Below are 128,579 nucleotides of genomic sequence, written 5' to 3' on the forward strand. Positions count from 1 at the left end.
GAGAGCTCTTACCGCAAGAGCTGTCCTTTGGGGTTTTTCTATTCAGCATAGATCGTGCTTGCAAAGAGTGGAGGGAAGAATCGCAAACAACATGTGATGCTTGTTTCATCCCACCCTGGGAGGGAAAACATTTACATTATTAGTTGTTTTTTTTTAAACTGAGTAATTTTTATTGGTTTTGCAATAAACACATAATACCCAAGAGAGCAACATAAGGTACACAAATAATCGCAAGTATTATTCACAAATAATATATCGATACAATAAAAAGAATAAAATATACTGATGTCAAGGAGGGCACAGATACATTGTGACATACATTATATGCCTATGTGAGATATCACTTAAATATACAATGTAAAATAAGATATAAAGAGAAAAGGAGAAAAAGCAAAAACTGCACCCACTTACCAATATAAAAATAAAAAAAAGAATAAAGATAAAGAGGGGTATATCCTGAGAGGACATAGATACATAAATACATAAAAGATCAAACATTACTTCCAGGTGAAAGGTCACTTCTCTGGCCGAGTGGTGAGGCAAATCTAGATTCAAGCCATCGACCCCATATACAATTGATTTTGAGCTCCGCTGCAAGAACAGTGTATACATATCTTTCATGTTGAACTGTGAGGCAGATCAGAGACAGCCATGCTGCAGTTTCGGGTCCATCGGGAGCCATCCAGGACCGAGCAATAGAGACTTTAGCTAAAGCACACATATTTAAAATGAACTGTTTACAATTTTTATCAATTGAATCATCTTCAAACATACCCAAACAGCAAAGTGCTGGAGTAAGTAGTGCACGATTCCAGAACTGACTAACAAAATGACAGTCCCAAGAGTAAGTACCAAAAAGACCCTAGCTCTGCATGGCATTTTGAACAAATGAGCAGTAGAACAACCCCCAAATTTAAATAGACGAGCAGGCATGACGTGTGTGATGCAGAATGAACAACTGAATTTGTTGAAATCAAATAGATACTGAGGAGATTCTAGAAGAGTCCAATGCCGCAGTCCAAGTCTCGTCATCTTTAGGGCCTAAATCCGTTTCCCAGTGAGTCTAGGTAAATTATCAGTGTGGTGAAAAGATAACAAAAATGGGTATAGGGAAAAGGATAGGGACTTGCAGGGACCAAGAGTCGACAGAAATGTTTTCAATGGTGAGGAAGACAATTCTTGTGATGCATCTTGAAACGGAGAAGTCAGGGCATGTCTAAGCTGGAAATAATGGTAAAAATATAAGGTTGCCAAGGAGTAGGTTTGTCTGAGTTAATAAAAATAATTATTTTATTTATATAGCGCTCTTTCTCCAATAGGACTCAAGGTGCTTAACAGATACATAGCATAATATAGTACAGAAAATAATGAAGTACAGAAAAGCTTTTAATAAACTACAGAAGCATGTAGATACTAAAGGGACATTATGGAAATGTTTGAATAAACAGGAAAGTCTTGAGTCTACTTTTGAAGGATTCTATACTTGGGGCCTCTCGCACTGTGCGGGGAAGTGAGTTCCATAGAGTCGGAGCCATATGACTAAAAGCTCGACCCCCAGATGAATTACGGGAGATTCTAGGTACTGCTAAAAGTCCTTCATCTACAGTTCGCAGTAATCGAGTGGGGCAGTATGGGGTCAGAAGCTGCTTCAGGTACCTTGGGCCCTGGTCATGTAGTGCTTTGAAACTCAGTAAGCCAATCTTGAAAATGATTCGCCATCTTACAGGCAGCCAGTGAAGGGAGTAGAGTATGGGTGTTATGTGGCTAGAACGGGACTGGTCGGTTAACAGCCTGGCAGCTGTGTTTTGCACCAACTGTAAGTGGTGCAATTCTTTTGCTGGGAGACTAAGGTAGAGGGCATTACAGTAGTCTAATTGAGATGATACAAATGCATGGATGACTTTAGGCAGATCATCTGAGGGAATTAAGTGCTTGATTTGGGCTATGTTCCTCAGGTGAAAGAATGAGAAGTTGTTCAACTGAGTTGTTCAAATGAGTGAATAACTGAATGATCATATAGCTGACCAACAGTGGAGATACACACAGACTGCATTACTAGGTTAGGCTGTAAAGTGGCCAACACAGGCAATATAGAAAAGCTGCTCAGAACTGTGTCTTGGTCTAACCCTGGTGCTGATAACATATCAGAAACCTGTTTCCATATTTTAATTGCTTGTTTTAATAAAGGGGGACCTGATGCATAAATCTTTCCTTTTAGCAACACTTGTAAGGGAGTAAACCCAGGGTATGATTGGGAGACAAGAAGATAATGCAGGGCATCACTAAAGATGTCTTGGAGCTATATAAACTAGTGATGAGCGGGTTCGGTTTCTCGGAAACCGAACCCCCCCGAACTTCACGCTTTTTACACGGGTCCGAGGCAGACTCGGATCTTCCCGACTTGCTCGGTTAACCCGAGCGCGCCCGAACGTCATCATCCCGCTGTCGGATTCTCGCGAGACTCGGATTCTATATAAGGAGCCGCGCGTCGCCGCCATTTTCACACGTGCATTGAGATTGATAGGGAGAGGACGTGGCTGGCGTCCTCTCCGTTTAGAGTAGACTAGAGAGTAGTAGAGACACTTGATTTACTAATTTTGGGGAGCATATTAGGAGTACTACTTGCTGATAGTGTGACCAGTGACCACCAGTTTAATTAATCCGTTCTCTGCCTGAAAAAAAACGATACACAGTGTGACACAGTCACATACCATATCTGTGCTCAGCCTCAGTGTGCCCTCAGTGTGCTGCATCATCTATGTAATACTGTATATCTGACTGTGCTGAGTGCTCACTGCTCACACAGCTTAATTGTGGGGGAGACTGGGAAGCAGTTATAGCAGGAGTACATATTTTAACAGTGCACACTTTTGCTGCCAGAGTGCCACTGCCAGTGTGACTGACCAGTGACCACTGACCACCAGTATATTGTGATTGTCTGCCTGAAAAAGTTAAACACTCGTCGTGTGGTGTTTTTATTCTATAAACGCATTCTGCTGACAGTGTCCAGCAGGTCCGTCATTATATAATATATACCTGTCCGGCTGCAGTAGTGATATACAGGTTGAGTATCCCTTATCCAAAATGCTTGGGACCAGAGGTATTTTGGATATCGGATTTTTCCATATTTTGGAATAATTGCATACCATAATGAGATATCATGGTGATGGGACCTAAATCTAAGCACAGAATGCATTTATGTTTCATATACACCTTATACACACAGTCTGAAGTCAATTTTAGCCAATATTTTTTATAATTTTGTGCATTAAACAAAGTGTGTCTACAGTCACACAATTAATTTATGTTTCAGATACACCTTATACACACAGCCTGAAGGTCATTTAATACAATATTTTTAATAACTTGTGTATTAAACAAAGTGTGTGTACATTTAGCCATCAAAAAACAAAGGTTTCAGTATTTCACGCTCACTCAAAAAAGTCCGTATTTCGGAATATTCCGTATTTCGGAATATTTGGATATGGGATACTCAACCTGTATATATATTTTTTATATCATTATCATCCAGTCTATATTAGCACTGCAGCAGACGCAGTACGGTAGTCCACGGCTGTAGCTACCTCTGTGTCGGCAGTCGCTCGTCCATCCATAATTGTATACCACCTACCCGTGGTGTTTTTTTTTCTTTCTATCTTCTTGATACTAGTAGCTTACTTTAGGAGTCTGCAGTGCTGAGCTGACAGTGTCCAGCAGGTCCGTCATTATATAATATATACCTGTCCGGCTGCAGTAGTGATATATATATATTTTATATCTCATTATCATCCAGTCTATATTAGCAGCAGACGCAGTACGGTAGTCCACGGCTGTAGCTACCTCTGTGTCGGCAGTCGCTCGTCCATCCATAATTGTATACCACCTACCTGTGGTGTTTTTTTTTTTCTAACTTCTTGATACTACTAGTAGCTTACTTTAGGAGTCTGCAGTGCTGAGCTGACAGTGTCCAGCAGGTCCGTCATTATATAATATATACCTGTCCCGCTGCAGTAGTGATATATATATATTTTATATCTCATTATCATCCAGTCTATATTAGCAGCAGACGCAGTACGGTAGTCCACGGCTGTAGCTACCTCTGTGTCGGCAGTCGCTCGTCCATCCATAATTGTATACCACCTACCTGTGGTGTTTTTTTTTTTTCTATCTTCTTGATACTACTAGTAGCTTACTTTAGGAGTCTGCAGTGCTGAGTTGACAGTGTCCAGCAGGTCCGTCATTATATAATATATACCTGTCCGGCTGCAGTAGTGATATATATATATTTTATATCTCATTATCATCCAGTCTATATTAGCAGCAGACGCAGTACGGTAGTCCACGGCTATAGCTACCTCTGTGTCGGCAGTCGCTCGTCCATCCATAATTGTATACCACCTACCCGTGGTGGGTTTTTTTTTTCTATCTTCTTGATACTAGTAGCTTACTTTAGGAGTCTGCAGTGCTGAGCTGACAGTGTCCAGCAGGTCCGTCATTATATAATATATACCTGTCCGGCTGCAGTAGTGATATATATATATATATATATATATATTTTATATCATTATCATCCAGTCTATATTAGCAGCAGACGCAGTACGGTAGTCCACGGCTGTAGCTACCTCTGTGTCGGCAGTCGCTCGTCCATCCATAAGTATACTAGTATCCATCCATCTCCATTGTTTACCTGAGGTGCCTTTTAGTTGTGCCTATTAAAATATGGAGAACAAAAATGTTGAGGTTCCAAAAATAGGGAAAGATCAAGATCGACTTCCACCTCGTGCTGAAGCTGCTGCCACTAGTCATGGCCGAGACGATGAAATGCCAGCAACGTCGTCTGCCAAGGCCGATGCCCAATGTCATAGTACAGAGCATGTAAAATCCAAAACACCAAATATCAGTAAAAAAAGGACTCAAAAATCTAAAATAAAATTGTCGGAGGAGAAGCGTAAACTTGCCAATATGCCATTTACCACACGGAGTGGCAAGGAACGGCTGAGGCCCTGGCCTATGTTCATGGCTAGTGGTTCAGCTTCACATGAGGATGGAAGCACTCAGCCTCTCGCTAGAAAAATGAAAAGACTCAAGCTGGCAAAAGCACAGCAAAGAACTGTGCGTTCTTCGAAATCACAAATCCACAAGGAGAGTCCAATTGTGTCGTTTGCGATGCCTGACCTTCCCAACACTGGACGTGAAGAGCATGCGCCTTCCACCATTTGCACGCCCCCTGCAAGTGCTGGAAGGAGCACCCGCAGTCCAGTTCCTGATAGTCAGATTGAAGATGTCAGTGTTGAAGTACACCAGGATGAGGAGGATATGGGTGTTGCTGGCGCTGGGGAGGAAATTGACCAGGAGGATTCTGATGGTGAGGTGGTTTGTTTAAGTCAGGCACCCGGGGAGACACCTGTTGTCCGTGGGAGGAATAGGGCCATTGACATGCCTGGTGAAAATACAAAAAAAATCAGCTCTTCGGTGTGGAAGTATTTCAACAGAAATGCGGACAACATTTGTCAAGCCGTGTGTTGCCTTTGTCAAGCTGTAATAAGTAGGGGTAAGGACGTTAACCACCTCGGAACATCCTCCCTTATACGTCACCTGCAGCGCATTCATCATAAGTCAGTGACAAGTTCAAAAACTTTGGGCGACAGCGGAAGCAGTCCACTGACCAGTAAATCCCTTCCTCTTGTAACCAAGCTCACGCAAACCACCCCACCAACTCCCTCAGTGTCAATTTCCTCCTTCCCCAGGAATGCCAATAGTCCTGCAGGCCATGTCACTGGCAATTCTGACGAGTCCTCTCCTGCCTGGGATTCCTCCGATGCATCCTTGCGTGTAACGCCTACTGCTGCTGGCGCTGCTGTTGTTGCTGCTGGGAGTCGATGGTCATCCCAGAGGGGAAGTCGTACTCGTAAGACCACTTTTACTACTTCCACCAAGCAATTGACTGTCCAACAGTCCTTTGCGAGGAAGATGAAATATCACAGCAGTCATCCTGCTGCAAAGCGGATAACTGAGGCCTTGGCATCCTGGGCGGTAAGAAACGTGGTTCCGGTATCCATCATTACTGCAGAGGCAACTAGAGACTTGTTGGAGGTACTGTGTCCCCGGTACCAAATACCATCTAGGTTCCATTTCTCTAGGCAGGCGATACCGAAAATGTACACAGACCTCAGAAAAAGACTCACCAGTGTCCTAAAAAATGCAGTTGTACCCAATGTCCACTTAACCACGGACATGTGGACAAGTGGAGCAGGGCAGGGTCAGGACTATATGACTGTGACAGCCCACTGGGTAGATGTATGGACTCCCGCCGCAAGAACAGCAGCGGCGGCACCAGTAGCAGCATCTCGCAAACGCCAACTCTTTCCTAGGCAGGCTACGCTTTGTATCACCGCTTTCCAGAATACGCACACAGCTAAAAACCTCTTACGGCAACTGAGGAAGATCATCGCAGAATGGCTTACCCCAAATGGACTCTCCTGTGGATTTGTGGCATCGGACAATGCCAGCAATATTGTGTGTGCATTAAATCTGGGCAAATTCCAGCACGTCCCATGTTTTGCACATACCTTGAATTTGGTGGTGCAGAATTATTTAAAAAACGAGAGGGGCGTGCAAGAGATGCTGTCGGTGGCCAGAAGAATTGCGGGACACTTTTGGCGTACAGGTACCACGTACAGAAGACTGGAGCACCACCAAAAACGCCTGAACCTGCCCTGCCATCATCTGAAGCAAGAAGTGGTAACGAGGTGGAATTCAACCCTCTATATGCTTCAGAGGTTGGAGGAGCAGCAAAAGGCCATTCAAGCCTATACAACTGAGCACGATATAGGAGGTGGAAAGCACCTGTCTCAAGCGCAGTGGAGAATGATTTCAACGTTGTGCAAGGTTCTGCAACCTTTTGAACTTGCCACACGTGAAGTCAGTTCAGACACTGCCAGCCTGAGTCAGGTCATTCCCCTCATCAGGCTTTTGCAGAAGAAGCTGGAGACATTGAAGGAGGAGCTAACACAGAGCAATTCCGCTAGGCATGTGGGACTTGTGGATGGAGCCCTTAATTCGCTTAACAAGGATTCACGGGTGGTCAATCTGTTGAAATCAGAGCACTACATTTTGACCACCGTGCTCGATCCTAGATTTAAAACCTACCTTGGATCTCTCTTTCCGGCAGACACAAGTCTGCTGGGGTTCAAAGAACTGCTGGTGACAAAATTGTCAAGTCAAGCGGAACGCGACCTGTCAACATCTCCTCCTTCACATTCTCCCGCAACTGGGGGTGCGAGGAAAAGGCTCAGAATTCCGAGCCCACCCGCTGGCGGTGATGCAGGGCAGTCTGGAGCGACTGCTGATGCTGACATCTGGTCCGGACTGAAGGACCTGACAACGATTACGGACATGTCGTCTACTGTCACTGCATATGATTCTCTCCCCATTGAAAGAATGGTGGAGGATTATATGAGTGACCGCATCCAAGTAGGCACGTCAGACAGTCCGTACTTATACTTGCAGGAAAAAGAGGCAATTTGGAGGCCCTTGCACAAACTGGCTTTATTCTACCTAAGTTGCCCTCCCACAAGTGTGTACTCCGAAAGAGTGTTTAGTGCCGCCGCTCACCTTGTCAGCAATCGGCGTACGAGGTTACATCCAGAAAATGTGGAGAAGATGATGTTCATTAAAATGAATTATAATCAATTCCTCCGTGGAGACATTCACCAGCAGCAATTGCCTCCACAAAGTACACAGGGAGCTGAGATGGTGGATTCCAGTGGGGACGAATTGATAATCTGTGAGGAGGGGGATGTACACGGTGATATATCGGAGGATGATGATGAGGTGGACATCTTGCCTCTGTAGAGCCAGTTTGTGCAAGGAGAGATTAATTGCTTCTTTTTTGGTGGGGGTCCAAACCAACCCGTCATTTCAGTCACAGTCGTGTGGCAGACCCTGTCACTGAAATGATGGGTTGGTTAAAGTGTGCATGTCCTGTTTATACAACATAAGGGTGGGTGGGAGGGCCCAAGGACAATTCCATCTTGCACCTCTTTTTTCTTTAATTTTTCTTTGCGTCATGTGCTGTTTGGGGGGTGTTTTTTGGAAGGGCCATCCTGCGTGACACTGCAGTGCCACTCCTAGATGGGCCAGGTGTTTGTGTCGGCCACTAGGGTCGCTTAGCTTACTCACACAGCTACCTCATTGCGCCTCTTTTTTTCTTTGCGTCATGTGCTGTTTGGGGAGTGTTTTTTGGAAGGGCCATCCTGGTGACACTGCAGTGCCACTCCTAGATGGGCCAGGTGTTTGTGTCGGCCACTAGGGTCGCTTAGCTTACTCACACAGCTACCTCATTGCGCCTCTTTTTTTCTTTGCGTCATGTGCTGTTTGGGGAGTGTTTTTTGGAAGGGCCATCCTGCGTGACACTGCAGTGCCACTCCTAGATGGGCCCGGTGTTTGTGTCGGCCACTAGGGTCGCTTAGCTTACTCACACAGCTACCTCATTGCGCCTCTTTTTTTCTTTGCGTCATGTGCTGTTTGGGGAGTGTTTTTTGGAAGGGCCATCCTGCGTGACACTGCAGTGCCACTCCTAGATGGGCCAGGTGTTTGTGTCGGCCACTTGGGTCGCTTAGCTTAGCCATCCAGCGACCTCGGTGCAAATTTTAGGACTAAAAATAATATTGTGAGGTGTTCAGAATAGACTGAAAATGAGTGGAAATTATGGTTATTGAGGTTAATAATACTTTGGGATTAAAATGACCCCCAAATTCTATGATTTAAGCTGTTTTTTAGGGTTTTTTGAAAAAAACACCCGAATCCAAAACACACCCGAATCCGACAAAAAAAATTCGGTGAGGTTTTGCCAAAACGCGTTCGAACCCAAAACACGGCCGCTGAACCGAACCCAAAACCAAAACACAAAACCCGAAAAATTTCCGGTGCTCATCACTAATATAAACGCATGTGCACCATTTGAGCCGCATAATAATAATGTTTAAAATGCTGAAGTGCAAGACCCCCAAGTAGGTCTCGTCCTAGTTCGAGTATCTAAAATGATACGAGGACATCAGTTCTTCCACACCATTGATGGAAGGAAGCTGTTTAGTTTCCGAAAAATTGAAATAGGGAGTAAGAGAGGGGAATGTTGAAGTATATATTCAAACTTGGGCTGTAGGACCATCTTTATTAAATTGACCCTCCCAGTGACTGTAAGGGGATGTCGGATCCATGCCCTAATTTTATCTTTAACATAAGTAAAAATAGGATTTTGATAACCTACCGGTAAATCCTTTTCTCCTAGTCCGTAGAGGATGCTGGGGACGACATCAAGACCATAGGTTTTTTATTTTCAGGGAGATCTGCTGGAATCAGACTCCCTGCTTCGTGGGACTGAGGGGGCAGAAGCAGAATCAACTTCCTCAGAGTTTCATGGCTCTGCTTCTGGCTGACAGGACACCATTAGCTCCTGAGGGGAACTGAACGCTAGCCGTGTCTAGATGCTCACTCCCACAGCACGCCGTCACCCCCCTTACAGAGCCAGAAGACAGGTGAGTATGAGAAGATTAAACTTCAATCAAGTAAGTGACGGCTGAGGTACGACGCGGCTGGCGGGAGCGCATCGCGCCATTGCTGCCCACACACACAGGCACTGCTGGGTGCAGGGCGCGGGGGGGGGGGGCGCCCTGGGCAGCAAAATACCTCTATAAACTGGCTAATAGGGGGCATAAGATGCCCAGGTACAGCCCTACCCCCGCCAGTGTAAATATTACACACAGTCTCTGAGGTAAAAAGGGCGGAGCTTCGTCCTCAGGCAGCCAGCTCACAACCCCAGAGCCTGTATTTCATGTCTGTGAACACAGAATGCCCACTGACATGCAGCGCTCTTTACACAGTAAAACACATTTGTAAAGCACCCAAATCGCTTTGTGCCCCCCTTATTTACACCCTGAATACTTGTAGTCAGAAGTGGAGGAGGACCAGCTATATCTCTGCAGCCTGAGGAGAGAGAAAATGGTGCTGAGCAGTGTGCTGGCTGCCTGAGGAAGAATCTCCGCCCTTTTTACCTCAGAGACTGTTTGTAACATTTATACTGGCAGGGGTAGGGCTGTGCCTGGGCATCTTATGCCCCCTATTAGCCAGTTTATAGTGGTATTTTGCTGCCCAGTGCGCCCCTCCCCCCCCACCCCCCCGTGCCCTGCACCCTGCAGTGCCTGTGTGTGTGGGCAGCAATGACGCGCTGCGCTCCCGCCAGCCGAGTCGTACATCAGAAGTCACCTAGTTGATTGAAGTTCAATCTTCTCATACTCACCTGTCTTCTGACTTCTGGCTCTGTGAGGGGGGTGACGGCATGCTGTGGGAGTGAGCATCTAGACACGGCTAGCGTTCAGTTCCCTTCAGGAGCTAATAGTGTCCTGTCAGCCATGTCAAAGTCAGAAAAATATCACGCTACACACTGCCATATTTGCACCTCATGCGAGTGCCTGTTGCACGTTCATGAGCCCTGCCGTGCGTGCGCATACTCGCCGTTGCGGGCACCCGCAGGCGCACGGTGTGCGCATTTACGGTAAAGTTTATGTGCGTCTAGCGGGCGACTCGTTCATAACATATTTTAACCATATAATGTATTTTGTAGATTATGGTCCCTTTGATAGAATCTGAAAGTTTAGTTAAGGTAGCATGTTCATAGACAAAGAGAACCCTCTTTGTTTGATACGAAGGGTCAGACAAGGGTTATACAGTGGTGTTTGGTATCCATCGGAAGAGTAATTAATTAGCAATATTCCGGTGTTGGTTTGAAGCGGATAACTCGCTCGTGCGAATAGTTATGGACATAAGAAGTTTATGGACTTTTACTATATTTGCACTTTATTATCCATGCGGCGGGAAACCTAGTTTCCCACCCACCTGAGCAGTTGGAAATAGTCACAGCCCACCTGTATGAATCAACCTATGACCTTTTGTTATAATGCGAAGAGGAATTCCTGTGTCCAATGAACAATAAGAATATAGGGACCATTGTACTGTATTATGTGTAGGGTATAAAAGGACAAGCCACTCTGGGCCAGCTCTCTATTCTCTTCAACGGCTCTCATTGCTAATAATCGGGAGCTGGATACCCAGAGGCGCATGCGATTGTTTCCCTTGAGCGTAAGTTTCTCCGCAATCATATTGTCTTTCTTGTTATTGTGAGCCATATCTCTCTCTCTCTCTATCTCTCTCTCTCTCTCTTCTCCCCTTTTCTCTCTCTTTTCCTCTTAAAGTGTTATTATGCTGTTATAGTATTTCATGTGTAGTTATCTGGTTAGTTAGTCTATGTTATATTGGTAGTGTATGACTTGTATTGTATTACTCTTTTGCAAATAGAACGTTCATATAAGGTGTTAGAACCTAAGATCGGTATCTGGGTATTTCTTATATTTCTAAGTATTCTCTGAGCGTCGGAGACGCTCGTACAGCTTTAAGTTAATAAGGTTACACTGTGTTACATTTACACCCTATCACTACACCAAGGTTTACTGCATAATACATTGTTTTATGGTATAGTTATAAAGGTTTTACACTGTGAGCGTCAGCACCGCTTGTGATCTCCTCGTGGTCCCGAGCGTCCGCTACGCTAATAGCGTATCATTACGTTAGTCGGCAGCCAATAGTGTGCCTGCCTGTGATCATTTGGCCGTGAGCGAACGTGACGCTTGAGCGTCTCGACTACGGCTAAGCGATTGTTACGCAACGTGCGTACCCTTACGGTATTCCATACGCCAATAGCGTACTGTGTTCTTTGACCTCTTAAAGGGTTTTAAGTAAGATAAATATTTAGCTTTAACAATTGGCGGCTCGTCCGTCCTTCACATATCTGTACTAGGTAATTTCAGCAGACATTATCCATCAGCAAAGGGCAGGAGATCATATTCCTCGTAGTGCTGCCTGGATAAGCGTCTGCTTCACTTAGTAAAGGGTGCTGAAGGAATCCGGAACCGGAGGTAAGAACAACACGCTAGTGTCTTTTAAAACTGTTTTTTTTTTCTGTTTTGCGTACGCACACACGCACGCATATATCTGCATTTCTTTTTCATTCGTGTATTTTCATATCACTCTCCTGTTTGCCATTTTATAATTGATAAACGTGCTAAGAGAGATTTGTCGCTATTAACAGTTAAAAAAGTAAAAGTAATACATTAAGGGGTAAATTGTAAAGCACGCACACAGCTCTGCCTAAGGATACAAGGAGAGACCGGTGTGGTGCTCGGTAGATGATCGAGGATCACCTACATTGATAAACGTGTTAATTGTGTTACGGTGGATATCTGCCTTGCGTACACGTGTCTCTAACAAAAGGCTGAGACTCGCGTACGCAACCCAAAGGCCGACGCACGCAGTGTATATTACGCAACGGAGTGTCCGGGTACGCCCACGTAACAAATCACACGATAGTGTTATTTTAAACAGGCGAAAAGGTGGCAACGCGATAAATAGCGCAAATCGATTTTAGTGTCCGAAATTTAAACTAATAGATCCTTCTCCAATTTACGACTCATCTGGTCTAAAGGGAAGAAATTTCTGCGCAGAAATAGAAAGAAATAGAAAGAAATAGAAACAAAAGTAAAGTGTACATGTGGTGAGTGAGTGTTTGCATATATAAGTTTCTACAATTTTTGGGATTGAACCACAGGAAATCATCGAGTTCTCGTGAAGTACATACGTGTAAGTGACATACATGGTGGCTAGGGAGGCATCCCTTGTTAAACATATAAAGAGCATTAGAGTGTAGCAGACCAGGAGGTCATACTGTAGCAGACCAGGAGGTCCGGAATACAGACCAGGAGGTCTAGGTACAGCAGACAAAGAAGTCCGCTATAGAGACAAGTAGCCCAACACCAGGAAGGGTTGGTGCGGAACCCATATAGGCCATAAAGCTCAGGCTGAAGGAATTCGCAGCTGCTAAATTTCGATTCCACTGGTCGCTCCGCACATAAGATTAGTTGCTTATGTGCTGAACGATTGTACCGCACGTAATTGTGTGCATTAGTTAGTAATCTGACCCAGTACCATTTACGTACGGAAGGGGTCATAAACGCTATTTGTACATTCTAACGTGATTTGTGTAATTTTTTATTTTTTAAGGGAAGTTCGCTGGTCACTCAGGAATTATCCAACAACCAACAGTTACTGGAAAGGGTTAATGCTCTTCGGATCACACTCGCATGTTCCAGTAAACAAAGGTTCATAGGGGCCCTGGGTCGAGTACGCCAGCGCTAAAACAGTGTGTAGGCGTATTGGTCGGCGTGGGCGAGTGAGTGGGGTACTCGGTAAACCGCCACCGTCAGCCTATCTTGAACATCTTGGTTTTTGTAAGGGTTCGCTGAAGACCCTGATATAAAGGTCAGAGGTAGTGAAAGCAACACCTGCAAGTTATGGGGGCCAGTTGTTCAGGTAGGGGGCGATCAACCTCGGTTCGGGTTGATTCGGTAAACCGGCCAATCGGGTCGGCAAGGTATGTAATGTGTGAAAAATACGGTTCACACACAGAGGTTTTATGTGATGAATGGGAAAGAATGACTGTACATGACGGGGAGAAGTTCCCAAGAGTAGGCAGCTTTAGCCCAGATGTGTTACTGAATCTAAGGAGAAGGATATGTCTCATTAAATCAACAAAGAGACGGATCAAACATTATGATTATTTACAGTTATGGCAACAGGAGGGTGAAATACAGAGAGGATTGGCTCAGGCGGCGGGATCTAACCCTATCAGGAAACTGGTAGCCACGGCACCACCGCCACCATATATATCAGGAGAGAAATTGGTTGCGGAGAATGACGCACTAGGGTGCAATAAACAGGCACTTAGCAACTGTATAAATGTTAAGGATAATGTTAATAAGTTAACTAATGCAAATATTAACCCGTGCAAGTTGTACCCTGTTTTAAACTTTCCCCAGGAGTGTGATCAAGAGGACGAATCGGCAACAATATCGGCGCTCTCTCTAGCAGCCACCATATCAGAAACAGCAGTGGGCACGGCCCAACCCGTAAGATTAGTATCAAAAGCCCCTAGCGGAGGGACAGGTGAGGTCGTATCAACGGGTAAGTACGGCACCATACACTATGCTGAAACCATTTCACCACAAACTGTAGAATCTATTCAGAATGATGTAAGCAGACTTAATCCCGTTAGAGTAATAGCAGTGCCAAATGGGAAAACGGACACTTCAGGAGTCACTCCTGTCAGAAACATTGCCATGCACTGTCCATTTTCCCGAATGGAATTAAGAACAATAGTGTCTGAATTCCCTGATCCTAGGAAGGATCTAGTTGCTAGCCAGAAATACATTAGAGACCTAGGGAATACTGTAGAGCCCAATAACAAAGACTGGCAGATATTGCTGAGGGCATGTTTACCCTCCAATGTCGACTCAGCACAATTCTTAGCTGACTGTAAATTAGATGAGGATGTACCCCTTACGGATGTGTACAACCAAGACAATGTAAAGAGGATAAATTTACAGTTGAAGGAGTATTTTCCAGCTGTAGTCAAATGGAATAGAATTTTCTCCATTAAACAGAAAGAGACAGAAACAGCTGCTGATTATTTTCATCGGGCACTACTAGAAATGGCAAAATACACAGGCATAGAAGACATTAAGACCAATGCAAATCATAGAGAAGTAGCAGTATCTGTGTTAATGGATGGTTTAAAAGAGGTATTGAAAGCAAGGGTACAGACCACGCAACCATGTTGGCGAGGTCTGTCGGTGGCTACTTTGAGAGAGGCTGCTATTGATCACGATCGAAATATCACCAGACACAGGGAGTCACAAGGTGATAAGTTAATGGCCGTAAGTATGCAGGCTTTGACCACAAGGCAACCTTCGTATAAACCTCCGACCCCTGTGGGTAAGTCAAATGTGGTAACTTGTTATTTTTGTCATAGACAGGGACACATGGCACGAGACTGTAGAGCGAAAAATTCACAAAAATCATACCAACCCCCTAGACAACGACATGACACACGAAATTGGGATCAGGGTCCGCAGAGACGGAGTTATGAGCCACATACAGGGGAAACAAAAAGGTATCCCCCAAAAAGAGACTGGCAGGTCTCGGGTAGTTCCCAGTTACCCCCTTCTCAAGTAGTTGCTGCCAGCGCGATTCAGGGAGGTCACCATACCCAATAGGGGTATGGCCATACCTGTAATCTGCACCCAGTGAAATTGATTGCAAGCCTTGGAAGTGAACCCGAGGTCACAATTGATGTAGCTGGTAAATCATTAAACTTCCTTGTAGATACGGGGGCGGCCAAATCAGTGATAAATTCGACAGTGGGCATGAGAACCACTGGTAAGACAATTCCAGCCATGGGAGTAACGGGAGTAGTCCAGCACTACCCTGTTAGCAAACCAGCAGAGATTACAATAGGGCCTTTACATACCAAGCATTCCTTTTTGCTGGCTGCATCGGCACAGACTAATCTCCTGGGAAGAGATTTATTGTGTAAAATGGGGTGCGTCATTTATTGCACTCCTGAAGGTGTATTCTTAGACATACCTGAGAATCACGCTCAGGAAGTGCGAGACATGTTAGACTCCCCATCAAAATTAATGACACATACCGTTATGACAAATAGGACTCCATCCCAAGTAGAAGAAATGACATCCCAAATACCAGAGTCACTGTGGACTAAAGATGGACAAGACACTGGATTAATGGCAAACGTAGCTCCAGTAGTAGTGCAAGTAAAAGATGGTAGGATTGCTCCAAAAATCCCACAATACCCTCTGAAGCCAGAGGTGGAGTTAGGAGTTTATCCAGTAATAGAGCGCTTGCTACAACAGGGCATTCTGGTAAGAACATCCAGCACTGCCAATAGTCCCATCTTCCCTGTGAAAAAGAGTGGGGGGAGGGGTTACAGGCTAGTGCAGGATCTAAGGGGGATTAACAAAATAGTTGAGAGTCAATTCCCCGTAGTGCCAAATCCAGCTGTCATCCTTATGCAGATCCCTCCCACTGCGAAATTTTTCACTGTTATTGACCTCTGCTCCGCCTTCTTTTCGGTACCCCTGCATCCTGACAGACAATATTTGTTTGCATTTACATACAGAGGAGTCCAATACACATGGACTCGATTACCACAAGGTTTTATAGACAGTCCAAGTATATTTTCTCAGGCTTTGCATGATTGTTTACAGTCTTTCCAACCAGAGAGTGGATCAATATTGATACAGTATGTGGATGATTTACTACTGTGTTCAGATTCATTGGAAGCGTCCCTGAAGGATACGAAACAGCTCCTGTTTCATCTTTCAGACACAGGACACAAGGTTTCCAAAGACAAGTTGCAATTATGCCAAACTAAAGTAAAATATTTAGGACACTGTCTAACACAAGGACTGAGACACCTGACCGCTGATAGAATTCAAGCAATTAGAGACATGACTCTGCCACAAACCCAGCAACAGATCAGAACATTTTTAGGAATGTGTGGGTATTGCCGTAACTGGATCCCAGGATTTTCCATTCTAGCATTACCTTTGCAGGAAATGGTCTCATCAAACAAACCTGATCGGATTTCGCATACAGACGAATCCGAGGTGGCATTTGAGAGACTTAAACAGTGCCTAACGCAGGCACCAGCATTAGGTATGCCAGACTATGGGAAACCCTTTGAGCTGTACGGAACAGAAAGTGCTGGTTGCGCGGCAGGCGTCCTAACCCAAAAGCACGGTGATGCCAGCAGGCCGGTAGCATACTACAGCGCTCAGCTAGATACGGTAGCGCGATCCCTCCCCACATGCTTGCGAAGCGTTGCTGCGATAGCATTGCTAGTAACGAAAAGCGAAGATGTAGTGCTAGGTCACAACCTCACAATCCATACACCACATGCGGTGTCAGCCTTGCTAAATTCTGCCCAAACCAGGCACGTCTCATCAGCGCGGTTTACAAGATGGGAATTGGCACTAATGGCCCCCGTAAACATCACCATAAGGAGATGCAGCGCATTAAATCCTGCAACATATCTCCCAGGTGTGCCTACACAGGCACAAAGGGTGGAGGATGAGAGCTATGGGGAAGGAGGATTTAATACAAAGGATGACATGCATGATTGTATGGAATATTTGACCCAAAATTTCACGGCAAGGCCTGACATCAGTGACAACCCACTGGAAGATGTAGATCTTACTTTCTACACTGACGATAGTTGTCACAGACAGTCGGACTCGGGAGACTTGTGTACTGGATACGCAGTCGTAGATGACCAAGGCACCATAGAAGCAGAACCGCTAGGCCCACCTCACTCAGCCCAGGTTGCTGAACTGGTTGCTCTAACCAGAGCATGTGAATTGGCTAAGGGCAAGTCAGCCAATATCTACACCGATTCTAGATACGCCTTCGGGGTAGTCCATGATTTCGGAGCCCTATGGCGCCTCAGAAATTTCATGACGGCAGCTGGTACACCGGTAGCGCATGCAGCTCACATCAAAAGGCTTCTAACAGCGATACAGGAACCTGACAGAGTGGCTGTTATCAAGTGTAAAGCACATACATATAGCCAGGACCCAGTATCACTTGGTAACAGCCGAGCAGACGAAGCTGCTAAGTTAGCAGCCGGTACCCCCAGACAGACAGACACCACACAATTGATGGTATTCAATACCATCAACACACAGAAGTTGTGTGAGATGCAAAATTTGTGTTCCACACAGGAAAAGGCAGTCTGGAAGGCAAAAGGATATGGCCAGGAGTCCTCAGGACTCTGGACGGATGGACAAGGTAAACCAGTGGCCCCCAGAGCATATCTTCCATGTTTAGCTGAAGCAGCGCACGGGCTGACTCATCTGGGCAAGGAGGGAATGTGCAAGTTGGTAAGAGCATATTGGTGCGCCCCAGGATTTTCATCCCATGCAGGTAAGAGAGCAATGTCATGCCTTACCTGTTTGAGGAAGAATATCGGAAAGGCAATACCAACAGAACCATCTCATATCCCACCTACAGGCGGCCCTTTTCAGGTAATACAGATTGACTTTATACAATTACCCCCTTGTCGAAATTTGAAATATGTACTTGTTTGTATAGATGTATTCTCAAATTGGGTCGAAGCATTTCCGGCGGCCACAAATACCGCTATGTTTACTGCTAAGAAAATTGTGCAGGAATTTGTGTGTAGATATGGTATCCCTAGAATAATTGAAAGTGATAGGGGTACCCATTTTACAGGTGATGTCTTTCAAGGAATGTGTAAGTTGATGGGAATTGATAGTAAGCTGCACACTCCATATCACCCCCAGGCGAGTGCGAAGGTGGAAAGAGTGAACAGCACTATTAAAAATAAACTGAGCAAAGTTATGGCAGAAACAGGATTAACATGGCCAGAAGCTTTACCCATTGTACTATACAGCATCAGAACCACTCCCAGGTCCCCTCTTAATCTGTCCCCCTTTGAAATCTTGTTTGGTCGACAACCGCATGTTATGATTAACCCTCAGGATGATTTGAAGTGTAACAATGAAGTGACTGTAAATACCTGGTTAACATGAGTAAACAGCTAAGGAATCAAAATGACAATCTGAAGTTAGTGATTCCTGATTTGCCAGATAGTAATTGTCATGACATTGAACCTGGGGATTATGTAATGATACGGAATTTTCTACGCTCAGGTTGCCTTATTGACAGATGGGAAGGACCATACCAAGTCTTATTGATTAGCACGACAGCATTGAAGGTTGCCGAGAGAGAGACTTGGGTTCATTCGTCCCATTGTAAGAAGGTTGCTGATCCAGAGAGGTCCCGTGATAAAGAACAGACGGTAGAGGAAGTTGTATCACTGGAGTGTCTGTTTCAGGAGGACTGAGACGGCACCTGAGCATTTAAAATAAGATCGGAGGCAGTTGTCGATCCCCTGTTCCCTTTTATCGTTTTTCTCCACTTCCCATCCCATCCCCCTCAATTACTTCTTTCCCCATTCTCATTCTTCTCCATTTCCTCCTATAAGATGGACTTGCCCCAAGAGACTGTGATCCGGATTTTCCTGTTGACCATGATGTTGACCAGAGCAGTCTGTTCCGGCGAGAGTACCATGGAGGTCGAGAGAGGTTCTGGAATGGGTTCTGATGACAAAGATGGAGGCGTAGTTTTCCAAGAACAACATAATCAACAAGCAAAGGCGAGTATCAGAAAACGATCCGATAGCATTGACAATAGAAGGAATTGTGAAGGATTGTTAGCTGAAGAAAACTGTATCTGTAGGCTCTGTGACAATGTAGTTGAGGATGGGTGCATCAAGAAATGTCAGTCCAGTTTTAATATCCACATGGACCGGCATCCATTGAGTGACTACCACTCCTTAGTGGGTAATGTGTTAAATCAGACAGATTGTTGGGTATGCTCTCAAGTACCTCAAGGCCATAGCAAATCAGGATTAGTACCATTCCCTTTAACGGTAGGGGAGGTACTTGAGCTAAAGGGTGGGAGACCGGTGGACAGGAGGTTTAATATCTCCAGTCCTCCTAGTTTGAAGCTCCACCAATATCATGTGGATAGATCCCTAATATGTTTTAACATTTCCAATCCCCGAAAGCCGGGAAATTGGGAAGTGTCATGGAGTAACCAAACCATGACCTTTTCATATAGAGCAGATAGAATGCCTACAGATACAGAGCTTATACGCCACATAGCTGGTAGTGGAAAATATTTCCGATATAGGTATACCCTAGGAAATAGGATCATGAGAGTTGGAGAGGTATCACCAGGATACTGTGCACATATCATACAAACAGATACATGTACTAGACAGATGGGAGAATTAGGGTTAGGAGATTTCACATGGAAGATGTGTAATATGGTTATGTCCTACTCCGTCCCATATGTTCTCCCCGATGATGCATATTTCATATGCGGGAGGAAGGCGTATAAGTGGCTTGCCCCAAACTCTGAAGGATTGTGTTATATTGGAAAGGTACTGCCTGAGGTAATAGTCGCAGCTCGGCATAGCTAATCGCACCCATAGCATGCTGCAGCACATGTGCATATGAGACGGGATGGATGTACATGCTTACATCTCTATGTGAACTTCCTTGGTCCCTCCTCAACAATCTACTGTGTTCTTGTATAGCAGGTATTCCCAACCTCGGTCCTCAAGGCACACTAACAGTGCAGCTTCAGCACAGATGTCTAAATCAAAATAACTGAGGTACAAATGAAGTCACCTATGCACAAGCCAAGATATCACTAAAACCTGGTCTGTTAGTGTGCCTTGAGGATGGAGGTTGGGAATGCCTGCTGTATAGTATTAGTCATGAACTATTGAATCTTTTAAATTCATTTAGTGCACAAACTGGCTTCCTTGGCTAAGGGGAAATTCAATTAGCCCCATTAATTTACTAGGGATGAAAAAGGGTGGTAGCGTTTGGCTTTAATGTCCAGGGCTATTTAATTAGAGCCCCTTTTTGTTCTCCTGGTGAATTAACTGTTAAGGTACATTAACACGTACATCACCCGAACACAGGTTATTTATTAGGTTTTTTTTTTAAGCCTTCTGAAAAAATCCCCGTTAACTACAAGATGCCGTTGGGGCTAACTGAATATCCCCGGGGAATAAATTAGCCTGCAGTAAATTAATGCGGCTAATTGAATTCCCCCCAAAATGATGAAGAAAACATAACATCTTGCGTTGAATTATGTAATAACAGCTGCTCAGTTAAATAAAAGTATAGTGGGAAATTTTATAGGGGATAACACGCTCTCTAATGTAATGCATGTTATAAATGACAGACATGAAAAACATTAAGAAACCTAATGAAGCATGTTTCAATGCTTACAGCTCTCTTATGAGATTGGTGTTTGTTGGAAGCGGTTACTGAATGGGTGAATGACAGCCCCAAAAATTGTGTTCGTGGTGCAGTGTAGAAACCGTGGTCCACTAATTAATTTGTCAAGACGGAGCACATGCCAATGATTCTGTAATTTTTTTGTATTTCTTTGTAATTACTGTTATATTGTGTTATGAAAGTTACTGGTAAACCAGTTTCACTTAATTTCTGTTTGTAGTTTACAAGTTCTGTTTTTGATACTCTTTCAATTTCCATAATACAGTAGGGCTGAAATGCAAGAGATTAAAATAAATTGCCTAGTGATGCACTATTTTAGATTTCAATGTTTTAGCATTGAACAGACTTTACTCTGGAGTATAATACATACATTAGTTAATGTCCCAAAACAAATTTAGTGGTGAGGACGCTCCTGATTGGACAGGAGAATCCTTTGCCCGAATTCAGCGTCCTGAGAGGCAAAGGTATCAAAGGCATAATGTCTAATGAATGTGTTAATGGAAGACCAAGTGGCTGCATTACATATCTGTTCAGCTGAAGCACCATGTTGTGCTGCCCATGCAGTGGCGTAAGTTTGACCCAGTTGCCCGGAGGCAAGGAAAATATTGGTGCCCCAATATATATATATATATATATATATATATATACACATACACATACATACTAGTGATGAGCGGGTTCGGTTTCTCGGGAACCGAACCCCCCCGAACTTCACCCTTTTTACACGGGTCCGAGCCATACTCGGATTCTCCCGTATGGCTCGGTTAACCCGAGCGCGCCCGAACGTCATCATCCCGCTGTCGGATTCTCGCGAGATTCGGATTCTATATAAGCAGCCGCGCGTCGCCGCCATTTTCACTCGTGCATTGGAAATGTTAGGGAGAGGACGTGGCTGGCGTCCTCTCCATTATTGTTGAACTTGATTGTGAATTATTGCTTAATTGTGGGGAGGGCTGGGGAGCAGCTGTATAATATAGGAGGAGTAGAGTGCAGAGTTTTGCTGATCAGTGACCACCAGTTATCCGTTCTCTGCCTGAAAAAAATGCTCCATATCTGTGCTCAGTGTGCTGCATATATCTGTGCTCACACTGCTTAATTGTGGGGACTGGGGAGCAGCTGTATTATATAGCAGGAGTACAGTGCAGAGTTTTGCTGACAGTGACCACCAGTAAACGTTGTCTGCCTGAAAAACACTCCATATCTGTGCTCAGTGTGCTGCTTTATTGTGGGGACTGGGGACCACCAGTATAATATTATATAGGAGGAGTACAGTGCAGAGTTTTGCTGACCAGTGACCACCAGTATATAATATATAGCATTACGGTACAGTAGGCCACTGCTGTACCTACCTGTGTCGTCATTAAGTATACTATCCATCTAGATTCTATACCTGTGGTGCATTTCAGTTGTGCAGTTTGCTGACACAGTGACCACCAGTATACTATATATAGCAGTACGGTACGGAAGGCCACTGCTGTACCTACCTCTGTGTCGTCATTAAGTATACTATCCATCTACATTCTATACCTGTGGTGCATTTTAGTATTGCAGTTTGCAGACACAGTGACCACCAGTATACTATATATAGCAGTACGGTACGGAAGGCCACTGCTGTACCTACCTCTGTGTCGTCATTAAGTATACTATCCATCTACATTCTATACCTGTGGTGCATTTTAGTTTTGCAGTTTGCTGACACAGTGACCACCAGTATACTATATATAGCAGTACGGTACGGAAGGCCACTGCTGTACCTACCTCTGTGTCGTCATTAAGTATACTATCCATCTACATTCTATACCTGTGGTGCATTTTAGTTTTGCAGTTTGCTGACACAGTGACCACCAGTATACTATATATAGCAGTACGGTACGGAAGGCCACTGCTGTACCTACCTCTGTGTCGTCATTAAGTATACTATCCATCTACATTCTATACCTGTGGTGCATTTTAGTTGTGCAGTTTGCTGACACAGTGACCACCAGTATACTATATATAGCAGTACGGTACGGAAGGCCACTGCTGTACCTACCTCTGTGTCGTCATTAAGTATACTATCCATCTACATTCTATACCTGTGGTGCATTTTAGTTTTGCAGTTTGCTGACACAGTGACCACCAGTATACTATATATAGCAGTACGGTACGGAAGGCCACTGCTGTACCTACCTCTGTGTCGTCATTAAGTATACTATCCATCTACATTCTATACCTGTGGTGCATTTTAGTATTGCAGTTTGCAGACACAGTGACCACCAGTATACTATATATAGCAGTACGGTACGGAAGGCCACTGCTGTACCTACCTGTGTCGTCATTAAGTATACTATCCATCTACATTCTATACCTGTGGTGCATTTTAGTTGTGCAGTTTGCTGACACAGTGACCACCAGTATACTATATATAGCAGTACGGTACGGAAGGCCACTGCTGTACCTACCTCTGTGTCGTCATTAAGTATACTATCCATCTACATTCTATACCTGTGGTGCATTTTAGTTTTGCAGTTTGCTGACACAGTGACCACCAGTATACTATATATAGCAGTACGGTACGGAAGGCCACTGCTGTACCTACCTCTGTGTCGTCATTAAGTATACTATCCATCTACATTCTATACCTGTGGTGCGCCTCTTTTTTTCTTTGCATCATGTGCTGTTTGGGGAAAATTTTTTTGAAGTGCCATCCTGTCTGACACTGCAGTGCCACTCCTAGATGGGCCAGGTGTTTGTGTCGGCCACTTGTGTCGCTTAGCTTAGTCACACAGCGACCTTGGTGCGCCTCTTTTTTTCTTTGCATCATGTGCTGTTTGGGGACAATTTTTTTGAAGTGCCATCCTGTCTGACACTGCAGTGCCACTCCTAGATGGGCCAGGTGTTTGTGTCGGCCACTTGTGTCGCTTAGCTTAGTCACACAGCGACCTTGGTGCGCCTCTTTTTTTCTTTGCATCATGTGCTGTTTGGGGACTATTTTTTTGAAGTGCTATCCTGCCTGACACTGCAGTGCCACTCCTAGATGGGCCAGGTGTTTGTGTCGGCCACTTGTGTCGCTTAGCTTAGCCATCCAGCGACCTCGGTGCAAATTTTAGGACTAAAAATAATATTGTGAGGTGTTCAGAATAGACTGGAAATGAGTGGAAATTATGGTTATTGAGGTTAATACTATGGGATCAAAATGACCCCCAAATTCTATGATTTAAGCTGTTTTTTAGGGTTTTTTGAAAAAAACACCCGAATCCAAAACACACCCGAATCCGACAAAAAAATTTCAGGGAGGTTTTGCCAAAACGCGTCCGAATCCAAAACATGGCCGCGGAACCGAATCCAAAACCAAAACACAAAACCCGAAAAATGTCCAGTGCACATCACTAATACATACACAGTATATACACACACATTTGCTCCTGCATAGCAAGCCTGCAGATTCTAACTATATGAAGCTACTACAAAACCGTTGCAACTAGGCAGATCTATGTAGGGGTCCAGCAACACCCTACATAGATCTGCTCAGTCACTCCCAATGATGATTATTTCTCTGACAATTAATTTGCAAGTGTTATATCCAGGATTAGAACCCACAACCTATTACACTGGAAACATGCACCTTACTGATGGAGAAGTGTGAGAATTCTAACTATATGAAGTTACTTGTAATTGTCAGAGAAATAACTTCATATAGTTAGAATTCTCATGCTTCCTTTATAGGAGCAAATAGCTTCATCAGTAAGTTGTCTGCTTCCAATAAAGAGGGTGTGATTTGTAAGGTGTAGTTACTAGTGGGGAAGACGGCTACGGAAGAGATACCGGCTGCTGCCAATTAACTTAATTGATTAATGTCGCTGAACACATAGAACAGGAGGAGGGTGCCCCCCTTCAAAGCAGGAGCTCAGCGGCAGCTGACTCCGTTGCCTCCCAGAGTTCTGCCTCTGTGCCCATGACGGACCTACCTTACGAGTAGAGTGAGCAGAGACATAGGGCCTAATTCAGACCTGATCGCTGCTGTGCATTTTCGCACAGCTGCCGATCAGGTCTGAACTGCAGCGGCGCAGCAGTGCACCGGTGCATGCCAGACAGCCGATGGCCATCTCAGCCCTGCAATCGCCTCTGCTTGATTGACAGGCAGAGGCATTTGCTGGGCGGGAGGGGGCGGGCCGGCGGCATTTGGCTGCCGTTTTGAGGGCGCGGTCTGGGCAATGCAGGTGTGCCCGGACTGTGCGGGCCGCGGCAGCTGCGTGAGGTCACACGCAGCCGCTGCGACCTGGACAGCAACAGGTAGCTCCCTGCCAGCGCGCAGGAGCTGCGCTGGTAGGTAGCTACTCCTCGGGTACAAAAGCATTGCCACTGTACAATGCTTTTGTACTTGTGTGGGGGGAGGGCCTGACATGTGAGGCGAACTAGCCCTATGCTGGGCGTCTCCCAACATGTCTGTGAAACTGATCGTAGATGTGCTAAATTTAGCACATCTACGATCAGGTCTGAATTAGGCCCATTAGCTGGAATAGGGAGATCAGCTTGAGAATATGCTTCCGAAATCACCAGTGTCTGCTTGTCAGCAGGCCATCCTCTCTTGTGAAATCCGTAGAGAACAAAGAGTGTTTGTCTTTCTGATGGCACTGGTATGATCCACGTAGATCCTTAAAGCATGGACTACGTCCAATGACTCATCTCCCGCAGAAAGGTCCGGCCCGGCCGGGACAACAATTTCTTTGTTAAGGTGTAATTTAGACACCACCATAAAAAGATAACCAGATTTGGTTCTAAGAACCGCTCTATCTGGATGAAAAATCAGAAAAGGAGCGCCTTTAGGACTAAACTTAAATCCCAAGGCACTGCAAGAGGAACAAAGGGAGGTTGGATGTGAAACATTCCCTGGATGAAAGTGCGAACATCCTGTAGGTTAGCAATTTTCTTTTGGAACGATAAAGTCAATGCTGACACCTGCACTCTCAAGGAAGCCACCAGTAGACCTATGTCCATTTCTGCCTGAAGGAATGCTAGGAAACTCTGAAGGACCTAGGGTCAAATTTTCGGTCACTGCACCAATAAATATAGGCTTGCCATATTCGGTGATAAATGCGAGCCGAGGATGATTTCCTTGCTCTGAGCATTGTTTGAGTTACCTGTTGTGAGAATCCTCTTGCTTTCAGAATGGAAGTCTCAACAGCCACGCCATCAAAGACAGTCGATCCAGGTGCTTGTAATAGCAAGGACCCTGTGACAGTAGATTTGGATGTTGAGGAAGTAGAAATGGAGCATTCATCGACAGCCTCTGCAGATCTGTGTACCAATGTCTTCTGGGCCAAGCTGGAGCTAATAGTATCACAGTGTCCTTTTCTTGTTTTACCTTTCGCATCATCCTGGGCAACAGGGTGATCGGTGGAAACACATAGGCCAGACGAAAATCCCATCTCACTGACAGGGCATCCACAAAGGTTGCTCTGGAATCCTTTGTTCTTGACCCATCCGCGAGAAAATTGTTCTGACGGGACGCCATGAGATCTATCTCCGGTAATCCCCACTTGTATACCAGAATCTGGAAAACCTCGGGGTGTAAACCCATTCATTTGCATGAATGGCATGACGACTGAGAAAATCCGCTTCCCAGTTTACGACTCCCGGAATAAACACTGCGGACAAGGCTGGATGATGAAGTTCTGCTCACCTTAATGTGCGGTGTACCTCCTTCATTGCTTTTTTTGGCTGCGAGTTCCTCCTTGATGATTGATGTACGCTACTGCTGTTGCATTGTCCGAGCGAATTTGAACTGGTTTCCCTTGAAGAATGTCTTTTGCCTGAATGAGTGCCATATAAATGGCCCGAAGTTCCAATAGCAATAGCAGGCAACTTTCTTCCTTGGTCCACCGTTCTTGGAAGCAACTTCTTCCTGACACTGCTCCCCAGCCCTGAAGACTGGCACCTGTTGTCAGAATTTCCCAATCTGATATCCAAAAGGGTCTCCCTTTGTCCAGATGGGATATCTGCAACCACCTCCTTACTTCCAGATGAAGGACCATAGTCTGCGGTTTTATTGTCTGATGAAAACCATTCCATTTGGAAAGGATCAGACGTTGCAGAGGCCTCGAGTGGAACTGAGCATACTCCTCCATGTTGAATGTCGACACCAACAATCCCATCACACGCATTGATGCGTTAATGGATACCCTTTGACTGTGTAGCAGCTCCTGAATCCTTGACTGAATTTTGGATATTTTGTTCAGAGGTAAAATTGAGGACCCGAATCCAACACAGCCCCCAAGTGAGTCATCCGTTGTGACGGAACCAGGGACGACTTTGCCCAATTTATGAGCCAATCGTGTCTCTGCAAACAAGCTATTGTCTGTTGCAGATGACACTGAAGCAATTCCTGAGATTGTGCCAGGATTAATAAATCATTGAGGTATGGAAAAATCCTTATCCCCTGCTGACGGAGATAAGCTGGCATTACCACCATAATTTTGGTGAATACTCTGGGAGCTGTGGCCAGTCCAAATGGTAGGGCCTGAAACTGAAAATGTTTCTGGAGGATAGCAAACCTGAGAAAGCGCTGATGGGGCAATGCTATAGGAACATGTAAGTAAGCATCCTGGATATCCAGGGATACCATAAAATCCTCCTGCTCCATGGCCAAAATAATGCAACGTAAAGTCTTCATGTGAAACGGAGGTACCCAAATGTACTTGTTCAGCACTTTGAAATTGAGTATGGGCTGGAACGAACCATTTGGCTTCTGGACTAGAAACCCTCATCCTCGTTGTACAGGAGGAACTGGAATTATCACTCCTGATTGAAGCAACTTCTGAACTGCCTCTTGCAAAGCCCTGGCCTTAGTGGGTCATTCCGAGTTGATCGCTCGCTGACGTTTTTTGCAGGGCAGCGAACAGGTTACTACTGCGCAGGCGTATGCACTGTAATGCGCAGGCGCATAGTACGGCTACAAAGCGGATCATTGCTGAGTGATGGATTTAACAAAGAATCCATTCGCACAGCCGATCGCAAGGAGATCGACAGGAAGAGGGCGTTTGTGGGTGGCAACTGACCGTTTTCTGGGAGTGGTGTGGTGAACGCAGGCGTGTCCAGGCGTTTGGAGGGTGGATGTCTGACGTCAATTCCGGGACCTGCAACGCTGGATTCATCGCACAAGGTAAGTAGCTCTTACCCTGGTCTTGTTCTACACAAAACTTTTTTTGAATAGCAGGGCTTCACAAGCGATCGCAGCCTTGCTATGCAAAAATACACAACCCCATAGGCGGCGTCTAGTTGATCGCACGGGCTGCAAAAAGTTGCAGCGTGCGATCAACTCTGAATGACCCCCCTTGTTTACACTGAATACGGCTGGTACAAAAAAACCTTTGAGGAGGGTGTTTCTTGAAAACAAACGCATATTGTGAGATACAGCTTCTTGCACCCAGGCATCTGTGGTAGACTGCTGCCAGATCTGTCAGCCTCCCACCCTGGGTCTCCCAGGTGGAGGCCCGCACCCAGTGGTGCAAGTAGAAATATTTTCTTAGTGGTATGGAGTGCTGGAAAATGGGCGTGGTCATGTGTTGTGAGGGGTAGTGGCCACATGTAGCCACTCCCACTAGCAACATGACACTAGCGGTGTGGGTACACAACAGACCCTTTTTTTTTTTTGTTATCTGGAGGCAAGGCTAAAAATATATAGTAATGCCTCCAATATAATAGAAATATGGGTGTAGTATGGTTTGCCGGTGGTTGGGGTACCGGCGACCAGCATACCGGTGCCGGAATCCCGACCGTCGGCATACAGACAGCTGGCCGAGTGCAAATGAGCCCCTTGCGGGCTCACTGCGGGGACGGTGGCGCGCCACGCTATCTATTCTCCCTCCAGGGGGGTCGTGGAGCCCAAAGAGGGAGAAAAGATGTCGGAGATTCCAGCGCCAGTATGGTGCCGCCGGCAACCTGAAGACCACCCTAGAAATATATAGTGATACCTCTAGTATAATAGAAAACAGGATTTTAATACCTACTGGTAAATCCTTTTCTCCTAGTCCGTAGAGGATGCTGGGGTCCACTTCAGTACCATGGGGTATAGACTGTTCCGCAGGAGCCATGGGCACTTTAAGACTTTTCCAGAGTGTGAACTGGCTCCTCCCTCTATGACCCTCCTCCAGACCTCAGTATAGGAACTGTGCCCAGGGAGACGGACATTTTGAGGAAAGGATTTACTTTTAAGTTAACGATGAGATTCATACCAGCTCACACTTCAACCATGCCGCACACATGGCATTCAACAAAACACATGCCAACGGGCATGAACATTACAGCAACCGTGCTGAAAACATTTTTAACAAAATAACAACTGCAGGTAAAGTACGCACTGGGCTGGGTGCCCAGCATCCTCTACGGACTAGGAGAAAAGGATTTACCGGTAGGTATTAAAATCCTGTTTTCTCATACGTCCTAGAGGATGCTGGGGTCCACTTCAGTACCATGGGGTTATACCAAAGCTCCAGTACGGGCGGGAGAGTGTGGATGCCCCAGCAGCACCGATTGACCAACCTGTAGGTCCTCATCAGCCAAGGTGTCAAACTTGTAAAACCTAGCAAACGTGTTTGTCCCTGACCAAGTAGCTGCTCGGTAAAGTTGTAATGCCGAGACCCCCAGGGCAGCCGCCCAGGATGAGCCCACCTTTCTAGTAGAATGGGCATGCACCAAATTCAGTATCGGCAATCCTGCCGTGGAATGAGCGTGCTGAATCGTACATCTGATCCAGCACGCAATGGTCTGCTAGCCGGAGACCTTAGGAGGCATCGGCCGCATCAGCCACGCCACGCTTCACCAACGGCGGGCATTACGATTCCACGTTGCCGCAACTCTCGGAGCTCCGGCACGACGGGGAACGGGACTCCTCAAAACGCACAATTTGGAAGTGGTATCGTATATACATCCCGCACTACCTCTTTAACTTATCAACTTGCCCACAATTAAGTTTGGGCTGCCTGCACTTGTCAGACATCAAAACGTGGTATTATCCTATACTCTGACATAGACCCAAGTGCACGCACAACAGAACTGTACCCAGTTAAAACAACCGCTATACAAACAACATTTTTTCACTGTGTGATGTCCTCGCAACATTGTATTCACTAAGGAGGATTAATTGTAACATACCAACATTAATTGTTGCCTTTCAAAGAGGCTCAGGAGTAATCCTTGAACTATTTTTTTTTTTTTCTCTCTCACAGTGGAAGGTTATATATTTTTATTGAGCCTAAACTACTAAAAGGAGCACAGTGTTGGATTAAACCTACGATGCTATTACCACAAAAAGCCTTTATAAAATAGCATCGAGCACAAATTCTACTTCCTATCCTGCTTATTTGTATACCAATACATTGTCAATGAACATATATCTGGGTGCAGATAATATATCTCGGTGCTTTTTATTATAGTACCCAGGTATAAACTTAGGTATAATTATACTGATCATTTATATATATTGCGTTTTTTCTGATGCGGCCATATCTTAATGTCTCCCAATTTCTTTTCATGAGTAGAAAATATGTCCTAATTGTGGATACGGTGTGGGCATGAAAAAATTCCCTGCCCAGTAATTGTTATTCATTTACGTACCTGTTTTGTTACACCTGAAATGTCAACGTGTGACTAGATCAGGTGTCTGTCTTTATTTATACTGTTGGGCATTGGTGCCATACATGTACATATGGACATACTGTGACTTTAGAACACAAAGATTATTTACGTACCTGGATTGTTGTACCTGACATGTCAATCTGTGACAAGATCAGATGACTGCCTTCACTATATTCTTCTCATATATTGTCGAGTGTTGGTACTATGTATGTACATATGGATACACTGTGATCATATTATAAAGGCTAGGGTGACGAATAAAAGGAGAGCCCAATAATTGCGGTCATACCTCACTGGAGATGCCCAATCTCTTCTGACCTTGGAAGCTAAGCAGTGAAAGGCCGGGTCAGTAACAGGATGGGAGACCACCTATGAACACCCTGGTACTGCAATAAATTGGCTCTCAGATCAAGTGTCACCTATACTATATTTACAAGGTACTGCTAAATGAATATGCTGTGTGGTTTAGATTAATTTTTCCGCACAGTGATTTTTTCTAATTTTTCTACTCTTGATGTGTGCCTGACATATCACTCAGTGACTAAGTCAGGACATTTGCATTCATTTCTCATAGGGTGTATGGCATTTGTGCCTTGTGCCTCATATTCCTAAAATAATTTACCATTATTACTAACACAAAGGTGACTAAAGAGGTGAGTTCAATATTTGCGGTCATACCTCACTGGAGATGCCCAATCTCTTCTGACCTTGGAAGCTAAGCAGTGAAAGGCCGGGTCAGTAATAGGATGGGAGACCACCTTTGAACACCCTGGTACTGCAAAAAATTGACTCCCGAATAGATTGTCACCTAGACTAATGTTACATGGTAAACTTTTTATATGACCAATGATTTAATTCTCTGCGATCAAAATGATCCACAATGGACAGATGCAGAATAAATGATGGTCATATCTTATATGAGAAATATCATGCAATGACATTACATTCTTTGCATCATAGCCATTAATCTCCGGCAGTTAGTAAATTGTGACATTCTGATCACTTATGTTTAATATTTACGCTCATATGTTCGCGCGGCAAATTCACCTTATATTTGTACTCCTTAAATTCAACTTGAAAATACTATCTAATTATATCGATTTCACCAGTGATGTTATAATCTTAAACCTCTGAATTAGAGTGCTCCCAAAAAAGAGTCTACTTTCCAAACACTCTTTTGTTTGGTTATTTTTCTGCTAGAAGCAGGACACCCAATCTTGTTGGGAGCATACAGGACAAACAGAGCCTCTGTTTTCCGTATCCGAGCTGTTCTTGCAACAAATTCTCAAAGCTCTGACCACATCCAGAGACTTTGAAGTAGCGAAGGTGTCAGTAGCCACTGGCACCATAATAGGTTGGTTTATATGAAAAGAAGAAACCACCTTTGGAAGAAACTGCTGATGAGTTCTTAACTCAGCCCTATCTTCATGAAAGATCAAGTAAGGGCTCTTGTGAGACAAGGCCCCCAACTCAGACACCTGCCTTGCGGATACCAAGGCCAACAGCATGACCACTTTCCAAGTGAGAAACTTTAACTCTATCTCCTGTAGAGGTTCAAACCAATCCCATTGAAGGAATTGCAACACCACGTTAAGATCCCATGGTGCCACAGGAATCACAAATGGAGGTTGGATGTGCAGAACCCCTTTCACGAATGTCTGAACTTCTGGAAGGGAGGCCAATTGTTTCTGAAAGAAAATGGACAAGGCCGAAATCTGGACCTTGATTGAACCCAATCTTAGGCCCGCATCCACACCCGCATGGAGAAAATGGAGACAACGTCCTAACTGAAACTCTTCCGTTGAAGCCTTCTTGGTTTCACACCAAGATACATATTTTCTCCAAATACGGTGGTAATGTTTAGACGTTACTCCCTTCCTGGCCTGAATAAGAGTGGGAATGACTTCTTTGGGAATACCCTTTCGGGCTAGGATCCAGCGCTCAACAGCCATGCCGTCAAACGTAGCCGCGGTAAGTCTTGATACACGCACGGCCCCTGCTGCAACAGGTCCTCTCAAAGAGGAAGAGGCCGAGGATCTTCTATGAGTAACTCCTGAAGATCTGGATACCAAGCCTTCCTTGGCAAGTCTGGGACAATGAGGATCGCTCGAACTCCTGTTCTTCTTATGAGCTTGAGAACTTTCGGAATGAGTGGAAGTGGAGGGAAGACATATACCGACTGAAACACCCACTGGGTCACTAGTGCATCCACTGCTATTGCTTGAGGGTCTCTCGACCTGGAACAATATCTCTGAAGCTTCTTGTGGAGACGAGATGCCATCATGTCTACTTGAGGAACTCCTCAAAGACCTGTCACCTCTGTGAAGACTTCTTGGTGGAGGCCCCATTCTCCTGGATGGAGATCGTGTCTGCTGAGGAAGACTGCTTCCCAGTTGTCCACTCCTGGAATGAAAATTGCCGACAGAGATCTTGCATGTCTTTCTGCCCAGAGGAGGATCTTTGTCACCTCTGCCATTACCGCTCTGCTTTTCATTCCACCCTGACGGTTTATGTACTCGATTGCTGTTACATTGTCCGACTGGATCTGTACGGGTTGATCTTGAAGAAGATGGACCGCTTGTAGAAGACCGTTGTAAATGGCTCTCAATTCCAGAACGTTTATGTGGAGACAAGCTTCTTGACTTGACCACCTTCCTTGGAAGCTTTCCCCCTGTGTGACTGCTCCCCAGCCTCGGAGACTTGCATCCGTGGTCACCAGGATCCAGTCTTGAATCCCGAACCTGCGTCCCTCTAGGAGGTGATAACTGTGTAGCCACCACAGGAGTGAAATTCTGGTTTTGGATGACAGGATTATCCTCTGATGCATGTGTAGATGGGATCCAGACCACTTGTCCAATAGTTCCCACTGGAATACTCTGCCATGGAATCGGCCAAACTGTATGGCCTCGTAGGCCGCAACCATCTTTCCCAACAACCGAATGCATTGATGAATCAACACTCTTGTTGGTTTCAGAATTTGTTTGACCATTCCCTGGATTTCCAGAGCCTTTTCTACTGGAAGAAATACCCTCTGTACTTCTGTGTTCGGTATCATCCCCAGAAAGGATAATCTTGTCGTCGGTTCCAATTGTGACTTTGGAAAATTTATGATCCAACCAAGATGTTGAAGTACTGTCAGGGAAAGTGCAATGTTCTGCACCAACCTTTCCCTGGACCTTGCCTTTATCAGGAGATCGTCCAGGTAAGGAATTATATTGACTCCTTGCTGTCGAAGGAGGACCATAATCTCCGCCATCACCTTGGTGAACACCCTGGTGCCGTGGAGAGTCCGAACGGCAACGTCTGAAATTGGTAATGACAATCCTGTACTGCGTATCTCATATAAGCTTGATGCGGAGGATAAATGGGAACATGTAAGTAGGCATCTTTTATGCCCACTGACACCATGAATTCCCCCTCCTCCAAACTGGAAATCACTGCCCTCAGAGATTCCCTCTTGAACTTGAACCTTTGCAGGTAGAGATTCAGATTTTTCAGGTTTAGAATCAGTTTGACTGAGCCGTCCAGCTTCGGAACTACAACTAGGCTTGAATAAAACCCTTTTCCTTGTTGTAACAAGGGAACCAGGACAATGACTTGATCCTGACACAATTTTTGTATTGCTGCTGCAACCACTTCCCTGTCCGGGATAGAAGCTGTTAAGGCCGATTTGAAAAATCGGCATGAGGGAATGTCTTGAAACTCCAGTTTGTAGTATGACCCCCGGGTCCAGGCCAGATTGAACCCAGACGCGACTGAAGAGTTTCAGACGTTGCCCCACCTGAGCGGACTCCCGCAAGGGAGCCCCAGCGTCATGCTAAAGCTTTGGCAGTAACAGAGGTTGATTTCTGCTCCTGTGATCCTGGAGACACTGTGGACTTTTTTCCTTTTCCCCTTCCTCTACCCGCAAAGAAAGGGGAACCTTTACCCTTTTTGTATTTATTGGGCCGAAAGGACTGCATCTGAGAGTGATGTGTCTTTTTCGCCGGCGCATAAGGCAAGAATGTCGACTTACCTGAGGTAGCTGCAGAAACTAAAGCATCCAGCCCATCTCCAAACAAGGCCTCACCTTTGTACGGGAGAGCCTCCATATTCCTTTTGGAATCTGCGTCAGCATTCCATTGGCGAATCCACAACGCCCTCCGTGCTGAGATTGCCATGGTAGTGGCTTTTGATCCCAAAAGACCAATATCTTTCATGGCTTCTAGCATATACGCAGCAGCGTCTTTGATATGACCTAATGTTAGGAGTATCTCGTCTCTATTGTGTCAATGTCTGATGACAAGTTTTCTGACCACTTTTCAATAGCACTACTCACCCACGCACAGGCAATGGTAGGTTTGAGTAGTGTCCCATTGGCCACATAAATAGATTTCAACGTAATCTCCAACTTGCGGTCTGCCGGCTCCTTAAGTGAAGCCGTCCCAGTCGCAGGAAGAATAACTTTTTTTGTTAAACGTGACAGGGCACTGTCCAAAACAGGGGGTGACTCCCACCTTTTCCTGTCCTCTGCAGGGAAAGGATAAGCTACCTGAATTCTTTTGGGATTTGCCCAGACACCCTCAAAGAGACTGTTCAGCTCATGAGAAAGAGGAAAAGTTACATTAATCTTCTTTTCTTTATAAAAGTAGGCCTTCTCCTGTGGTAAAGGAGGGGGCTCTGTAACTTCTAACAGCTCCTTTATAGCAATAATCATGTATTGTATGTTTTTTGCTAACTTTGGATCTATTCCCCTGGAATCACTAGTGTCGATACAGGAGTCAGAGTCCGTGTCGGTATCAGTTTGCACTACTTGTGCAAATGACCTTTTATGTGACCCAGAGGGGTCCCCTGTGGATGAAAAAGCAGAAGTCTGAAAAATCACATCTTCGACAGATTTTCTCCAACTTTCTGCATGAGACTCAGACTTATCCAATCTCTTACTGATATGATTCACACTAATTCTTTCACCCATTCAGGATCCTGGTGTGCCGGCAGCGCCAACAAATTACAACTCTTGTGTCCCTAAAATGGCTCCCTCAGGGGAAGAGCTCCCTGCCTCAGACATGTCACACATGTGTACAATCACACCACAGACACTCCGGGGCTTATAGGGGACAGACCCACAGTAAAATCTATCAGAAGGACACTGAAGGGACTTGTCAGTTCACAACTCAGCTACCGCTGTGTATCTACAGTGACCTTTAGCGCTTTATATATGCCAATTTAAGCACCACTGTTCACTCTGCCCCCCTTAATATACACCCTGATACTTGATTCAAACGTGGAGGAGGGCCAGCGTGTCTTCTCCCTGCAGCTTGCCTGGAGAAAATGGCGCTGAGCAGCCCTGGCTGACTGAGGAGAAAGCCCCGCCCCCTGCAATGGCGCGTTTCCCCTCAGAAAACATGAGGTAATATTTATACTGGCGGGGGTGTAGGATTGTGCCACTGCCCAATATGCTACCTTTTTGCCAGTCAGAGTAGGTTTTCATGCTGCCCAGGGCGCCCCCCCCGCGCCCTGCTGTGCGCTGTGAATGGATAGCATGTCCGCTCAGCGTTCCCGTTCGCTGCGTGGTACCTTGAGCCGTCACGATGACCGGAGGTCCCTCTTGCAGATAGCCGGTAATAATACTCACGCGTCTTCGGACTTCTGGCTCTGTTAGGAGGGTGACGGCGTGCTGTGGGAGTGAGCGCATAGCTGCAGCTAGTGTTCAGTACCCTTCAGGAGCTAATGGTGTCCTGTCAGCAAGAAGCAGAGCCATGAAACTATTTAGGAAGTTGGTTCCTACTTCTCCCCCCTAAGTCCCACGAAGCAGGGAGACTGTTGCCAGCAGCCTCCCTGAAAATAAAAAACTAACATAAAGTCTTTTTAGTGAAACTCAGTAGAGCTCCACTAGAGTGCGACCAGTCTACATTTACACAATTCATTTATGTTTCATATACACCTTATACACACAGCCTGAAGGTCATTTAATACAATATTTTTAGAACTTTGTGTATTAAACAAATTTTGTGTACATTGAGCCATCAGAAAACAAAGGTTTCACTATCTCACGCTCACTCAAAAAAGTCCGTATTTCAGAATATTCCATATTTCGGAATATTTGGATATGGGATACTCAACCTGTATATAGTAATGCCTCCATTATAACAGGAAAATACAGCCACTGTCGCACTCCCAGTAACCGTGACAAAGTGGGAGGAGCAGTCATGCTGCCAAGCACCATGGTCTTGTTGCTTTGTGGCACATTATAATAGTAATGGCAAAGTGTATGGCAGGTGGTACTGCGTACCCGCTGCCAAATTCTTATGGGTACTCCGTACCCGAGCGCACCCGCATACTTGCACTGCTGCCCGCACCATCAGGCTGCTGATGGCTTTTCTTTTGACTTGGAAGCTGGCCCTCTGGTAGCCCAATGCTTTTTAGTTTTACCAGACTTGTCAGATTGAGACTGTTTGCCATAACCCTTTCCTTTCGCTTTTTCTTGAGTCCGAAAGGGACGAAAAGCTGGAAATCTAGGCTTGGATTTTTGTGTGGAAGGAAAGTTCACTTTCTCTTACGTCCTGGAGGATACTGGGGTCCACATTAGTACCATGGGATATAGACGGGTCCACTAGGAGCCTTGGGCACTTTAAGAAATCAATAGTGTGCACTGGCTCCTCCCTCTATGCCCCTCCTACCAGACTCAGTTTAGACAGTTTAGAAAATGTGCCCGGAGGAGCCGGTCATGCTTAGGGAAGCTCCTGAGAGTTTTCTGCATTTATTTTCTGTTTGTTGTTTTCAGGCAGGTCTGACTGGCAACAGACTGTCTACTTCGTGGGACTTAGGGGGGAGAACAGCCCAACTTCCTGGAGAGTTAATGGTCCCGTTCCTCTGCTGACAGGACACTGAGCTCCTGAGGGAGTCATTCGCAAGCTCCACCAAGGCGAGCGTACCCTCCCGCAGCACGCCGCCACCCCTAACATAGCCAGAAGATAGAAGAGTTGCGAGTACAGCTTAGGCGTTCCGGTTAGTGGGTTGCCAACGGGAATGGCAAACACAAGGGTAGGAGCTCAGTGCTGAGTGCAGGCTGCGCTCCAGAGGGCTCAGAAGGACATGCGGCTGTGTGTTTCCCACTGTGAGGGGCGCGCTGAGCCACCAATGTAAACCCACACTGGCAACCATATCTAACAAGGGTTTTAACCCTCTGTTAGACATAAAACAACTACCTCAGGCCAGTATAAAAAGCGGGAAGCCGAGCGCCATTAAGGGGGTGGGGCTTCACTATGAAGGGACCCAGCAGCTCACCAGCGCTATTTTCTCTGTACAGCTCACAGTAAAAACGCTGTCAGGGAAGCACAGCTCCTCCACAAAGGGGGAGGGCAGTATTATAAGTAAATATACCCTGTTAAGGGTACTTAATCTGCACCCAGCTGAAATTATTATTAGCTAAAGGGGCACTGTGTGGCTGGTCTCCTCATAACTCTGTGTCTCCCTAGGGGGCTCTGCTGGTTAATTGTGCTTAACCTGTATTTGTGTGTGTGTGTGTGTGTGTGTGTGTGTGTACTCTTCCACATTAAAATGTCTAAGGAGGGGGTTTCCTACACAGCAGAGTACTTCTCTTCCCCTGGGGGATCATTACACTGTACTAGTGGGTTTGGCCCAGCATGGTTGCATTCCATAAGGACATAATTGTATATATTCCAATAAATTATCCCATACTGAGAAGGAGACGTCTCAACCAGAAGCTAAAGCGGTATTGTTCCCGGTCGTGGGACCCGCAAGCAGTGGCGGTGGACGCTCTGGTGACACCATGGGTCTACCAGAGGGTTTATGTGTTCCCACCTCTTCCACTGATCCCAAGAATTCTCAAAAGAATAGAAAGGGAAAAGCTTCAAGCAATTCTCATTGCTCTGTACTACTGGAGATGCTCGTAGAGGACCCGTGGCCTCTGCCTCTTCGAGAGGATCTTCTACAACAGGGGCCGTTCGTCTATCAAGATTTACCACGGCTACGTTTGACGGCATGGAAGTTGAGCATCAAATTTTAGCCCGGAAAGGCATTCCAGACAAGGTTATTCCAACCCTGATCCAAGCCAGGAAAAGGGTAACGTCTAAACATTACCACCGTATATGAAAAAAAATAAGATTTTACTTACCGATAAATCTATTTCTCGGAGTCCGTAGTGGATGCTGGGGTTCCTGAAAGGACCATGGGGAATAGCGGCTCCGCAGGAGACAGGGCACAGAAAGTAAAGCTTTTCCAGATCAGGTGGTGTGCACTGGCTCCTCCCCCTATGACCCTCCTCCAGACTCCAGTTAGGTACTGTGCCCGGACGAGCGTACACAATAAGGGAGGATTTTGAATCCCGGGTAAGACTCATACCAGCCACACCAATCACACCGTACAACTTGTGATCTAAACCCAGTTAACAGTATGATAACAGCGGAGCCTCTGAAAGATGGCTTCCTTCAACAATAACCCGAATTAGTTAACAATAACTATGTACAATTATTGCAGATAATCCGCACTTGGGATGGGCGCCCAGCATCCACTACGGACTCCGAGAAATAGATTTATCGGTAAGTAAAATCTTATTTTCTCTATCGTCCTAGTGGATGCTGGGGTTCCTGAAAGGACCATGGGGATTATACCAAAGCTCCCAAACGGGCGGGAGAGTGCGGATGACTCTGCAGCACCGAATGAGAGAACTCCAGGTCCTCCTTAGCCAGAGTATCAAATTTGTAAAATTTTACAAACGTGTTCTCCCCTGACCACGTAGCTGCTCGGCAAAGTTGTAATGCCGAGACCCCTCGGGCAGCCGCCCAAGATGAGCCCACCTTCCTTGTGGAGTGGGCCTTTACAGATTTAGGCTGTGGCAGGCCTGCCACAGAATGTGCAAGTTGGATTGTGCTACAGATCCAATGAGCAATCGTCTGCTTAGACGCAGGAGCACCCATCTTGTTGGGTGCATACAATATAAACAACGAGTCAGATTTTCTGACTCCAGCTGTCCTTGCAATATATATTTTTAATGCTCTGACAACGTCCAGTAACTTGGAGTCCTCCAAGTCACTTGTAGCCGCAGGCACTACAATAGGCTGGTTCAGATGAAATGCTGACACCACCTTAGGGAGAAAATGCAGACGAGTCCGCAGTTCTGCCCTGTCCGAATGGAAAATTAGATATGGGCTTTTGTAAGATAAAGCTGCCAGTTCTGACACTCTCCTGGCCGAAGCCAGGGCTAGAAGCATGGTCACTTTCCATGTGAGATATTTCAAATCCACCTTCTTTAGTGGTTCAAACCAATGAGATTTTAGAAAGTCCAAAACCACATTGAGATCCCACGGTGCCACTGGAGGCACCACAGGAGGCTGTATATGTAGCACTCCCTTAACAAAGGTCTGGACTTCAGGGACTGAAGCCAATTCTTTTTGAAAGAAAATCGACAGGGCCGAAATTTGAACCTTAATAGATCCCAATTTGAGACCCATAGACAATCCTGATTGCAGGAAATGTAGGAATCGACCCAGTTGAAATTCCTCCGTCGGAGCACTCCGATCTTCGCACCACGCAACATATTTTCGCCAAATTCGGTGATAATGTTGCACGGTTACTTCCTTCCTTGCTTTAATCAAAGTAGGAATGACTTCTTCCGGCATGCCTTTTTCCTTTAGGATCCGGCGTTCAACCGCCATGCCGTCAAACGCAACCGCGGTAAGTCTTGAAACAGACAGGGACCCTGCTGAAGCAAGTCCCTCCTTAGAGGTAGAGGCCACGGATCTTCCGTGATCATCTCTTGAAGTTCCGGGTACCAAGTCCTTCTTGGCCAATCCGGAACCACTAGTATCGTCCTTACGCCTCTTTGCCGTATAATTCTCAATACTTTTGGTATGAGAGGTAGAGGAGGAAACACATACACCGACTGGTACACCCAAGGCGTTACCAGCACGTCCACAGCTATTGCCTGCGGATCTCTTGATCTGGCGCAATACCTGTCCAGTTTTTTGTTGAGGCGAGACGCCATCATGTCCACCATTGGTCTTTCCCAACGGGTTACCAGCAAGTGGAAGACTTCTGGATGAAGTCCCCACTCTCCCGGGTGAAGATCGTGTCTGCTGAGGAAGTCTGCTTCCCAGTTGTCCACTCCCGGGATGAACACTGCTGACAGTGCTATCACATGATTCTCTGCCCAGCGAAGAATCCTTGCAGCTTCTGCCATTGCACTCCTGCTTCTTGTGCCGCCCTGTCTGTTCACATGGGCGACTGCCGTGATGTTGTCCGACTGGATCAACACCGGTTTTCCCTGAAGCAGAGGTTCTGCCTGGCTTAGAGCATTGTATATTGCTCTTAGTTCCAGAATGTTTATGTGAAGAGACGTTTCCAGGCTCGTCCATACTCCCTGGAAGTTTCTTCCTTGTGTGACTGCTCCCCAGCCTCTCAGGCTGGCGTCCGTGGTCACCAGGATCCAATCCTGTATGCCGAATCTGCGGCCCTCCAATAGATGAGCACTCTGCAACCACCACAGAAGAGACACCCTTGTCCTTGGAGACAGGGTTATCCGCAGGTGCATCTGAAGATGCGACCCTGACCATTTGTCCAACAGATCCCTTTGGAAAATTCTTGCGTGGAATCTGCCGAATGGAATTGCTTCGTAAGAAGCCACCATTTTTCCCAGGACTCTTGTGCATTGATGTACAGACACCTTTCCTGGTTTTAGGAGGTTCCTGACAAGCTCGGATAACTCCTTGGCTTTTTCCTCCGGGAGAAAAACCTTTTTCTGAACCGTGTCCAGAATCATCCCTAGGAACAGCAGACGAGTTGTCGGCATTAACTGGGATTTTGGAATATTCAGAATCCACCCGTGCTGTTTTAGCACTTCTTGCGACAGTGCTAATCCCATCTCTAGCTGTTCTCTGGACCTTGCCCTTATTAGGAGATCGTCCAAGTATGGGATAATTAATATGCCTTTTCTTCGAAGAAGAATCATCATCTCGGCCATTACCTTTGTAAAGACCCGAGGTGCCGTGGACAATCCGAACGGCAGCGTCTGAAACTGATAGTGACAGTTTTGTACAACGAACCTGAGGTACCCCTGGTGTGAGGGGTAAATTGGAACGTGGAGATACGCATCCTTGATGTCCAAGGATACCATAAAGTCCCCCTCTTCCAGGTTCGCTATCACTGCTCTGAGTGACTCCATCTTGAACTTGAACTTCTTTATGTACAGGTTCAAGGACTTCAGATTTAGAATAGGCCTTACCGAGCCATCCGGCTTCGGTACCACAAAAAGAGTGGAATAATACCCCTTCCCTTGTTGTAGAAGAGGTACCTTGACTATCACCTGCTGAGAGCACAGCTTGTGAATGGCTTCCAAAACCGTCTCCCTTTCGGAGGGGGACGTTGGTAAAGCAGACTTCAGGAAACGGCGAGGTGGATCTGTCTCTAATTCCAACCTGTACCCCTGAGATATTATCTGCAGGATCCAGGGATCTACCTGCGAGTGAGCCCACTGCGCGCTGTAATTTCTGAGACGACCACCCACCGTCCCCGAGTCCGCTTGAGAAGCCCCAGCGTCATGCTGAGGCTTTTGTAGAAGCCGGGGAAGGCTTCTGTTCCTGGGAAGGAGCTGCCTGTTGCTGTCTCTTCCCTCGACCTCTGCCTCGTGGCAGATATGAATAGCCCTTTGCTCTCTTATTTTTAAAGGAACGAAAGGGCTGCGGTTGAAAAGTCGGTGCCTTTTTCTGTTGGGGAGTGACTTGAGGTAGAAAGGTGGATTTCCCGGCTGTAGCCGTGGCCACCAAATCTGATAGACCGACTCCAAATAACTCCTCCCCTTTATACGGCAAAACTTCCATATGTCGTTTTGAATCCGTATCGCCTGTCCACTGTCGCGTCCATAAAGCTCTTCTGGCCGAAATGGACATAGCACTTACCCGTGATGCCAGTGTGCAGATATCCCTCTGTGCATCACGCATATAAAGAAATGCATCCTTTATTTGTTCTAACGACAGTAAAATATTGTCCCTGTCCAGGGTATCAATATTTTCAATCAGGGACTCTGACCAAACTACCCCAGCACTGCACATCCAGGCAGTCGCTATAGCTGGTCGTAGTATAACACCTGCATGTGTGTATATACTTTTTTGGATATTTTCCATCCTCCTATCTGATGGATCTTTAAGTGCGGCCGTCTCAGGAGAGGGTAACGCCACTTGTTTAGATAAGCGTGTTAGCGCCTTGTCCACCCTAGGAGGTGTTTCCCAGCGCTCCCTAACCTCTGGCGGGAAAGGGTATAATGCCAATAATTTCTTTGAAATTATCAGCTTTTTATCAGGGGCAACCCACGCTTCATTACACACGTCATTTAATTCTTCTGATTCAGGAAAAACTATAGGTAGTTTTTTCACACCCCACATAATACCCTGTTTAGTGGTACCTGTAGTATCAGCTAAATGTAACGCCTCCTTCATTGCCAAAATCATATAACGTGTGGCCCTACTGGAAAATACGGTTGATTCGTCACCGTCACCACTGGAGTCAGTGCCTGTGTCTGGGTCTGTGTCGACCGACTGAGGCAAAGGGCGTTTCACAGCCCCTGACGGTGTTTGAGTCGCCTGGACAGGCACTAATTGATTGTCCGGCCGTCTCATGTCGTCAAACGACTGCTTTAGCGTGTTGACACTATCCCGTAGTTCCATAAATAAAGGCATCCATTCTGGTGTCGACTCCCTAGGGGGTGACATCCTCATATTTGGCAATTGCTCCGCCTCCACACCAATATCGTCCTCATACATGTCGACACACACGTACCGACACACAGCAGACACACAGGGAATGCTCCTAACGAAGACAGGACCCACTAGCCCTTTGGGGAGACAGAGGGAGAGTTTGCCAGCACACACCAAAAGCGCTATATATAACAGGGATAGCCTTATAATAAGTGCTCCCTTATAGCTGCTTTATATATATCAAAATATCGCCATAAATTTGCCCCCCCTCTCTGTTTTACCCTGTTTCTGTAGTGCAGTGCAGGGGAGAGACCTGGGAGCCTTCCTGACCAGCGGAGCTGTGAGAGGAAATGGCGCCGTGTGCTGAGGAGATAGGCCCCGCCCCTTTTCCGGCGGGCTCGTCTCCCGCTATTTAGTGAATCCAGGCAGGGGTTAAATATCTCCATATAGCCTCTGGGGGCTATATGTGAGGTATTTTTAGCCTTTATATAGGTTACATTTGCCTCCCAGGGCGCCCCCCCCCAGCGCCCTGCACCCTCAGTGACTGCGTGTGAAGTGTGCCGAGAGGAAAATGGCGCACAGCTGCAGTGCTGTGCGCTACCTTTAGAAGACTGCAGGAGTCTTCAGCCGCCGATTCTGGACCTCTTCTGACTTCAGCATCTGCAAGGGGGCCGGCGGCGCGGCTCCGGTGACCATCCAGGCTGTACCTGTGATCGTCCCTCTGGAGCTGATGTCCAGTAGCCAAGAAGCCAATCCATCCTGCACGCAGGTGAGTTCACTTCTTCTCCCCTCAGTCCCTCGTTGCAGTGATCCTGTTGCCAGCAGGACTCACTGTAAAATAAAAAACCTAAGCTAAACTTTTTCTAAGCAGCTCTTTAGGAGAGCCACCTAGATTGCACCCTTCTCGGCCGGGCACAAAAATCTAACTGGAGTCTGGAGGAGGGTCATAGGGGGAGGAGCCAGTGCACACCACCTGATCTGGAAAAGCTTTACTTTTTGTGCCCCGTCTCCTGCGGAGCCGCTATTCCCCATGGTCCTTTCAGGAACCCCAGCATCCACTAGGACGATAGAGAAAATGTCTTGTGGTTTGAAAACAGGAAATTTCCTGCAGTGGAATTTCAGCTGGGACGTTTTCTCCTTTTTCTACAGTCGGGTGTGGATGTGGGCCTACGTTTGGGCTCCTTGAAGGTCCAGATTTCGGCCTTATCCATTTTCTTCCAGAAACAACTGGCTTCCCTCCCTGAGGTTCAGATGTTCTAGAAGGAGGTTCTGCACATCCAACCGCCCTTTGTGCTTCCCACGGCACCTTGAGATCTTAATGTGGTCTTGCAGTTCCTACAATCGGAATGGTTTGAGCCTTTGCAGGAGGTTGACATAAAGGTTCTTATTTGGAAGACCGTTACACTGTTGGCGTGTGTCGGAACTGGGGGCGTTGTCTCGCAAAAGCCCCTATTTGATTTTTCATAATGATAGAGCTGACCTCAGATCTCGTCAGCAATTTCTTCCTATGGTGGTGTCTGCGTTTCATATTAACCAACCTATTGTGGTTCCGGTGCATACTGACACCTCTGCTACCTCAAAGTCCTTGGATGTTGTGAGGGCTTTGAAGATCTATGTGAAGTGGACAGCTTGTCACATGAAATCTGACTCGCTGTTTGTTCTCTATGATCCCAAGAAAATTGGGTGTCCTGCATCTAAGCAGTCTATTGCGCGCTGGATCAGGCTTACTATCCAGCATGCTTATTCATCGGCAGGATTGCTGGTTCTTAAAGTACAGGCTCACTCTACTAGGTCGGTGGGTTCTTCCTAAGCGGCTGCCCAGGGTGTCTCGGCTTTACAGCTCTGCCGAGCAGCTACTTGGTCGGGTTCGAACACGTTTGCTAAGTTCTACAAGTTCGATACGTTGGCCTCTCAGGACCTTCAGTTTGGTCATTCAGTTCTGCAGGTACTCAGCACTCTCCCACCCGGGTTTGGGAACTTTGGTACATCCCCATGGAACTAATGTGGACCCCAGTATCCTCTAGGACGTAAGAGAAATAGGATTTTAATTACCTACCGGTAAATCCTTTTCACGTAGTCCGTAGAGTATACTGGGTCGCCCGCCCAGTGCTTCTTTTTTCCTGCACTGTTACTTTGTTAAGTGTTGTTGGTTCAGCTGTTGCTGTTCAAGTTTGGCTAGCATGGCTTTCCTCTTGTTTGTGTGTGCTGGTTCGAATGTTACATCCTTCGTCAGTATATGTCAGTCTCCTCGGGCACAGTTTCTAGGCCGAGTCTGGTAGGAGGAGCATAGAGGGAGGAGCCAGTGCACACTATTGATTTCTTAAAGTGCCCAAGGTTCCTAGTGGACCCCCCTATGCCCCATGGTACTAATGTGGACCCCAGTGTCCTCTACGGACTACGAGAAAAGGATTTTAATTACCTACTGGTAAATCCTATTTTCTTGGAGTCTGCTTCTAACTCCAAATGTTTAATTCTTTACCAAAAAGAATATCTCCAGTAAAAGGCAATGACTCCAGAACCTTCTTGGATTCTGAGTCAGCTTTCCATGTACGAAGCAAAACCACTCTGCGACCTGCTACTGCTGAGGCCTCAGAGGCAATTGTACCCATATCCAAGCCGCCTGTTTGATATGCGCAATATGGGATTTTTGCTCTCTAGATGCCAATGAAAAATCACCCTCCAATGCATCAGCCCAGGCTGCCACTGCTTTTGCCATCCAGGCTGAAGCCATGGCTTGTCATATGATTGCCCCAGACAAGGAGAAAATATTTTTTAGAAAACCATCTATTTTCCTATCTGTGACATCATTTAATGATGTTGAAGGCAGAGGTAATGTAGATTTTCACACCAATCGAATGACATGCGTGTCTACTTTGGGAGCCACATCCCTTTTTAAACAGTCCCCAGCAAGAAGAGGATAATGGGAATTCCATTTCTTTGGAATTCTAAACTTCTTGCTGGGTGTTACCCAAGCTTCTTGCATAATTTCCATCAGCTGTTCTGACCCAGGAAATTCAGTCCTAACTGTTTTGGGACGTTTAAACACAGGTACCTTGGATTTTAACAAAGACTCTGCTGCGTCCTCTAAGGATAGAAAAGCTTTCATAGCACTAATTAGCTCAGGTATGTCCACTGAGCTAAGACCTTCATCCTCATCTCTGTATGCAGACCCGGAGTGTGATGAGTCCTCATCCTCCGACGAGTCCCCATCCTCCGAGTCCCCATCTGAAATGTGTACACTGTGAAGATGTTGTTTCATGTCTATGTGATTTACTTTCCATCGGCTTTTTAGCCTGTTTTTGTTGAAAGGCTGCATATTCCTGTACTGGATGTGATAAACCCAAGGTGGAATGTTGCATGTAAGGGTTAACAGGGTAACCTATCCCTGGTATAGGAGCTGGCATTATCCACTCAGCTGTACTAGGTGTCTGTGCAATCGTAGCCCATGGGGATTCCATTTGAACCTGTGCCTGCCTTGGATTATTCAGGAGGCTTTGGTGAAAACTAAAACAGTTTTCACATAATCCATCTTGAACCAGATCCTGAGTGGTTAACCCAGCTTTGCAAGACAAACATGAAATGAGTGATGATGCTGTTGTGGAGTGTATCCTCTTCACCCTTGCCTCTCAGACATGACAAACAAATCACACACCTGTACAGTGTTAATTACACAATCTGTGACTGAAATCACTTTAAAATAAGAATTTACTTACCGATAATTCTATTTCTCGTAGTCCGTAGTGGATGCTGGGACTCCGTAAGGACCATGGGGAATAGCGGCTCCGCAGGAGACAGGGCACAAAAGTAAAGCTTTAGGATCAGGTGGTGTGCACTGGCTCCTCCCCCTATGACCCTCCTCCAAGCCTCAGTTAGGATACTGTGCCCGGACGAGCGTACATAATAAGGAAGGATTTTGAATCCCGGGTAAGACTCATACCAGCCACACCAATCACACCATACAACTTGTGATCTGAACCCAGTTAACAGTATGATAAAACGTAGGAGCCTCTGAAAGATGGCTCACAACAATAAACAACCCGATGTTATTGTAACAATAACTATATACAAGTATTGCAGACAATCCGCACTTGGGATGGGCGCCCAGCATCCACTACGGACTACGAGAAATAGAATTATCGGTAAGTAAATTCTTATTTTCTCTGACGTCCTAAGTGGATGCTGGGACTCCGTAAGGACCATGGGGATTATACCAAAGCTCCCAAACGGGCGGGAGAGTGCGGATGACTCTGCAGCACCGAATGAGAGAACTCCAGGTCCTCCTCAGCCAGGGTATCAAATTTGTAGAATTTAGCAAACGTGTTTGCCCCTGACCAAGTAGCTGCTCGGCAAAGTTGTAAAGCCGAGACCCCTCGGGCAGCCGCCCAAGATGAGCCCACTTTCCTTGTGGAATGGGCTTTAACAGATTTTGGCTGTGGCAGGCCTGCCACAGAGTGTGCAAGCTGAATTGTACTACAAATCCAACGAGCAATCGTCTGCTTAGAAGCAGGAGCACCCAGCTTGTTGGGTGCATACAGGATGAACAGCGAGTCAGATTTTCTGACTCCAGCCGTCCTGGAAACATATATTTTCCGGCCTTGACAACGTCTAGCAACTTGGAGTCCTCCAAGTCCCTAGTAGCCGCAGGCACCACAATAGGTTGGTTCAGGTGGACGCTGAAACCACCTTAGGGAGAAACTGAGGACGAGTCCTCAATTCCGTCCTGTCCGAATGGAAAATCAGATAAGGGCTTTTACAGGATAAAGCCGCCAATTCTGACACGCGCCTGGCCCAGGCCAGAGCCAACAGCATGACCACTTTTCCTGTGAGATATTTTAACTCCATAGATTTAAGTGGGTCAAACCAATGTGACTTTTGGGACCCAAAAACTACATTGAGATCCCAAGGTGCCACTGAAGGCACCAAAGGAGACTGTATATGCAGTACCCCTTTTACAAACGTCTGAACTTCAGGGACTGAAGCTAGTTCTTTTTGGAAGAAAATTGACAGAGCCGAAATTTGAACCTTAATGGACCCCAATTTCAGGCCCATAGACACTCCTGTTTGCAGGAAATGTAGGAATCGTCGAATTTCCTCCGTCGGGCCTTACTGGCCTCGCACCACGCAACATATTTTCGCCAAATGCGGTGATAATGTTTTGCGGTTACATCCTTCCTGGCTTTGATCAGGATAGGGATGACTTCATCCGGAATGCCTTTTTCCTTCAGGATCCGGCGTTCAACCGCCATGCCGTCAAACGCAGCCGCGGTAAGTCTTGGAACAGACAGGGTCCTTGCTGGAGCAGGTCCCTTCTTAGAGGTAGAGGCTACGGATCCTCCGTGAGCATCTCTTGAAGTTCCGGTTACCAAGTCCTTATTGGCCAATCCGGAGCCACGAATATAGTGCTTACTCCTCTCCATCTTATCAATCTCAGTACCTTGGGTATGAGAGGCAGAGGAGGGAACCCATACACTGATTGGTACACCCACGGTGTTACCAGAGCCTTTACAGCTATTGACTGAGGGTCCCTTGACCTGGCGCAATACCTGTCGAGTTTTTCCCAACGGTTTATAATCATGTGGAGGACTTCTGGGTGAAGTTCCCACTCTCCCGGGTGGAGGTCGTGCTGAGGAAATCTGCTTCCCAGTTGTCCACTCCCGGAATGAATACTGCTGACAGTGCTATCACATGGTTTTCCGCCCAGCGAAGAATCCTTGCAGCTTCTGCCATTGCCCTCCTGCTTCTTGTGGCACCCTGTCTGTTTACGTGGGTGACTGCCGTAATGTTGTCCGACTGGATCAACACCGGCTGACCTTGAAGCAGAGGTCTTGCTAAGCTTAGAGCATTGTAAATGGCCCTTGGCTTCAGATATTTATGTGAAGTGATGTCTCCAGGCTTGACCATAAGCCCTGGATATTTCTTCCCTGTGTGACTGCTCCCCAGCCTCGCAGGCTGGCATCCGTGGTCACCAGGACCCAGTCCTGAATGCCGAATCTGCGGCCCTCTAGAAGAAGAGCACTCTGCAACCACCACAGGAGGGATACCCCTGTCCTTGGTGACAGGGTTATCCACTGATGCATCTGAAGATGCGACCCGGACCATTTTTCCAGTAGGTCCCACTGGAAAGTCCTTGCGTGGAGTCTGCCAAATGGGATTGCTTCGTAGGAAGCCACCATTTTTACACAGAACCCTTGTGCATTGATGCACTGAGACTTGGCTCGGTTTTAGGAGGTTCCTGACTAGCTCGGATAACTCCCTGGCTTTCTCCTCCGGGAGAAACACCTTCTTTCTGGACTGTGTCCAGGATCATCCCTAGGAACAGAAGACAAGTCGTCGGAACCAGCTGCGATTTTGGAATATTGAGAATCCAATCGTGCTGCCGCAACACTACCTGAGATAGTGCTACACTGACCTCCAACTGTTCCCTGGATCTTACCCTTATCAGGGAATCGTCCAAGTAAAGAATAACTAAAATTCCCTTCCTTCGAAGGAATATCATCATTTCGGTCCGTACTTTAGTAAAGACCCGGGGTGCCGTGGACTATACCTACGGCAGCGTCTGAACTGATAGTGACAGTTCTGTACCATAACCTGAGGTACCCTTGGTGAGAAGGGTACATTTTTTGACATGCAGGTAAGCATCCTTGATGTCCCGAGACATCATGTAGTCCCCTTCTTCCAGGTTCGCAATCACTGCTCTGAGTGACTCTATCTTGAATTTGAACCTCTGTATTCAAAGATTTTAGATTTAGAATCGGTCTCACCGAGCCGTCTGGCTTCGGTACCACAATAGTGTGGAATAATACCCCGTTTCCTTTTGCAGGAGGGGCACCTTGATTATCACCTGCTGGGAATACAGCTTGTGAATGGCTTCCAAAACTGCCTCCCTGTCAGAGGGAGACGTCGGTAAAACCGACTTTTGGAAACGGCGAGGGGGAGACGTCTCGAATTCCAATTTGTACCCCTGAAATATTACCTGAAGGATCCAGGGGTCTACTTGCGAGTGAGCCCACTGCGCACTGAAATTCATTGAGAACGGGCCCCCACCGTGCCTGAGCTTGTAAAGCCCTAGCATCATACTGAGGGCTTGGCAGAGGCGGGAAAGGGTTTCTGTTCCTGGGAACTGGCTCATCTCTGTAGCCTTTTTCCTCTCCCTCTGTCACGAGCAGAAAAGAGGAACCTTTTGTCCGCTTGCCAACAAAGGACTGCGCCTGATAATACTGCGTCTTATTTTGAGAGGCGACCTGGGGTACAAACGTGGATATCCCAGCTGTTGCCGTGGCCACCAGGTCTGAAAGACCGACCCCAAATGTCCCCTTTTTTAAGGCAATACTTCCAAATGCCGTTTGGAATCCGCCTCACCTGACCACTTTACTGGTAGAATTGGACAACGCACTTATACTTGATGCCAGTCGGCAATATTCCGCTGTGCATCTCGCATATATTTTAAATGCTCTATAGGCAATAATATACTGTCCTTATCTAGGATATCAATATTTCCAGTCAGGGAATCCGACCACGCCAACCCAGCACTGCACATCCAGGCTGAGGCGATTGCTGGTCGCAGTATAACACCAGTATGTGTGTAAATACATTTTAGGATACCCTCCTGCTTTCTATCAGCAGGATCCTTAAGGGCGGCCATCTCAGGAGAGGGTAGAGCCCTTGTTCTTACAAGCGTGTGAGCGCCTTATCCCCCCTAGGGGGTGTTTCCCAACGCACCCTAACCTCTGGCGGGAAAAGGTATACTGCCAATAACTTTTTAGAAATTATCAATTGTTATCGGGGGGAAACCCACGCATCATTTTATTTCTCAGATTCAGGAAAACTACAGGTAGTTTTTCCTCACCAAACATAATACCCCTTTTTGGTGGTACTCATATTATCAGAAATGTGTAAACATTTTCCCTTGCCTCAATCATGTAACGTGTGGCCCTATTGGAAATCACGGTTGTCTCTTCACCGTCGACACAGGAGTCAGTATCCGTGTCGGCGTCTGTATCTGCCATCTGAGGTAACGGGCGCTTTAGAGCCCCTGACGGCCTATGAGACGTTTGGACAGGCACAAGCTGAGTAGCCGGCTGTCTCACTGTCTTTTATACAGAGCTGACACTGTCACGTAATTTTCAACAGTACATCCACTCAGGTGTCGACCCCCTAGGGGGTGACATCACTATTACAGACAATCTGCTCCGTCTCCACATCATTTTTCTCCTCATACATGTCGACACAAACGTACCGACACACAGCACACACACAGGGAATGCTCTGATAGAGGACAGGACCCCACTAGCCCTTTGGGGAGACAGAGGGAGAGTTTGCCAGCACACACCAAAGCGCTATAAACTGTATAGGGACAACCTTATAATAAGTGTCTATCCCTTATAGCTGCTTATACAGGTTGAGTATCCCATATCCAAATATTCCGAAATACGGAATATTCCGAAATACGGACTTTTTTGAGCGAGAGTGAGATAGTGAAACCTTTGTTTTTTGATGGCTCAATGTACACAAACTTTGTTTAATACACAGTTATTAAAATATTGTATTAAATGACCTTCAGGCTGTGTGTATAAGGTGTATATGAAACATAAATGAATTGTGTGAATGTACACACACTTTGTTTAATGCACAAAGTTATAAAAAATATTGGCTAAAATTACCTTCAGGCTGTGTGTATAAGGTGTATATGCAACATAAATGCATTCTGTGCTTAGATTTAGGTCCCATCACCATGATATCTCATTATGGTATGCAATTATTCCAAAATACGGAAAAATCCCATATCCAAAATACCTCTGGTCCCAAGCATTTTGGATAAGGGAGACTCAACCTGTATATATTTTTAGCCAAATAAGTGCCCCCCCTCTCTGTTGTACCCTGTTTCTGTAGTGCAGTGCAGGGGAGAGTCTGGGAGCCTTCCTACCAGCGGAGCTGTGTGGGAAAATGGCGCCGTGTGCTGAGGAGATAGGCCCCGCCTCCTTCTCGGCGGGCTCTTCTCCCGCTTTTATCTGGAAAACTGGCAGGGGTTAAATACATCCATATAGCCCAGGGGCTATATGTGATGTATTTTTTGCCATAGGAGGTATTTACATTGCTGCCCAGGGCGCCCCCCCCCAGCGCCCTGCACCCTCAGTGACCGCAGTGTGAAGTGTGCTGGGAGCAATGGCGCACAGCTGCAGTGCTGTGCGCTACCTTAATGAAGACAGGAACGTCTTCTGCCGCCGATTTCTGGACCTCTTCACTCTTCAGCATCTGTAAGGGGGCCGGCGGCGCGGCTCCGGGACCCATCCAGGCTGTACCTGTGATCGTCCCTCTGGAGCTAATGTCCAGTAGCCAAGAAGCCCAATCCACTCTGCACGCAGGTGAGTTCGCTTCTTCTCCCCTTAGTCCCTCGATGCAGTGAGCCTGTTGCCAGCAGGTCTCACTGAAAATAAAAAACCTATTTAAACTTTACTTCTAAGCAGCTCAGGAGAGCCACCTAGCCTGCACCCTTCTCGTTCGGGCACAAAAATCTAACTGAGGCTTGGAGGAGGGTCATAGGGGGAGGAGCCAGTGCACACCACCTGATCCTAAAGCTTTACTTTTGTGCCCTGTCTCCTGCGGAGCCGCTATTCCCCATGGTCCTTACTGAGTCCCAGCATCCACTTAGGACGTCAGAGAAAACTTGTTAAAAGTGACATACAATCCGATCCCTCCCTGCTTTGCACCAGCATTGAGGATCGGAAAACACAGAAACTGACAGAAAATAGTTAAGTCAGCAATCACACTAGCAATCAGTCACAAGTTATACATTCGTATAAGCAATATGAGCACATATTCAACTACAGATACATTTCAAGTATGTAGGAGAAACATTTTACTGCATTACCTTATATAGGACTTTAAACGTATTCAGTCACACAGCGAAAGAAACAGCAGCAATAGTTTACAGACTCATATGAATCAGGCACTTATCCAACTATTCATACTCAATGGTAGATAGAGACTTAGTGCTGTATCACCCAGCTCAGGAGAGTGGGATAAAGGGAGACTTCATCCCGCTTCCCGTATCGATCAAAATGTTAGTGAACACTGAGTGGATCTAGACGCTATTCGTGTACACAACCGCCCCGTGAACCTACAGTGAACACAGACGCCCAAGTGAACACTGACACACCAGTCATACAGCAGCCTATGCAGCGACTGGGTCCTTTTAGATATACAGCATCACAGATGGAAGCGGGAAATCAGTTCATGGTGGGAAACTTGGAGGAAACTGGTCATGAACCAGAGGGAGGGGCGACCAGGGGAGCGTCTTACTCCCCACTGCTAACATCAACCACAGGGATCACTGCCTCATACTACCCCTGGAGCCTATGATCCCCGAGGCCTAGCACTGATGCACCCAAGGTGGCAGCCGCGTCAGCGACTGTTCAGTAGTCTCCATCCCGAAACAGTGCAGCTGTGTCTCTCGTTTCCCCTGCTAAGCGGAACCGATGCCTTACCTTCTCCCCATGCTCTGGCCACAGCCTGGTAACGTCTGCTGGACTTGCTATTACATCCTACACAGACACCTGCCGAAACAACACTGTACACGTGGGTAAGTGTTGTTGCGACTCGAGGGGGAATTGTAGGAGCGACTCTTTCAAAAGGTACGTATAAGACACTTTTTTAGAAAGATCACTCAAAAAAAAAAAAAGTAAGATTATAAAAATAAAATAATAAAAAGCTTATGGCTGCTAAAAACCAACAGTCCACTGACCATGGTCCGGCTCCTGCCGTCCCAAACAAAAAACTGACTTGCCTGAGCCAGGAGGCGGGAATATAGGGGACTGGCCCATTGCATTCTGGGAGCCCAAAAGCTTTGGTCATTGGTGTCAATCCGCTGTCACCACCTCATATCCCAATGTTTAATCTGTGGATAACCTGTGGACCCTGCAGGAGAAAACAGTTTTTTTGCAGATGATTAAAATATAAAAGTTACATTTTAGTATTGAAATCTAAAGTGGTACATAACTAGGAAACTTCCTTTCCTTTCTGCAACTGTAATACCCGTATAGCACCTTCACAGTTGTACAGTGGCATAAGCTGACCCCTAGTGGAACGGTTATGTAATAACTTTTGTATCTTGGGCTATTATATTCAGTGTTGTGAAACCATAGCACTAGTATGGATTGTTTTTCTTTCCATCTATTACCTTCATTGTGATTAGGGTACCGGTCCCAAGTTACACATGCTTGGCAATGCCCTGTACGTCTATCTATATACTGCTATCATCAAGTGTCAGAGACAGATAGATAGATGATGGTGTCAGTCCACAGTGACGCACAAGGGAAAAGGACAAAATGATTGTAATATATAAAATGCAAAATTAACATTGCTTTGTCCTATAAATTACCAATTGTATAAAGGGCCCCATACACTAGAATGATAATGCCCGATTTCATCCGATTTCGGGCATTCGGCCCAATATATCGGATGAAATCGGGCATTTTGGAGGTGTTTCTGATCCGATCCGCGTTCCCGTGAGTATCAGGTTGGATCCTCCAGATTGAGCATGCTGCACTTGTGATATGTCGGACCCCGCAGACATAGCTGGGATCGCCCAAGATATATCGTATGCAAAAGGACAGTATACGATGTATCTTGGGCGATCCTGCTGCCCAGAAGGCTGCCGGGGTGATCGCCTGCGACATGACAGACGGACATGTCGCAGTAGTGTATGGGGCCCTTTAGAGTTACAGTAGGGGCCATTTCCTACTTTGGAGTAGAGAACCAGTGTGCCATACTGTACATGCAGTCATGAGATTGTTAACAATCCAGCTAGTTATGTATACCTCCCATGTACTATTACTATGGCAGCAATCCAGTTTCCCAGCAATGTCAGAATGCAGCAATTCCCTTATTGTTGACAGCCAGAAGAGAAGAGTGACGTTTAGGCTATTGGTAGATCACAGCTGCCAAGAAGGACAGCAGTGGTCCATGTACAGTACATATGGGAGCTGCAGTCACTAATCTCACATTGAAAGTGGGGTGTACTACACAGCTCTTTTCAGAGCTGGTGCTACTGCTGTCCATGAGATGATACAATCTGGCAACTGCTGTTGTATTTGTATAAAAGCGTACAACCAAACGGCTGCCAGGCTTCTCATTTTATATTTGAGCACCCATCACCCCCAGAGCATCAGGACGAGCCTCTGATCTTTTCAGCATGGATTATTTTGTGGGCACAGTTCCTCCATAGAACAGTTTTTGGTGGTGGAACTTCATGCTTGTACTAGTTATTCATTTTTTATTTTACCAAACAGGTTGTTCCACACCAAATCAATTTCTAGGGACAGGTTAGGTTTGGATTGGATGGGCTTAACTTAGTGACCAATGGGCTTTTCTTCACTATTTAAAGCCCACCCAAACCTATCCTGTCCCTGGACCACTTGTAGTGGTCCAGGAAAATGTAAAAGGCGGCCTATTTAACACAATTGAATTATATCTCCACTCAAGTTTGTGCGCCTGCACAGAAGTAGGAGCAGGTGCTGTCTGTAGGATCTCATCCCAAAACACACCTGAAGGTCAACGTGCATTCCTCTAATGTAGACAACTGGAAGAAATATTGTTGTTTGTTGATTATTAAATACAATTTTCATCAATCACTAAAAAATATAAAGCTCTTTTAGCAAGTGATCCCACAATAAAAAAAACTTTGGGGATTAACAATATGAATAATTTGCGATTTTTTTTCAAAAATGTAAAAGATTAGCTTTTTGAGAAAATCAAAAGTTTTTGAAAATTTTTATGGTTTAAAATGAGACCTTGCCTAACTCTCCAGCTCACTTAGGTGAGCTGTAACAGCAATTTAAAAAAACATTAATAGCACATTTTTCGTAAAAAATTGCAGCTTTAACCTCTTTAGTGGCATGCCCGGAAAACTTCCGGGCTTGCCAGCGATGACAACCCCGGTACATTTCCGGGCATACTACTAACGGAGATCCAAGGGACAGCCCATCCCCCTCCCCTACCCAAAACCGTTGACCATATCAGCTTAAGGTTTGGGGGGTTTCTTTACAACCATGGCAGCATTTATAATAAGATATTTCATTACAATTTGAGATGGTCACACTGAAACTTATGTTGATTTGGTGTGAAATAACCCAAACATAAGATGTGGCAATCCTCTTCACATACGTGCAACCCAAATGACACATGTAAAACAGCAACTACATTTGGGCTGCATTTTTGTGGTCAACTGGATCAGGCCATAAATGGCAAACTTCCAAAAAGTTGATGTAGCTGAACATAACAAAACTGCCACACAATTCTGGTAATTTAGTGTTTTACAAATTTTATTTAGAAAATACAAGGTAATTAGATTAAGGTGTCCTATTTTAAAAGATACATAGGCCCTTACCAACCATCTCACATAGCGCAAAGAGATAAGGCAGGGATTAGCATGAATTTAATTGGCCTTCTTAAATGAACACATCTGGTCCCATGTTCCGCTACTTTTGACGAATCAACACCAGGTCTTTGGGTTTAATGTCCAGCCGAGTAGCTTGAAAGCAGTGCATACAGTAGTGCCAAAGAGACCGAGTAGAGCAACAGAACCAATGGCACCTCGGGCACGTTTTTTTGGATCTATTAGAGACATAAAAAGGGCACAGTCAATTTTATTTATCGTAACACTGCAAAACAAACGATACTTGCCCACATAGAGATACAGATAACACTAGGGAGAACTCTCGACACCCAGGTATACACATCACACAGCTGATTTAAAGAATATACTAAAGGGGCATGTTTAATTAAACCCTGTGGCTAATTACTGCACCTGACAGAATCAAATAGCACGGATTTAGCCACATGTCAATCCCCAAAGGTGGACTTTTCCTCGCAGCTTCAGGAGCAGCCAGAAAATGCCTGCAAGAATAAGTCACTATTGCACTATTGGATGTTAATATGCGTTGGACACCCATTGATTACACCGTTTACGAGGGATTAGTGAGTTTGCATGAGTTAATCACTAAATTTTAGTGCAGGGAAAATGCTATTTAATTTTATGTCCTGGGGTAAAATCATACGGCTAATTGAATATGGCCATATGTTACATAAAGGCATGGACAGTATGGTAATGTCAAACTGATAACACTGACAGGACAAAGAATTCAGTGGCGTAACTACAGAGGATGCAGCTGCTATGGGGCCAGAGCTGCTTCCCTTGCACAAAGACATGGGCTGCCTCCAAGGACCGCTGCTTCCCGCTTCACCCCCCCTGAGAACAGCCACCGCAGCTGAAAACACCCCCTCCCCCGAAAGCTGCAGCTACGCGGAGGATGTGGGGGGAGTGCAGGGGCCCTTCCCAGGGCTGGATTAACAATGGGGCAGATGGAGCTGCAGCTCCAGGCCTCCCCATGAAAATAGGCCCAAGGAGACTGACAGTGGTGACAGGAAAAAACCTCTTCCTGTCAAAGGCTGCCAGCAGCGTCATCCTAACTTCTGCCCCACGTGTTCCTCTGTGTCGTTTATGAGATTATTATTTTTTGCAGGCGGATGCACGGCCCGCACCAGCATGAGGCTCCTTCCCGGTGCATCTAGGGTTGAGTGTAGCTAAGCGTCAACTCCTGCTCACAGCTCCAGGCTGGAGCCAGGCTAGGCATCGCAGTGGCTGGATGGACCCGGGGGAGGTAGAAGGTAATTTTATTGTTTGCTGGTGTTGCCTGTGGGGAGGACACTGTGTGAAGTGTACAATGGATAAGTGATGTGGTGGAGAATTTAAAACGGGGTTAGCAATGTGATGTGAATATTAGGGGTTGGGGGTTGCTGTGAGAGGACAACATGCGGGGGAAGGGGGTGGGGGCTGAGCCCAGACCTGCCTGCATAGACTCTCTCGCCCTGTCCCCTACCAGACCTGTCCCAGCACCCCCTACTTTCTCAGTCAATTTCCAGGCATTTTATTTGGCGGTGCAGTGACCAGCTTCCAAAGCCCTCCCTGTTACGTGCAGTGTTACATGCATGGCGCCCCATCACTGCGCCAAAGCTACCGAAAGGAGAGAAAGTGAGCTCAGAAAAGGCGGCCGCAGGACTTAGCAGCCAGGAGAAGTTCCAGCAGGCAGATTACAGCAGCTGGCAAGAGCTCTGCTGGGAAACAGTGGGCAGTGCTTAAACTACACTTCGCACTCCCACCTCTCTCCCGAGTACTCACTGGGAACTGGTGGGCAGATTCTATATAACATCGCAACGCACCTGCTTCAACAACATTCACCCATCAGGGACCCCTTCTGGGAAACTTACAGCTCACAGGGGTTTTTTTTTTTTTTTTTTTTACAGGCATCCGGGATCCCGGCGGTCTGCATCCAGACGCCGGGATCCTGGCCGCAGAATTCCGGAGGGGGCACGAGCACAACGAATCCCCTTATGGGCTCGGTGCTACGCTCGCCACAGGTTCTATTCCCACTTTATGGGTCTCGTAGATACTCACGAGTGGGAATAGTCTCTATTAGTCGGCATGCCAACTGTCAGGTTTGAGAGGCTTCGGGATGTAGGGGGAAGTATTGTGAGACCGCCAGTCACATAACTACATCCCATCAAAAGGTAGGCTGTGAGCACACCTGGACCTACTGTATTTCAATTAAAACATGCTGTAGATTACAGTACACAGCTCCTATACATGTACATGTGGTTTTTAATACACACTATACTGTTATCTTGTACCTCTAAAGATGCATACTGCCCTCCCTCCTCCCTTTCCTCTGCATTTGTACTGTGCAAACAAATAGATATATGTATGTGTGTATAATTATAATAAGATTTTACTTACCAGTAAATCTATTTCTCGTAGTCCGTAGAGGATGCTGGGACTCCGTAAGGACCATGGGGAATAGACGGGCTCCGCAGGAGATAGAGCACTTTAAGAAAGCTTTGGATTCTGGGTGTGCACTGGCTCCTCCCTCTATGCCCCTCCTCCAGACCTCAGTTAGGGAAACTGTGCCCAGAGAAGATGGACAGTACGAGAAGGATTTTTGTAAATCTAAGGGCGAGATCCATACCAGCCACACCAATCACACCGTATAACTTGTGATAAACTACCCAGTTAACAGTATGAACAACAACATAGCCTCAGTTCAACCGATAAACTATAACATAACCCTTATGTAAGCAATAACTATATACAAGTCTTGCAGAAGAAGTCTGCACTTGGGACGGGCGCCCAGTATCCTCTACGGACTACGAGAAATAGATTTACCGGTAAGTAAAATCTTATTTTCTCTAACGTCCTTGAGGATGCTGGGACTCTGTAAGGACCATAGGGATTATACCAAAGCTCCCAAACGGGCGGGAGAGTGCGGATGACTCTGCAGCACCGAATTGAGCAAACAGGAGGTCCTCCTCAGACAGGGTATCAAACTAACAGAACTTTGCAAAGGTATTTGACCCCGACCAAGTAGCAGCTTGGCACAGATGTAGTGTCGAGACCCCTCGGCCAGCTGCCCAAGAAGAGCCCACCTTCCTAGTGGAATGGGCCTAAACCGATTTAGGCAACGGCAATCCTGCCGTAGAATGCGCCAGCTGAATCGTGTTACAGATCCAGCGAGCAATAGTCTGCTTTGAAGCAGGGCCGCCAACCTTGTTGGCTGTATACAGGACAAACAGTGCTTCTGTTTTGCAGATCCTAGCCGTTATGGCCACGTAAATTTTCAAAGCCCTGACCACATCAGGGGACTCGGAATCCTCCTAGTCACGCGTAGCCACAGGCACGACAATAGGTTGGTTCATATGAAAAGGATGAGACCACCTTTGGCAGGAATTGAGGACGGGTCCGCAATTTCGCTCTATCCATATGGACAATCAGATAGGGCTTTTAGTGAGAAAAGCCTCCAATTCCGAAACTCGCCTAGCCGAAGCCAAGGCTAACAACATGACCACCTTCCAGGTGAAATATTTCAACACCACTGACTTAAGTGGTTCAGACCAATGTGACTTAAGGAACCGTAACACCATGTTAAGGTCCCAAGGCGCCACCGGCGGTACAAAAGGAAGCTAAAAATGCAGTACTCCCTACACAAACGTTTGTACTTCAGGAAGAGAAGCCAATTCTTTTTAGAAGAAAATGGATAAGGCCGAAATTTGAACCTTTATCGATCCTAATTTCAGGCCCAAGTTCGCTCCAGTTTGAAGGAAGTGAAGCAGACGGCCCAAAAGGAATTCCTCCATAGGAGCATTCCTGGCCTCACATCAGGAAACATATTTTCGCCATATTCAGTGATAATGTTTCAATGTCACTTCCTTCCTAGCCTTAATTAGGGTAGGAATGACCTCCTCCGGAATACCCATTACCGCTAGGATCCGGCGTTGAACCGCCATGCCGTCAAACGAAGCCACGGTAAGTCTTGGAACAGACAGGGCCCCTGCTGCAGCAGATCCTGTCTTAGAGGAAGAGGCCACGGATTCTCTGTGAGCATTTCCTGCAGATCTGGATACCTGGTCCTCCGTGTCCAATCTGGAACAATGAGAATTGGTCTCACTCCTCTTTTTCTTATTAGCCTCAACACCATGGGTATGAGAGGAAGAGGAGTAAACACAGAGACCGACCGGAACACCCACGGTGTCACTAGGGCATGCACAGCTTACTGCCTGAGGGTCTCCTAACCTGGCGCAATAACACTGCGGCTTTGTGTTGAGGCGGGACGCCATCATGTCTATCAGTGGCAGTCTCCACCGAATTGCAATCTGTGCTAAGACTTCCTGATGAAGTCCCTACTCTCCAGGACGTAGGTCGTGTCCGCTGAGGAAGTCTGCTTCCCAGTCGTCCACTCCCGGAATGAACACTGCTGACAGTGCGCTTACATGATTCTCCGCCCAGCGAAGAATTCTGGTGGCTTCCGCAATCGCCACTCTGCTCTTTGTGCCGCCTTGGCGGTTTACATGAGCTACTGCAGTGACGTTGTCTGACTGGATCAGAACCGGTTGGTCGCGAAGTAGGGTCTCCGCCTGACGTAGGGCGTTGTATATGGCCCTTAGTTCCAAGAAGTGAAGACAAGTCTCTTGACTTGACCAAAGATCTTGGACATTTTATTTTTCCCTGTGTGACTGCTCCCCAACCTCGGAGGCTCGCGTCCGTGGTCACCAGGATCCAGTCCTGAATGCCGAACCTGCGGCCCTATAGAAGGTGAGCACCCTGCAGCCACCACAGGAGAGATACCCTGGCCCTGGGGGAGAGGGTGATCAACTGATGAATCTGTAGATGTGACCCGGACCACTTGTCCAGTAGGTCCCATTTGAAAGACCTCGCATGGAACCTGCCGAAGGGAATGATTTTCCCCGGACTCGGGTGCAGTGATGCAGACACCTGTCTTGGTTTCAATAAGTTCCTGACCAGAGTCATGAGTTCCTGGGCCTTCTCTCTATCTGAAGGTAAACCTCTTTCTGGTCCGTATCCAGAATCATACCCAAGAAGGGCGAAGGGCAGACTAGTCATAGGAACCAACTGTGACTTCGGGATATTGAGAAACTAGCCGTGTTGCTGTGACACCTTCAGCGAAAGTGACACGCTGTTCAACAACTGCTCTTTTGATCTCGCCTTATAGGAGATCGTCCAAGTATGGGATAACTGTGACTCCTAGCTTGCGTAGGAGCACCATCATTTCCGCCCATTACCCTGAAATTGGTAATGACAATACTGTGCCGCAATTCTCAGTTATGCCTGACGGGGTGGATAAATGGGAACATGAAGGTATGCAGCCTTTATGTCTAGATACACCATCAAATCCCCCCTTTCCAGGCTGGCCATGATCGCTCTGAGCGATTCCACCTTAAATTTGAACCTTTTCCAGTATAGGTTCAGATGTTTTAATTTTAAATAGGTCTGACCGAACCGTACGTATTCGGGACTACAGCCAAGGTTGAGTAATAGCCCCTTCCTTGTTGCAGGAGGAGAACCTTGAGCACCACCTGTTGGAGATACAATGTGTGAATCGTATTTAATATAACTCCCCTGCTGGGGGAGAAGCCGGTAGGTCCGATAAGGAAAACCGGCGAGGAGGCACCTTTCGAATTCCTTTGTAACCATGAGAACAATTTTTATTGCCCCGGGATCCACCTGTGAGTGAACTCAGATGTGGCTGAAGAGTCGAAGACGTGCTCCCCCTGGGACGGACTCACTTAGCGGAGCTCCCTCATCCTGCGGTGGATGTAGTAGAGGCCGGGGAGGACTTCTATTCCTGGGAACTAGCTGTGCCCCCTGCCCTTACCTCTGGTAAGAAAGGACGCTCCTCATACTTTGTTATTCTGCGACCGAAAGGACTGCATTTGATAATTTCATGCCTTCTTAGTCTGTGAGGGAATATAAGGCAAAATATCAGAATTACCAGCTATAGCTGTGGAGACCAGGTCCGAGAGCCCTTCTCCACACAATTCCTTAGCCTTGTGAGGTAAACCCTCAATATGCCTCTTTTAGTCGGCATCACCTGTCCATTGCATGTTCCACAGGACAAGTCTAGGAGAAATCGACATAGCGTTGACTCTAGAACCCAGTAGACTAACGTCTCTTTGGGCGAATGATTTGTCCCTGAAGACGGGGATTTGTCCCCGAAACGGCGTAGGACCGAATTAAAGACTTTTTAACTTAATACCCAGTCTGCAGAGTGCCGCTGATTCCTGCTTCATTTTATATATATATATATATATAAGACAACATCTTTTACATATAAATATATATATATATATATATATATATATATATATATATATATATATATATATATATATATACACACATACATACATATATATATATCTGCACTGTGTGGGCATATCTGGCACTGTGTATTTATGTATATATATATATATATATATATATATATATATATATATATATATATATATATATATATATATATACATACATACACAGTGCCAGATATGCCCACACAGTGCCAGATATGCCCACACAGTGCCACATATGACCCCACAAAGCCAGATACAGATATGCCCCCACATTGCCACACATGACCCCACAGCGCCAGATACAGCTATGCCCCCACAGTGCCACATATGACCCCACAGTGCCAGCCAGATACAGATATGCCCCCACATTGCCATGTGCTCAAAGTGCTAGATATGCCCTCACAGTACCACATAGCACCCCACAGTGCCACACATGACCCCACAGTGCCAGATAGATATGCCCCCACAGTGCCATGTGCCCACAGTGCCACATATGACCCCACAGTGCCACAGATATGCCCCCACAGTGCCACATAGGACCCCACAGTGCCACATACAGATCTAGATATGCCCCCACATTGCCATGTGCTCAAAGTGCTAGATATGCCCCCACAGTGCCACACATGACCCCACAGTGCCAGATAGATATGCCCCCACAGTTATGCTCACCGCTGTGTAGAGATCACAGCGCGCGCTTCTCCTGCCTGCCGCTCTGCCCCTCAGTCTGGTCTCCGGAGGTGACGGCAGCGTGTATATCTCAAATCAGGCGCCGGTCTGCGAGCTCTGATTGGCTAACGAACCGGCGCCTGATTTGAGTTATACACTCCGCCGTCACTGCCGGAGACTAGACTGAGGGCAGGGCGGCAGGCAGGAGAAGTGCGCGCTGTGATCCAGGCTGCCGGCGCCTTCTCCCCTGTGGCGCCTTACCCGACCGCGTACCCCGCGTAACGGGCGGGCCGGGCTGTAATGTATAATCGCCAAATATGTGCCCCCCCCTCTACTTTAAAACCCTCTTCACCGTGTGTCAAGCAGGGGAGAGTCCAGGGTGCTTCCTCTCAGCGGTGCTGTGGAGAGAAAATGGCGCTGGTGAGTGCTGAGGGAGAAGCCCCGCCCCCTCGGCTGCGGGCTTCTGTCCCGCTCAAACTTACTAAAATATGGCGGGGGCTCTTTTATATACATGTACAGTGCCCACCTGTACATGTATATATACTTTTTGCCATAAGAGAGGTGTTATATTGCTGCCCAGGGTGCCCCCCCTGCGCCCTGCACCCTTACAGTGACCGGAGTATGTGAGGTGTATGGGAGCAATGACGCACAGCTGCAGTGCTGTGCGTTACCTCAGTGAAGCTCTGAAGGCTTCTGCCGCCTGAGACGTCTTCTGAATTCGTTTCTTCTGGCTCTGTGAGGAGAACGGCGGCGCGGCTCTGGGGGTGGACGCCCAGTAAGAAGCTGTGTTCACCCCCTCTGGAGCTAATGGTGTCCAGTAGCCAAGGAAGCAGAGCCTATCTTAGACAAGAAGGTCTGCCCCTCTCTCCTCAGTCCCTCGATGCAGGGAGCCTGTTGCCAGCAGTGCTCCCTGTAAAAATGTAGAAAAAATCCAAACAAAAATGCTTTCTAGGCAGAGAACTCAGGGAGCTCCCTTCAGTGCACCCATCTCGCTCTGGGCACAGTGTAAAACTGAGGTCTGGAGGAGGGGCATAGAGGGAGGAGCCAGTGCACACCCAGAATCCAAAGCTTTCTTAAAGTGCCCTATCTCCTGCGGAGCCCGTCTATTCCCCATGGTCCTTACGGAGTCCCAGCATCCTCAAGGACGTTAGAGAAATATAAATATATATATATATATATATATATATACACGTATAGGAAGAAAACTACTATATATATATATATATATATATATATATATATATATATATATATATACACACACACACACACACACACACACACACACACACACACACACATACACAATTAAAAGGGACCATATGCCAGGTGTCATACTAGTTCATCCTGCCCGCCACTGATGCTCACCCTCTCTTCTTCACCTGTTTAGTCCCCACAACCACCACGCTCTTTCTAAACCCCCCCCCCCCCCACACACACTCAATCCTGCAAGTTCCTGACTCCTCACCTAGGTCTGTCCATAAGAGCCATTTTGGCACATGCCCTTCCTCCCATTTTGCATGCATTCAGGAGGACAGGCTTTACGAAATTATATTATAATATACACATCTAGCACCCTGCACCTCTCACAATCCCTGCAGTTCCTCTTTCTTGCCTGGGGTGTCACTCTCTGCTCTGGATGCTTCTGGCACACTCTGGTCTGTATCTCAGTACTGAGATATGGACTACAGTGTGCTAAAAGCATCCAGAGCAGAGAGTGACACCCCAGGTGAGAAAGAGGAATTGCAGGGATTGTGAGAGGTGCAGGGTGCTAGAATGAACACTACACACACACACACACACACACACACACACACACACATTTAATGTTTTCTGTGGCAGCAGCCGTTATAATAACCATCTCATGGTAATGACATGAGATGTTCCCACAATATACTGTCCCCCCGGTCTGCCCTTCCCCTACCCCAAACTGGTGTGCCATCCTTTTTTCCCTCCCTTTACACTATCCTTTAAGTCCATGCTCCTGTCCTAGGTCTGTCCCATCTCCCTAGGTAGGTAGGTAGGTATGTATCTATAATATCTATCTATCTCTATCTATGTATATCTATATAAATATCAATCCTCTCAGGGTAACATTATGAGATGATCCCACCATAGAACATCACCAATCCACGTCCACTATGCTCTTTATAATGCTACCTGCACCCAATAGCACATGCCATACCTAATGTGCAGACAACCCCCACAGTGGGACTCACCATTGGACATGCCCCCACAAACACCCACAAATCCCTCCCCCCCGGAGCATTGTTTTATACCCTTTATGACCTCTTGCCATTTAAATGGACATTATTAAATAAATTATTGCACAGTCTGTATCTGATGACGGTTATCATTCAAATCCCAATGTCCATTTAAATGTAGGGAAATAAAGTGACAATTTCCAGGCACATGCTAGAGTATCAAAACATTGAATTAGAACGAATCGCAATGTTTTGCTACAATGCTTTTTGGACTAAAAACAAAAATGACAAATCCATATTTTTGGGGGTATACTTAGGGCTTCATTTGTCTACTTGGGATCACTGGGATACACCAGAAACATGCAATGGGTAATAAAGGATTAAGAGGGGGAGGGGTCACAGGGTTTTATTTATTCACTGAAAAGTATAAGCTTATTTTTTTGTACATGGACCATTAAGAATAGGCAGTGGGAGAACAACCCGTTTATAACACTTAAATAAAACAAATGCTTCCACTCCTCCAAGACAGGTTTAAATCTTGTTTGCAACCGTGAGTAGATGAATTTAAAAAAGTCAGTTAACAAATCTAAAACAATATGTAGGTGTGGGGGAATCTAGAAAGTAAAATAGAGACTATTTGTACTCACCCCCTGTAGAGTATCCAGAAGCATACAGCTCCCTGCCAACGATCCAGGCAACTCCCAGTGCACTAGTAGCTCGCTAGATGGATGGCAAAATGGGAAAGTAGAAGGTGAATAAAGGATTGTACGATAATTGCACTAGTGACTGTTAATATTCATAAACCTGTATATACAATAAAAAATAAACAAACAATCAACATCTACGCTAAATGAAAGACATTACACATTATGAGGGCAATGGAACAGTTATGCAGAAATGTATCTCCCGGGCTAAGTGACTAGGAGCTATTCAAGTAGTTCCCGCTAGAAAGCACAGGTTTAGAAGCTTCTACTGCAGAAAATACACAATGCAATTAAGGTGCGTCTGACATTTGCGCCTTAACGTTCACACCCTCCTGAGATATAGCCAGAAATTTGGTCTACATTTACCTCAGGGCTAGTCGCCGCAAGATTTAATTGAATAACTCCTGGGCACTTATCTCGGGAGCTAAATTCCTTTGTACAGATGTGTCCACATACCTCTAGCCTTCTGGTACATTAAACAGCTTTTATAATCAGGCCATGCCATGGTGTGACTTGGTAGCGACAAGGGATGCAAAACTTTTTTGGATCGCTGTGTGAATAGGACGCACAAGCAGCTTATTTTAATAAAATAATATGAGGCACGCCTATATTCTGTGTGCGACCGTGGCTGTATCTGCATACAAAATGGTATGCTGCAGAGTTTTCCAGTAAACAGTGTAACGTACCATTTCATAAGCAGATACAGTCGCACAGATAATATAGACATGCTTAAGCAATGCGAATAAGACGCTTTTTCTGCAAAAAAAAAACGCCCAACGGTGTTGCTCGGGACCGGTCAGCTCACTCACGCCAGGCATCTCCCGCTGTGTGTCACGATTGAGGCAAGATGTACGAGGACACATCTGTAGCAATCAGACTTTTTTTTTTTTTATATTAATATTCTGTATTGTGATAATATCCCCTATTATAATTATGGTATGTCAGGCTTAACATCTACTCATTAAAAAAAAATCATAGGGAATATCTGGAACAAAAATTTTTAACATTTATTTTAAGACTTTAAATTGTTGTACAGGTTGAGTATCCCTTATCCAAAATGCTTGGGACCAGAGGTATTTTGGATATCGGATTTTTCCGTATTTTGGAATAATTGCATACCATAATGAGATATCATGGTGATGGGACCTAAATCTAAGCACAGAATGCATTTATGTTTCATATACACCTTATACACACAGCCTGAAGGTCATTTTAGCCAATATTTTTTAGAACTTTGTGCATTAAACAATGTGTGTGTACATTCACACAATTCATTTATGTTCCATATACACCTTATACACACAGCCTGAAGGTCATTTAATACAATATGTTTAATAACTTTGTATATTAAACAAAGTTTGTGTACATTGAGCCATCAAAAAACAAAGGTTTCACTATCTCACCCTCACTCAAAAAAGTCCGTATTTCGGAATATTCCGTATTTCGGAATATTTGGATATGGGATACTCAACCTGTATATACCGTAATTGGAAAAACTAATTACTAGCAATGTAAAAAGTTACGTGGAGCTTTTGGTTTCCTTACCAGCCTTCCAACCATAATACATTTATAGAAAAAAAATCATGCCAGCTGTACTACATTTAACCCCTTCAAGACCACAGGTGGTTTATACCTGTATGACAAAAATAATTTTCATGGTTTTGAGGAACATTTATTTGGCTGGGAATTCCTTTTTCATTTTGGAACCCACCTACACAAATGATATTTGTTTTTCAGGACATTTATAAGTTTTGCATACATTGGGGTCGCAAATCCTATTTTCTCTTACGTCCTAGAGGATGCTGGGGTCCATATTCGTACCATAGGGATGTACCCAAGCTCCCAGAACGGGAGTGAGAGACTGCGCAGGCTCCTGCAGAACTGCTTGATCAAACTTGAGGTCATCAGAGGCCAAAGTATCGAACTTGTAAAACTTAGCAAACGTGTTCGATCCAGGCCAAGTAGCAGCTCGGCAAAGCTGTACAGCCGAGACTCCCCGGGCAGCTGCCTAGGAAGAACCCACCTTACGAGTAGAGTGGGCCTTAATAGATTTTGGACACGGCAATCCTGCCGTAGAATATGCATGCTGGATGGTGAACCTGGTCCAGCGTGAAATCGACTGCTTAGAAGCAGGACAGCCAATTTTCTTGGGATCATAGAGGACAAACAGAGAGTTAGATTTTCTGTGACGAGCCGTCCTCTTCACATAAATCTTCAAAGCCCTCACAACATCCAAGGCCTTTGAAGCAATTGAGGAGTCAGTAGCCACTGGCACCACAATAGGTTGGTTGATCTGAAAAGCAGACACAACCTTAGGAAGGAACTGTTGACGAGTCCTGAGTTCCGCCCTATCTTCATGAAAAACCAGATAGGGACTTTTACAGGACAAAGCCCCCCAATTCAAGCAGAAGCGAAGGCCAACAAAGTGACCGCCTTCCACGTGAGAAACTTGATTTCAGCCTCCTGTAGAGGCTCAAACCAATCCAATTGCAGGAACTGCAACACCACATCAAGATCCCAGGGTGCCGTTGGCGCCACAAAGGGAGGATGGATGTGCAGAACCCCTTTCAAAAAGGTCTGAACCTCAGGGAGAACAGCCAATTGTTTTTGGAAGAAAATGGATAAAGTTGAGATCTGGACCTTGATGGAGCCCAATATCAGGCCCATATCCACACCTGCTTGCAGGAAAAGGAGAAAACGTCCAAGTTGAAACTCCACCGCAGGAAATTTCTTGGACTCACACCAAGACACATTTTTTCCAAATTTGATGGTAATGTTTAGACGTTACCCCCTTCCTAGCCTATATCAGGGTAGGAATAACCTCGCTCGGAATACCCTTCCGAGCTAAGATCTGGCGCTCAACCGCCATGCCGTCAATGTAGCCGTGGTAAGTCTTGATAAGCAAATGGCCCCTGCAGTAGAAGATCCTCTCAAAGAGGTAGGGGCCTTGGATCTTCCAGCAGTAGATTCAGCAGATCCACGTACCAAGCCCTCCTTGGCCAGTCTGGAGCAATGAGGATTGCCAGAACCTTTGTTCTTTTTACAAGTTGTAGAACTTTTGGAATTAGAGGAAGTGGAGGGAACACATACACTGACATGAACACCCACGGTGTTACTAGAGCATCCACCGCCAATGCCTGTGGGTCTCTCTACCTGGAACAGTACCTCCGCAGCTTCTTGTTGAGGCGGAAGGCCATCATGTCTATGTGAGGAACCCCCCACCAACTGGTTACCTCCTCGAACATTGCAGCCCTGCTCTTTTGTTCCGCCTCTTCGGTTTATGTAGGCCACTGTGGTCACGTTGTCCGACTGCACCTGAACAGCCCGATCCTGCAGAAGGTGTGCTGCTTGAAGAAGGCTGTTGTATACGGCTCTTAGCTCCAGGATGTTTATCAGGAGAAGGGATTCTTGACTTGACCACCTTCCTTGGAAGGTTTCCCCCTGAGTGACTTCTCCCCAACCTCTTAGACTTGCATCTGTGGTTAGAAGGATCCAGTCCTGAACTCCGGACCTTCGGCCCTCCAGAAGGTGTGGTAGTTGTAGCCACCAGAGGAGCAAAATCCTGGCTTTCGGCGACAGACGTATCCTCTGGTGTATATGTAGGTGAGATCCCAACCACTGGTCCAAGAGATCCAGCTGAAAGGATCAAGCATGAAACCTTCCATACTGTAGAGCCTTGTAGGAGGCAACCATTTTCCCCAGGAGGCGGATACACTAATGAACCGATACCCGGGCAGGCTTCAAGATATCCCAGACCATTGTTTGAATCACCAACGCTTTCTCCACCGGTAGAAACACCCTCTGCACCTCTGTGTCGAGGATCATCCCCAGGAAAGAGCCTCCTTGTCGGCTCCAGATGAGACTTTGGAAGGTTCAGGATCTAACCATGCTCCTTGAGCAGATGTGTCGTGAGAGCAATAGATCTTAACAACTTCTCCCTGGACGATACCTTGATCAGCCGATCGTCCAGATATGGAATTATGTTCACCCCCTGCTTGCGGAGGAGAACCATCATCTCTGCCATCATCTTGGTAAAGACCCTCGTGCCGTGGAGAGACCGAACAGCAGTACCTGAAACTGATAGTGATCGTCTAACAGTGCAAACCTGAGATAGGCCTGATGCAGCGACCAAATGGGAATGTGGAGGTACGCATCTTTGATGTCCAGGGACACCAGGAACTCCCCCTCCGACAGTCCCGAGATAACTGCTCTCAGAGACTCCATCTTGAATTTGAAGTCCCTGAGATAAGGGGTCAAAGATTTCAAGTTCAGAATTGGCCTTACCGAACCATCTGGCTTCGGTACCACAAAAAGGTTAGAATAGTAACCTTTGTTCAACTGATGAGGTGGAACAGGAACAATGACCTCGGACACTATCAATTTTCGGATAGCGTCCAGTAGAATAGATCTGTCTGCCGGCAAAGCTGGCAAGCCTGATTTGAAGAAACGGTGAGGTGGGAGAGTTTGAAACTCCAGCCTGTACCAATAATAATATCCTGTATCCAAGGGTCCAGGCCAGACGACACCCAGACGTGGCTGAAATGTCGGAGTCTTGCTCCCACCTGACCTACCTCCAGGCTGTGCAATCCCCCGTCATGCTGAGGACTTTGCTTCTGGTCTGGGAACATGCGGGAGTAGGCTTTTTGGAGTTGGCACGACCACCCCTAAAGAACGTGTGAGAAGGCTTGTTCTTTCTAGGCCTAGCGGGCCGAAAAGGTCTGTGACGTGTTGGGAGTAAAAGGCTTCTTCGTAGCCAGTGCAGCGGAGGGGAGAAAAGGAGACTTACTCGCGGTAGCCGTGGTAATCTACGCATCCAGCTCCTCCCCAAACAGAGCCTGACCTGTATAGGGTAGGCTCTCCACACTTTTCCTGGATTCCACATACACAGACCACTGGCGCAGCCAGAGACCACTGCGAGCCGAGAAGGACATAGAGCAGATCCCCGCAGCCATGGAACACAGATCCTTCATGGATTCTACCAGGAACCCTGCAGAATCCTGTATGTTACGTAAAAATAAATCAACGTCACCTTTATCCATCGTACTCAAGTCCTCCTGCAGAGTGATTGACCACTTGGCTATAGCTTTAGAAATCCATGCACAAGCAATAGTAGGCCGCAGTATAGCCCCTGAAGCCGTGTATATGGATTTCAGCGTAGCAACCACTTTGCGATCTGCCAGGTCCTTCAACGCGGTAGATCCCGGGACTGGTAACACCACCTATTTTGACAGCCTGGAGACCGAGGCGTCAACTATAGGTGGGGGCTCCCATTTTTTTTTTATCGTCTTCCAGGAAGGGAAAAGCAACCAGGACCCTTAGAGATCGGGATTTTTTTCTCCGGGTTTTCCCAGGCTTTTTCAAATATAGCATTTAATTCCTTAGACGCCGGGAAGGTGAGAGGGGTCTTCTTAATGTCTGTGAAAAAGGCCACTCCAACCTGCTCAGGTTGGTGTGTTAGAAATATGTAACGCATCAACTGCACCCCCTTAGCAAGTGAGGACGTCCCCCTTGACACATCCCCATCACCGTCTGCTGTGTCAGGATCGGTATCCGTGTCATCCTGCATAATTTGGGCAAGAGCACGTTTGTGAGAATGTACCGCAGGAGATTCCGAGGGAGCAGTATCAGACCATACTGCCACAGAGGATTGCAATACCTGAGTTGCATGCTCAGTTCTTGCAACTCTTTCAGAAATCTGAGAAATAGCCCCCCTAAGAGGGGCTAACCACTCCGGCTCTCTAGCTTGGGATGGGATCTTACTGAGAAGATAAATCCTCTGCAGCATATGAGACAGAGTCCCTAGACATGTTTGCTTGTACCCCCCCCCCCCCCACACACACACACACACAGGGTACAGGGCAGACAGAACCCCCCCCCCCCATCCTCCAAGAATGGCAGAGAGATTGGAGCCAACCCACACACAGCGCTGTATAGGTATAGGGAGACCCGTAACCAGAGCTGACTGTGTCCCTCAATAGGTGACACAGACTTACACAGCCTCCCCTCCCTTCTACAACCCCCTGGGACCGAACAAATAGCTGGAGGTGCTCTGGAGGGACTGCTCTTCCACTGGCAGCGTGTCTGCAGGCAGGAAAATGGCGCTGAACGCTGCTGGGTCCGCTCTGAGAAGCTCCGCCCCCTTAATGGCGCCGTCTTCCCACTCTTCCAAGATTATACTGGCCTGAGGATTTTGTGCTGGCTGAGATCCGCAAACCCTGACAGGCTTTGTGGTCAGTGTAGGGTTAAGGCGCCGGCTCAGGGCGCCCCTCACAGCGCCGCATTTAAGTACCGCTGAGCCCCCGGAGCGCAGTTAGTACTGCGCTCCTACAGTGTAGCTGCCATCTTCACACCGGCCCCCCGCTTGCTAGGGTGGTCGATGACTCACTCGCCACAAACTTCAGCTCTGCAAGGGGGTGGTGGCATGCTGCTGGGGTGAGCATTCCCCTGCGGCGGGGAGCGATCTATCCTCTCTGGAGCTCAGTGTCCAGTCAGCGGAGACAGTGGCTCAGACCCCGCAGGGCGGACACTGCTCCTCCCCTCAGTCCCTCGATGCAGGGAGGCTGTTGCCAGCAGCCTCCCTGTAAAATAATAAAACTCTAAAATAAACTTTTACCAAGAAAGCTCTGTAGAGCTCCCCTAGCTGTGACCGCCTCCTCCGGGCACATTTTCTAAACCGAGTCTGGTAGGAGGGGCATAGAGGGAGGAGCCAGCCCACACTGTTAAACTCTTAAAGTGCTACTGGCTCCTGGTGGACCAGTCTATACCCCATGGTACTAATATGGACCCCAGCATTCTCTAGGACGCAAGAGAAATGTGGGTATATATAATTAAATCAATCTCTATTATGGAATATTTAAGCCTTGGAGGTAGCTTTACTATAGTGCTGATTTTTAGAAGTGAAGATATTGCATGAAAGGATTATGCAATAATGAATATGAATTATCTTTGAGCAAGTACTTTACTCAACACAACAAACATTGGACTAGGTCAAGAATTTAAATTAACTGTAAAGAAACCGTATCCCCTTACCGGATGTGTAAGTCCTCCAGCAACAAGGAAGAAGAGAAAAGCAGGGTATGCTTCTAAACTGCAAAATAAGAATCACATGATTTACACAGCAGAATTTATCATAGTATGGGTACAATTACACAGTTGCACAAGAACACACAGTTTACTGGCCTGTTACATATAGTTTTCTCTTAATCAACATTAAGAATCTTGCCAATTGGTTGAATTATGTACAACACTAGCGGTATCCATTCAGATGGTCGACAATGTTAAAGGTCAACACTCCGTCCATGTTGACCAATAGTGGTCGACCTTAATATTGTCGACCATTCATACCGGAACCAACACTAGCCTAGCTTCTCAAGACACTATCACAGGGCCAGATGTACTACGCCTTAAAAAGTGATAAAGTACCAGCAATCAGCTACTAACGGCTCAATTTGAAAAATGGCAGTTAAGAGCTGGTTGCCCCCCCCAAAGCACAAAGATATCGGCCACAGAACATCCAAACACCCCCCCTCCCCGGCTTAATAACTCACTAGCTATACCTTTGGTCGGGTGCTTGGTGCCTATACTGCCATTCCATGCCTCCCGAGCCGCGTGTCCGTCATCCATCCAACCGCTGCTGCTCTGATGCGGCAGCGGGAGGGGAGAATGCCGTGCTGCACTGCTCTGATATGGGATGAGAGGGGCAGAGACTGCTGTATACACATTGCACCAGGGGGAGCCCCTTATACACGTTGCGCCAGACCGAGCCCCTTATACACATTGCAGGTGCGTATGTGTGTCTCGTTCGTTCTGTGGACAGCTGAACACTACCAGACGGCCGGATTTACGGACAGCGGGGGACATACAGCGCAGCCTGCGATCCTGCGACGGGAGAATGCTACGACTTCATCCCTGGCGGGAGTACAGATTTTGGACAGCACGAGGCAGTCTCCCGCTGCCATCCAGGCTGTAACTCAGTGTTTGCTGCGCACATCAGCCGCCCTCCGCACGTACAACACAAAATGGAGGGGGGGGGGGATTCTGTGCCGCTCCCAGCAGGTGCCGCCCGTAGGCACGTGCCTAGTGGGAAATCCGGCACTGCCTGTAGCCATGGAGAGGCAGTGTGTCCCCATTTACACAGGCTGCAGCTGCACTGTGGGCCCAATTCAGATCTGATCGCAGCAGCAAATTTGTTAGCTAATGGGCAACACCATGTGCATTGCAGGGGAGGCAGATATAACATGTGCAGAGAGTTAGATGCGTGTGGGTTATATTGTTTCTGTGCAAGGTAAATACTGGCTACTTTAATTTTACACTGCAATTTAGATTTCAGTTTGAACACAACTCACTAGTATTCACGCTAAGCTTCTTTTGCGGGGCGCTGCCACCTGCCCCTTTTCTGATTGACAGAATGCGCCCTGCCCATTTGTGCCCGCCTTGCTAATCACCAAAGGACTGCCTTCTCCCTCCGCCCCGCTGTCACTTCTCCCCCCCCCCCCGCCGTACTGTTACTCCTCCCCACGCGGCGCTGATAGCTCTCCGCTGAAGGCGGAGACAGGGTCAGCATGCAGCAGGGAGGAGCAGCCAATCAGAGCCTGCGGTGTCTCCCGCCAGTCCTCCAGCATGGTTTGATTCCCCCTGCGCGCTGACCTGAGCTCCGCCGTCAGCATCAAGAGACTGGCCCCGCTGACCCGGTACAGCGCCCACCTCCGCAATGGTGAGTGCCGCTCTGCATCAGCCCTGTGCCCATCCTCCCAGTGCTCTCTACCTGGTACAGTGTGCCTCATTGCTCTCTACCTGGTGCAGTGTACCTCAGTGCTCTCTACCTGGTGCAGTGTGCCTCAGTGCTCTCTACCTGGTGCAGTGTGACTCAGTGCTCTCTACATGGTGCAGTGTGACTCAGTGCTCTCTACATGGTGCAGTGTGACTCAGTGCTCTCTACCTGGTGCAGTGTGCCTCAGTGCTCTCTACCTGGTGCAGTGTGCCTCAGTGCTCTCTACCTGGTGCAGTGTGCCTCAGTGCTCTCTACCTGGTGCAGTGTGCCTCAGTGCTCTCTACCTGGTGCAGTGTGCCTCAGTGCTCTCTACCTGGTGCAGTGTGCCTCAGTGCTCTCTACCTGGTGCAGTGTGCCTCAGTGCTCTCTACCTGGTGCAGTGTGTATAATGTGCTCTATCTGGCGCAATATCTATAACGTGCTCTACCTGGCGCAGTGTGTATAGGAGGTTCTACCTGGTGCAATGTGTATTAGGTGCACTACTGTATGTTGAAACAAAAAAAGTGAATACTAGTGATAGCGCTCTCCAGTAACCATGTTTCATATATCACCCATGTGAAAATGATATAATAGGGTTTGATTCACCATATATTGTAATAGAAACGTCCTCTGAGTTCCTTAGTGTACACCCACAAAAGGATTACTCCATCATTCTTCCTTCCCAGAGACAGTTCAATTATGTTCATGTGTAACTGAACCACCATAGACCTATGGGAATAAGTATAAGCCTCTCCTAATCCTCTTGCAAGGATATTTATGGGAGGTGCTTATGGATAGAAACATAAATATAGTGTAGCAAGTCTTATAAAATGGGAACGTATTTAATGAATACAAAATGCACGTACAACAAGACAATTTTAAAACAGCATATCATATTACTCCATGTAACATCACCATCGCTCAGATCTTTATGCGAGGAATCCAATGGCGCCAGATGTCCAATTTGGAAGGTGAAATGAGCTCCGGATGCCCACCGCCACACCATGAACAGTTCCTCTCGTAGCTGATAGGTGAATGTCGGAGTCCACGTAAAAATCACAACCACGCTTAACGCGTTTCGGACGGGATCCGTCCTTCGTCAGAAGCATGGTTGTGATGACTAAAACTCTGGTATTTAAACCCCCTTAATGAGAAACAGCAGCTGAAAATAATTACAAAATCAGGAGTCCTCCCGCATCGGAGACCATCGTCGCCGGAAGCGGAAGTGCATCATGCGGGTCACAGGTTCCGTCATTTCCGGTATTTGCGTTCCAGATATCGTTCTCGAAAACGGAAGTCACTTTGTTTTCATTCCCTTACTGACGGAATCATTCCTGTATGTCCTTATCATCGATGCATGCTGGACATATTTACAAATCCAACTGTAGCATTATTCTTGCATCATGAGCCCACATATTGTTCCTTCCAGTAACATAAATATATACAAAAAATAAAAACAAATACCAAGCATTACCATAGGACACAAAGAATTAATTAATAACATAATTCTACTACTAGAATAAAATGAAAATTAATAACATGATTATAAAGCTGAATAAATTAAAACCTTTAAGAGCGGGGAAAAGTCAGTAAGAGGAATGCAGAAAGATAATCAAGTAAGAAAACATTTTAATTCAAATTCACCGTTAAGGCCATTCGGTGTTAATGTATTTAAACGGTGAATCCATCGGTTTTCAACTTGTGATAACCTTTTCTGTACGTCTCTAGTTCGCCATCTAGGTAGAATCATCTGAATCCCGCAGAATGATTTCAAATGACATTCTCTTGATTCATGTACCTTTTTGAAATGAGATGAAACCCTATGGTAATGCTTGGTATTTGTTTTTATTTTTTGTATATATTTATGTTACTGGAAGGAACAATATGTGGGCTCATGATGCAAGAATAATGCTACAGTTGGATTTGTAAATATGTCCAGCATGCATCGATGATAAGGACATACAGGAATGATTCCGTCAGTAAGGGAATGAAAACAAAGTGACTTCCGTTTTCGAGAACGATATCTGGAACGCAAATACCGGAAATGACGGAACCTGTGACCCGCATGATGCACTTCCGCTTCCGGCGACGATGGTCTCCGATGCGGGAGGACTCCTGATTTTGTAATTATTTTCAGCTGCTGTTTCTCATTAAGGGGGTTTAAATACCAGAGTTTTAGTCATCACAACCATGCTTCTGACGAAGGACGGATCCCGTCCGAAACGCGTTAAGCGTGGTTGTGATTTTTACGTGGACTCCGACATTCACCTATCAGCTACGAGAGGAACTGTTCATGGTGTGGCGGTGGGCATCCGGAGCTCATTTCACCTTCCAAATTGGACATCTGGCGCCATTGGATTCCTCGCATAAAGATCTGAGCGATGGTGATGTTACATGGAGTAATATGATATGCTGTTTTAAAATTGTCTTGTTGTACGTGCATTTTGTATTCATTAAATACGTTCCCATTTTATAAGACTTGCTACACTATATTTATGTTTCTATCCATAAGCACCTCCCATAAATATCCTTGCAAGAGGATTAGGAGAGGCTTATACTTATTCCCATAGGTCTATGGTGGTTCAGTTACACATGAACATAATTGAACTGTCTCTGGGAAGGAAGAATGATGGAGTAATCCTTTTGTGGGTGTACACTAAGGAACTCAGAGGACGTTTCTATTACAATATATGGTGAATCAAACCCTATTATATCATTTTCACATGGGTGATATATGAAACATGGTTACTGGAGAGCGCTATCACTAGTATTCACTTTTTTTGTTTCATTTGTACCGTTGGTGTGTTTTTGGATGCACACTTGTCGTTTACTGTGGAGCTGCACTACTGTTTCATTGCGCACTGTATTTTGAACTTTTTTTCAAACATTGCACTACTGTATGTTGTAATGTGAATTGCCACTATTATGTGGCCACGCCCCTTCCCCACAAAACAACGCCCCTAAATTTTTGCTTGCTTTGACCTATAGGAATGGGAGCACCAAGCATTATAGTATGTACCTAATTTTGCCCTGCTAACTTAAAAATGTGCCCTCCCCATGATCAGCACCCTGCCCTAAAAAAATCCTAGAGTGAACACTACCTCACCCAAATCTAACTCTTTCTCTGCACATGTTCTATCTGCCCGCCCCTCCCCCCTGCAGTGCACATGGTTTAACCCCATTAGCTAACAAATTTGCTGCTGCAATCAGATCTGAATTAGGCCCTTTGTTTGTTTTTTTAGATCTGAGCTACTCTCTCCATGTCTATTCTCTGGCAGCTTTCTGTGACCAGATAGCACCACCTCCTTCTGTGTGGCTTCCTGAGATAAGGCTGCACTGAACAGAGTCGTAGCTCCCAGCAGACATCTGTATTTCTCTATCAGGGTCCACAGTGATCCACAGGATCTATCTTGGGATATAAGGTAGCGACAGCGAAACAGGCACCAAACAGTTAAGCTTTTCAGACTCCCATGATGCAATGGCCAGCCCCCTATATCCCCGCCTCCTGGATCAGGCAAGTCCGTTTTTGGTGCGGCAGGAGCCGGACCACTAGAACAGAATGAAGGGAAAAAAAACTTGCACAGTAATACTCTAGAATAAGTGTGGATTAGAATGAAAAAAAAAAAAAAAAAAATAATAAGAATTTACTCACCGGTAATTCTATTTCTCGTAGTCCGTAGTGGATGCTGGGTACTCCGTAAGGACCATGGGGTATAGACTGGCTCCGCAGGAGACTGGGCACTCTTAAAAGAAAGATTAGGTACTATATCTGGTGTGTACCGGCTCCTCCCTCTATGCCCCTCCTCCAGACCTCAGTTAGGGAAACTGTGCCCGGAAGAGCTGACATTACTAGGAAAGGATTTGGAATCCAGGGTAAGACTCATACCAGTCACACCGTACAACTTGTGATAACTATACCCAGTTAACAGTATGAATAACAAATGAGCCTCATTAACAGATGGCTCATAACAAAACCCTTTAGTTAAGCAATAACTATATACACGTATTGCAGAGAGTCCGCACTTGGGACGGGCTCCCAGCATCCACTACGGACTACGAGAAATAGAATTACCAGTGAGTAAATTCTTATTTTCTCTGACGTCCTAGTGGATGCTGGGTACTCCGAAAGGACCATGGGGATTATACCAAAGCTCCCAAACGGGCGGGAGAGTGCGGATGACTCTGCAGCACCGAATGAGCAAACTCAAGGTCCTCCTCAGCCAGGGTATCAAACTTGTAGAATTTTGCAAATGTGTTTGAACCCGACCAAGTAGCAGCTCGGCAAAGTTGTAAAGCCGAGACCCCTCGGGCAGCCGCCCAAGAAGAGCCCACCTTCCTCGTGGAATGGGCTTTTACTGATTTAGGATGCGGCAGTCCAGCCGCAGAATGTGCAAGTTGAATCATGCTACAGATCCAGCGAGCAATAGTCTGCTTTGAAGCAGGAGCACCCAGCTTGTTGGGTGCATGCAGGATAAATAGCGAGTCAGTTTTCCTGACTCCAGCTGTCCTGGAAACATAGATTTTTAGGGCCCGGACTACGTCCAGCAACTTGGAATCCTCCAAGTCACGAGTAGCCGCAGGCACCACAATAGGTTGGTTCAAATGAAAAGCTGATACCACCTTTGGGAGAAATTGGGGACGAGTCCTCAATTCTGCCCTGTCCATATGGAAAATCAGATATGGGCTTTTACACGACAAAGCTGCCAATTCTGACACACGCCTGGCCGAAGCCAAGGCCAATAGCATGACCACTTTCCACGTGAGATATTTTAGCTCCACGGTTTTAAGTGGTTCAAACCAATGTGATTTTAGGAAATCCAAACACAAGGTTGAGATCCCAAGGTGCCACTGGAGGCACAAAAGGGGGCTGAATATGGAGCACTCCCTTAACAAACGTTTGAACTTCAGGCAGTGAAGCCAGTTCTTTTTGAAAGAAAATAGATAGGGCCGAAATCTGGACTTTTATGGAACCCAATTTAAGGCCCATAGTCTGCAGCACTGGCACATGGTGGTCTCCACTTTACACACACCTCCAGACCCGATAACCATAAAGGAGGAGGAGTTGGACTTTTACTTTCCCAATCTTTGGCATATACTGTTCTACCACAGGTTCCATCACTCACATTTACATCATTTGAAGTACATTCCATTAGGGTTTACTCTCCTTTCTCTCTGCGTGTTGCAGCTATCTACCGCCCACCTGGGCATCCAAAACAATTTTTGGAAGATTTTTCTGCCTGGCTCCCTCACTTCCTATCCTCTGACATCTCCACCATTATCATGGGTGATTTCAATATTGCTATTGATTGTCCAAAATCTGCTGCGCATGCCTCCAAACTACTCTCTCTAACCTCCTCTCTTGGCCTCTCCCAATGGACTGACTCCTCTACTCATCAGGCGGGCCACTGCCTTGATCTAGTATTCACCAGACTATGCTCCGTCTCTGAACTCACTAACACCCCTTTCCCCCTCTCAGATCACAACCTTATCACCTGCATGCTCTCCTCTGTTAATTCAAACACTGTGTTGCGGAAGTCCTCCAATCTTCCTCTAACCCGCAGAAATATTAACACAATTAATCTTCAAGAACTTTCCACTTCACTCCAACAACTGCTTTCACCTATTTCTGCATTCACCTCTCCTGAGATGGCTGTATCACACCTTAATTAGACTCTAGAACTAGCCCTTGATGAAGTGGCTCCAGCTACCCATCACACTCCACGTAGGCCTAGATGTCAACCATGGCACTCCAAATTAACAAGACAACTACAAAAACTCACACGAAAACTTGAACGTCAGTGGCGTAAATCTCGTATTTCAAGTGACTTCCTCACATATAAGACTGTCTACCATTCTTATAAAAATGCCCTGGACACTGCCAAACAAACATATTTCCAAACTCTTATCTCTGCTCAAGCCTCTAACCCCAAACGACTCTTTAATACATTTAAATCACTTCTGAATCCTCCCGCACCTACCCCACCAGCCACTATCAAGGCACAGGATCTTGCTTCCTACTTCAAGGAGAAGATTGATAAGATCCGAGATGAAATGGTATGCTCTTCGGCAGCCAGTGACCTGCTCCGTTCCTTACCTGAACCCTCTGGCACTCTTTTTTCATTTGATCCCACAAATGAAGATGAAGTATCATCACTCTTTTCATCCTGCTTCTCTACTACCTCTCCTCTTGATCCTTTACCCTCACAAATAAGTAAAGCTCTGTCTCTGGTGCTCATCCCTACCTTAACTAACATCTGTAATCTCTCTCTCTACTGGTATTTTTCCTTCACTCTTCAAGCATGCAGTGATTACTCCCATTTAAAAAAAACAAAATTCTGACCCTAATGCTCTCTCAAACTACCGCCCTATCTCTCAGCTCCCTTGTCTCTCTAAGCTACTTAAGAGACTTGCCTACACTCAACTCACACACTTTCTTAACTCATACACTTTGTTGGACCCACTTCAGTCAGGCTTCCGTTCCCAACATTCCACAGAGACAGCACTGACTAAAGTGGTTAATGATTTGGTCACTACGAAGTCTAAAGGCCACTACTCACTACTTATTCTTCTAGATCTATCTGCTGCATTTGACACTGTAGACCACTCTCTTCTCATACAGACACTACAATCCCTAGGTCTTAAAGACACAGCCCTTTCTTGGTTCCTATCGTACCTATCTAATCGCTCCTTCAGTGTTCACTTCTCTGAATCTACCTCCTCTTCGCTACCTCTTTCAGTTGGAGTACCGCAAGGCTCAGTCTTGGGTCCTCTGCTTTTCTCTATCTATACCTCATCTCTTGGTAAACTAATCAGCTCTTTTGGTTTTCAGTATCATCTGTACGCAGATGATACTCAAATCTACCTATCCTCCCCTGACTTGTCCCTATCTGTACTGGACCGTGTCACTGAATGCCTTTCTGCCATCTCATCCTGGATGACATCTCGCCACCTCAAACTGAATATTTCAAAGACAGAGTTAATTATATTTCCACCGGCCAATAGTAGGTACCAACCCGATATCTCTATCACTATTGAAAACTCGACTATCTACCCTACCCCACAAGCTCGCTGCCTAGGTGTCATCCTTGACTCTGATCTGTCCTTTGTTCCCCACATTCAATCTGTCTCAAGATCATGTTACATGCATCTAAAAAACATATCCAAAATACGACCATACCTTACACAAGACACTGCTAAAACTCTAATCCACGCTCTCATTATCTCCCGCATTGATTATTGCAATAGTCTCCTGACTGGTCTTCCCAAAACGAGACTCTCACCACTACAATCCATTCTGAATGCAGCGGCGAGGCTTATCTTCCTCGCTAGGCGTTCATCGTCTGCAGATCCACTCTGTCAGTCCCTCCATTGGTTACCTGTACTCTACCGCATTCAATATAAAATACTTTTACTCGCACACAAGGCCATTAACCAAACTACACCAACGTACATCACTTCGCTTATCACAAAATATCTCCCAACCCGAACTCTTCACAAGACCTGCGTCTCTCATCCACACTCATTACTCGCTCCCACTCACGACTGCAGGACTTTCATCGGGCTGCACCCACTCTGTGGAATGCCCTACCACGCACAATAAGACTCTCCTCTAGTCTCCAAACCTTCAAGCGTTCCCTCAAAACTCACCTCTTTAGGCAAGCATATCAAATTCCTGAACCACCCACATAACTTTCATAAACCTTCCTATCAAATTACATCCACTCTGTACAGTCCACACATATCCTCACGTCTTCTCATTCTATGCAAAAGATAGCACCTTTCCTTGTGTACATAGGCCTATTTCCCTATAGATTGTAAGCTTGCGAGCAGGGCCTTCCTACCTCTATGACTGTTATCACCCAGTTTGTTATTGTTATTTCAAATTGTAAAGCGCAATGGAATTTGCTGCGCTATTTAAGAAACTGTTAATAAATAAATAGTCACTCCTGACTGTAGGAAGTGCAGAAATCGACCCAGCTGAAATTCCTCCGTTGGGGCCTTCTTGGCCTCACACCAAGCAACATATTTTCGCCATATGCGGTGATAATGTTTTGCTGTCACATCCTTCCTAGCTTTTATCAGCGTAGGAATGACTTCATCCGGAATGCCCTTTTCCTTTAGGATCCGGCGTTCAACCGCCATGCCGTCAAACGCAGCCGCGGTAAGTCTTGGAACAGACAGGGCCCCTGCTGTAGCAGGTCCTGTCTGAGCGGCAGAGGCCATGGGTCCTCTGAGATCATTTCCTGAAGTTCTGGGTACCAAGTTCTTCTTGGCCAATCCGGAACAATGAGTATAGTTCTTACTCCCCTTTTTCTTATTATCCTCAGTACCTTCGGTATGAGAGGAAGAGGAGGGAACACATACACGGACTGGTACACCCACGGTGTCACTAGAGCATCCACAGCTATCGCCTGAGGGTCCCTTGACCTGGTGCAATATCTTTTTAGCTTTTTGTTGAGGCGGGACGCCATCATGTCCACCTGTGGCCGTTCCCAGCGATTTACAATCAGCTTGAAGACTTCTGGATGAAGTCCCCACTCTCCCGGGTGGAGGTCGTGTCTGCTAAGGAAGTCTGCTTCCCAGTTGTCCACTCCCGGAATGAACACTGCTGACCGTGCTATCACGTGATTCTCCGCCCATCTAAGAATCCTTGTGGCTTCTACCATTGCCATCCTGCTTCTTGTGCCGCCCTGTCGATTTACATGGGCGACTGCCGTGATGTTGTCTGACTGAATCAGAACTGGCTGGTTTTGAAGCAGGGGTTTTGCTTGACTCAGGGCGTTGTAAATGGCCCTTAGTTCCAGAATATTTATGTGTAGGGAAGTTTCCCGACTCGACCATTGTCCTTGGAAGTTTCTTCCCTGGGTGACTGCCCCCCAACCTCGGAGGCTTGCATCCGTGGTCACCAGGACCCAGTCCTGTATGCCGAATCTGCGGCCTTCGAGCAGATGAGCACTCTGCAGCCACCACAGCAGAGACACCCTGGCCCTCGGGGACAAGGTGATCAACCGATGCATCTGGAGATGCGATCTGGACCACTTGTCTAACAGATCCCACTGAAAGATCCTTGCATGGAATCTGCCGAAGGGAATTGCTTCGTAAGAAGCTACCATCTTTCCCAGGACTCGCGTGCAGTGATGCACAGACACCTGCTTTGGTTTCAGGAGGTCCCTGACCAGAGATGATAATTCCTGGGCCTTCTCCTCCGGGAGAAACACCTTTTTCTGTTCTGTGTCCAGAATCATGCCCAAGAACAGCAAACGCTTCGTAGGAATCAGCTGAGACTTTGGGATATTCAGAATCCAGCCGTGCTGATGCAGCACTTCCTGAGATAGTGCTACGCTGACTAGTAACTGCTCTTTGGACCTCGCCTTTATAAGGAGATCGTCCAAGTACGGAATAATTATGACTCCTTTCTTTCGGAGAAGCATCATCATTTCGGCCATTACCTTGGTAAATACCCGCGGTGCCGTGGACAGACCAAACGGCAGCGTCTGGAATTGGTAATGACAGTCCTGTACCACAAACCTGAGGTACTCCTGGTGGGGTGGATAAATGGGGACATGCAAGTAAGCATCCTTGATGTCCAATGACACCATAAAATCCTCCTCTTCCAGGCTTGCAATAACCGCCCTGAGCGATTCCATCTTGAACTTGAACTTTTTTATATAAATGTTCAAGGATTTCAAATTTAGAATGGGTCTCACCGAACCGTCTGGTTTCGGTACCACAAACATTGTGGAATAGTATCCCCGTCCCTGTTGAAGGAGGGGTACCTTGATTATCACCTGCTGAAGATACAGCTTGTGAATTGCCGCCAGTACTACCTCCCTTACTTTGAGAGCAGCAGGCAAGGCTGATTTGAGGTAACGGCGAGGGGGAGTCGCCTCGAACTCCAGCTTGTATCCCTGTGATACTATTTGCAGAACCCAGGGATCCACCTGTGAGCGAACCCACTGGTCGCTGAAGTTCCGGAGACGCGCCCCCACCGCACCTGGCTCCGCCTGTGGAGCCCCAGCGTCATGCGGTGGACTTAGAAGAAGCGGGGGAGGATTTTTGATCCTGGGAACTGGCTGTCTGGTGCAGCTTTTTCCCTCTCCCCTTGCCTTTGGGCAGAAAGGAAGCGCCTCTGACCAGCTTGCCTTTCTGGGGCCGAAAGGACTGTACCTGATAATACGGTGCTTTCTTAGGCTGTGAGGGAACCTGAGGCAAAAATGTCGACTTCCCAGCTGTTGCTGTGGAAACGAGGTCCGAGAGACCATCCCCAAACAATTCCTCACCCTTGTAAGGCAAAACCTCCATGTGCCTTTTAGAATCCGCATCACCTGTCCACTGCCGAGTCCATAATACTCTCCTGGCAGAAATGGACATTGCATTAATTTTAGATGCCAGCCGGCAAATATCCCTCTGTGCATCTCTCATATATAAGACGACGTCTTTAATATGCTCTATGGTTAGCAAAATCGTATCCCTGTCGAGAGTATCAATATTATCTGACAGGGTATCGGACCAAGCTGCTGCAGCACTGCACATCCAAGCTGAAGCAATTGCAGGTCTCAGTATAGTACCTGAGTGTGTATATACAGACTTCAGGATAGCCTCCTGCTTTCTATCCGCAGGCTCCTTTAAGGCGGCCGTATCCCGAGACGGCAGTGCCACCTTTTTAGACAAGCGTGTGAGCGCCTTATCCACCCTAGGGGATGTCTCCCAACGTAACCTGTCCTCTGGCGGGAAAGGGTACGCCATCAGTAATTTTTTAGAAATCACTAGTTTCTTATCGGGAGAAGCTCACGCTTCTTCACACACTTCATTCAACTCATCTGATGGGGGAAAAACCACTGGTTGCTTTTTCTCCCCAAACATAATACCCTTTTTAGTGGTACCTGGGTTAATGTCAGAAATGTGCAACACATTTTTCATTGCCGTAATCATGCAACGGGTGGCCCTAGTGGAATGTACATTAGTCTCGTCCTCGTCGACACTGGAGTCAGACTCCGTGTCGACATCTGTGTCTGCCATCTGAGGTAGTGGGCGCTTTTGAGCCCCTGATGGCCTTTGAGACGCCTGGGCAGGCACTGGCTGAGAAGCCGGCTGTCCCACAGCTGTTGTGTCATCGAACCTTTTATGCTAGGAGTTGACACTGTCGTGTAATACCTTCCACATATCCACCCACTCTGGTGTCGACCCCGCAGGGGGTGACATCACACTTATCGGCACCTGCTCCACCTCCACATAAGTTTCCTCATCAAACATGTCGACACAGCCGTACCGACACACCGCACACACACAGGGAATGCTCTGACTGAGGACAGGACCCCACTAAGTCCTTAGGGGAGACAGAGAGAGAGTATGCCAGCACACACCACAGCGCTATATATCACAGGGATGCACACTATACTGAGTGATTTTTCCCAATAGCTGCTATTATACACAATTTTGCCCCTAAATTTATGTGCCCCCCCTCTCTTTTTTACCCTAGAAGTCTGGAACTGCAGGGGAGAGTCTGGGGAGCGTCCTTCCAGCGGAGCTGTGAAGAGAAAATGGCGCTGGTGTGCTGAGGAAGATAGCCCCGCCCCTTTCTCGGCAGACTTCTCCCGCTTTTTTATATGTTTTATGGCGGGGGATTATGCACATATACAGTTTATTACACTGTATTATGTGCTTTTTGCCAGGTAAGGTACTCTAATTGCTGCCCAGGGCGCCCCCCCACAGCGCCCTGCACCCATCAGTGACCGGAGTGTGTGGTGTGCAGAGGGAGCAATGGCGCACAGCTGCAGTGCTGTGCGCTACCTTAATGAAGACCGGAGTCTTCAGCCGCCGATTTTCAACTTCTCTTCGTTCTTCTGGCTCTGCGAGGGGGACGGCGGCGCGGCTCCGGGACCGGACGACCGAGGCTGGGCCTGTGTTCGATCCCTCTGGAGCTAATGGTGTCCAGTAGCCTTAGAAGCCCAAGCTAGCTGCAAGCAGGTAGGTTCGCTTCTCTCCCCTCAGTCCCACGAAGCAGTGAGTCTGTTGCCAGCAGGTATCACTGAAAATAAAAAAAACTAACAAATACTTTCTTTTCTAGGACGCTCAGGAGAGCCCCTAGGGTGCATCCAGCTCTGGCCGGGCACAGATACTAACTGAGGTCTGGAGGAGGGGCATAGAGGGAGGAGCCAGTACACACCAGATATAGTACCTAATCTTTCTTTTAGGAGTGCCCAGTCTCCTGCGGAACCCGTCTATACCCCATGGTCCTTACGGAGTACCCAGCATCCACTAGGACGTCAGAGGTAAAAAAAAATAAAGCTCTGAAATGTCTTATGAACATTACATAGATTAACATGCATAAAATGACAATAAAATATAGACCAGAAATGGCTTCTTAATGAAGACAGTAATGAAAAACAAGTACTAGAGAGGATTGTGGAGGGAACCTAGACAAAGATACCACTAAGTGAACGAATATATCCTATTCATGTGAGCATTTATGTGAACACATCAAGAGTGGGTGTGACTTTGAGTGAGACATACCAAAGAAACCTTTTTAGGGGTGACAACGCCTGTATGAATGTAAGCATACATGTAATCAGGAACTATCGCATCGTCACAAGGGTGATCCCGTATGGACTAACACTCACAATCCCATATTTTGGCTTGGAAGAATCCTTATACCCACTAATTGGTGTTGAAGGAAGGATGTAAATAAGACTGACACACTTTTCCTGTTCTTATTTTTAATTTTCATGTGTATCATCGAGACCTGAATCAAGTAAGACCTCTCCTGAGAAGTTTGACGGACTTGATACTTACCTTTATGGTAATTTGCAGAGACTGTTCTGATATATGAGCGCCATAGAGGACTCACTTTCATTCATATTTGTTGATTAAATTGTTTGTTGTGTATGGTGACACATCTTAAGTGGTATTCTTTTAATCTGCTCTAGAGTGCGTAGGGGTTTACTCACATACATTTTTTATAGTATACACCTGTGCTCCTGCTGGGTTACCTGCAAAACATGCACTGTGTGGGGTCCGGAGGACCGAGTTTGAGAATCTGTGTTTTAGCCAGAAGGGTTGGTCACCTTCTGTGGCAGTCCAGTGGTTGTAACCGCAATTTGTTAAACATTGCACTAACTGACAGCGCATTAATGTAACCAATACTAATTCCCCAAGTGTGATTATAGGTCACTCTCTCAGGGCTAGCAGGTTGATGAGATCACTTTATATATTATACAAGTGCTCTTATTAATAATTTTTAAATTATGCTTTTGTAATCCCAAATATGCAAAGTTATACCCTTGTGTTGTCCTCCTCTCTTGTAGGTTTGTATTATCTTCATTGATGTGTAAATTAGCTTATCCATTAAAGTCCACCTTCCTGTATGACAAAATTGGAATTTGGATCATGTTGCACTGGGTAGTTTCTGGGTGGGCGATCAGTGCTGACCCACTTTCAGTAATTTCTCAGACCACACATCTACCTTTACCTTTTGCTAATCTCAGAGGCTTATTCAGGTGCGGTCACAAAGCGGCTATTGTTCGCACATTGGTCGATGTTTTATTACTGTGTATGCATCTGAGCGCAGCAAGTGAATCGCTACAGTAGTCGCAAAGTAAGTAACAGGAAGACAGCGTTTGGGGGCGTCATGGCTGTTTAGACTGGGCTTTCTGGGTGTGCATAAATTAGCAGTTGCGTTCTTGTTACTGGAGAGCAGCTCAGCCTGCGTGCCTAGAGGCACTCAGCTCTGTGACATGACCCTGATTTGTGACGATGGTACCGATGTATCAGCAATTATATGCTGTTGGACCGAAATTATGCAACTGCAGTGGGCGTCCCTAAGCTCAGGTCAGCTTCTGCCCATATCAGCATATAATTGCACTTGCCAACGGCAAAAGATAACAATGGCAGCAGCAAGAACAACCGCACCTGAATGAGCTTCCCAATACCTTGACTATAATCATCATTTACATGCCACTGACTTACTCACTGGTCAGGATTTCCATGTTCACCTGAAAGTATACATGGTGAAAAATGTGACAACTTCACTTTAGGAGTAAAACCTTCTTCCACTTAGGTTGACGAATAAAAAAAAATGCATTGCTATTTTAAGAGCACCTGGAAGATAGAGGTGTTATCCCACTGAACATGTAGGACACGGCCCTCTCTATAAGGATGTGGGATGGAAGGAAAGCTGTTTCTTTTGTAGGGTAAAACAAGCTGTGTGCCCACTGGAAGCAAGGTATGGCCCCCCTCCCATCCCAACTACGTTTGCATGTAGACGCTAGACGTACATTATTTATTTATAAATACATTACTTATTTTATTACCAGTTATTTATATAGCACACACATATTCTGCAGCGCTTTACAGAGAATATTTGGCCATTCACATTAGTCCCTGCCCCAGTGGAGCTTACAATATATATTCCCTACCACATGCATACACAAACACACACAAACACACACTAGGGTTAATTTTGTTGGGATCCAGTTAACCTACCAGTATATTTTAGGATTGTGGGGGGAAACCCACGCAAGTACAGGGAGAATATACAAACTCCACACAGTTCGGGCCATGGTGGGAACTGTACCCACGACCTGAGTGCTGTGAGGCAGTAATGCTAACCGTTACACCATCCGTACTGCCCATGCACAGCCAGCACTCCCACTGCATTTTAGAGGGTCATTGGATAGCAGGCAAAACAGGAGCTGGATCTGTAGAAATGTAATGTGGATTTATTTAAAATTACTCACGTATTTTGATGTGCCCGCTGGATGCAGTTGAAAATTTTGCCATTTTCTGGATCATCGCTGTACAGGCTGGGATACTTACATATAAAAAAATGAAAATAAAAAAAAAAATATTATATTTCTGTGATAAACGATAAAGTGCTAAAGTATTGGCCTACCTGTTTTCCTTGATGCCTATTCTGCCTATTCTGGATCTCTCTTATGAGCTTAAGGGGTACATTTACTAAGCAGTGATAAGAGCGAAGAAGTGAGCCAGTGGAGAAGTTGCCCATGGCAACCAATGAGCACTGAAGTAACATCTTTAATTTGCATGCTATAAAATTATACAGAGCTGCTGATTGGTTGATGGGGAAATTTCTCCACTGGCTCACTTCTCTGCTCTTATCACTGCTTAGTAAATGTACCCCTTAGACAGAACGATCAGGAACCCCCTGAGTACCCACACATACACAGTCACTACACGGTAGAACAGTGACTCGCTTTTCATTAACTGGTGCGGTTGTCACTGTTCTGGGAACTTCAAGGGTTATCATTTCACAAGCATACACAATAACCTTGAATGGCAATTCATTTAAGATTATAAGAGGTTATGTATACTCAGCAATTTACATTAGAAGGAATATTTACTATTAAGAAATAACAGTTCTCAATATTAACAATGCTGTTCAGCAATAAAATGTTCAATGTGTTCGAATACATACTTGTTAATTCATAAGAAACAAATTACACTACACAGCATAAAAATAAGATTTTACTTACCGATAAATCTATTTCTCGGAGTCCGTAGTGGATGCTGGGGTTCCTGAAAGGACCATGGGGGAATAGCGGCTCCGCAGGAGACAGGGCACAAAAAGTAAAGCTTTTCCAGATCAGGTGGTGTGCACTGGCTCCTCCCCCTATGACCCTCCTCCAGACTCCAGTTAGGTACTGTGCCCGGACGAGCGTACACAATAAGGGAGGATTTTGAATCCCGGGTAAGACTCATACCAGCCACACCAATCACACCGTACAACTTGTGATCTAAACCCAGTTAACAGTATGATAACAGCGGAGCCTCTGAAAGATGGCTTCCTTCAACAATAACCCGAATTAGTTAACAATAACTATGTACAATTATTGCAGATAATCCGCACTTGGGATGGGCGCCCAGCATCCACTACGGACTCCGAGAAATAGATTTATCGGTAAGTAAAATCTTATTTTCTCTATCGTCCTAGTGGATGCTGGGGTTCCTGAAAGGACCATGGGGATTATACCAAAGCTCCCAAACGGGCGGGAGAGTGCGGATGACTCTGCAACACCGAATGAGAGAACTCCAGGTCCTCCTTAGCCAGAGTATCAAATTTGTAAAATTTTACAAACGTGTTCTCCCCTGACCACGTAGCTGCTCGGCAAAGTTGTAATGCCGAGACCCCTCGGGCAGCCGCCCAAGATGAGCCCACCTTCCTTGTGGAGTGGGCCTTTACAGATTTAGGCTGTGGCAGGCCTGCCACAGAATGTGCAAGTTGGATTGTGCTACAGATCCAACGAGCAATCGTCTGCTTAGACGCAGGAGCACCCATCTTGTTGGGTGCATACAATATAAACAACGAGTCAGATTTTCTGACTCCAGCTGTCCTTGCAATATATATTTTTAATGCTCTGACAACGTCCAGTAACTTGGAGTCCTCCAAGTCACTTGTAGCCGCAGGCACTACAATAGGCTGGTTCAGATGAAATGCTGACACCACCTTAGGGAGAAAATGCGGACGAGTCCGCAGTTCTGCCCTGTCCGAATGGAAAATCAGATATGGGCTTTTGTAAGATAAAGCTGCCAGTTCTGACACTCTCCTGGCCGAAGCCAGGGCTAGAAGCATGGTCACTTTCCATGTGAGATATTTCAAATCCACCTTCTTTAGTGGTTCAAACCAATGAGATTTTAGAAAGTCCAAAACCACATTGAGATCCCACGGTGCCACTGGAGGCACCACAGGAGGCTGTATATGTAGCACTCCCTTAACAAAGGTCTGGACTTCAGGGACTGAAGCCAATTCTTTTTGAAAGAAAATCGACAGGGCCGAAATTTGAACCTTAATAGATCCCAATTTGAGACCCATAGACAATCCTGATTGCAGGAAATGTAGGAATCGACCCAGTTGAAATTCCTCCGTCGGAGCACTCCGATCTTCGCACCACGCAACATATTTTCGCCAAATTCGGTGATAATGTTGCACGGTTACTTCCTTCCTTGCTTTAATCAAAGTAGGAATGACTTCTTCCGGCATGCCTTTTTCCTTTAGGATCCGGCGTTCAACCGCCATGCCGTCAAACGCAGCCGCGGTAAGTCTTGAAACAGACAGGGACCCTGCTGAAGCAAGTCCCTCCTTAGAGGTAGAGGCCACGGATCTTCCGTGATCATCTCTTGAAGTTCCGGGTACCAAGTCCTTCTTGGCCAATCCGGAACCACTAGTATCGTCCTTACGCCTCTTTGCCGTATAATTCTCAATACTTTTGGTATGAGAGGCAGAGGAGGAAACACATACACCGACTGGTACACCCAAGGCGTTACCAGCGCGTCCACAGCTATTGCCTGCGGATCTCTTGACCTGGCGCAATACCTGTCCAGTTTTTTGTTGAGGCGAGACGCCATCATGTCCACCATTGGTCTTTCCCAACGGGTTACCAGCAAGTGGAAGACTTCTGGATGAAGTCCCCACTCTCCCGGGTGAAGATCGGGTCTGCTGAGGAAGTCTGCTTCCCAGTTGTCCACTCCCGGGATGAACACTGCTGACAGTGCTATCACATGATTCTCTGCCCAGCGAAGAATCCTTGCAGCTTCTGCCATTGCACTCCTGCTTCTTGTGCCGCCCTGTCTGTTCACATGGGCGACTGCCGTGATGTTGTCCGACTGGATCAACACCGGTTTTCCCTGAAGCAGAGGTTCTGCCTGGCTTAGAGCATTGTATATTGCTCTTAGTTCCAGAATGTTTATGTGAAGAGACGTTTCCAGGCTCGTCCATACTCCCTGGAAGTTTCTTCCTTGTGTGACTGCTCCCCAGCCTCTCAGGCTGGCGTCCGTGGTCACCAGGATCCAATCCTGTATGCCGAATCTGCGGCCCTCCAATAGATGAGCACTCTGCAACCACCACAGAAGAGACACCCTTGTCCTTGGAGACAGGGTTATCCGCAGGTGCATCTGAAGATGCGACCCTGACCATTTGTCCAACAGATCCCTTTGGAAAATTCTTGCGTGGAATCTGCCGAATGGAATTGCTTCGTAAGAAGCCACCATTTTTCCCAGGACTCTTGTGCATTGATGTACAGACACCTTTCCTGGTTTTAGGAGGTTCCTGACAAGCTCGGATAACTCCTTGGCTTTTTCCTCCGGGAGAAAAACCTTTTTCTGAACCGTGTCCAGAATCATCCCTAGGAACAGCAGACGAGTTGTCGGCATTAACTGGGATTTTGGAATATTCAGAATCCACCCGTGCTGTTTTAGCACTTCTTGCGACAGTGCTAATCCCATCTCTAGCTGTTCTCTGGACCTTGCCCTTATTAGGAGATCGTCCAAGTATGGGATAATTAATATGCCTTTTCTTCGAAGAAGAATCATCATCTCGGCCATTACCTTTGTAAAGACCCGAGGTGCCGTGGACAATCCGAACGGCAGCGTCTGAAACTGATAGTGACAGTTTTGTACAACGAACCTGAGGTACCCCTGGTGTGAGGGGTAAATTGGAACGTGGAGATACGCATCCTTGATGTCCAAGGATACCATAAAGTCCCCCTCTTCCAGGTTCGCTATCACTGCTCTGAGTGACTCCATCTTGAACTTGAACTTCTTTATGTACAGGTTCAAGGACTTCAGATTTAGAATAGGCCTTACCGAGCCATCCGGCTTCGGTACCACAAAAAGAGTGGAATAATACCCCTTCCCTTGTTGTAGAAGAGGTACCTTGACTATCACCTGCTGAGAGTACAGCTTGTGAATGGCTTCCAAAACCGTCTCCCTTTCGGAGGGGGACGTTGGTAAAGCAGACTTCAGGAAACGGCGAGGTGGATCTGTCTCTAATTCCAACCTGTACCCCTGAGATATTATCTGCAGGATCCAGGGATCTACCTGCGAGTGAGCCCACTGCGCGCTGTAATTTTTGAGACGACCACCCACCGTCCCCGAGTCCGCTTGAGAAGCCCCAGCGTCATGCTGAGGCTTTTGTAGAAGCCGGGGAAGGCTTCTGTTCCTGGGAAGGAGCTGCCTGTTGCTGTCTCTTCCCTCGACCTCTGCCTCGTGGCAGATATGAATAGCCCTTTGCTCTCTTATTTTTAAAGGAACGAAAGGGCTGCGGTTGAAAAGTCGGTGCCTTTTTCTGTTGGGGAGTGACTTGAGGTAGAAAGGTGGATTTCCCGGCTGTAGCCGTGGCCACCAAATCTGATAGACCGACTCCAAATAACTCCTCCCCTTTATACGGCAAAACTTCCATATGTCGTTTTGAATCCGCATCGCCTGTCCACTGTCGCGTCCATAAAGCTCTTCTGGCCGAAATGGACATAGCACTTACCCGTGATGCCAGTGTGCAGATATCCCTCTGTGCATCACGCATATAAAGAAATGCATCCTTTATTTGTTCTAACGACAGTAAAATATTGTCCCTGTCCAGGGTATCAATATTTTCAATCAGGGACTCTGACCAAACTACCCCAGCACTGCACATCCAGGCAGTCGCTATAGCTGGTCGTAGTATAACACCTGCATGTGTGTATATACTTTTTTGGATATTTTCCATCCTCCTATCTGATGGATCTTTAAGTGCGGCCGTCTCAGGAGAGGGTAACGCCACTTGTTTAGATAAGCGTGTTAGCGCCTTGTCCACCCTAGGAGGTGTTTCCCAGCGCTCCCTAACCTCTGGCGGGAAAGGGTATAATGCCAATAATTTCTTTGAAATTATCAGCTTTTTATCAGGGGCAACCCACGCTTCATTACACACGTCATTTAATTCTTCTGATTCAGGAAAAACTATAGGTAGTTTTTTCACACCCCACATAATACCCTGTTTAGTGGTACCTGTAGTATCAGCTAAATGTAACGCCTCCTTCATTGCCAAAATCATATAACGTGTGGCCCTACTGGAAAATACGGTTGATTCGTCACCGTCACCACTGGAGTCAGTGCCTGTGTCTGGGTCTGTGTCGACCGACTGAGGCAAAGGGCGTTTCACAGCCCCTGACGGTGTTTGAGTCGCCTGGACAGGCACTAATTGATTGTCCGGCCGTCTCATGTCGTCAAACGACTGCTTTAGCGTGTTGACACTATCCCGTAGTTCCATAAATAAAGGCATCCATTCTGGTGTCGACTCCCTAGGGGGTGACATCCTCATATTTGGCAATTGCTCCGCCTCCACACCAATATCGTCCTCATACATGTCGACACACACGTACCGACACACAGCAGACACACAGGGAATGCTCCTAACGAAGACAGGACCCACTAGCCCTTTGGGGAGACAGAGGGAGAGTTTGCCAGCACACACCAAAAGCGCTATATATAACAGGGATAGCCTTATAATAAGTGCTCCCTTATAGCTGCTTTATATATATCAAAATATCGCCATAAATTTGCCCCCCCTCTCTGTTTTACCCTGTTTCTGTAGTGCAGTGCAGGGGAGAGACCTGGGAGCCGTCCTGACCAGCGGAGCTGTGAGAGGAAATGGCGCCGTGTGCTGAGGAGATAGGCCCCGCCCCTTTTCCGGCGGGCTCGTCTCCCGCTATTTAGTGAATCCAGGCAGGGGTTAAATATCTCCATATAGCCTCTGGGGGCTATATGTGAGGTATTTTTAGCCTTTATATAGGTTACATTTGCCTCCCAGGGCGCCCCCCCCCAGCGCCCTGCACCCTCAGTGACTGCGTGTGAAGTGTGCTGAGAGGAAAATGGCGCACAGCTGCAGTGCTGTGCGCTACCTTTAGAAGACTGCAGGAGTCTTCAGCCGCCGATTCTGGACCTCTTCTGACTTCAGCATCTGCAAGGGGGCCGGCGGCGCGGCTCCGGTGACCATCCAGGCTGTACCTGTGATCGTCCCTCTGGAGCTGATGTCCAGTAGCCAAGAAGCCAATCCATCCTGCACGCAGGTGAGTTCACTTCTTCTCCCCTCAGTCCCTCGTTGCAGTGATCCTGTTGCCAGCAGGACTCACTGTAAAATAAAAAACCTAAGCTAAACTTTTTCTAAGCAGCTCTTTAGGAGAGCCACCTAGATTGCACCCTTCTCGGCCGGGCACAAAAATCTAACTGGAGTCTGAAGGAGGGTCATAGGGGGAGGAGCCAGTGCACACCACCTGATCTGGAAAAGCTTTACTTTTTGTGCCCTGTCTCCTGCGGAGCCGCTATTCCCCCATGGTCCTTTCAGGAACCCCAGCATCCACTAGGACGATAGAGAAATAAATAACAATCCTATCACTAAAATCAAAGGCTAAATTACTTATTGGGGCCCTTTAACTGCTATAATGTGAATTAAGTTTTTAGTGCACTTTTCAATAAATGTAATATACTGGAGACAAATGAACTAGTTGCAGCCACTGTTCTCTGTGCGAGGACTGACAGGGAGCTGCACGCTGCTCTGCTAGGGAATGTACAACTTAGTCATGACATTGCCTTGAACTGTAGCTGACAAATACGGTGTAAGTTGTTGTGTGACCCCAATAAATTGGCTGCTCTGTAAAGTAACCGGTAGTTGAAGCTGCGTTTCTTACGGCACTTAAGCAGTTTACTGTTTCTAAATTAATCTTTCTTGGTGTATACACTATCGAATGTAATGTACTGTAAGCAGCAATGTAAAACAGTCGCTGTCCCTGTTAGAAGCACTCTCCCTCTCTATCCCCGAGTAAGCTTGTGATGCAGTGTTAGTGCAGCAGTGTTACCGATCTGCGTTACAGGGTTAGGTAGGTCTCAGTTAACCACTGTGAGCTGGCCTCTGTCTGCAGCTACAGCAAGATACGGTCTCTGCTTCTCCCACCATCTGTTACTTCAAAGTAGGGCTACCTCCAGGGATGTCCTTCAAAAGGGAGGGTAGGTTGTGTCACCTAGTTCCCAGCCACACAATCAGTGGAGCCCGTCACTGCTCCGCCCCATCAGATGCCTGGCACTCAGCACCACTGGAAGCAGCGGAATCCCACGCAGGAGGCTGGTATTACTGATTGGTTGCTACAGTGATGATCTCCGGTCACTGGGAATATAAACTGGCTCTCCGTAAACTGTGCAGCACTCCTGTCACACACCGCCAGATGCCTCTGCTCCAAGATGCTGCTGTCTGTCCTCCTAAGATGGCCGCTGCCCAACTGCCAACTGTCCCAGAACACAGCTGTAACTGCCACAGCACAAACACACACCAGTGGTGCAAGTGGGTGGGTACGGCATACCCTTAAGAATTTAACCGTGGGTACGCCGTACCCACCGCCGCCAGGCCGCCGTTCCCTCGCTCCGCTGCTGCTCACCGCGCCGCTGCTACCTGGGGGGAGGAGAGCGCAGCGTGCACCTCTCCTGCCCCTCAGTGTCTACCTTCAATTCGGCGCCAGCCTGTGAGCCAATCAGAGCTCGCGGACCGGCAGCCAGGGCTCCTGATTGGCAGCCGGACCGTGAGCTCCGATTGGCTCACAGATCGGCGCCTAATTGAAGGTAGACACCCGCACCCCCACCGGAGACTGAGGGACAGGAGAGGCGCACGCTTTGCTCTCCTCCCCTCACACACAGGAACAAGACAGCAGCAGCGGAAAGGTGGGGTTGGGGGGTTTGGGCACTGTGAGGACATGTGTACCTGGCACTGGGGACACATCTGGCACTGGGGGGGGGGGGGACATCTCTGTATCTGGCACTGTAGGGGCATCTCTGTATCTGGCACTGGGGGCATACCTGGCACTGGGGGGACATGTCTATCTGGTACTGGGGGCATTTCTGGCACTGGGGGGACATGTCTATCTGGCACGGGGGGGGGGGGCGCATTTGGCACTGGGGGGACATGTCTATCTGGCACGGGGAGGCATATCTGGCACAGGTGGCATATCTGGCACTGAAGGGGGGGGGGGGGGGACATGTGCATCTGGCACTGGGGGCATTTTTGTATTTGGCACTGGGGGCTTATCCGGTACTGTGGTGGCAACGTGTATCCGGTACTGTGGTGGCAACGTGTATCCGGCACTGTGGGGGCAACGTGTATCCGGCACTGTGGGGGTCATATGTGTATCTGCCCCCCTCCCCCTCATATGTGTATCACACACCCATTTTCATTGGCCACGCCCCATGTGGCATTTGGTCACACCCATTGCGCACACATAGTACCTATAAGACATTTTTTCTACTTGCACCACTGACAGACACTCCCTCCCTGGGATCCATATGCCTCTTGCTGATTGGCCAGTGTCTCCCTGCCAGAGGCAGCACTCAGGGTACAGTTAACCCTTTCCCTGCTGCAAGTTTAATAGTGTCCAGCCATGGATGCATTCAGCCGGGGAAGGAGCATAAAAGTCACACTACAGTTTGTGGTTTCACCATTGGGGTGCCACATTTTACCTACACACAAATGCTAAACATTTTTAACACCGATAAAGGGACAGATACAATTATATGTGGGTTGATTTGTGAGCCTTTTCGCCATGTATATTGCCCTGAGCTATAAAATTACAGACCTGCAATCACTGTCGAGGCTACAAGTAATGGTCATTCCTGCTAGCGCCTCTAGTGGGTGCGAGCAGTAATGACCATTAACTAAAGCCTTCATAGTAAATGCATGTCAGTGGTTAATGCACAGCAATGAATGGGCACGCACAATGGGGGGTCATTCCGAGTTGATCGCAAGTAGCAACTTTTTGCTGCTCGTGCGATCAACCTGATGCCGCCTATGGGGGAGTGTATTTTAGCATAGCAGGGCTGCGAACGCTTGTGCAGCCCTGCTATGCTAAAAAAGTTTAAAGTAAAACTAGACCAGGGCTGCAGTTACTCACCCAGTGCGATGGATCCAGCAATGAAGGTCCCGGTGTCAGACATCCGCCCTCCAAACGCCTGGATCCGCCTACGTTGGACTCACCACACCTGTAAAACGGTGAGTATCCGCCCCGGAACGCCTCCCGCCTGTCCGTCTTCTTGCAATCGCCGCTGCAATCACATTTCTCGCTGGCGGCATCGTTGCCCGGCGACATTCTTGCCAGACGACGCGTGTGCGCAATGCATCCGCTGCGCATTTCCGACCCGTTCGCACCGCAGCGAAGAACTGCTGCATGCAAACGGGTCGGAATGACCCCCAATGTATCAAGTACTGGATAAACCAAAAATAGTACTTGCAATGTTTGGGGTCTGTCTCATTATGTTAATATCACAAAATTAACTTTAGTAACTGAACATTTGTTCAGTTCTGCAAAAATGTGGCAGCCGCAATTCAGAAGAAAATTGTTGGGAAAAAAGCAAACCACAGGCTGTTTGTCAACAAGAATAGTTCTAATTATTTTCAATTACAGGTAAAACACCGATAATCCGGCATTCTTGGCTCCGACACTGTGCCGGATCACCTGTTTTGCCGGATTATCGGTGTTAGTGACGGTGGTGGTATCAACGGCATCCAGGCTCCATCGCAGATTATAATCCATACTATGAACATAAAATCCATACTTGCATCTTACCTCTACTTTGTACTGCTTACGAGCTTTTGACACATTGATAGCCAGATGAGACACCATAACAAAGCTGGCTGCACCGGTCAGGATCACGTACCCATGCTCTTTAGATAGGACCACCATCTTCAGTCTGTAACACGTGTTAAAAATACTGTAGGTTATACACAAGTTTGACCTCTGCTACTGCAGTCTATACAAGATATGCATAACGGGCCTACTAACAAACATAAAAATACACAGAAACAAGGTATTTTTAAGAGAAAGTTGACTGATTTATAGCGCTCGACATGCATGCCAATATGCATCTGCAGACCTGTGAAGGAGAGATAGTTGGCTTCCCCAGATCTGGATATTCAGAATTCCTGTCCCAGATGTGTAATGGGAGCTAGTACTGGTGGTCCCACCTGGCGATCCATGGGAATAAATGGCCACCATACAAATTATTATAGGGAAATATAATTAGATTATGCTTTGGAGGTAGTCATTAAAGTTGACAGTAACTGTCAGTGTCAAGTCGATCACACAATGCCGACAAGGTGACTTAAAGCATGTTAACCATATCAGCATTCTAACTTTAAACAATATACTTTACCATCATGTTTTATGTTATAATGCTGACACTGTAAAAGTGCTTTAAGTCACATTACTAGGTCAGCATTATAGCCTCACGGCACTGGGTCTCTTGGGTTTGATTTGCACCACAGGCCCAACCATGTAGAGTTTGTATATTCCTCTGTGTTTATGTGGGTTTCCTCCCACAGTCCAAAATTATACTGGCTAGTCAAATGGTTCCTGACATAAATTGACCCTAGTGTTTGTGTGTATACATGTAGAAGGGAATATAGATTGTAAACTACACCGGACCAGGGAAACATGAATGGCCAAATACGTGGTAAAGAGCTGCAGAATATGTATGCGGTATATATAGTAATGTTAATAAATAGGGATTTTTGTGGTTTACCGTAAAATCTCTTTCTCCGATTCCATCCGGGGCTGAGTACTTACGGATGGGTTAGAGTGTGTGGGAAGGGAGTTTGGCACAGAACCTATAAAAACTAGCTCCTCCCCCTCTTACCCCTCCCGTCTCCAGCCTGACCAGCAGATTACCTCAGTTAACGTTTAGCAAAGCCAGAAGAGGCAGAACAGAATACAACCAATAAACCAGAAAAAAATACGTGAGGGATCGTGGCGTCCCCCAGATGGAATCAGAGAAAGATTTTAGGGGAAGCAACAAAAATCCCTATTTCTCTTTCATCCATCTGGGGGACGCTGCATACTTACTGATAGGATTTCCCAAAGCAAGCTAATTAGAGGAGGGAGAAACAAACAGACGGCAAAGCTGTCTGTAAAATTTGAAGCCCGACAGAGGCAGTTTCCAAACCAAAAGTATGAAAACGGTAGAATTTCGTGAAAGTATGCACGGATGAGCAAGTCGCAGCTCTACACAGCTGTTCACGGTGGTGTTTCGGTTGAACAGCCCAGGAGGCCCCAACAGCTCTACTCGAATGAGCCCTCAGGGAACCAGGCACAGGCAGTGCAGAAGAGATATATGCCTGCCGAATAGCAGAAGTCACCCAACGCGCTACTCTGTTCTTAGATGCTGGCCAGTCACGTTTTGGTGCATCAAGCAAAACCAAAGAATCCGTACGGCGAAGAGACTGTGTATGGGATAAATAAATGCGCAAGGCCCTAACAACATCGAACAACTCCAAATGACAATCTTTTCCAGAAGATTCTGGAACCACGCTGGAAGTACTATGTCCTGATTCATATGGAAAGCCGATACCACCTTTGGCAAGAAAGAAGGCTTGGTACGTAAAACCACGTGATCCTCATGAAAAACCAACAAAGGATGGTCTACAAGAAAGTACTGCTACCTCTGAAACATGCCTGGCCGAAGCAATGGGCAAAAGAAAACCACCTTCAGGGAAAGAAACCACAATTCTACACTCTCCAATGGTTCAAACCGAGGTTTCTGGAGCGCCAGCAAGACCAAATTTAAACAGAGATTGAATCCTGAGCACCCCTTGAAGGAACGTCTGGACCTCTAGAATGAGAGCCAATCTTTTCTGAAAAAGAACAGACAAGGCCGAAACTTGTCCTTTAAGAGAAGAAAGACGAAGTCCTTTAGACAAACCATCTGGAAGGAAAGACAACAGGCGAGGTAAGCGAAAGGTCCGGCGACAACCCACGCCTTTCACACCAAGCAATGTAGATACGCCATACTCTGTGATAAATTCGAGAAGGGACTGGTTTTCTAGGCTGAATCATAGTCCTCACCACTGGTTGAGATAAACCTTTTGCTCTTAGAATGCTAGGTTCAAGAACCATGCCATCAAAGCCAGACGATTTAAATCGTGGTGGCAACAATGCTCTTGTAGAAGAAGATCAGGTCGCAGAGGTAGACGGAATGGTTCCCTGGTCACCATGCTGCGGAGGAGAGTGAACCACTGACGACGAGGCCAGTCCGGAGACACCAATGACCGGGAGACCTCCTCTCTGGATGTGTTACAGTAGGTGTGGTATCAAAGGAAGTGGCGGAAACACATATCCCAGTTGAAAGTGCCATGGAGCTGTCAATGCATCGCTGAGTCCGGGAGCCGTACCGAGGTAGCTTGAAACGAGACGCCATGAGGTCGATGTCGGGCGTTCTCCACAGAGACACTAGGGTGAGAAAGACTTCTTTATGAAGCTCCCATTCTCCCGGATGGACCGTGTGACGGCATAAGAAATCTGCCTACCAGTTTTCCACTCCTGGAATGTGAACTGCGGAGATGGTCGGAACCCAATGCTCCGCCCACTGCAGAACATGGGTGACCTCCTTCATGGCTCTCCAGCTGCAAGTACCGCCCTATTTGTTTATGTAAGCCACTGGCTGTGGCGTTGTCTGATTGAATCCGCACCGGATGACCCCGGACGCTGGTTTGAATGTGAAGCAGAGGATACTGGATTGCTCTTAACTCCAAGATGTTGATTGGTAACTTTGATTCTTGACTGTTCCAGAGTCCCTGGAAGTGCTGAGATGGAAACACCGCCCCCCCCCCCAACCCATGAGGTTGGCGTCCGTGGTTACCATCCTCCAAGACCAAACCGTGAACTGCGTTCCTTTGGTCAGATTGGGACTGTGAAGCCACCAAAGGAGAGACTGTCGAGTCTGAATCGACAGCCGACACAATTGCAGGTCCAGATGTGGTCCTGTTTGATTCCAACAGCCCAGGATCGAAGGTCGCTACCATCTTGCCCAACACTTGCATACATCTGAGAACAGAGACCCTTGGCAATTGTAACAGAGAGCAGACCCTGGATTGCAAATCCTGAACTTTGACCTGAGATAGAAAACCCTTCTGACTTTGTGTTGAATAGAAGACCTAGGAAGAAAGACCTTCTGAGAGGGAAGTAGCGAAGATATTTGGAAATTCACTATCCACCCGAATGACTGTAGGGTGGCTGTTGTGAGCTGTAGGTGTTGGTGAAGCAGTGTCTGTGATGGAGCCTTCAGCAACAAAATCATCCAGGTAAGGAGTAATATTGACTCCCTGACACCTGAGAAACGCCACTACATGGGCCATGATTTGGTAAATACCTGAGGGGCCGTGGAGAGGCCGAACGGAAGAGCTTGAAACTGAAAATGCCAAGGGCCAATTGCAAATCTCAAAAGATGTTGATGACCTGTCCAAATAGGAACATGGAGGTATGCGTCTTTTATGTCTATAGATGCCAAATATTCCTCCGGTTCCATGGCAGCGATGATTGAACGAATCGATTCCGTTTTGAATTTCTGGACAGAGAGATACGGATTCAGGCACTTTAGATTTAAGATGGGTCGAAACGAACCATCCGGTTTGTTTACGAGAAAAAGACTCGAGTAAAATCCTTGACCCTGTTGTAGTTTGGGAACTGGAAGAATTACTCTATTTTGTAGAAGCATGGAAGCTGCCTGAATCAGTGCTTGTCGTCTGGAGGGATCGCATTGGAGAGGAGTGATGAAAAAACGGTCTGGGACAGGTTCCTCGAGATCCAAAATATATCATCGGGTTATGACTGCCGTCACCCATCAATCCGGTTTCGACAGAAGCCACACTTCCTTGAACTGTAGCAACTGAGCTCCAATCACCAACGATCCCTCCTGAGACCTCCCGTCATGCGGTAGGCTTGTCGGCAGGCTTAGCCACTGTTCTATGAGGTACCTGGGATGCTCTACCTCGGAACACTCCTCTGCATGGAAATCTTGAATAGGCTCAAAAGGACTGGAAACTTCTCCTGCCTTGAGTACGAAAGGACCGAAACTTAGTTGGTTTCGGCTTTTGAGTAGCAACTGGAAGAAACGGCTCTTGCCACCCGTGGTATTAGAGATCATTTTTGTAAGATCCGCACCAAAAAAAATCTCCCTCAAAGGGAACGGCAGTCAACGTCTGTTTGGAGTCGAAGTCAGCATTCCAAACCTGAAGCCAGGTGAACGTCTTGCTGTAACTGCTAAAGCGGACACACGTGACTGTAGTGAGGCCGAGTCCAATAAGGCTTCACCAACATAAGTGAGAGCCTCAGAAATGTATTCTGCTAGTTGAATAGCCTCCGATAGATCGTCAGATTGTATGCCAGACACAACTCGTGCTAACTAGACGTCCACTGCTTTAAGGACCCAAGCTTCAGCTAGGATCGAACGCAAAGAAATACCTGATAAGGCGAATATGGACTTTAGGATCGCCTCTATTTTCCTATCCGTGGATCCTTCAGGGTTACTGAAGGGATAACTGTAGCCTTCGCTAAATGAGTATTAGGAGCATCCACCTTTGGGGCTGACTCCCAGAATTTTGTGTCTTCTTCTGCAAAATGTGTATAGGAAGGGAACACAGCTAGTTGTCTTTTCTGTCTGTTGAAATCTCTGCCACTGTCATATCTTGAAGATTAAAAGTGTGACGTATGGCCTCTATTAATAATCTGACACCTGAGCTAGTAGATAACTCTTCTTCCCAAGCAGAGGTATCCTCCCACTCAGGATCTAACTCACCTTCCTCCAAGGGGGGGACGGGGACTAGAGACTCTGACTCCTCTCCTGAAAAAGTAATAGCGAGATCGGGCATGTCCAGCATGGTATGACTGTAGATAGTCGGCTCAAACCTATTAAGCAACTGTTTTTTCCATACGCAGATAGGTATCTACTTGACTATCTACAGTCATACCATGCTGGACATGCCCGATCTCGTCTGATCTTGGAAGCCAAGCAGCATTGGGCCTGGTCAGTACCAGAAAGGGTGACCCTCTGGGAATACTGGGTACTGTAGTATCAAGGAACACACCTTCCGTGTATATACCCTCTATTCACCAGTATTTTCCACCACAATTTCCTATTGCAGTATTTTACCTATGTTTACCTTTCTAGAAGGAGTCCGGAGTCGTTATAGCCGGTTTTTCTTGTTTCTCTCATATGAATATACTCACGTATAAAAAATTCATAAACCAATAGAGAAAACAAGATTTACCAAATTTTCGCTCTGATTAATTTCAAATATCAATACTCGCTTAATCCTAGTGGGTGTGCACACAAACCATCTGCCACCTACTTCATACCAAGTGAGTCACATATCGTCATATCATCATTTAATACTTTTTTAATCACTCTGCTGATATATACAGCATTATTTGTGTAATTTGTCTTTTTTGTCTGATATCTAATAAAAGTTACGTTTTATCTTCATATTCACAAATATTCCATTTTCATTAACAAGTTAATTCATATAAAGTGTGCCCCAGAGAGACACTAAAACAGTCCTCGTTTTGCTTCTTTGCAAAAAAAAAACCCTTCACTAGAAAATTACCTAATTACATATACACAATACAATTACATTAGTATGTTAAGAGTACACATTTAAATGCGCTTACAACAACAAAGGTGAACACGAGTTTTTATCCCAAAATACTGCCCACTATGGTTTCACTTATTGCCGCAATAATGAGAGAAAGGGGACAGCGTTTGTGGAAACATCACTCATGTCAAAAATCAACTTCTCAGCAGAAATATGACTGGGAGGTGCTCAATGTGTCTCATTATACTACAGGGTGAAAGCTGAGCTCTGCCAGCTGTAGGTGATGTAACATTCAAGCCCTTCTGCGAAATGGTTCTTCTCCTTTGTACTTGCTCTCATACATGTACTTTGTACTGTACTTGCTTTCAGACATTTCTTCTATTTGCAGTATGACACTGTGTGGCAGATGTATTAAGCCTGGAGAAGTGATAAAGCAGTGATAAGTGTAAGGCGATAACACACCAGCCAATCAGCTCCTGTCATTTTTCAAACTGTAATGATTGGCTGGTGCGTTATCACCTTCCACCTATCACTGCTTTATCACTTCTCCAGGCTTAATACATCTGTGTGAGCTACTTTGATTTATACAGTACCATAGAATGGTGTGCATTCCCTGTGATGTGCTTCCAGGACAACATGTTATTTTTTTGTTTTTTAGACTGCACCAGCAATAATCTTGCTCTGCTAAATTACAATCTAATTTGTACTGTCCTGCAAAACTATATTCACAGACACACACACACTCTAACCACCTCCTTACACACAGTAACTGAGGTCATTTACTATATGGGCGGTACGGACAGCCAGGGGAGGTTGGTGTGCACAGACATGTGCTTTTGGCAGACACCCAGACGTACATATGGAAGAGAGGAGCCCTGGCCAATGACTCGCACATCAGATCAGGCAGATAACTTTATAAATGGTTCGAACTGTTTAATTTGATATTCCAGAACAGCAAAAGGTTATAACTTTAAGCAGCAGGACTAAACAACCCCGGGCACCTGTTACCCTGACCTCTGTCCGGATCCTGTACAATAGTGATAGCAGGATTCCTCCATGGCGCAGTCACACGCTTGTTGAATGTGTGGTACACAGATTACAGCCCCATAGCACGACCATAGACACTGCCCTACATAAATACTGTATAGCCTTCATCTGGGAGCGACGCTGCTCAGCTACGTTTTAAGTGACTGATCGTAGTATCAATGATAGGGTGAATACCTGGTAACACCTTATTGTTCTTGTAACGTGCTATTTATTAACTGTGGAACCGAGGAAGGAGCGTCAGCAATGCGCGATCTCCATGCAATGTGATCTGTGCGACAGGACTTTCCCAGCCCAGAGTCAAGGTTATAAGGAACAGGAAGTTGCTCGGAAAGCTAGAGTGGAGCTATCACCGCGGGCGCACATTGCAACTCAGATAGAGAGGGTGACTGCACTGTGAGACCCTCCTACCAGGCGGCTGTGCCCCTACAAACTGCACCCACGTTATTATACATGTAAAAAAAACTGGGAACGTACCTGTCACTTCTCACCGCCTAATACCCACTTACTTCCCGTGAGCAGAGCAGAGGGTGTATGGGATGAGGAGGAGCTGTACAAAAAGGGAAAAGGGAGGAGGATAGTCTACCCTCCCACCATGACCATACACATAATCTAGAAGATTGTGTCATTTTATTGATTCACTGTGTTTAAAATAGGCTACAAGTTACAACAAAAGAATATGTAGTACAGTCTTAAGATTTCAGCTGGTGAAAAAAAATCTATAATTAAATGTCATTATTCACCTTTGAATAACTATCAACTGATTCTTCAAGAAAACCAATGCTATTGTGTATGGCATTTTTACATTCAGAAGTCCTACCTGCTGTTTCTGATTGTGTGCTGATCAGATGATCTGTCATTTTACCTTTGGACTATTGTCACCTGTTCGTGCTTGAGCCATAGCAAATTTGCAGGAATACAGGTTAAGTTAGTGGTTCTCAAACTTTTTTGAATCACGAACCCTAGATTATCAGAATTTATTTCACGGCACCACTAGGCCAAAAGTTTTTTTTTTTAGAAATAAATATTAAATTATGTAAATAGTGTATAGATGCCATCCTTAGTTCAATTATTTTGCATCTGTTTGTCCACATATTTTATGAATGACAGCCATCAGCGCTGGTTTTGCCCATTACATTGACCACAAATAATTTTAGTTGGTCCTGGACCAGCAACCCAGGGCACCCCAGCAAGTGTCCTCAGGCACCCCAGGGTGTCACGGCACACAGTTTGAGAACCACTGGGTTAAGCCATAAGTGTAGACATTTCACCTACAACCTAAATAAAGTCACCTGTCTGCAGGGATAAGGGGTTTAAGCAGTGAATGAATTGAAAACACCCTTTTTTTGCCAAAGGGTTATTACTGCTTGCTGCTATTTATCAAGAGGTCTACTGCAGAGTAATCACAATTCTCTCTTGGGTAAATGAATTATAGCGGCACGTATTGTGCCACTACAACACTTCCTGCTTGCCTCACTACCAATGCGAAGCAGGAAGGGACATCGGCAAGATGTAAGAACATCTTGTCTGCAGATAGCAGTGCCGATAATGACGAGTGCATAGCACCCCTGTCAATGAGCCGGCACCACTGCTATCATACATGGGGGAAAAGCGGTATAGCACACATATCGTGCGCTGATACCACTTCTACCCCATAACGACGGGTAATACATTTACCCATCTGTCTCTTGTGCCTTTTACTGCAGTCCCCTATCGGGACTACAACGTGGCTCAATTTAGCAAGAATCGAAAAGCTATGCATTTTGTGCTAGATACTGAGAAATTATTATTTGATTTTTTTATATTAGGGGCCATGTATCAATCTTTTTTTTCCATAAAATTATGTAGAAGCTGCATAATGTATAGTTTGTGGCTATGTACTAATAGCATAATGCATACATCCCAAGACGACCCTCTCCAGGAGGGACAGAATGCTCTCCTCTTGGAATTCCCTCTTGTTGTATGATTGCCCTCACCTGTGCTGAAACACCTTTCTTATCAATTAACCTGTTCAAAACGGGTAACACCATTTAGGAATTAAGAGGGAAGTCTATGAGCTGAGCATTATGTCCCTCCTAGAATGGGTCATGTTGGGTGGTATGATAATGCAGGAGATTTCACAGATCGCAGTTCCCCTTATTATCAATACGTACAGTACTAAACACTGAAAAGCAAAGCTTTTCAGAGTTTCTCCAAGTTAGTTTATTATTTATTTATTTATTTAGTTTAAACAATCTTCAGAATGTATAAACTCATTTTAGCCCATGAAGGCAAGATAGCGTGAGAAAAAGCTTTCGATCCCCCACCCGCAGCCTCCTATGAATGCGTCTTTATGCTAATGCTGCAGCTTCATTGACTTCCTACTGAGAGGCCCACTTTGCATTGCTAATCCGGCACTTTGCATAAATGTAGCACATCAGACATTGCACCAGTCCTATGGATATGCAGAATGTCAGACAGAACATGGTTGCCGGTGCCAATGCAACTGCAACAAAAGACGCAGTCACTGGCTGCAACACGCCCACATCTGTCTAGCCAACCCCGCGTCTGTCTAGCCAGCCCTCTATAACCTCCCAGCAAGGCCCACTGAAATGACCTGTCTCTCAAATTGATTTTGTGCCCCCCAGTGGTAACCATCGGGACGCATGCAGAAACTAAAGACATCAACATCACCGCCCTGTTCACCTCTGATTAAGGCGCAGAATCAGAAGGAGGTCACAAGTTAACTATCTCTGTGGACATTTTCACTTGGATATTAATAGTCACAGCAAAAATATACACCATAATATTATTGGTTGATAGCTGCATATATCTTCAAGTGTTTTTTTATGATGCTTACGTTTTTTTTCTTATAAAAATATTGTAATAAATTAATGTGTATGGACAATCAGCGCTGCCCATAGTTTTTGTCTTAATCTTCCATTTTTTATGAGAAGGTCAGCACCTCTTTAAGGGACAACTGATATGTTCATAATGTTCATGTTGAACATGTCAACATTTTGGACATGTCGACATTATATACAAAGTTGTTAACACCTAGAACCATTTAATAACACAATGTCGATATTCTGGTTGTGAATCGCCATCCGACTTATTGGATAAAAAAGCCGGGGATTGAATAGGTCAAACCCCTTCCGACCTGAAAAAGTAGAAAACTGCCGTATTTCAGACAAGACAGCAGTTTTGACAGCAATTGAATATACCACATGGTATAGGTGTTAATCTTGACAGTGAACTATTTTTAGAGGCACAAATTCAGGCAAAAAATCATGTTACATGCATCTAAAATACCTGACAAATACCATCTTAATTACACAAACACTACAAACACTACAAACCATACCCTCATTTTGTGCTGCATTTATGTAGACAATACAGTGTGAGTCTAACCACTCTGTCACACCCTTCATTGATTTTACATATGCTACCTGTCACAACTGAGGGCCTGAGCTGACGGGAGGCAGCCTCAGTTGTAGGGGCTGAGATGTAACGGAACCTGGGAGGTTGTATCAGACCCCTAGACATGTAAGTAACATGTAGAATAACTGCCCGAAGGCGTGACCACGACAACCAGGATAAAAGTCAATGATGTTTATTATGACAAACTCCGTAACACAGCAGCAGTAAAAGGAAACATAAAAGTCAACAGAGGATAAATACAATTCCTGGGTACTACAGGGTGGCAAGGGCCACAGGCACTGGTAGTGTGAGACAGTTCTTATAATCTTCTAGTTGGAAAGTCCTTACCAGGCCTGACTGTAGCAATGGAGAGAACCCAGGATCGTACCAGCTGATGTTCCAGGAAAGGCTGGGCTGCTGAAGGTAAAATGGCTGCTGTGGATACTGGCTGGAACCAGACTGTTGTTGGTACGGAGTGGATACTGGCTGGAACCAGTTAAATAATAAACGAACTTGAGAGCGATGAAATAATAATGAAGTTTGGAGTTTGAGAGCGGTGAAATAATAATACCGGTGGAGAGTGGTAAACTGCAGAAAAGGACACCGGCCCTTTAAGAGAAGCTATACACTGCTGGAAGCTGGGCTGGAAGCAGGTGATTGTTTGAGAGCGGTGAAATAATAATAAAGTTTGGAGTTTGAGAGCGGTGAAATAATAATACCGGTGGAGAGTGGTAAACTGCAGAAAAGGACACCGGCCCTTTAAGAGAAGCTATACACTGCTGGAAGCTGGGCTGGAAGCAGGTGATTGTTGTAGCTGGAAACAGGTGAGTCCAGAATGGATCGGAGAGTCAGGCTACACCGCAGATGGAATGCTGGTGCGGGTCTCTATAGCAGAAGTCTGGAGACAGGAGCTGGAACCTGGAAGACAACCACAGGAGAGAGACAAACTGGAACTAGGTTAGACAACCAAAGCACTGACGCCTTCCTTGCTCAGGCACAGCATACTTATACCTGCAGCAAGGAAGGGGTTGGCTAGGCAATTATGCAAATCAACAATACAGACAGCAGATTGGTGGAAATAATCAGATGACAAAATCCAAGATGGCTGCGCCCATGCAGACACTTGGAGGGAAGTTTGGTTTGTAATCCATGTGAGAATTGAAACAGTAATGGCGACGCCGGCCACAGGAGACAGGAGACGCCAGACTGACAAGCGCACATTTAACCACGCGGGCACAGCGGAGGCCGCGGCTGATGAAATCACCACTCTGACATTCTGCATGTGGAAACTCAGGAACAGCGGGATCCGGTCCTGGAACGCTGAGCCAGCCTTAGGAGGCATCTGAAGGGTAAGTAATGGCGTCCAGATACCCGGATCGTGACAGCACCCCCCCCTTTAGGAGTGGCCCCAGGACACTTCTTAGGCTTTAAAGGAAACTTTGCGTGGAAATTTCGGACCAAGGCAGGAGCATGGACGTCTGAGGCATTGGTCCAAGAGCGTTCTTCAGGACCATAGCCCTTCCAGTCAATGAGGTATTGTAACTGACCGTAACGGAAACGTGAGTCCAAAATCTTGGCCACCTCGTACTCGACTCCCCGTTGAGTCTGAACTTTGGGAGCTGGAGGAAGTGCGGAATGAAACCGATTCAGGATCAGCGGTTTCAACAAAGAAACATGAAATGTCCTGGGTATTTTCAAGAAGGATGGTAACTGTAACCTGTAGGCAACAGGATTGATGACTTGTTCAATCTTGAAGGGTCCGATGTAGCGAGGTGCAAATTTCATGCTGGGGACTCTCAACCTCAAATTCTTCGTGGACAGCCACACACGATCACCCACCTTGAGAGCAGGAACCGCTCTACGCTTCCTATCGGCAAACTTCTTATACCTGAATGAGGCTTTAAGCAGGGCTGCGCGGACGTTCCTCCAGTTATTTGAAAACTGACGCAAGGTGACATCCACTGCTGGAACAGGAGTTGCGGGAAGCGGTTGGAATTCTGGGACTTTAGGGTGGAATCCATAATTAATGAAGAATGGTGTAGAAGAAGATGAGGAATGGTATTGATTGTTGTGGCTGAACTCGGCCCAAGGAAGGAGTTGAACCCAGTCATCTTGAGAGGAAGACACATATATACGGAGGAAGGCCTCCAAGTCCTGATTCACCCTCTCGGTTTGACCATTGGTCTGAGGATGGTAAGCCGTGGAAAACTTTAACTTGACTTGGAGGGCTTGACACAAACTTCGCCAAAATTTGGCTACAAATTGTACTCCACGATCCGAGATGATCTCTTCAGGAAGACCGTGAAGTCGGAAGATCTCTTGTATAAACACTTGAGCCAACTTGGAAGCTGACGGAAGACCGGTGAGAGGGATGAAATGTGCCATCTTGGTGAACCGGTCAACTACCACCCAGATGGTATTAAACTTGTTGCAGATAGGTAGATCGGAAACAAAGTCCATCGACAAATGGGTCCAAGGTCGACGGGGAACAGATAATGGAACCAGTTGCCCCGCAGGCGACTGGCGGGAGACTTTGTGTTGGGCACACTTTGGGCAGGAGGCAATAAATTCCATAACGTCCTTCTTCAGAGTTGGCCACCAGTAGGACCTAGAAATAAATTCAAGGGTTTTCTGAATGCCTGTATGTCCAGCAAAACGGGAAGCATGGGCCCAATGCATGAGCTTCTTCCTTAGAACTGGCTTAACAAAACTTTTCCCTGGTGGAAGCGTAGAGTCCATCCCTACCGTGGAGAATGCCAACGGATTAATAATAGGATGCTTGTCTGCAGACTCGGACTCATTTTCTTGCTCCCATGAGCGGGAAAGGGCATCGGCCTTACGATTCTGAGAACCCGGACAGAACTGGAGTTTAAAGTCAAACCTAGAGAAGAAAAGTGCCCATCTGGCCTGACGAGGATTCAGACATTGTGCGCCTTTGAGATATAAAAGATTTTTGTGGTCGGTAAGTATGGTGATTGAGTGGGAAGCTCCCTCCAACAGGTATCTCCACTCCTCCAGAGCGAGCTTGATGGCTAGCAACTCCTGATCGCCAATGGCATAGTTGCGCTCAGCTGGGGAGAACTTCCGGGAGAAGAAACTGCAAGGATGTAGATGTCCATCTTTGGCCCTCTGGGATAACACTGCTCCTACTCCAACAGAGGAGGCATCTACCTCTAAGATAAAAGGAGAGTCGGTGTCAGGCTGTTTCAGAACTGGTGCAGAGATGAACCGTTGCTTCAGAAGGTGAAAGGCCTGTCTAGCTTCCTCGGACCACTTGGACGGATTAGCACCTTTCTTGGTTAATGCAGTGGTAGGCGCCACGATGGTGGAAAAGTCTCGTATAAATTTTCTATAATAATTGGCGAACCCTAAGAACCTCTGGACCCCTTTGAGGCTTAAGGGTATAGGCCAATTCTGGATTGCTTGGAGTTTCTCAGGATCCATCTCTAGTCCGGAACCGGACACAATGTAACCTAGAAACGGAATGGTTTTAACTTCAAACACACACTTCTCCAATTTACAATAGAGGTGATTGACACGGAGACGGGAAAGAACCTCTTTTACCCAGAAACGATGCTCTTCGAGATTATTAGCAAAGATGAGGATGTCGTCTAGATAAACCACGACATGGCGGTACAAGATGTCCCTGAAAATCTCATTCACGAAGTGCTGGAAGACTGCTGGAGCGTTGCTCAATCCGAAGGGCATGACGAGGTACTCATAATGTCCATCACGGGTGTTAAAGGCGGTCTTCCACTCGTCACCCTCACGGATTCGGATGAGATTGTAGGCACCCCTCAAGTCCAGCTTTGTGAAAATAGTTGCACCACTAACTCTATCAAAGAGCTCGGTAATCAGGGGTAAAGGGTATCGGTTCTTGACGGTAATGTCGTTCAGACCTCTGTAGTCGATGCACGGACGCAGACCACCGTCTTTCTTCTTAACGAAGAAGAAGCCTGCGCCGGCTGGAGAAGAAGATGGTCGGATGAAACCCTTCGCCAGGTTCTCTTTGATGTACTCTTCCATGGAGTGTGTCTCAGGCAGAGACAACGGATAAGTTCGGCCTCGCGGTGGAACCTTCCCTGGAATGAGGTCGATTGGGCAGTCCCATTCTCTATGAGGAGGAAGGATATCAGCAGAGGCTTTACTGAACACGTCCGTGAAGTCTTGATATGGAGGAGGCGGAACATCAGATGACCTGGGGAAGGAAGAACAAACAGGAAGAACTTTGGCTAAACAAGTCTCAGCACAGGAGGGACCCCATGCCAGTATTTGCGTAGTCGTCCAGTCAATTGATGGGTTGTGGAGACGAAGCCATGGAAGGCCTAAAACCACTGGATGTGTGGCTCTTGGAATCACTAAAAAAGAAATATACTCAGAATGAAGAACTCCCACTCTCAGACGAACTGGAAGAGTCCTTAAGGAAATGACTGCGTCAAAAATCTTGCTGCCATCCACGGCAGTCAAAGAGATGGACGAGGACAGTCTCTCGGTGGGTAGGGACCACCGTTTAACATAAGCTTCGGTTATGAAATTCCCAGCTGCTCCGGAATCAAGGAGGGCAATGACGTTCCTGTAACGTTGAGCAATTTGGAGCGACACTGGGAGGTTACAGTCATGAGGAGATGGAGAGGAGATCATTACTCCTAGCCGGCCCTCTCCTTGGCGAGCTAGGATCTGGAGTTTCCCGGACGTTTGGGACAGGCATTGATAGTGTGCGACGGAGCTGCACAGTAGAGACAGAGAGACTCAGAGAGACGTCTTCGGCGCTCAGCGGGAGATAGACGGGAACGACTAATTTGCATAGGCTCATCCTTGGATGGAGATGGTTGACGAGGAGGAGGAGCAGAAGATTTAGGAGTAGATGATCTTCCTCGCTCGGTTGCTCTCTCTCTGAAACGTAGATCAACCTTCGTGCAAAGAGAAATTAGCTCATCCAACTTAGAGGGCAAGTCTCTGGTAGCTAACTCATCCTTGATGCGTTCTGATAAGCCATGCCAGAATGCAGCATACAGGGCCTCGTCGTTCCATGCCAGTTCGGATGCCAGGATTTTAAACTGTATAAGATACTGTCCCACAGTACGTGTTCCCTGGCGTAAACGGAGAATCTCAGATGAAGCAGATGTTATCCGGCCTGGCTCGTCGAAGATGCGCCTGAATGTAGCTACAAAGTCAGTATAGGAGGATAGCAGGGGATCAGACTTCTCCCATAAAGGTGATGCCCAGTCAAGGGCTGAGCCACTGAGAAGGGAGATGATATAGGCAATTTTGGTACGGTCACTGAAGAAATTGCCAGGTAGAAGCTCAAAGTGGATTTCACATTGATTGAGAAATCCCCTGCAGAACCTTGGAGATCCATCAAATTTTGCTGGCGTTGGAAGATGAAGATGTGGACTGGAAATGGGTAAGGTGGGTGGGGTTACAGCTGGTGTTACTGTAGTGGACGCACCGGACGTGCCAGGTCCACGGAGGGTCGTTTGAATCCCATCCAGCCGTGTAGAGAGATCCTGGAGACAGCGGATGATGTGGCCCTGTGCAGCCTCCTGATGTTCAAGTCGGGCTGCCAGTTCTTGCATCGGCCTGGCCGCTTGATCCTGGTCTCCGGCTGGATTCATTAGGTCAGTGCTTACTGTCACAACTGAGGGCCTGAGCTGACGGGAGGCAGCCTCAGTTGTAGGGGCTGAGATGTAACGGAACCTGGGAGGTTGTATCAGACCCCTAGACATGTAAGTAACATGTAGAATAACTGCCCGAAGGCGTGACCACGACAACCAGGATAAAAGTCAATGATGTTTATTATGACAAACTCCGTAACACAGCAGCAGTAAAAGGAAACATAAAAGTCAACAGAGGATAAATACAATTCCTGGGTACTACAGGGTGGCAAGGGCCACAGGCACTGGTAGTGTGAGACAGTTCTTATAATCTTCTAGTTGGAAAGTCCTTACCAGGCCTGACTGTAGCAATGGAGAGAACCCAGGATCGTACCAGCTGATGTTCCAGGAAAGGCTGGGCTGCTGAAGGTAAAACGGCTGCTGTGGATACTGGCTGGAACCAGACTTTTGTTGGTACGGAGTGGATACTGGCTGGAACCAGTTAAATAATAAACGAACTTGAGAGCGATGAAATAATAATGAAGTTTGGAGTTTGAGAGCGGTGAAATAATAATACCGGTGGAGAGCGGTAAACTGCAGAAAAGGACACCGGCCCTTTAAGAGAAGCTATACACTGCTGGAAGCTGGGCTGGAAGCAGGTGATTGTTTGAGAGCGGTGAAATAATAATAAAGTTTGGAGTTTGAGAGCGGTGAAATAATAATACCGGTGGAGAGTGGTAAACTGCAGAAAAGGACACCGGCCCTTTAAGAGAAGCTATACACTGCTGGAAGCTGGGCTGGAAGCAGGTGATTGTTGTAGCTGGAAACAGGTGAGTCCAGAATGGATCGGAGAGTCAGGCTACACCGCAGATGGAATGCTGGTGCGGGTCTCTATAGCAGAAGTCTGGAGACAGGAGCTGGAACCTGGAAGACAACCACAGGAGAGAGACAAACTGGAACTAGGTTAGACAACCAAAGCACTGACGCCTTCCTTGCTCAGGCACAGCATACTTATACCTGCAGCAAGGAAGGGGTTGGCTAGGCAATTATGCAAATCAACAATACAGACAGCAGATTGGTGGAAATAATCAGATGACAAAATCCAAGATGGCTGCGCCCATGCAGACACTTGGAGGGAAGTTTGGTTTGTAATCCATGTGAGAATTGAAACAGTAATGGCGACGCCGGCCACAGGAGACAGGAGACGCCAGACTGACAAGCGCACATTTAACCACGCGGGCACAGCGGAGGCCGCAGCTGATGAAATCACCACTCTGACATTCTGCATGTGGAAACTCAGGAACAGCGGGATCCGGTCCTGGAACGCTGAGCCAGCCTTAGGAGGCATCTGAAGGGTAAGTAATGGCGTCCAGATACCCGGATCGTGACAGCACCCCCCCCTTTAGGAGTGGCCCCAGGACACTTCTTAGGCTTTAAAGGAAACTTTGCGTGGAAATTTCGGACCAAGGCAGGAGCATGGACGTCTGAGGCATTGGTCCAAGAGCGTTCTTCAGGACCATAGCCCTTCCAGTCAATGAGGTATTGTAACTGACCGTAACGGAAACGTGAGTCCAAAATCTTGGCCACCTCGTACTCGACTCCCCGTTGAGTCTGAACTTTGGGAGCTGGAGGAAGTGCAGAATGAAACCGATTCAGGATCAGCGGTTTCAACAAAGAAACATGAAATGTCCTGGGTATTTTCAAGAAGGATGGTAACTGTAACCTGTAGGCAACAGGATTGATGACTTGTTCAATCTTGAAGGGTCCGATGTAGCGAGGTGCAAATTTCATGCTGGGGACTCTCAACCTCAAATTCTTCGTGGACAGCCACACACGATCACTCACCTTGAGAGCAGGAACCGCTCTACGCTTCCTATCGGCAAACTTCTTATACCTGAATGAGGCTTTAAGCAGGGCTGCGCGGACGTTCCTCCAGTTATTTGAAAACTGACGCAAGGTGACATCCACTGCTGGAACAGGAGTTGCGGGAAGCGGTTGGAATTCTGGGACTTTAGGGTGGAATCCATAATTAATGAAGAATGGTGTAGAAGAAGATGAGGAATGGTATTGATTGTTGTGGCTGAACTCGGCCCAAGGAAGGAGTTGAACCCAGTCATCTTGAGAGGAAGACACATATATACGGAGGAAGGCCTCCAAGTCCTGATTCACCCTCTCGGTTTGACCATTGGTCTGAGGATGGTAAGCCGTGGAAAACTTTAACTTGACTTGGAGGGCTTGACACAAACTTCGCCAAAATTTGGCTACAAATTGTACTCCACGATCCGAGATGATCTCTTCAGGAAGACCGTGAAGTCGGAAGATCTCTTGTATAAACACTTGAGCCAACTTGGAAGCTGACGGAAGACCGGTGAGAGGGATGAAATGTGCCATCTTGGTGAACCGGTCAACTACCACCCAGATGGTATTAAACTTGTTGCAGATAGGTAGATCGGAAACAAAGTCCATCGACAAATGGGTCCAAGGTCGACGGGGAACAGATAATGGAACCAGTTGCCCCGCAGGCGACTGGCGGGAGACTTTGTGTTGGGCACACTTTGGGCAGGAGGCAATAAATTCCATAACGTCCTTCTTCAGAGTTGGCCACCAGTAGGACCTAGAAATAAATTCAAGGGTTTTCTGAATGCCTGTATGTCCAGCAAAACGGGAAGCATGGGCCCAATGCATGAGCTTCTTCCTTAGAACTGGCTTAACAAAACTTTTCCCTGGTGGAAGCGTAGAGTCCATCCCTACCGTGGAGAATGCCAACGGATTAATAATAGGATGCTTGTCTGCAGACTCGGACTCATTTTCTTGCTCCCATGAGCGGGAAAGGGCATCGGCCTTACGATTCTGAGAACCCGGACAGAACTGGAGTTTAAAGTCAAACCTAGAGAAGAAAAGTGCCCATCTGGCCTGACGAGGATTCAGACATTGTGCGCCTTTGAGATATAAAAGATTTTTGTGGTCGGTAAGTATGGTGATTGAGTGGGAAGCTCCCTCCAACAGGTATCTCCACTCCTCCAGAGCGAGCTTGATGGCTAGCAACTCCTGATCGCCAATGGCATAGTTGCGCTCAGCTGGGGAGAACTTCCGGGAGAAGAAACTGCAAGGATGTAGATGTCCATCTTTGGCCCTCTGGGATAACACTGCTCCTACTCCAACAGAGGAGGCATCTACCTCTAAGATAAAAGGAGAGTCGGTGTCGGGCTGTTTCAGAACTGGTGCAGAGATGAACCGTTGCTTCAGAAGGTGAAAGGCCTGTGTAGCTTCCTCGGACCACTTGGACGGATTAGCACCTTTCTTGGTTAATGCAGTGATAGGCGCCACGATGGTGGAAAAGTCTCGTATAAATTTTCTATAATAATTGGCGAACCCTAAGAACCTCTGGACCCCTTTGAGGCTTAAGGGTATAGGCCAATTCTGGATTGCTTGGAGTTTCTCAGGATCCATCTCTAGTCCGGAACCGGACACAATGTAACCTAGAAACGGAATGGTTTTAACTTCAAACACACACTTCTCCAATTTACAATAGAGGTGATTGACACGGAGACGGGAAAGAACCTCTTTTACCCAGAAACGATGCTCTTCGAGATTATTAGCAAAGATGAGGATGTCGTCTAGATAAACCACGACATGGCGGTACAAGATGTCCCTGAAAATCTCATTCACGAAGTGCTGGAAGACTGCTGGAGCGTTGCTCAATCCGAAGGGCATGACGAGGTACTCATAATGTCTGTCACGGGTGTTAAAGGCGGTCTTCCACTCGTCACCCTCACGGATTCGGATGAGATTGTAGGCACCCCTCAAGTCCAGCTTTGTGAAAATAGTTGCACCACTAACTCTATCAAAGAGCTCGGTAATCAGGGGTAAAGGGTATCGGTTCTTGACGGTAATGTCGTTCAGACCTCTGTAGTCGATGCACGGACGCAGACCACCGTCTTTCTTCTTAACGAAGAAGAAGCCTGCGCCGGCTGGAGAAGAAGATGGTCGGATGAAACCCTTCGCCAGGTTCTCTTTGATGTACTCTTCCATGGAGTGTGTCTCAGGCAGAGACAACGGATAAGTTCGGCCTCGCGGTGGAACCTTCCCTGGAATGAGGTCGATTGGGCAGTCCCATTCTCTATGAGGAGGAAGGATATCAGCAGAGGCTTTACTGAACACGTCCGTGAAGTCTTGATATGGAGGAGGCGGAACATCAGATGACCTGGGGAAGGAAGAACAAACAGGAAGAACTTTGGCTAAACAAGTCTCAGCACAGGAGGGACCCCATGCCAGTATTTGCGTAGTCGTCCAGTCAATTGATGGGTTGTGGAGACGAAGCCATGGAAGGCCTAAAACCACTGGATGTGTGGCTCTTGGAATCACTAAAAAAGAAATATACTCAGAATGAAGAACTCCCACTCTCAGACGAACTGGAAGAGTCCTTAAGGAAATGACTGCGTCAAAAATCTTGCTGCCATCCACGGCAGTCAAAGAGATGGACGAGGACAGTCTCTCGGTGGGTAGGGACCACCGTTTAACATAAGCTTCGGTTATGAAATTCCCAGCTGCTCCGGAATCAAGGAGGGCAATGACGTTCCTGTAACGTTGAGCAATTTGGAGCGACATTGGGAGGTTACAGTCATGAGGAGATGGAGAGGAGATCATTACTCCTAGCCGGCCCTCTCCTTGGCGAGCTAGGATCTGGAGTTTCCCGGACGTTTGGGACAGGCATTGATAGTGTGCGACGGAGCTGCACAGTAGAGACAGAGAGACTCAGAGAGACGTCTTCGGCGCTCAGCGGGAGATAGACGGGAACGACTAATTTGCATAGGCTCATCCTTGGATGGAGATGGTTGACGAGGAGGAGGAGCAGAAGATTTAGGAGTAGATGATCTTCCTCGCTCGGTTGCTCTCTCTCTGAAACGTAGATCAACCTTCGTGCAAAGAGAAATTAGCTCATCCAACTTAGAGGGCAAGTCTCTGGTAGCTAACTCATCCTTGATGCGTTCTGATAAGCCATGCCAGAATGCAGCATACAGGGCCTCGTCGTTCCATGCCAGTTCGGATGCCAGGATTTTAAACTGTATAAGATACTGTCCCACAGTACGTGTTCCCTGGCGTAAACGGAGAATCTCAGATGAAGCAGATGTTATCCGGCCTGGCTCGTCGAAGATGCGCCTGAATGTAGCTACAAAGTCAGTATAGGAGGATAGCAGGGGATCAGACTTCTCCCATAAAGGTGATGCCCAGTCAAGGGCTGAGCCACTGAGAAGGGAGATGATATAGGCAATTTTGGTACGGTCACTGAAGAAATTGCCAGGTAGAAGCTCAAAGTGGATTTCACATTGATTGAGAAATCCCCTGCAGAACCTTGGAGATCCATCAAATTTTGCTGGCGTTGGAAGATGAAGATGTGGACTGGAAATGGGTAAGGTGGGTGGGGTTACAGCTGGTGTTACTGTAGTGGACGCACCGGACGTGCCAGGTCCACGGAGGGTCGTTTGAATCCCATCCAGCCGTGTAGAGAGATCCTGGAGACAGCGGATGATGTGGCCCTGTGCAGCCTCCTGATGTTCAAGTCGGGCTGCCAGTTCTTGCATCGGCCTGGCCGCTTGATCCTGGTCTCCGGCTGGATTCATTAGGTCAGTGCTTACTGTCACAACTGAGGGCCTGAGCTGACGGGAGGCAGCCTCAGTTGTAGGGGCTGAGATGTAACGGAACCTGGGAGGTTGTATCAGACCCCTAGACATGTAAGTAACATGTAGAATAACTGCCCGAAGGCGTGACCACGACAACCAGGATAAAAGTCAATGATGTTTATTATGACAAACTCCGTAACACAGCAGCAGTAAAAGGAAACATAAAAGTCAACAGAGGATAAATACAATTCCTGGGTACTACAGGGTGGCAAGGGCCACAGGCACTGGTAGTGTGAGACAGTTCTTATAATCTTCTAGTTGGAAAGTCCTTACCAGGCCTGACTGTAGCAATGGAGAGAACCCAGGATCGTACCAGCTGATGTTCCAGGAAAGGCTGGGCTGCTGAAGGTAAAACGGCTGCTGTGGATACTGGCTGGAACCAGACTGTTGTTGGCACGGAGTGGATACTGGCTGGAACCAGTTAAATAATAAACGAACTTGAGAGCGATGAAATAATAATGAAGTTTGGAGTTTGAGAGCGGTGAAATAATAATACCGGTGGAGAGTGGTAAACTGCAGAAAAGGACACCGGCCCTTTAAGAGAAGCTATACACTGCTGGAAGCTGGGCTGGAAGCAGGTGATTGTTTGAGAGCGGTGAAATAATAATAAAGTTTGGAGTTTGAGAGCGGTGAAATAATAATACCGGTGGAGAGTGGTAAACTGCAGAAAAGGACACCGGCCCTTTAAGAGAAGCTATACACTGCTGGAAGCTGGGCTGGAAGCAGGTGATTGTTGTAGCTGGAAACAGGTGAGTCCAGAATGGATCGGAGAGTCAGGCTACACCGCAGATGGAATGCTGGTGCGGGTCTCTATAGCAGAAGTCTGGAGACAGGAGCTGGAACCTGGAAGACAACCACAGGAGAGAGACAAACTGGAACTAGGTTAGACAACCAAAGCACTGACGCCTTCCTTGCTCAGGCACAGCATACTTATACCTGCAGCAAGGAAGGGGTTGGCTAGGCAATTATGCAAATCAACAATACAGACAGCAGATTGGTGGAAATAATCAGATGACAAAATCCAAGATGGCTGCGCCCATGCAGACACTTGGAGGGAAGTTTGGTTTGTAATCCATGTGAGAATTGAAACAGTAATGGCGACGCCGGCCACAGGAGACAGGAGACGCCAGACTGACAAGCGCACATTTAACCACGCGGGCACAGCGGAGGCCGCGGCTGATGAAATCACCACTCTGACATTCTGCATGTGGAAACTCAGGAACAGCGGGATCCGGTCCTGGAACGCTGAGCCAGCCTTAGGAGGCATCTGAAGGGTAAGTAATGGCGTCCAGATACCCGGATCGTGACACTACCATTTTTAATTTTCCCAAAGAAAATTCACATATAAAAAATGTAATAAAAATACATATATCAAATAGCAACATATATTGTTAAGGTTCTTAAACATGTCAGCCAACAAACACATTCCTTATCAATTGTTATAGCTAGTCTTATATCACAGACAAAAAAAAGGTTAAGTACTGTACATTGTTTTAAAAGTTTCTGAACTTACTTTCTCCATCAGCAACATACGTCTCCTCCTCCACTTCAGCTACAAGGGTTCCTGTTGGACTAGATGTGGCGCCATCTTTGGGTGGGGCTGTGGGGGTTCCATCTTCCAGTGTGGTGGGTGGGGCAGAGGGTGCTGTAGCTTCTAGGGGGAATGGAGGGACAGAGGATCCGGAATCTTCCAGGTGGGATGAAGGCAGGGGCTGGCTGGCAACTTTCATCCTGGCGGGCAGACTCAAGCAAGCGGCCCAGTTTTTCTCAGGGAAGCTGCAGTCATGTGGCCCTGGAACACCTGAAGTGCACTGGCCCGGGGGGGGGGCAGATGGCATCCTGCCCCCTGGGCCTAGCCAGCCTCTGGATGAAGGGGCAGAGGGGATGGCAACTTCTGGTGGGGAGGGAGGGGCAGAGAGTCCAGAATCTTCCAGGTGGGATAGAGGGGTAGAGTGTCACGTCTAGCAAAGTTTAAGGATCCGGCAGCTGAGATTTGCCCGAGGAGGTAGCAGGCTGTGCATGAACAAGATGAGGGGGCTGGATATAGTTCCTTCGCATGGGACACGGAGCAATGAAGAATGTAGGCGGGGTTTGAGAGTCAATGGAAATTATTTATTATGTACAGGGTTGAGGTAGAGAACCGAGGCTGGAGCACGATGGTTAAGGAATGTAATTGCGGATAAAGAACTGCGGATTGTGGCTTGAAAGACGAGGTTGTGATTAATGAACTGCAGAACTGTGGATAGTGGTTAAAGACGTGGCTGGAGGCGAAGAACTGTGGACTGTGATTTGAAAGACGAGACTGTAGATGATGAACTGTGGAACTGTGGATGGTGGTTGAAGACGTGGCAGGAGACAAGGACTGTGGTTTGGAAAATGAGGCTGAAGATAATAATCTGCAGGCTGTGGTCGGTGGTACAAAGGCGTGGCTGGTGAAGGAGATCTGTGGAGTGTGGCTTGAAAGACGAGGCAGAAGACCCGGGGCCGAGTGTGCCCAAAGAGTCTTACTGGACCGGGTTTTCCAGGAGTGCTTCCACAGGCAGTAGCAGGCTAGAAACGGCAGGGCTGCAGCAGCAACAGAGAACCGACCAAGCAGGATCAGGAGGAACCAGAATACAGCAGGAATACAGGGAGCACAGGCTAAAGCATCTACAACAAGGTTGTAACTTGAAGCACTGGCGTCCCTGTCCTAAACCAGCCCCCTTTTATAGGGAGAGCTTCCCCTGGATTGACTGGAAGAAGCAGGAAACAGGAACTATGCTTAAAACTTGGTCTCCAACATGGCGGCGCCCAGTAATGCAGACCTTTTTGCAAAGCCACATTTGGTTACTGCCCCTGGTCTCCTAGCAATGGCTCAGCAAGAGCGACCTGCTGTAGCGGCATCCCGCCACCACCACGAGCGGACCCCCTCACCGCCGCTACTGCTGCCCACGGATCCGGCGCAGCAGCCCACCTCCGCCGCTGCCCGCACATCGCCAAGGAAGCCAGCCCCGTGGCCCCAGCGTACCAGTAAGACTCCGGATGCTGACACAGAGGGGGTGGCAAATTCTGGTGGGGAGGGAGGGGCAGAGGGTCCGGAATCTTCCAGGTGAGACAGAGGGGCAGAGGGGGTAGCAACTTCAGGTGGGGAGTGAGGGGCAGAGGGGGCTGAAGCTTCTAGGGGGGAGATATGGGCAGAGGGTCCGGAATCTTCTAGGTGGGATGTAGGGGCAGAGGGGGGGGGGCAACTTCTTGTGGGGAGGGAGGGGCAGAGAGTCCAGAATCTTCCAACTGGGATGGAGGGGCAGAGGGGGTGGCAAATTCTGGTGGAGAGGGAGGGGTAGAGTGTCCGGAATCTTCCAGGAGAGAGAGAGGGGCAGAGGGGGTGGCAACTTCAGGTGGGGAGTGAGGGGCCGAGGGGGCTGAAGCTTTCAGGTGGGATGGAGCGGCAGAGGGGGAGGGGGCTTGCTGGGTGGCCCTTCTTACATTCCTCCTATTCCGTTGTGTTTGGCCTAAGGATAAAGGAAAAAACATTACTTGGGGCTGTAATCAACATATTTAACATACTTTACATTATTGATTTTGCAAAAATACAACTCTACTCACTTAATAACTCAACTCAACATATAAGCGTTAATGCACTAATACCTGTATCCTTTACTCTCCATTCTACATGCCATAAAAACCCTCAGTATCATAATCGCTTATGTATGGAATACTTACGGGTTGCTATTTGCGTGCGTAGGCTCGCTAGTAGTTGGGGCTGGCGGCAGCGGAGGTCTGACCAGCGGCGCTCCAGCTGGACTACGCTCCGCCGGGAGTTTTGGTGCAACCGCAGCTTTCTGTGGACCTCCACATTGGCCATACGCTTCTATGCATTGGACACAAATAGCCCCGTGAAGGCCTATACGGTGGTTCATCACTTCCATAAGCAGCCGCAGCTCCCTGTGTGTGAACGCAGCTGCTCGCATGGTGCCAATGGCATCTTCATCATAATTGCTAAAATTTATACAGTGTGGCTGCTAATGATTGGACAACAGCTATGATGCTGATAAATAAAAATCAACTTTATTGATTCAGATGTACATGACATGGAGAACATAATGGTGATGCGTTTGCGAAGATTAGCAATTTGGGACCAAATGCTCATACACACTTACCAAAAAATGGTTCTTTGCAATCTCAATTGAACATTCCAGGTGGTTATGAAGGGAGATAAAAACAATTGTTACAGTAATAGGGGTATATACTGATTTAAAGTTTTTTTGTTACATAACATCTCCATGGATAAAATTGTTTCATAATAGGGGTAATAATCATCCAGTTTTTAGAGTCTAAAATTATTAGAGTCACATTTCAAACATGGGGTTTAATTTTTTTATATTCTGTATTTGGCATTATAAAATTGGATAAAAATTTACCAAGTTTGTAAATGTCTCAACAGTGGCCCTCATTCCGAGTTGATCGGTCGCAAGGCGATTTTAGCAGAGTTACACACACTAAGCCGCCGCCTACTGGGAGTGAATCTTAGCTTCTTAAAATTGCGACCGATGTATTCGCAATAATGCGATTACTAACTACTTAGCAGTTTCAGAGTAGCTCCAGACTTACTCTGCCTGTGCGATCATTTCAGTGCTTGTCGTTCCTGGTTGACGTCACAAACACACCCAGCGTTCGCCCAGGCACTCCCACCGTTTCTCCGGCCACTCCTGCGTTTTTTCCGGAAACGGTAGCGTTTTCAGCCACACGCCCCTGAAACGCCGTGTTTCCGCCCCGTAACACCCATTTCCTGTCAATCACATTACGATCGCCGGAGCGAAGAAAAAGCCGTGAGTAAAAATACTTTCTTCATAGTAAAGTTACTTGGCGCAGTCGCAGTGCGAACATTGCGCATGCGTACTAAGCGGATTTTCACTGCGATGCGATGAAAAATACCGAGCGAACAACTCGGAATGAGGGCCAGTGTACAGCAGCCCTGTCTTAACACAACAGAAAAAAATGTATCACTGTACCTTACATCATTTATGTAATCCTATGGTCAATTTTTTTTCAGGTTGCTAGACACTTTTTATAACCACTGTTGTTGCTCATTAATACATAGTGAGCCTAGTTCCAAATGGGACCAGAAACGGTTTTGTGGTTGCTTGTCTAAAAGCCAACAGTATTGCCTTAAGGCAACAATATTCTGAACTAACACTGTTAAACTATCTGTGTTTTTTTTTAATTTGTAAAAAGAATTTTTTTTGTGTCTGAATATTTGTTTATAAAGTAGAAGCATATTTTTCTTTTTTTTTCAAGAAAACAGGTTTTACTGTAACAACATGTCGCAAACATACTTGAAATATCAGGACACAGTGTGGTCTCGGGTGTGGTTGCCCCGCCTATTTTCTGGCCCATAAAAACGACCAACCCCAGGCTCCTCATTCTCAGGCCGCAAGATTTCCTGTTCTGGCAATGGTACATGACTCCTTATAGCAAATTTGTGGAATATTGCACACCATTTCCGGTGAATACATGAGGTTGCAACCAGTGCAGTGGAGCACCCTAAAACTGCCTTTCAAAATGCCAAACATGCGCTCCACTACTTGTCTGGTGGATGTAAGGGTAGCATTGTATGTAGATTTCGGCCTTGGTGTTGGCCTGCTGTAAGGAGTCATGAGCCAGGGGGCACACGGATACCCAAGATCTCCTGTAATGGTAAAATGTAACATTAATAACAATAATGTATAAGTTTAAAAAAAACTTGCTTCACTCACCCAAAATCCACGCATCATGCCCTTCCAACGTGGTTCATTTTTGCCATATCCCTGATTGCCAAATCACATATGAATCATGGGCACTTTCTGGGTCCGGGCATTCAGGGGAAGGATCTGGAGGGATGGGACACAAACCACCATCACATTCAAAGAATGGAATATTTTTCTATTCCTATAGATTATTTAATTATGTGATGGAGCCACCATAGGAATGTGTGCCCCATCTACAACCCCAATGACTTGTGGGAAGCCAGCAATTTCACGGAATTGCTGCTTCACCACAGCTAGGGAATCTGCATCCAGTGGAATTGAAATAAACTGCTTTGTGTACTTCAAAAAAGCAGCAATGATGCGCTTCAGGATCCTGGAAAATAATGGGTGGGACACACCTACAAGGACACCCACAATGTGCTGAAAGGACCCTGAAGAGCAAAAATGTAACACAGATAATAATTGTGTCAGTGGAGGAATTGCTGTAGGTATGCTTGTTTGACTCTCTAGATCACTATTATTGAGAGAGTATCCAGGATGACATGAGGTGGTAGTCTATAAAAATGTAACACCTCATCAGGCATACCAAATAGGGTGACATGGGTTCGGAAGATTCTATCCCTTGCACACCTCCTTTGCCTTTGAGGATGAGGACCATGTTGGGGATGGCCAATGAGCCGGAAAACTATCACCACTCTAGCAAACTACCAAATTAGGAAACAAATTGTTAGTGAAAGCAATACCAAACAACAACAAAAAGTTTGTCACATAAGATTTCTCCAAACGAATAAAAAAAAAATACTTACAGGAGATATGTTCTGCATCAAAAAAAACTAACACAAAGGGAGGGAAAGACAACATTTACTTCCAGCTTATAATTAGTGTACAAATTAACACTTCCCAAAAAATAAGCAAAACCAACTATAAGAATACCACATACTTGCAGGTGCAAGGTCACCACCACACATTGACAACACAAAACTAACAATAAAAATAAAAAAACCCACGAAAAAAGCAGAAAAACAAAAATACTGTGAAAAGCAAAACAAAAAAATGAAGCCAAAAACATACCAGATAAGACATAACCAAACAAAAAAAACAAAAAATTTCCATGCAAACTCACACAATACTTACCAGCCGAATAGAAAAGACTCTTGAATGAAAAAGAAAAGTCACCTCACTTTGGGGGCCATTCCGAGTTGATCGCTCGCTAGCAGTTTTTAGCAGCCATGCAAATGCTATGCCGCCGCCTACTGGGGAGTGTATTTTAGCTTAGCAGAAGTGTGAACGCTTGTGCATCCGAGCTCAGCAAAAACAGTTTGTGAAGTTTCAGAGTAGCTCAGAACTTACTCAGCACTTGCGATCACTTCAGCCTATTCGTGTCTGGATTTGACATCACACACCCGCCCAGCGTTCGCCCAGCCATGCCTACGTTTTCCCTGACACGCCTGTGTTTTTCCAAATACTCCCTGAAAACGGTCAGTTGACACCCAGAAACGCCCACTTCATGTCAATCACTCTGCAGCCGTCAGTGCGACTTAATTCTTCGCTAGAGCCTGTGCAAAATCAAATTGTTCGTTGTACCCGTACGTCGCACATGCGCATTGCGGGGCATACGCATGCGCAGAAATGCAATTTTTTTGCAATGATCGCTGCGCTGCGAAAATCGGCAGTGAGCGATCAACTCAGAATGACCCCCTTGGTCCAAACAACAAACTTAAAAGACGCACCCTTGACAGAACATACAATACCAATTAAGGGCCATGTAATACCCATGACACATGTACAAACGCAATACATCACTGCAAACTCACACAATACTTACCAGTGGAAGATAAAG

At 46.6% G+C, this 128,579-nt stretch overlaps 1 protein-coding gene and 3 pseudogenes across 3 annotated transcripts; 3 read left to right on the forward strand and 1 right to left on the reverse strand.

Moving 5' to 3' along the window:
* The first annotated feature begins 30,697 nt into the window (after positions 1–30,697).
* On the forward strand, positions 30,698–30,817 carry LOC134964375 (5S ribosomal RNA; annotated as a pseudogene).
* Positions 30,818–31,086: 269 nt separating this feature from the next.
* Positions 31,087–31,206, forward strand: LOC134964047 (5S ribosomal RNA; annotated as a pseudogene).
* Positions 31,207–56,412: 25,206 nt separating this feature from the next.
* Positions 56,413–106,923, reverse strand: MGST3 (microsomal glutathione S-transferase 3). Of its 3 annotated transcripts, none has more exons than XM_063940260.1 (6): positions 106,817–106,923; positions 99,498–99,621; positions 89,865–89,938; positions 73,410–73,467; positions 66,324–66,396; positions 56,413–56,722 (listed from the first exon to the last, which is right to left on the reverse strand). In XM_063940260.1, exons 2-6 carry the CDS (start codon positions 99,612–99,614, stop codon positions 56,601–56,603), a joined length of 444 nt encoding a protein of 147 aa, XP_063796330.1. In that variant the 5' UTR covers positions 99,615–99,621; positions 106,817–106,923; the 3' UTR covers positions 56,413–56,600. The 3 variants fall into 3 exon arrangements, with proteins under 3 accessions (XP_063796330.1, XP_063796331.1, XP_063796329.1); XM_063940261.1 differs by lacking the exon at positions 106,817–106,923 and adding an exon at positions 106,517–106,622; XM_063940259.1 differs by lacking the exon at positions 106,817–106,923 and adding an exon at positions 106,310–106,480.
* Positions 104,658–104,776, forward strand: LOC134961143 (5S ribosomal RNA; annotated as a pseudogene).
* Positions 106,924–128,579: the final 21,656 nt, after the last annotated feature.

Source organism: Pseudophryne corroboree, chromosome 9 (genome assembly GCF_028390025.1).
Source record: "Pseudophryne corroboree isolate aPseCor3 chromosome 9, aPseCor3.hap2, whole genome shotgun sequence".
Taxonomy (NCBI): Eukaryota; Metazoa; Chordata; class Amphibia; order Anura; family Myobatrachidae; genus Pseudophryne; species Pseudophryne corroboree.

What these genes read in the sequence shown, in the direction of transcription:
- MGST3 (XM_063940259.1), bottom strand. Translation starts at nt 106,353, where the DNA reads ATGGAGGAATCCTGCTATCACTATTGTACAGGATCCGGACAGAG. An exon ending in CTGGAGGACTTACACATCCG is followed by an intron (nt 66,397 to 73,409) that starts GTAAGGGGATAC and finishes CCATCCATCTAG; the next exon opens with CGAGCTACTAGTGCACTGGG. An exon ending in TTCTGGATACTCTACAGGGG is followed by an intron (nt 56,723 to 66,323) that starts GTGAGTACAAAT and finishes TGTCTCTAATAG; the next exon opens with ATCCAAAAAAACGTGCCCGA.